Genomic DNA, 144,179 nt, shown 5'->3' with positions numbered 1-144,179 from the left:
ATGAAATTCAACTCAACTGGTTGGAAACTTGAAGTAATCTGGAGTTTTTCAGGGTGAACTTGGGGAAATTAAAGGCAAAAGGTCAACAAGAATATTAAAGGCAAAAGAACCCAGGAGCCAACCCAAAATGTTGCAGATCTAGTCCTGTGCCCTCTGCTTTGGAGAAAGTAAACACTGAGCTAAAAAGGCTGGAAGAACTTGCTATCATCCAACTGGTTCAGTTGCAGAATGGAAAGCCCCCATATTGCCTGTGGTAAAACCAGATAAAACAGTCTATGGAGATTATAAATCAACTGTAAACCAGGCAGCTAAACTGGACAAATACACTCTCCCTAAAATAGAGGATTTACAGCAAGACTGTCTGAAGGACAATCGTATACCAAATTAGATATGAGTCATACATATCAACAACTGGAGTTGGATGATGCTTCCCAAGACTACTAAAACTCACAAAGGATTATACCAGTATACACGCTTGCCCTTTGGCACCCCATCAGGACATATCATATTTCAAAGAACCATGGAGAGCCTAATGCAGGACATGCCACGTGTATTGTATATTTGGATGATGTACCAATTACTGGTGCAAAGATAAGCACTTGTCCAATCTAGAAAGCTACAGGGAAGGTTTCAGAGTTAGCCAGAAAGGGGAAAAATACACTTTCCAGACAGACAAAGTAGCTTACCTCAGTTACTATGTCAATACCCAAATGTTGCATCATATAGAAAACAAAGTATGGGCAATAAAGGAGGTGCCAGCTCCTAGAAACTCCTCAGAGCTTAAATTATTCCTGCGGTTGTTCCTGCCAAACCTGTCAATGCTATTGTTCCTTTACACATTTTATTGAAGAGACACCAGAGAAGATTTTGGAAAGCACCACAGCGAGAAGTATTTAACAAAGTCAAAGACTACTGACTTCATCATGTCTATTGGTACATTTTGACCCACCTAAGAAGTTAGTGCTAACAAATGATGCTTCCCCATTCAGCACTGGGGCAGTTTGTTGGTCTGAGAGACCTATGACATACTTCTCAAGAACCCTTTCAGAAGCCGAGACCGGTTACTTACAGATAGAAAAAGGGCTATCTGTGGTGTATGGCTTGAGAAGATTCCACCAATAAGTCTGTGGTAGATATTTTACATATGTTATAGACCACAAGCCGCTGTCAGGTCTGTTCAAGGATTTCAGCACTCGGCATTGCTCTTGTCAGCCTATGAATACACATTTGAACACCAGCCAGGGACACAAATAACCAAAACTGATGCCCTTAGCCATCTTCCACTGCCAGAGAGCACACCAACAAGAGATTATGATGGCAATAAACTTCCTAGACACCTTGCCAATCTTGGCACAACAGGTAAAAGTTTGGACCAATAGGAACTCACTGTTATCAAAGTTCAGAAACACAATATTAGTAGGTTGGTAGAATGAGATAATTTCTGAAGATGTACCTGTGTAGAAGCGTAACGTAAATAATCACGCGCTGAAAGATTTTCAGATTGATCCACAGATTCAGCTTCAGCTGCTTCAACTTCTTTCTTTATTGCTAAATATCTGTAAAACATTCAAACAGTTGATTTAAATAAACACATGAAGTACTTGGTTCTCCTTAAAGAGTTAATGCTACATAGTGGCTGCATTCCTTGCTTCGTGTCATTAATAATCAGATTAGGACAGTGAATCACATTGATGTACGAACAGCACTTCAGATGCTTTTACAGTAACATTCATTTTAACTAAAATCCCAGGCAGTTGAGGAACTAGGTGAAACAACATTTAAAATGCAGAACATTTTGATTTGGGAGCAAGGTTGTTCTTCTGATTAGAGGTGCTGCTTGCAGTCAGTGTGAAAGGGTCCCAAACTGCTCAGTTTGTTTTCTCCACTTCCAAGCAAACTTTAAACATCATTCACTCTTACTGGCAAATGTTGCAGTTGTGTGTCAACCACATGTCTGTCACAGGGAGGGTTGCACTTATGGGTTATAGTGATTGTTTTGGATGGTCGCTCTGATCTGTGGACTTTTGGTGTGGTTCCTGGTTACTTGTATGCAAGACCTGATGTCAATGATACAACATCACCTATGTCATGCATCAGCTTATCCCTTTACACTACACGCCTGCCAAGTACACAGTCCACTTTTTAACAATATGAAAATATCGGTCTGAAATTCCACAGAGTGGCTGCTCCATCTCTAGTTGCCTACCTCAAAATCCAGGCAATCCCTTTTTTGGTGGAGGTCATGTGGTCAGTGGGAGCAGGTCAGTTGGTGGGGTGGGGGGAATTGGCTGGAGGTGCAGTTGGCGAGGACTGTGATTAGCAGGTTTCTTATAAGTGTAGGGGTGATCATGTGGAACAATTAAGGGGGGGAAGTGGGGTGGGGGGTTAGGGGAAGTGGGGTGGGGGGTTAGGGGAATGGGTGGAATCTCATTGGGAGTCAGGGGAAAGGGGAAGTCTCATTGGAGATCAGCAGAGTGGGAGGTAAAAAGAGGTGTGAGACAGGTCTGTTGAGGATAGGACTATGCATAGATAGGTGGGAGGAAGGGGTGGAAGTGTCCCATGGAAAGTCAGAGAGGTTATTAGTCATCCCGTTAAGGGGGTCGATTGAGCTCAGTAAGTTAAGAACTCTACTGATATTAAAATGTGAGGGTGTTGCAAAACCCAGAAGAGTAACTTGGAGCACTGGCTCTTGATGGTGTATATTTTCAATTTGGTACAGTGTGAGAAAAGATATACAAATCACAAACGAATATTCCAGTCATTTTGTGATTAACAAAAAAGAATTAACTTAAAAGAAAAACACTCTAATACACGATATTAGTCTGTTCCCACTGTACCACATGAAGTTACCCCTTGGTTCCCAACTACCTATGTTTCTTAACCTTGAGACGCCCCTTTTCCCCAAACAACATGCAATATTACATAACTCCACAAGATAAATCTATCAGATAGATAGCTTGCCTCGGTTATTTGTCCATATTTGGAAAAACTGCCTTCAGTCTCAGTTAAGACATAATCATTTCTATTCAAGTTTTGGATTCTAACCAGTTGCCCTTTTAGCAATAATTTGTTTTCGGGGGAGATGTTTTCTGCAGTTGGGTGTGGCTGTGATAGTAGCCTGTGTGCCTTTGACCTGTTATTGTGCTTTGGAAATATCATTCTTTCCTTTGATGTTCCCATCCTGTGGACTCAGCTTTAACATACGTGCCAATTCCCTTGTCTCTTCATTTTGAAGTCACCTCTTCTACATCCATTGTGCTTGCCTAATTACATAGATAAATACTTGCTTTTCCCAGTCAGCTCGCATATCAAAACATCCCTTCTGACAGCTTCCCCCTCTCATCCCAATTTCAATTTTCCCCAATTTTTAGCAAGAAATCAGATTTTCATCCAGGACACCCATGACTAGGCCTTCATAGAACCCTACAGTGCAGAAAGAGGCCCTTTGAGTATGCACCGAACACAATCCCTACATATCCCATATCCCAACATATTATACCCACTAATCCCTCTAACCTCCACTACCCTGGACACCAAGGGGCAACTTCTTAGCATGGCCAATCAACCTAACCCGCACATTTTTGGATTGTGGGAGGAAACCGGAGTACCCGGAGGAAACCCACGCAGACACGAAGAGAACGTGCAAACTCCACACAGACAGTGACCCGAGCCGAGAATCGAACCCAGGACCATGGAGCTGTGAAGCAGCAGTGCTAACCACTATGCTACGTGTCCCCATGGATTACCTTGTCCTTCAGAACCCCATTTCCAAAAGAACTAGTTCGGCAGTACATGTTGGTAAAAAATAATTGAATTGATTCCCCAAGTTATTGGGATCTTTGGTTAAAACGTGTTTGCTCTATTACTACGTTCCACTGCAAGCTAAAATGGCTCTTGAAGGCTTTGAGAATGACCTCAAAGTGCACAATGAAATCCTCCATCCCTTGCCTCTGGGGAACACTGTTTGCTACTGGATGGATGACATAGAGAATTGACTAGATGCTTTTGCTCTTTTGCACAAGAGGCCCGATTTTGCTCCATATCAAAGGATATGCCATTTCCATAACTGCCACTTTCGGCTTCCCCGTGGGAGCTTGTGACAGTAATACAGGTGGGGTAGGGGCAGGGACTGCTCACTGGGTACAGTCATTGCTACCACTCTCCAGTATGCCTCCTCCTTCCATCGAGTTGTAAGTATGAACAACTACCAAGTTTTGCTTTACCCTCTGGCAGCGGTTCCATCGATGGCACAAATGTATTTTTTACACTGATGCTATTAGAATACCAGATCAGAAACTCCAAGATATAGTATGAAGCCAGACTAGACTGCAACAATTTTCTGTTTTGGCATTAGTGTGAAGATACGAAGTTTCGCTTCAGGCATGATTTTACTGACAAATTAAGGAGTTTTTTTGGTCAAAGCAAACTTTATTTAACAACACAGTCTAACTGTACCAAATTGGTTACTGGAAAGGGTAAACTATCAATCCTCAGTCAGGCTGCAATCGTAGTCTGACACTTGCTTAAAACAGGTTTATTAGTATTACATCTAAACAGGTTAAATATATATGTTACAACTGATCATGATGTGTTCCAACCTCTCCCTCGAGAGAGAGAGTCTAATACATGATTAACTGATGTCAATAATACATCCTCACCTACACCATGTATTCGTGTCCATTCTGTTAGCCCTTACGTTAGTGATTATGGCCACATCCTAATTGCTGCATGACTTTGCCTCAAAAAGATACAAACGTCCTGGGCAATTCCCACGAATATCAGAGCGTAAGAAACTCTGCAAGGACCTGACGTGCATCTTGGGTCGTAAGTATGGTCTCTACCAATCCAGCAACTGGAAGATCTGGGTCATAATATTTTTCCTTTTCAAATACTGATCCAATTGCCTTTCAAAGTCAGGTGGGGCAGAGCATTCCACAATTGGATATTCCTCTGAGTGTAAATCATTCTTCTGATGACCATCCCCACCTAGCCTCACTCCATACATTTTGTTGCTCCAATGATTATCCTCAATCTGTTCCTCTCACTACTGAGTCATTAACTACACACAATATTCAACTGCAATGTAGCCAATCATTTGTACAAAATCAATATGATAAGGACAATTGTACGAAGTAATCATAGAAATATGCATCATCATCATTTCAGGTTGTTTTATGGAATAATAAATTGAAATTATTCTCCTATTAAAGGATACTCATGCAACTTGCGACCATTGCAATAGTAAAACATTCATTAAGAACTTCCATGATAGTATTATTAATTTTCAAAGCCAAAAAAGTGATACCCAAATCTTACCTTTCAGTCCCTAAAGAAGGCTTCAGTATTTTCATCTTTGGATTAATGGTACGCTCATCTTTCGTTTTGGACAAAGAGAAAGATGCAAAACACTTGAGACGATCTACATCTGCTGCTGGAGTTTCTACCATTGGATCCTAATGAACAGAGTCCAAACATATTTAACCTGCGTCTGTGTTGTTTTGATAAAAAACTGTCATACATTTGAATTTGTTTTGCTATACTGATTCACTCAAAATGCTTTTACCTTGAACTGCTACCAATAGATTCCCAGAGTGCAACTCTTCTGAGGAGAGCCAAATGTAAAACTACAAAGACTCACTCAAATTGGCTCCCTGTAAGATCTGCTAAACTCAGATTTTGGCAGCTGGCCTTAGTGAGTCCTAGCAGTTTGCTATTGGACTTCCATGAAAAAATATTGGCAAGTAAATTCAAAGAAACCCAAAAGACGTTTTGTACATATGCAAAGAGAAAGGAGAAAGTAAGACCCAATTATTAGATATCAAAAAAGGAACCAGTGTGTGCAGAAGGCATGGGAATGTTTTTTAATGAATACTTTATGTCCCTCTTCACAAAAGGGGAGGAATGATGAAGACAATAGCCTGGATTTTGCAAGTTTCGTGTTGAAATAGAACTATCAGCATTCATCTGCAGCCCTCCATGACTAACCACAACTGTGGTAATTAGCAGATACTAACATGGAAATCCTGAAGTTGCAAGCCATCATTCAACGCTCCATCCATTATGCATTATGATTCCACACTTCCTACTCAGCCTGACCCAAAGTCTGAGTGTAAATCATTCAACAGTTGGTGTGCCGTCTTCCATTCTCACATTGCTGTTAGAAACCCACTAAAGGTTATATCTTCTTTAATCAGATCTAACTGGGTTTTCAATGGAAGTGAATTGGATTTTCCACCCTCCCTGCCAATGTGATCTCCCAGTCCTGCCAAAGACCATGCCCTATGGTGAGTTCCCTGGCACAGCACTGGGTGAGCAATGTAAATGGCCATTGAATTTGGAGGGACTGGAAGATCCAATATAGGAGACTGGATAATCCCAGCCAAAGTGATCAATAATTATTGCTAAACAATCTAGCCTTGAAAAGATAATTACATACTTGTGGAGTGCTGTTAAATTTTTCCATTATCATTAGTTGTTAGAGCTTTTAAGTAAGAACTGTTTTCAGAATATTTCGACTTTTAAATTCGCTTCAAATTTATGCTCCAATCTTTATTTTTCTCTGTAAAATTTTTAAGAGGCGATTTGATTTTAATAATTTTCATTTCCTAGGTGGTTGTCCATGGGAATTCTTTAATGTGATTGGCTGCTTGGACAGTCAATGCATCAGTGTAATTCTATGCTCAGAATCTACATTAAGAAACATTACAATCCACTGCACTGACAGGAGCTATAGTTCTCACTACAGAAATCGCTCCGCGAGGCTTTCTTGGGCGGCACCGTAGCACAGTGGTTAGCACTGCTGCTTCACAGCTCCAGGAACCTGGGTTCGATTCCCGGCTTGGGTCACTGTCTGTGTGGAGTTTACACATTCTCCTCGTGTCTGCGTGGATTTCCTCCGGGTGCTCCGGTTTCCCCTCACAGTGCAAAGATGTGCAGGTTAGGTTGATTGGCCATGCTTAATTGTCCCTTAGTGTCCTGAGATGCATAGGTTAGAGGGATTAGTGGGTAAATATGCAGGGGTAGGGCCTGGGTGGAATTGTGGTTGGTGCAGACTCAATGGGCCAAATGGCCTCTTTCTGCATTGCAGGGTTTCTATGGTCAGCAGTGAATATCCTTGATTTGCTACTGACTACAAACCGGAATTTTGTGATTAAGAAGGAGTGTGAAATGGGATGCAATAAACAGAGTGAGGCAAAAAATGTCAAGGGTAGTCGAATCTTTGAAATGAAACAAATCGCCAAGCCTGGATTGAATGGATCCCAGGCTGTTATACAGAAGAAAGGGAAGAAATAGTAGTGGTCCTGACCATCATTTTCTAATCTCCTCTGATTAACAGGTGTAGACACAGTAAGAAGGCTCACAACACCAGGCTAAAGTCCAACAGGTTTATTTGGTAGCAAAAGCCACAAGCTTTCAGAGCGCTGCTCCTTTGTCAGGTAAGTGGGAGTTCTGTTCATAAACAGGGCATATAAAGACACAAACTCAATTTACAAAATAATGGTTGGAATGCGAGTCTTTACAGGTAATCAAGTCTTGAAGATACAGACAATGTGAGTGGAGAGAGGCTTAAGCATAGGTTAAAGAGATGTGTATTGTCTCCAGCCAGGACAATAAGCAAGATGTTGCAAGCCCAGGCAAGTCATGGGGGTTACAAATAGCGTGACATGAACCCAAGATCCCGGTTGAGGCCGCCAGAGGACTTCTCAGATTGTAGTGTTGTTTAAAATGGAGGAAGGGATAGACTGGGCACTTGCAAGCCAGTTGCAGGCAAATTATTGAAAAAAATTCTGAGGGACAGTATTTGTCATTTAGAAAAATGTGGATTAATCAAGAGTAGTCAGCATGGACTTGAATCACAGAATAATTACAGCGTGTAAAGAGGCCATTTGTGTCTGCACTGGCTGTCTGAATGAGCAATTCACTTAGTGCCGCTCCCCTACCTTCTCACCATAACCATGCACATTCTTCCTTTTCAGGTGACAGTCTAATTCACTTTTGGAAGCATCGATTGAACCTGCCTCCGTCATACTCATCCATTGCATTCCAGTTCCTAAAAATTTGCTGAGTTAGAAAAGGCTTTTCTCAAATCGCTTTTCCTTCTTTTGCCAATTACTTTAAATCTGTTCTTCATTCTTTCCTAGTGGGAACAGTTTTTACTCTGTCCAGACACCTTATCATTTTGAATATCTTGATCAAGTAAGATAGCACGGTGGCACAATGGTTAGCACTGCTGCCTCACAGAGCCAGTGAGCCACGTTCGATTCCCAGCTTGGGTCGCTGCCTGTGTGGCGTCTGCACGTTCTCCCTGTGTCTGTGTGGGTTTCCTCCGGGTGCTTCAGTTTTCACCCACAGGCCAAAAGACGTGCTGGTTAGGTGCAGTGGCCATGCTAAATTCTCCTTCACTGTACCCGAACAGGCACCAGAGTGTGGCAACTAGGGGATTTTAACAGTAATTTCATTGCAGCGTTAACGTAAGACTGCTTGTAACAATAATAAATAAACTTAAACTTAAAAATCTCTTCTCGGACTTCTTTCTTCCAGAGGAAACAGTTCTAACTTCTGTAACTATCTTCATAACTAAAGTTCCTCATCCCTGGAACTATTTTGAAACTTTACTGCATTCTCACCAATATCTTCACATCCTCACTAAAGTGCAGTGCCCAGGACTAGATGCAATACTCCAGCTTAGATCAAACTAGTATCTTATATAAGCTCAACATATGTTCCTTGCTCTTGTATTCTACTTTTGTTTCTTTTACAGGATCTGGGCATCGCCAGCATTTATTGCCCATTCCTATTTGCCCTTGAGAAGGTGACAGTGAGCTGCTTCCTTGAACCACTGCAGTCCATGTGATGTAGGTACACACTGCTATAATTTCTCAGCAATACGACGGTGAAAGCTGCTTTGGAGACCGATGGCTTCAATGCTGTTTTCCCCACCCACTGCCGCACTCTGCTTAAAAGAGGGTCATTTCTGCCCAATGACTTTTCAATAACCAGGATTCAGTAGTCTTTAACATGAAATTGTGTTGCTTCACTTCTGCTTACGTTCTGGATGTTCATGGTACTTTGTTTGCATTCTGTGGATGGGGTCTTCATCATCATCAGTTTTTATGAAATCCTCCAATCTGTGTGACAATGTTGTATCTTTTCTCATTAAATTGTGTAAAGTTTTGTCTGTATACTTTGCCTCAAATTGCTGCTTCTGTTAGAAATCAGACTTTCTGAATTATTTATATGTATAAATGAACCATTGAAAGATATTTATCAACCATACAGAGAAAAGGTACTTATGAATTGAGCAAGGAAAGTTTTGCATATCAAAATTTCTAGCATATAGAGTTATCACAAGTTTTGGAAAAATAATCTTAAACATCAGAACGTTTGCTTTCATCTTTGTTCTTCCAAAATTTCCATATTGGATAGTATTTAAAAGTTTATTTATTGTTTAGTCACAAGTAGGCTTACATTAACACTGTAATGAAGTTTCTGTGAAAATTCCCCCAGTTACCACACGACGGCACCTGTTCAGGTACACTGAGGGAAAATTTAGCATGGCCAATGAAACTAACCAGCACGTTCTTCGGATTGTGGGAGGAAACTGAAGCATCCAGAGGAAACCCACACACAGACACAAGGAGAATGTGCAAACTCCACACAGACAGTATCAAACCCAGGTCCCTAGCAATGTGAGGCAGCAGTGCTAACCACTGTGCCTCCGAGCCATCGAAAACTTCCAAATTAGATAGCATTTGTTAATGGATCCACAAATGAGAATGAACATTTCCTACCTGGTCAAATAATAGATGGTTATCTGGAATATCATTTGAGATGTCCTTGTAAATCTCTTCAAGCTCTTCCCCCTGGGTCAAGTTAGCATCCAACTGTTTTACTACTTCTACGTCAATCTTTAAGGAAATTACAAGAAATTTGCTTGTTTCATTTAACTCATTTCTTTAACTAGTAAATTGAACTAGTATTAACATGGAGCTTTACATTGACTTTCAAGATTACTGGTTTGTAAAGTCAAAATGTTAGTACATTTCAGATACCATTATGACTGCATGTACAGTTACTCTTGGCTGTAATTATGCCAAATGGCATTTTTTTCTAATAAGAAATTCACAAGTTCAGGTTGTGGATGTGTTACATATATAGTATGAGATGCTGTCCTTTACTCAATGGCAGTGCTCTTGTCTGAATCAGAAAGTTGTGGGTTCAAACCCCACCCTACAGGCTTGAGCACAAAATTTAGGTTAATATATTAGTGCAGTATTGAGAGAACACTGCACTGTCAAAGATATAAGGTGGAATCTTATTATCGTTCACGCCAGCAGGATTTTCCCATCCCGCTTCAGTGAACACAGACTTGGATGCCACCAAATTCTCAGATTTCGCTGCAGTGGGAGCCTGGCATATTTGGCTGGTACAATCGAGCCCACTGCCTTTGGATGAGATGTTAATCACAGATCCCATTTATCCTCTCAGGTGCATGTAAATGATCTAATGGTACTATTCAAAGAGCAGATTATTCTGGTCAATATTTATCCCACAATCAATATCACTAAAACAGATTATCTGGTCCCTAACACATCGATGTTTGTGGGACCTTGCAATGTGCAAACTGCTTGTCACATTCCCTACACATTACTGTACTTCAAACGTGCTTCTTCAGCTGGAAAGCATTTTTGGATGCTCTGAGACATGAAAGTCACTGAATAAAGGCAAGTGTTTCCTTATTTAATGATATGTACTCAATTTAAATTATTGGGCCAGACCTTATTGGGGCAGTATATCTCACAATTTGCACCAGATCTTTCACTGCACACTTCCATGCCAATAGTTTTGTCCTCTATCCTGCTGGAAGTGTGAGTTGGTAATGGCTTGGTGAGGGCAATTAAGCATCTGAAACCTAAATGCCAGATGGGACCAACAATTTAGCTTAACTAATGAGACTTGAGAATTCAAAAGAAATGAGAAAACTACAGTCAAATCCAGTACAGAAAGATGAGTAAAAAGAGGGAAAAAATGGATTAACAGAGAGAAAAATAAAAGGCACAGAGGAAGAGTAAGAAAAAAAGTATAAACCAAAATTTTAGCATCCCCAAAAATCAACTTACACCTGAATGAATGAGATACCACAATTTTAATTATTTTCTTTTTGGGCAGAAAGGTTATCGTTGCATTAACAATTATCACACTGCTGAAAAAAGCTGGCAAACCTTTGTATTCATTAGGATAGATTTAAGATGCAAGAAAAAGGATAGTGACTGGTTAGCAAGTCAGCCCTGACTGGCCCAGTATTGCTATGGTGTATGCGTCAGGGACCCATGGCAATGTCTTACCCACCAATCAACACCCCATTTTTCAAGCAGCATAAATTGTTGTTCCCTTTAAAATTTGGCATTCTTGCTTCTGTCCTAATGAGTGCAAGATGAAAAGCTTCAACAGCGTGTCTCTTTTTAAGTAATTTTCAAGTTCTGTAATACCATGTGGCTAATTATCAGATTATTAAAACAGGACTGATGCTGCCAATTACTAGTCTTAACTCTGTAATACAGTTAATGGGCAATTCAGGTGTAAATCCACTAAGTCTTTAAAATGTCAGGGAGTTCAAGGTGAAATATCATTTGTCCAAACTAAAAGAAAGTCCAACATAACCAACCAGAAGGTTTTGGACATTCACAACACGTATCATTTGTCTTCAACTCTCCTCCTGAACTCTCTGAATGGTCAAAACATTACTACTGAATACGTTGCTAACTCTGTTATTTTTCCAGCAAGATCTGGCCTCTATTTTAATCAACAATAATTTTCTTAAGTGTTCAAATACCTCTCCCGCCACATGATTGTAGATGGCTGGGAATACTTGGAGATAGACTGAGTCCATAATCTTTCTGTCCGATATTCGAACATCTGCTGTTCGTGCTATCAGCCTTTTGGATACCCTGATGTTGAGAGTGGCAGGTTGTGCATGCTCTGTCTTGTCTCGATCAATTATCTTCTTTAACTTTTCTATTTTCTCTTCTTCCTCCAGTTGCTAAAAAAAAAAGCATATCTTCTATACATTTGTTGAGATGCAAATTCATCTAGCTATCCTTGAAATGCATAATAGATTTTCTTTTTCTTTTCTCCATTCTTACTTGTAACCAGGTTGTTTCTTTTAATTCATTTATACTTTAACTGGGGAGTGTATTGCAAATAGATCTTGGGCAAATAAGGATTAATAAACAGTTCTTGTACAACAGAGTCTTCCAAAGTTTCCATGCAGACGAATTTATTGAAGATGACCTCATCAGGAGAATATTGTATAATCTTACTCAGTTTACTTCTCAAGTTTGAAATATAAATTTTGTTAAAGCACTGATGATTTGGACACCTTCCATAAAGTCATGCATGTAATGTGCAATATTAAAAACAACTTTTATTTATTCAACTTTTGTGTTGAATATTATAGGAATAGTTGTTGATGAAGATGATTAAATATTTCACACACCATTAAGTTTCCGTGCTGCGAGGATCATTAAAAGTGTCCAAAGCACTTGGCAAGGCTTGGATTAATGAAGATACAAATATCATTAGCACACTATTTCTTTGTGCTTGTGCACAGGGGACAAGAGTAACCTTTGCATTCGTAAGGATGATAGTGCTGCACAGTGGAACTGGTTTTATCACTATCAGGATCAAACACAGAGCCAGTGTTATAATGCCAGTAAGGTCCTAGAATGGAACCCTGACTCAAAAGACTGTAACTTTACTTTTTTTTAGAAAACATGGATGAACAGTCACAGGACTGCCAATTACTTTTCAATAACAGAAAAAAAAACATGAAAAGTTTAATTATAATGCAATACTCCTTCACCCCATCTATATCTTCACAAATGTTTGCAGATTTTAAGAATAACACAGGTCACAAAATATATCTTATGTTCGCAGTCTATTGATTGACAGGAATTGTGTATTTACTAAGTGTGGTCAGACACAACCCACTCTGAAACGTCTGTGGATTCCCCCTTAAATCCCCCTAAACGATTATTACATTGTGAACCAACTGGCCTCACTGTACTCTGGCTTCCAAACAAATGTTTTCCAAACTCCGTTCTTGAGAAAATATATCTTGGAATCTTCTTCCAAACAATGTGTTCTCTCAGCTTTTTTAAGCAAGGATCCACTTCCAGCATTTCCAAATCTTTGTGCATTCAAGTTTCGACATAATCTCTCAGGTACTCAACCATGCTAATAGAACACTACTTCACAGGTTGCATTAAGGTCACCAACCTAGGACAGTCTCAGGTTTCTGGCTTCTCACTGCCAACTGCATTGGGTTTGCACTTTCTAACTCTGCCTTTAACTTTAGTGAACAGTATCTTGTTCAAATTCCAGTTCTTTTTGTCCTGTTGGCTTCAATCTTCCTGGGATGTCTCTTCTCATTCCCTGGTTTTGAGAACTATATGTTCTTTAGTTTCAGGGATTTGCTTTCTTCCCATTACTCCATCGTTCTGCTTTTCTGTTTCTGCAACTGGCAGAGCTGTAAGAGCTCACTAGCAACTATCTAGCTGCTAAACTTTAACTGCCTTGGGTACATTCAAAACTAAACTCAAAAGGGCTTCCTAACTTAAAGGTGGTCCTTTAAGCAATGGCTAAATCTTTAAGTTCTTGTTTGCTTTTCACGTCTTAAACCATCTGAGCACAATGCCATCAGTCTGAAATGGAACCGAAACCTCCATACATGCAAACACCTAAAGTTGAATCCATCTAAAGTTTTAGCCCTTTCTTACACAGAAACACTAAATTAAACTCACTTGAATCGATACCTTATTTCTATATCCAACAATACAAACACAGCATTAAAACTACCTCTGCTTCCTGATACTAGGTGCAGCCAATGTTAGGGTAGACTGATGCATGAGGACACCAAGGTCTCATTGAATATCCATCTCTTTCAATTTACAGCCATTCAAATAATCCCCGCAGAGACTGATAGCTTTTAAATATATATATATATATTTCCAGTGACTAATTGAAAGGATCAAATGACAAGATTTCAAGTCAAATAAACTAAAAGTAGCATTGTTTAAACACTAGTCAGTGGGCAAGTTACACTCTGAACTATGGAATAGAAATCCTCCATTTAACTTTTAAAGTGATTGCAAATTTACAGCATAGTGATATGTTGTACTGTCCCTAGAGGGACACTTACTTTCCCCAGAACCAGCACAACATTATTCTCAGTTCCCAATCTCTTGCGTCCTTTCTCTTCCTTTCCCAGCTAGTTCATTTCTTATCCCTTAACTGACTTTCACGGTAAGGGTTACAATGGAAATGCCCCCCACTCTAGCCCAAGATAAGTAAACCTTCCAGACTCCTTTAAATCCTCATACACTCAGTGTCTCCAATCTGAATATGAGCTTCCACCAACATTCTGCATGACGGACAACAGAATCTGCATTTTCTCAGCTTCAGATGCAGGTATAGTTGCCTTTACCTCCTTCTCTTGTCCTCTGCAGACAGACTTGTGACTCTAAGGTTCAATGGCATATTACAACGGCTTTCCATCAGTGTTTCCCCTCCCAAAATCCATCTCCATGGTAATATGAATCACATGGGTGTTTCATCCAGGTAGAAATGCTAATTAGCTATATTCTAAAGCCCCAAATCCATTCCATCTTGGAATTGAACAGGCAGCTTAAAGTATATCCATTTGTAAAACCTGACATGTCAGTACATCCCTATTAAACTTGGAGACCAACAGTCTACCCGTGCTCAGTGTAACTACTCTGCCCATTCTCTACTAATGCAAACATCTTGCAGCTTCTATCCAATAAGTCAAACCAGTGCCCCACTGTCCCCATAGCACTCAAGCCACACTGGCTTGTTGTTGGACAAAATTTGGAGCAGATCATATTAAACTCCTTATTCCTCAATTTTACCTTAAAGAGACATTTCCAAAAGATAACAATCCTATAAAGTTTGTATTTGTAACAATACCCTCAGCATTTTCTCTTGCTTTTGTTTTTTAATTCCATGAGTGTCAGCATATGTGAGTACTTCAATCAGAGGAGGAAGAGTTGTTTCAGGATCACTGTCTACCTCATCTACAGTGGAAATTTCCAACAACCTGCAGAAACACAAGTAGTAAATTATATAGATTATATTTATTGACTATAAAAATTAAATTTTGTAATTAGGGTCACAGTGCTGGATGTCCTGAATTTTAATTGACCTGATGACATCATCCTACAACAGCTGTGCCAGGCCTTCCAAGGATGTCGTTCCCTGCAGGTGTGCAAAAATAGAGCTTTAGGTGATGCCAAGTTGGCCATTCTTATTGCCATTCTGCTCAATTAAATTGTTCTTGCAAGCAAAAGCTTCGCTCCAGTTCCGACAGGATTGGGAGGGAAAATGCGATGCTATAGTGTAAATGTGATAGTATAATCACTGTACATGTGTATGAATATTGATTGGGTAACTGTATTAAAGCAGCAAGTCATAAATTTATGATTGGTAAATGCAAACTATTATCTGCACAACAGTATAAGAATGATGTATTATAGTTGAGCAAGAAGCTTATGCTCCATCTTCTTTGGGATAGCTTGCCTGCAGCTGCTTGAATATAAACAGGTGAACAAATAACTTAAGTTTAAGTTTTTAAAGTTTATTTATTATTGTCACAAGTAAACTTACATTAACACTGCAATGAAGTTACTGTGAAAATCTCCAAATTGCCACATTCTGGTGCCTGTTTGGGTACACAAAGTGAGAATCTAGCATGTCCAATGCACCCAACCAGCACATCTTTCAGACAGTGGGAGGAAACTGCAGCACCCAGAGGAAACCCACACAGACAAGGGGAGAACATGCAGCCACTGCATGACAGTGACCCAAGCTGGGAATTGAACTCGGGTCCCTGTTGCTGTGGGGCAGCAGGTTGGTCCCTGAGGAATTGAAGGGTACTGATTCCCTCTCTTTAGTGGTGTAGCGAGCAGGATCTGCCCAGCCCTCGTAAAGGCAGAACAATGATCTGATGATTATTGTATCATTTGACTGAATACTCATTGGTAGCTGTGCAGACTAGAATGGAAGTCTGACTGGGTGGGTCCAAACTCTAAACCCGAAACTCAGGTGGACTGGGGCTACTTGTCCCGGGGGTGAGCAAGTCTCTGAATGCATGGAGTGGCAAGTCCTAGGGAGAAAATGTGTCCAGGTTTCGTGTGTATGTGTGTGTGTGTATGTGTGTGTGTGTTTACTTGCACACGAGTCCACAAACAAAGCATGCTTAAAATAACGACAACCGAGAAAACGGTACTCAGGTTTGTCATCAGAGTAGGGAGACGAAGAGATTGTGTCTCTTCACCTCACCCTGGAACAATGTTTTCTTACCTTTCCTGGAGCTTATGATCTTGGGACACTTTTGATACTTTGGGGGCAATCTCACATTCTCATCCTGCCAGTCCGTAGGCGGGGGTGAGGTCTGGGTGGTGGCATGGAGTGGTGGGGTGGCAATTAGCCAAGTCAGGCCTGGTCAGGGGGGCATGGTTATGCAATCAACCAGAGTTGGGTAGAGGGACTGATTAGCCAGGGAGGCCAGTGATTGCGTTAGCTGTCAGCTTTCTACCAAGCTTAGGACCTGCCCTTTTCCCCTGCTGACAGGAAACAGCCTCTGCAAATGCACAGAGTGGCATAAGGTCAAACATTTGGCCTTGCCAAATAAACAGAGCTGAAACTCTCCCGTTTCTTACACTCATTCTGGACACAGAAATTTTTTGGTTAGATTACCCTCTTTTGAGTTTACCTCATTATAGGAGTTCATATCTCTAAGAATGTCTGGAATTATGAAAGCGCGACTGCAATTACCATATGTGTCTATGTTAATTTAAGATTTATTTGTGGATTTAAGGGAACTCAAAGACCAGTTAAATGTGGAAATTTCAAGCATAATCTGGAGGAATTTGGAATAAATGTGAGAATTTAATTGTGGTGTCACTTCAGCCCCAGTTAAGAACAAAAGATTCTGCCATTGGCAATAAAGTTGACTGAGAATCTGTCTGAGATTCTGAATTAACACAGAATAGATGAAGTTAGGCATTGGAAATTGGCTTAAAAATAGAACCAAAAAAGTTATAAGTAAGGAATATAAAAACTGACAATAACAGCTTCTTTAAATCTATGAAAAAGAGGTCAAAATAAACATAGGTCCCTTAGAAAATAAATCTTGGGAGACAGGTGTGGGGAACAGGAAAATAGAGAGGAGGTAAACAGGTATTTTGCATCAGTCTTTATAGTGGAAGATACTTTGAATATCCCATTAATACTAAAGAATATGGGGGAGGAATCAAGTACCATCACTACGACGAGAGAAGTGGCATTAAAGAAATTGATGGGTCTAAAGGCAGATGAGTCCCATTGCCCTGATGGCTCGTGTCCTAAAGTCCTAAAAGGAATAGCTAGACATAGTGGATGCATTGGTTGTAATTTTCCAAAAATCCTTGGGTTCTCGAGAAGTGCCAGAGGATTGGAGTATCACCAATGTGATACCTCTATTCAAAAAGGGAGAGTGGCAAAAAATGGGTAACAATAGGCTGATTAGCTTAACATCTATTGTTGGAAAAATGTTGGAATCAATTATTAAGGAAGTAAACACATTTGGAAAATCATAATCTAATCAAACAGAGTCATCAGGGCTTCATGAAAGAGAAATCATGTCTCACTAATTTGTTGGAATTTTTTGAGGAAGTCTCAACCAGAGTGGATGGGGGGAACCAATAGATGTGTTGTACCTCCAAAAGGTATTCAACAAGGTACTTCACAAAAGATTAAGTGATAAGATAAGCGCCCATGATGTTGGAGGTCGATTATTGGCATGGATAGAGAACTGTCTAATGGGCAGGAAACAGCAAGTGGGGATAAGGTGTTCTTTTTCAGTAGAGTCCCATAGGGATCAGTGCTGGTACCGCACCTGTTTACAATTTTTATTAATAACTCGGAGAAAGGAAACAGATGTACTGTAGCCAAAATTTGCAGATGATGCAAAAATAGGTGGAAAGGCAAGTTGCAAGAGGGATACAAACAGTTTGCAAGGAGATATTGATAGGTTAAGTAAGTGGGAAAGAAGTTGGTAAATGGAGCATAATATGAAAAAGTGTGAAGTTATTCATTTTGAAAGGGAGAACAAAAGAACACGGTACCATTCAAATGGAGAAAAACTGCAGAAAGCTCCAATACAAAGAGACTTGGGGCACTTGTGCAGGAAACACAGGAAGCTAGCACACAGGTGCAGCAGGTAATCAGGAAGGCTAATGGAATGTTGATCCGTATTCAAGGAGGTTGAAATATAAGAAAAAGGAAATTTTGCTACAATTATACAAGGTACTGGTGAAACCACATCCAGAGTACGATGAACAGTTCTTGTCCCCTTATTTAACAAAAGATGTTATTACATTGGAAGCAGTTGTTATTATACTGGACCCCCAGTAAGGACAGACTGTCTTATGAGGAAAGGTTAAACAAGTCAGGACTTTACTCAGTGGAATATAGAAGAATGAGAGGTGATCTCATTTAAACATATAGGATTTTTAAGGAGCTTGACAGGGTAAATGCTGAGAGGATGTTTCCCCTCATGGGAGAGACTAGGACCAAAGGCCAAAGTCTCAGAATAAAGTGATGCCAATTTAAAACTGAGATGAAAAGGAATTTCATCTCTCAGACGGTTCAATGTCTTTGGAACTCATTGCCACAGAGAGCTGTGGGAGAAGGGTCCTTGTATATATTTAAGACTGAGATCGATAATTCTTTGATAATTTTTGATCAGTAAGGGAATCAAGGGTTACAGGGAAAGGGCAGAGAAGTGGATGTGAGGAATGTGGGATCAGTCATGATCCTACATGAATGGCAGAGCAGGCTCTGTTCCTATTTCTTATGGTCTTATCAACATAGGAATCAACAAATGAAATTAAAAACGTAGCAAATGGTCGAATTCCAACTTGATGTTTAATTAATTTAAGTTTACACACAATCAAAGTATGTTAGCCCTATATGATTTTATACTGAATTCTGGGACACAAGCTTATCAAATGACTTAGTCTTGTCACCAATCATCAAAATTGATGAGGAAGAAAGACATATGGCCTTAAAACAATGATGCAAGATGTCAAAGATGAACAACTACTGGTGAGGAACGATCCATCTCCCTTGCAATTAAAATTATCAGCTCCATTCTCTAAATTCAAAGTCCTATTATGCAAAGAAAAACAAGTATTTAAACATTTAGTCTTGTGCAATAATGTCATTTAACTTGAGACATTTAAGAGTCATTATTTCACATTATGTAATCATCTTTGATTTTGCATGTTTAGATTTAAGTTCTGGAATTAACTTTGGTATCTCTATAATTCTTTCAAATTAAAGTATACATTTTATATTAGCACTTTATAAACTTCTGTATTCGTTCTCAGGTTATAAGAACTTCACCACTTTTCTTTGTTTTAAAAGTAACAAACTTTAATCACCGAGAAACTAATAGAAACTGATCACGCCCACCTGGACCAATGACAGATTGATCTCACATCCCATAAACCAATTAAGAATTAGCTTTGTCTCACTTAGCCCAATTAGAATGCAATAACATCATTGATCACACAATAAGCTGCAGCTCTCACACAGCAAGCTGTGCATCAAGTTATGGAACTTAAGTTGGTTTGTAGTGCCTGCTGTTCAGAGGGAAGCAGAGGTTAAGGGAGAGGAACTCAATTGCAACTTTAGCTTTGCTAAGGAAGGAAAGGGGAAAGTAAGGGTTAATAACAACAGATAAATAAAGTTGCACTATAAAAACTCAAGATACAACTGCAAGACCATGTGGGAATTGAGCAGGGTGGGGGTTTTCTGACACAGATACAAAATGCAGCTTTGTCTAATATAACTCAATGCTGAAGGTCATAGCCATAATATAGACATGATGGCATAATCATTGTATATGTGAATGAATTGATTGGATAACTACATTAAAGTATCATATCATGTTAATTTTTGATTGGTAAACGCAAATAAACTATTATCTGAATAATAATGAAGAATGCTATGTTGTAGTTGATGGACAAGCTTATATGCATCTTGTAAGGGGGCAGCTTCCCTGAAGCTGCTCCTGTAAAAACCGGTGAACGAAGAAACTTGAATCTTGTTTGGTCCCTTTGGACTTGAAGGATATTGCTTCCCTCCTTTGCCTTTTCATCACCACCTCCTCCAATGCCTCTCCTCACCCCAGTCAAACATCAGACCTTTGTTGCAATGGCTGCATGAGCTCACAGCACAATGTTGTCCAGACAGACACTGGTGCGGAGCACCATCAGAGGGGGAAGGAGAACTGAGGAAGGTCCATGGCTCCAGCTGCACGGCTTTGTCCATGAAGACCAGCTCGGTATGGAGACATAGGCAGGAACCAGTCTGGCTCCTGAGTGGATCAGGAATAATACAGCATTATGGCAGAAAGCATTGTTGCACTCACCTCAGTCTTGCCAACTGAAGACCGACTTGTACATGCCACTCTTTATCAATCGGGTTTTATGATTTCCCACTGGCATGACGCAAGATCGGAAGACCTTATGGGAAGTGGTAGGCAGCTATTTCAGTAAGCATTTACAGAATGCAAATGAATGTGAATGGTATTCATGCCACCTGGTTACAGAAGACCAGCCCACTATTGGGAAAATTGCAACATGATTTTACACCAATACATTTCCGACTTTTTGGCTCTATCGAGATTCATTGTGCCCACCGCCATCATACCCATAGGTTGGGAGAATTCAGCTCACAGTGTCTCATTAGTTACTACAGCTCGTCCCCCAAGTGTTTAGTTTTACCAATTGATTCACAATACTGTTGATATCTCTGGTTTTTGGGTCAACCCAACATTATGTTAGCCAATGAGAACTTGACCCCTACAAACTCCAAAGTATGAATCTTGATGATACCTCTCAGTTTTTGCCCAATATCTGAGGCCACAATGATGTTATTGGCTGTATATTATACGTTGGCAAGGGAAATTATTAAATTTTAAAATCCTAATGAATCACCTTTGGATTTATTCAATGGCTGGGATGCCATGACAGAACATGACAGGCAGAAGTAAACAAAACATTGTACTTCACAGAATTATTCATTAAACAGTTTTGATAGTTTCACAGACAGTAAAAAAAACAAACTTTATCAAATATAACATAATTGAATATTACTTAAAAATGAAACTATCCAAAACAGATGTAAAAATCGATGAAAGCAAAATACAGCAGATGCTGCAATCTGAAACAAAAACAGAAAATGCTGGAAAATCTCAGCAGGTCTGACAATGTCTGTGGAGAGAGAATAGAGCCAATGTTTTGAGTCTAGATTACCTCCAGATGTTTTTTATCTGCTCCTCCAGTCCCACTCTATAGCAGGTTTAAATAAACTCTTTTATTCAACAGCTTACTCAGGCAGCAGCCTTATTAATATTGTCAGAGTCCTATGACATACATCCTGATGGGTCCTACATGATTTCAGTGACCAACTGAGCAGTATACTTACTATTTGTTAGGAAAGAAGTAGAGACTGTAAAAGTTCAGTTTTAAGCGAATCTTAGTGGAGCCAAAAAGAGCAGGAGATTACTGCTTTTAATTCAAAGGAGCAATTTTGGGCCTGTGCTGTTCCAGACAACATTCCATGTTGAATCCATACATCAGTTGGCCTGGATCCCACACAACTTTTCCAATTGCTGGCATGCAACCCCTAGGCATCATCTGATCTTTGCTTGCCAGCAACCAGCCATCATTCCCTTGCTCAGGGTCAGTGGGATTTAAATTAAGTTAATCACAGCTGAGGCCTATGGGGGAATGAGGAAGGGAGAAAGGAGTGGGGGAGAGAGCCCAGGATGAGGACGAGGTGGAAGGCCGAGGGGATTGAAGGACCATGCAAAAGATGTGGGGCCTTGGAGAAGGGGCAAAAGAGCCTAGGGGTGAGATTTGGTAGAGGGGAAAGTGGATAACTGATGTATTTAGCTGGCTTCCTGCCTGGCAGAGTCAATTCCACATCTATTTCTTTATTTTTTTTATGTATAAAGGATAACATTCCGATATGTTTGTTCAGCAAGTTGTACTTCTCCTCCCCAAAAGCAGCTGAGAATTTCTTGAGTACCAGAAACCCTTCAAGTATCTCAATTCAGTGATCATTCAACATGCAAGAGATAACACGTGAGTGTCAGGGCAATCAATCTTGAACAGTATTACGAGAGACCCAATCAGCTTTTTCCTGATATCCTCCTCCCCAATGGCAGAAACCACTACGTATATTCGAGTCTTATTAAAATAGAATATCTTCAGAGCAGAAGGAGACCATTCAGCACATCTTTCGACCGTGGGAGGAAACACATGCAGACATGGAACTCCACATACAGTGACCCAAGGCCAGAATCAAAGGCTGTGCCATCCAGTGGATTTAGTGGATAAACTTCAGCAAAAAATGTTCGCAATATCTTAACACCAAATTACAAATACATGATTTATCTATGCAAATTATATTTCTTTGGAATATTTTGTAACTGAAAAATCAGAAAGGTTTTGATATCACTCTGCTACAGTCTAATTCAGTCAATAAACTGGTGCTTACCTCTGGAGATCATCAGCAATTGACAAATGTTTTTGACCATTTCCTTCAGCTTGTGTGTCTTTGTACAAACTCTGCAATGTGATTTTGGCATCTTTGTGATGGTGTAATTTTTTTTCTGCCTCTGCTAAAGATTCTCCCGCACTGGGGTTTAAATCGGATTGAAAATTCTGAAATGAAAATAGAGTGTATGTATTTAATCAGCACAGTGGTTAGCACTGCTGCCTCACAGCGCCCGAATCTCAGTGACTGGCTGTGTGGAGTTTGCACATTCTCCCCAGGTCTGCATGGGCTTCTGCTGGGTGCTCCGCTTTCTTCCCACACTTCAAAGATGTGTGGGTTGGATTGGTTGACCATGTTAAATTGCCCCTCAGTATCAAGGGAATTAGCAGAGTAAATATGTAGGGTTGCGGAGATTGGGCCTGGGTGGGATTGTCGTCGGTGCAGTCTTGATGGGTCGAATGGTCTCCTTCTACCATTATAATATTCACATTTTAATAGCTCCTATTCACTTATATTGTTTACTGTGTATGCTCAAATTAACAAAAGTGATGAGCATCTCGTTGTTAGACAATAATGTGACACATTCCTACTACCAGATCACAACTTCCAAAGCCCAGCAGCGAAAATAGTCAAAGCTCTTCATCGACTTTCTCAACAAAGAAAATCAAACCCATTGTCTTCCAGTTTTAAACCCCTCTAACATGTCACTGTCTCCAGAGATGAGACCAGAACTAAGAAGGACTGTGAATATGACTTTATACAGTTTTGCATCATTAATATTACCTTTTGAGGTGTCTGGTGCTCAGGCTGCAAATCTTTAGTTTGCAACTGTTGTTCTTTGTGTTCTTTCAGAAGATTAGCAGGTCGCACAGCAACAACTGTAAAAGGAGGAGACAATATTAAATGTGGTTAAACATTTACTCAGCAACTGAGAAGTCTCACCACCAGGACCAGAAGTGGGAGTCAACACCATGCCAGCAGGTAGCTGAACGCAGGGGGGCAGGCAGCATTTTACTGGCAGTTGCCTGACACTGTCCAACTGAGGATGGTGACCTGCTTCCCAGAACTGCCAGCTACCAGATGAAGGAGAGAGCACTTCCATAGCCATGCATCCTTGAAAACGAGGTAAGTTTACTTAAAAGAGCCAGTTAGTTAGGGAGGCTCCGGTGGTCAGAGTTGAGGCAGGTTTTAAGGTTACAGTCAAGCAGTGGTCATATGCCATCACAGGTGTACTGTCATGGTTCAGGAAGCAGCCATTAAGGAGGATGAGCTTCTCCTAGCCAGTAAGACTGACATGCATAACCCAGAGGTCCCCACATGTGAGAGCAGGAGTGGGAAGCCCAACAAAATCCCAGAAGGGGGCAGAAGTTGTTCTTCAATTTGACACTTAAATAGCTCAACTAGTTGCTTGGTCAGCAGCCCATTACTGATAATATGCCATGGCAGTCAGAGGATGTCAAGGTCCCCAGTTACAGCCTTCCCACCCATATTACCAGCCGTCCTGCCTCCCAGACTATTACAAAGGACTGGTAAAATTCAGTCCAGTTTATCTACTTACTTAGGAACATTGGACTAGGAGTAGGCCAATTAGCCCTCTCAACTTGTTCTGCTACTCAATAAGGTAATGGCCCGTCTGTGTCCTAACTCCATGTGACCATCTTTGCCCCTTATCCCTTAATGGCTTTGGTTAACAAATACCTACCAATCTCAGATTTAAAATTTACAATTGATCCAACATAAATTGTTGTTTGTGGAAGAGAATTCCAAACTTTTGCCACTCTTTCTGAGAAGAACTGTTTCCTAAATTCACCCCTGAAAGGTATGGTTCTAATTTTTAGATTAAGGGCTGAATTTTTTGGCCCTCCCCTCCAGCGGTATTTTCCGGCCCCCACCATTGGTGATCCTGCCCCACAGTGAGTTCCCCAGTGACACAATAAGGGAACAACAGAAAATTCCATAGACATCAGCAGGACTGGGAGATCCCACCACTAGCCAATGTCAAGCCACCTCCAATGTCAGAAAACACGCTGGCAGGGTAGAGGGTCATTTCCTTATCCTAGCATCCCGAGCTCGCATAAATAGTCTCTATATCTACCCTATCTGTTTCCCGCACTATCTTGAAAGCTTTGATCAAATCACCCTTTAGCCCTCTGAATACTGTAGCATAATAGTGGACATTGGGTATTAATTCTTATATTTTAATATGCTAATCATACACTGTGCATATCCTCACTAGAACTGATGGAACATCACTCGATTTGGTCTCTCATACAGTCTCGTGGAAAATGTAAGCCACAGCAGGAAGATGTCTTACAATAAAGCCACTGTTTCATATATCTCTGCAGACTCATTAAATATTTTGTATCAGTCTAACGATACCAAGAATATTTTAATACAGTCCTAGGTTGCATAATCTCTCCTCAGAATTCTCTTGGAGTCCAGGTTGATAAGTCCATAGTACACTCCCCCAAGGTCAATAGATCCTGAACTGCCATGTACTGTAGGTGTGCCTCACCAGGGCTTTGTCTAACTGGAGCATAACTTCTATCCCTTGTGTTCTGGACTTCTTTGTATAAAGACTGACATTCCAGTATCCTTTTTGACTTTTTTCTAACAATTGATGACATTTGAGTGGTCTATGTGCCTAGGCCCTGACGTCTTTTTGAAATGCCATTGTTCCTAGCTTTTTGTCCTTGAGAAAGTACCCTATTCAGTCCTTCTCAAGTCCAAAATAGATGGTGACACATTAGTTGACACTGAGATCCATTTGCCATAGTTTTGCTCATTCACTTAATCTATTAATGTATCTTTTTAACTTTATGTGGTTTACAATACTGTCTACTGCCTATCTTAGTGTCTTCAACAAACGAAGATGTGGTTTTCCACCCCATCCCCAAAGACATTAAAAAATACTGCAAATAATTCAGGTCTCAACAAAGATCCTTGTTGAACAAGTCGCATCCTAACAAATAGAGTAGCACCCATTATTTCTGATCTCTGGGTGGGATCATCAGCTTGAACTCTTGATGCATGGAATCACCAGCAAAATCCAGAGAAAACCAGAAATCCCCAATGTCACCAGCGAGATTGCCATTTCTGATTTGCCAGGCTCCTCACTGGCAACATACATGAACCTGATTTTAGTACATTTACATGTAATTATAGTCCCCTCAGCCCATGGTGTCTCCCCCCACCCCCCACGTATATTCATATCTCGTCAACATCATGTCGATGAGGTTTTTAGCAGTTTTTAAAAAATCTGAACCTGACAAGGAGATCCCTCTGGGTGCACAGAGATAGGTGTGGGCCTTGGGGGAAAGGGGCATGGCCAGGCAATGCCTGCGATGATTTTGAGGAGGTGGGGGGTGGTGGGGGCAGGTGGGTGAAATGCTGGTGATGAGTGTGGGTGGCGCTGCTGTCAGATGAAATGCTGGTGTGTGTGTGTGTGTGTGTGTGTGTGTGTGTGTGTGTGTGTGTGTGTGTGTGTGTGTGTGTGTGTGTGTGTGTGTGTGAGAGAGAGAGAGTGAGAGTGAGAGGGTGGGGGGGAGTGACGGTGAAGATTATTTTATTTCTGATCAGCCCTTTAAAAATGGCTCCTCAATATCTGTGGAGCCTCTTTCTAGCTCGAGGAGACCTGCCAGAGTGGCAACTTAAACCACTTCCCCTGATTTTGTTTGCTTTAAAATGGCTCAAAATCTGGAGAGAAAACTAGTCTGTGCAATTGGAGAGTTACCACTTTTCTGACTGACTAAGCTTGGCACTTTGACAAATTCTGGTAAGATCGCCCCCTCTGTCTCCTGTCAGTTAGCAAATTTCCTGACCAAGTAACTTAATTGTCTTCAATTCCAAGAGCTTCAACTTTACCCAAAGTCTTGCATGAAAATCATAATTAAAAGCCTTCAGGAAGTCCAGATAAATAACATCCATAGATATTCCACAAGATAATTTTATCCTTAATTAATGCTAATAATATCCTTACAATAGATGTTAGTCTCTCATTCCCTCATTTTCTTCAGTCACTTTAAATAACAGAGTAACTTGTACCATTTTCCAACCTGAAGGAATGGTTCCCAAATCAAGAGAGTTTGGGAAAATTATATTTAAGGCATCTGCAATATTCTCACCTAGTTTCTATAAAACCCTGGGATGGAAGTCACTTTGTTCTGGGGAATTGTAAGAAGTCTCACAACACCAGGTTAAAGTCCAACAAGTTTACATGGAATCACGAGCTTTTGCAGCACTGCTCCTTCATCAGGCGAATGAGCAGTGCTCCGAAAGCTCATATTTCTAAAAAAAAACCTGTTGGACTTTAACCTGGTATTGAGAGACTTCTTACTCTGCCACCCCAGTGCAATGCCAGCATCTTCACATCCTGGAGGAATTGTCATTCTTTAGTGCCTTTACTTTCTTAATTTAATGTTTTAGAGATAGAAATTTTGGTGGCTTTCTGTCCCTGATTCAATATTAGTTTCCTCAGGATATCTGACATGCTGATTTCTTCCTCTAACTGCAAGATGTAAAGCTGTTATTCCTCATATCTGCTATTTCTTTATATTCATTGATCATCTCACTGGTATCAGATTTCAGTGAATGCACATTGCTTTTGACCACACTCTTTTCCTAATATAATTGTAAAATTATTTCCAATAAAATCCAGAGAAAACCAGAAATCCCCAAATTATTTCCAATAATTTTGATATCACTGCAAGTTTTGATTTATGCTCACATTCACTGAGATCTGCGCCATGTTTATCATATTCATATGCTTTTTTCTTTAGTTTTATGTTACTCATTAGCTCTTTAGTTGTCCATGGCTATCTTTTGGTAACTAGAACTCCTACCTCTCAGGAATACATATTACATTTTTTTTTAAACAGTTTCCATTTACTCTCTGCCATTTTAGCCATTAACAGATCTTTTCAGCAGAGTGCTGAACAGAAAAACAAAGTTATTCCTGACCCCTTCAGTCTTTATTTCATCTCCATAACACAGATCTTTCAAATTTGTCTCCTACAACTGTAGTTTGCAGCTTAAATTCAAGCATCAGGATTGCCTGACTAATACCAGTTCTTAACATTTTATAACATAGCACCTTATGCCACTGAGATATGTAAGTTCTCATTGGGCTAATCAGTTTGATAAACAGTGTTTGTTCTCATTTTAAAGGTTTGTCTTGTAGTGCATTTTCTTCCCAAATCCTTTCCAACGTATGCCCAAGGTTTCAGCTACACCACACATGCATGTGCATGCATGCACACACTCTCATCTCTCTCTCTCGCACCCGTGCGCCCCCGCACCTCTCGCACTCATTCCATCTCATATACACACTCATCTCTCACACACAAAATATGAGTAATGATAAGGGGTTCTTTCTCAGGTTGAAGGGCAGTAACCAGTGGAGTGCCACAGTGATCAGTACTGAACTGCAGCTCTTCACAATATATATTACTGACTTGGAGGAAGTAACAGAGGGTACTGTGGCCAAATTTGTGGGTGATATAAAGATGGGAGGGAAAGCAGGTTGTAAGGAGGATATAAACAGTTTACAGAGAGATATTGACAGGTTAAGTGCAAGGGCAAAACCTTGGCAATTGGAAGAAAGAATGAGGAGGATTATTATTTAAAGGAGAGAGAGATTGCAGAAAACTGTAATATACAAGTATAAAAAGGGCTGCAGTATAAAAGTAGAGGTTTTGCTGCAACTGCACAAGGTACTATTGAGGCCACATATGGAATACTGTGACAGTTTTTGTTCCCTTATTTAAGGAAAGATATATTATTAGAGGCAGTATACAGGAGATTTACTAATATGATTCCAGGTATGGAGGGATTCCTGTATGAAAAAAATAAACTGGTTGGGTTTGTGGTCCTTGGAGATCAGAAGAATAAGAAGTGATATGATTGAAACATACAAGATTCTTAGGAAGTTAGATAGGGTAAATGTTGGGAGGTCATTTTCAATCATGGAGTGTAGAACCAGAGGGCTTGGTTGCAGAATAAGGCGATGCTAATTTAATAATTTATTCTCTCAAGAATGGTGAATCTTTGGAATTCTCTACCCCAGTAAACTGCGGAGGCCAAGTCCTTGAACATTTTCAAGGCTAAAATCAATGGCTTTCAAAATCAGTAGGGAAATTAAGGGTTTCGGAGAGAAAGGAGGAAAATGGACTTAGTGAGTGTTAGATCAGCCATGATCTTATTAAATGGCACAGCAGGCTTGAAGGCCTGAACGGCCTAGTCTTGTTCCTATTTCTGATGATCTTATGTTCTTAACTCTCTCTGAAGCTCAACTCCCCAGCACCTCCATTCCCTCTTGCAGGCAATACTAGCCATGCTCCCTCTTCCCCATTCCCTCTCGCAGACTGTGCTCTCACCCTGATTGAAAAATTTGTTTTATGCTATTTTAACTTGTCCAATCAGAAGCTGGATTCTGGCAAATCTAGAAACAATAGGAAACAGCACAAGACTTAAATTGTGTAGATCAGCCTACCCTGGTGTGGAACTGCTGAGAGGTGCCAACGGAATCCAATTTGGGAACCCCTGGCTTAAGATATATATATATGCTAAAATTAATTTAAACTTTAATGTTTTTAAATATGGAATTATTCATCAGTATGCTGCAATATGACAATACACAAATCAACTTTTCAAAACCAACATAATGTTTAGCAAAGTTCTGAGATGGCACACAATTCAATATTCAGTTACATTTCATTCAACAAAGGTGTAAGTTTTTATATTGAGACTGAGTGCAATTTTTTGTCAAATCATAATTGAATAGGGCTTGCAGTCTTGGGGAGTCTCAGCACTGCACCCTCTGGAGAAGAGCAGAGTCATTGACTGCAACTTCTGGATTTCCACGCTATTCTGTATGTGTGCCTGAAGCTGCTGTCTGATTCGGTGAAGGCATTTTGACATTATGACCACAGCAAAATTTGGGCCATTGTTGAATACTTACTTTCTTTTACTTTACGATCTACAGCTGATTCAATCTTACAAGGCAACACATTATAAATCTGTGTCTTGTCCAGATCTGGCATTTTTTCATTCATCTGTAAAGAAATATTATATAAACGTGAGAAGAAAATAGTTAATTCAACCATATTTTGTAAAACAAAAGTTTACAGTTCACATTATAGTATGTAACTAACCTCTCGAAGATCTTCTTCTACTGTTTGTTCTTCTGGTTCTGGTGTTTTCTTGGGTCGGCTGAGGTCGAAGAGATACTTCAAAGAAAACCGGGCTTCAGGAGACATTGATTTGATACCCACATGTTTATATCTTTGGAAATATTCACTTTCAGAAGCTTCATCATCATAAACTTCTGGTTTACGTAAAGCCTTGATTTCACGAGAAATCTCACGCTTTATAGCTGGTATTTTCAAACTTGAAAAAAATATCAGAAAAATACTGTTGATGCCTTTGAAAACAGAACTAAACTCCAATATTTAACTTATTCCTTTGATTACATTAAAATCATTCTGCACTTCATGCTTTTTCTTAGCACTCTGTGCCCATATCTAAGTCTTCTGGTTCAGTATGATAGGGGTTGGTTTGGCTAAGGTGGCTGGATGGCTGGTTTGTGATGCCAACAGCACGGGTTCTATTCCCGTACCGGCTGAGGTTATTCATGAAGGCTCTGCCTTCTCGGCCTTGCCCCTCACCTGAGGTGTGGTGATCTGCAGGTTAAATCACCACTAGTCACAGCCCATGGTCATCTGGGATTATAGCGACACTTTACTAATGACGGCTTGTGGGAAAATAGCATAAATAACTTGTAAGTCCTGAGAATACTACTGGAATTCCTTCACTCCTGGGAATTATTCAGTCCACAATATTAGTTTGCTTAACATGTTGATTTAAAACTTGAATACAGATTATATACTTCATATGTATAATTTTAAGATATTCAGAATGTTGCAAAGATCTACCAATAGGGACAGTAACGCAGCAGTTATTACCAGAATAGCAATTCAAAGGTATAATTATATAAATCCTATCAAAGTAAATTTAAATCCATTCATAATAAATAATGACAACAAATTCAATACACATGGTATGAATGGAACTAGCACTGGCAAAAGTAATCAAAGTTCTTAGGTGGGTGCAAAAGCCCATTACTGTCATTCAGGGAATGAAGTTTGTTGCGCCTACCTGGTCTGACCCACCAGTGATTTCATTCCCTATTAGTTTGACACTTAAAGCTTTCTAAAATAGCTTAGCTGTACAGAATAAAGAAACACTATTCCCACAAGAACCGGTTGAAGGAGAACAAATAAAACCAAACAATAAATGTAATCATCACCCATGTCCTAAGAGTGAAGAAAAAAACCTTTCTTCTTATTAAAGCTGTGCATTTTGTGAATTACAGGAATATTCTTTCTTCAATTTTTAAACCTTTTCTATTAGTTCACCCTTATTCTTTGTTATCCATCAATAACAGGTATGTTTTAAGCTATCACTCATCATAAAAAGTTTTAATTTGAGCTGTGTTTTCTAGCATCTTCAGTTAGTAGTGTCAAGGCTAGACAGTAACCAACAGTTGTCATGCAGATAGGAATAAAAAAATGGAGGGGAAAGGAATTAAGTATACACATCTTTATGCAAGTTAGGCACCTTCAGGAAAGTTAGTTCATTTGTAACACAATGAAGTAACATAAAAACCTTGCAAGTATTTACCTTTCAAGTGATTCCATTACTTGTGAAAAGATAAAAGCATAAATGGGAAGATGATTTATATTAATAATAAGTAGCTAATAAATATTATCTTCAAACAAGTTTGAATTAAATTAATTTCATTAAACACATTCTAATCATCAAGAACCAAGGGAGACAATTGAGTGTTTGAAGACAGGCATTGGGAACGGTGACAAAAGCTCATCCTTCATGACAACAAATGAGGTTACGATGAAAGGTTGGAGAAATTTTGGCATGGTGAGAAAACATCTGAGGTACAACTTCATAAAATTATACAACATGTAAAGGTGAATCCCAAATAATTAAATGTAGACTCGAGCTAAAGAGTGCATAGGTTCAGGTTGGTGAATGGTAATTTAGCACTGATATCAGGAAGTTCTTCATAAAACAAAATTCAGCATTCAGACAGATCATCAAGCCAGTAACCCTGGAATCATTTCAGAAACAATTAGATGTAACAATAATGGATTGATTGAGATGAGCCAAATGACCTCCTTCACCTAGAATCTGTGTTAACTGACTTATTTGTTTTGACTAGTAGAAAACTGAATATAAATAATTACTTGCAATTGTTTTGCAATTTCCAAAATTTATTATGAATCAACTATTCATAACATGTAGCGCATTCTGTGTTTTCAAATTATTTTCTATGGCCTGATTTTATGTAATAAAATTAAACATCAGGAATGAATACAAAAAGATAAATTAAAACAGCAACACCATGCTTATTTATATTGACAAACTTACTACTTGGTGCAGTCAAGAGCAAGCTGAGCCTTTAGCCTACTAAGATTAGCCTCATCAGTGAATACAGAGCGCTGTCTCACTACGTCCACCATCTGAAGATAATGAAGGAATAGCTGTTCACACACTGTGATGATGTGTGTAATAGTTCGTCGGTTGAGTTCCTTGTTTTCCATGTTTGTCAGAGTAACGTCTTGAGCAGAGTGCACAAACTCCTCCCAAAGCAGCTTTACATCTGCGACAATCATTCCTCCCTAAGAATAACAATGCCAGCTGGAAATTAATCTGTTCAGAAGCAGAGTATCTTCCCAAAAATAGTACTGTATAATCACTTCTAAAGAGATATTGTTTATGTTATAGTAAAATTATACTGATAAATACATATGATTTGTATGCTGAAAGATAAAAACCAAAAAGGTCCAACGTTTTGACTGTTGGTTCAAAATGCAAATACAAATCTGAGTCATACACAATAATAGGAGTTATATGACTGGTTTCAGAGTTGCCACAGTATTAGCAAAAGAGACATCTAGGAGTTCCTCACTTCATTACTACCCAGTAATCTCACAAGAAATTAATGTTAAACAATGACAATATCAGGCTCAGCTCTGATGGCTCTCAGTCCAACAGTCTACCAGCACCTGTAATTGGCACAAATGCCCAGCTGGTAGCAATCGATGGGCTGCCACTGGCCATCAACTGAGCTACTACTTTTGGTTGGAAGTGAGAGTGCTGTAGTGAGGACACCCAAAAAAGAAATCCAACTTTTAACCTCAAACAGTAAAAAAAAGTATGAATAAAATGCAAAATACTGCAAACGCTGGAAATCTGAAACAGAAACATAAAACAGAAAATTAGCAGCTGCAGGGAGGTCAGAGAGTTAACATTCTGGGCACAAATCCTTTAACAGGGTTGTGATGAATGCCATCAGCCCAAAGCATTGAGTGGTGTTGACTATTAAAGAATCCTTTTAAAAACTGATCCACCTACCAGTGCCTGTTGAGTTGCTATAGAAACAGATGCAACTTCTGATTTTGCAGCAATCCTTCTTTGAATCAATTGACAGAGATCAGTAAGGGTGGTTGGGGCTGACTGTACACTTTGATCAATGGGAGTTACTGGGCGCTTTAGCTGAAACACTAAGGACATAATTAAAAATGAATACAAACAATATACCAAATCACACAACCTAAATTCGATGAAGATATCATATTTTTAAGATATCCTAAATGTCGCATTTAGATTCTGAGTATTGGGATATAGGTGCCTTTTGAAATTGGCTTGAGGTAATATAAGATTACACTGCCCTGTTTGCACTGTTTTCTGCTCAAAGGAGAGGTCTGTGCATTCAGACACACACCATGGTTTGCCATGTGAGAATGCAAATTACTAATATTTTAGAACTTTGGGATGCCTGTTTCACACTGGTGATCTCACACCACTTCTGGCACAGTGGTTAGCACTGCTGCCTCAAAGCACCAGGGACCCAGGTTTGATTCCTGGCTTGGGTCACTGTCTGTGTGGAGTTTGCACATCCTCCCCATGTCTGCATGGGTTTCCTCTGGGTGCTCCAGTTTCCTCCCACAATCCAAAGATGTGCACGTTAGGTTGATTGACCATGGTAAATTGCCCTTTAGTGTCAGGGGGATTAGAAGGGTAAATGCGTGGGGTTACAGGGATCGGGCCTGGGTGGAATTGTGGTCAGTGCAGACTTGATGGGCCAAATAGCCTCCTGCTGCATTTTATATCCTATGATTTTAATTCAGCTGCCTTGAAAAGAAAATGTACATTGATATGAAAAATTGATTTCAGATCGATGCAAATTCTTCACTGTATTTACTCAGTAACTTTTAGGATGCAAAATTTAATATCTCTTAAAGGCATGTTAACTCTAGTTGGACATAGAGACTTTATGACACAATCACTTGTCTCTAACTTGTCATTTGCTCACCTAACATGGCAATCTTCATGATACACTGGCCAATTGAAAATTGAATAAACTGCTTGGTTGGAACCCAGGGAAATCCACAGCAAAGCTGGTGGGCCATTGGAACCTCCAGTCACATTAGCAAGACCAGAGGATCCGATTAGTATGAGGTGCTGTAAAGTTTCAACCTTCATTATTGATTGACAGTTCCAAAAGCACTTCATTGGCTATCAAGTGCTTTGAGAAGTCCCAAGGTCATGAAAATTGCTATACAATACAAGTCCCTTTTCTTTTAAGTGAAGCATCTTTGTTCTGCGGCAGGATTTTCACTGCTGCTGGAGTCAAGAAAGGGCTCTAGTTGCTACAAACACCTTGCATACCAATTCCCTGGCTTCCTCTCCCTGCATCAATTTCCCAAAGGTGGGATTAGAGGGCCAGCAGAGCTACCTGTCCCCGACCAGTAGTAGCCAGTGGAACTAGGTAATGACCCCTCAAGGCAGGAGGCCAATTGGGATTTTTCCAGTCATTGGGTTTCCACAGCAAGGGACAATTTTGCTGCTTTGTGGCATCCTCACAGCAGCAGACTGTGGGACCAACAAATGAGGCAAACTTAGAGGTCCTCCTTGTGTGCCAAGGTTCAGCAGCAATTGTGGTCACCCTGTGATGGGCAAAGGCTTTTTTTTAATTTTAAGTTTGAAAAAGTTGGAGAGATGACACCTCTATTTGGAAGCACTCACTCTCTTTCATGTACCTGCTGCTTTCGAGCCAGAGAGTCACTTATTGACCTTCCTCCTTTGAGATCCTGTCCATTGTCCTGCATCCTGCGTTAGATGATCCTCAGGCCATTAGTTGGCCAGTTCAGGGAAATTCACAGTTGAGTGATGGTTTCCCACACACACTGCAGACTTCTTACTCTCATTTTTGCATGACAGTGGGGTTCAGGGGCCCATAGGAAAATCCTGTAAATATGCTACTAGTTTTCCCAAGCAGTTAGTTCTATTCTTAGTATTCATATTGTTGCTACATTTCAGTGCCAAATGCCATTAGACCTTGAATTCTTGAGTAGTAGGAATTCATTGAACAAATAGGTTAATAATGCAATTGTGGTGGCATGCCCCTTTAAAAGGCAAGTTTTAAGAAGGTCATGTGACCCATTCGACCAATCAGGCCAATGGATTCATGGCCATAAATAGATTCTATTGATGGCCAATAAAATTCCAGATATTTTACTGAATTCAGTCCCTTCCCTGAGCAGGCAGGGCAGCATAGAGACAGACATGCCTGCTGACCCTGGAAACAGATCCTAGGTGACCACTGGGATGAGCAAATGCCAAGGTGAAGTGATTAGAAGGCTCCGATGCAGCTGAATGTCAAGGTTGGGTGATGAGAAAGCTTGCCAGGTTTTTGGGACTTTGACCTAGTTGTTTTAGAAACCATTAGGCCATTTGTCTTCATGCCTCACATCCATCCCCTCATTCTTATAACACTTCCATGCCAACTTATGTTCTATTTCTACCTCCCATTGCCCCTCACTCACATGCATCTCCATGCCAACTCATGCTCTCACTCAATCCCCATGGCCCCCATAAGCTCTTGTTATCTCTACAGCCACTTGCTCAACATCTACTATGGACAGACCTCAAGAGCTATGTGTAGATGATAAAAGTAAACTTCTACAATCGAGGAAAGCTCTTCTACACATATAATAATGAAAAACATCAACTCAAAAAACCCAATGATTTTAAATATTCTCAATTGAAACAGTTCGATTTGGATCCCACATCAAAGGCAGATCATTTTGTGAGCTACTTAAACTGTCAATAAAACTGACAACTCAGATAACTTCAGCTTTTAAAACATAGCCAAGCATTCATAATGTCATAAAAACTACCTTGGAGAAATGTCAACAAAGGATTGTGTTGCAACTACACAATCAGATGATTTTTTTCTATCCTACCCCAGGTAGTCTGTCAATCAAAGCAGAGGTTTTTTAATTTTCACTGATAGCTTCAGCCTATTTTTTTCATGGTTGAAGAGCAGGGAACTGAAAAAAACTTCAGATCATGGACAGAATTTTATGGGATGACGTACTTCGTGCAATCCCTCATCCTCCCTCCACCACCCGCCCCCAATCCCCATCCCCACCCGGAAGAAAGGTCAATTCCAATGGACCAACTTTACTACTTTAAAAAGGTTGCCTCACAACAATAACACAATGGGTGTGATCTAAACAAATTCACAGTAGGACTTCCACCTCTTAGTGCAAGTCCAACCTTAAAGAGCTACTAGCCTATCTGATTGGTCAGTAATTCTAGCTGTCCCAACAATGCCAGAATTCAGTTGTGGTTACTGCTAGGCAAGTAGGCCATGAGATAGATGAAGGTTACATGGATCATTGATCCAGGTAAGTTAGGGGTTTGAGGGGAGGAAGAATCAGGGAGCCAAGGGAGAGGACTAGTGGGTAGGCAGCTTGGGTTATGGTGGCCAAATGGGAAGTGACAAAGTGGGTGTAGCATCTTGAGGAGAGTGTCCCTGGTGCATACACATCTTGATGGACGTAACCCTTACCTTCCTGCCTCTTAATCAGTTTTGTTAAACTCCCAACTGCCTGTCCATGCTAACTTTACTATAGCACATGCAGTGTGATAGTCAGGTCAATAGGCTTGTTAACAAGCCCTATTAATAATCCTTCAAAATGGTGGGACAGCTGCTGCTTTTGGTGCCTATCCACCTAACACTTTGGGGTATGGGCCAGGTTGGGAGTGAAGGCAGCAGGCAGGATAGCCAGCCATCAGATTTTATGTGCTACACTCCCCTGCTGAAAGCGCACCTGACTGGACACCATAGAATGTGGTCTATGACATTTAAATAGAGCTTATCCATTCTTCAAGAGAGTTTACATCTACTTCATCAATTGTGAATTCAAACACTGCATTCAAGTCCCTTGCAGCAGCCAGATACTGGAGTCTGTTTGAACACAGCGCATAATTCAAATGGCCTTGCTGAGTTCTGGTTTCCCTCTTGTGTGATTCGTACCCTATCTCCCTCGTCATGCTGACAAAAATTAGATCAGTCAGAAGTCGGGGCTGGACTTTTCATAACGGTCCCTCACACCATTTTTAAAAATCCGTGGATGCTTCCCAACTCTGCAAAAATCTGGCCTTGGTCTGTGCTTTTATGAATATATATTACCCAGGGAGTAGGGTTCCATGCACATACCTCGACGGTGGTCTGCGAAATGTACATTGCACTCCACTATAACAGCAGCCTTAAAATTGCCTGACAATAGCTGGGTTATTTTCTCAAAACAATTCCTTTTAATTTTAAAGTACAAATTTTGCTCAGCAGCCACTCGAGGGCAGCTAACAAATGATTTGTAATTCTTCTGACACAATTACATTATACAGGCAGTCAATTGTGTAAGATATGCAAATTGTTTTCACATAAATGCACCTGGTACAAGAAATGAGGACTGTTTGCGAAGCAGGAAAAGGGACTCCTCTGAAATGTTCTGCCCAATATTTCTCTCTCAAACAGCTTCACAAAATGGATGATCTCATCATTATCTTGTTGCTGTTTATGGGGTCTTGCTTTGTGCAAATTGGCTGCACATTTCCAAATATTAAAACAATGTTCCTTTCAATTTTTCCTTCACTGTGTGTAACCCATTTGATGTACTGCACAGTTCCTTAATGATTGCTACATGGCAGCATGTGTACACATCTTAAAAGAACCTTCTTATGTGCAGCTTGTTTGTTCCCTGCACAGTGAGTTTTGGATTGCAGCAGACGGTTGGGTCCTGTGTAGTTTACATAGCATATCAGTGATTGCAAAATCACTGTAAAATGCTTTGGAACATCCAGAAATTGATTGAAAGCTATTTTATAAATTAAGTTTCTTTGTCACTAACCTCACCCTTTTTCCCACAGCAACGCGCAGGAGAGAAATTGTCTTACGGCCAAAATATATTTCCAGCACACAGATAATTTCAAATAATTTTGATTGATGTAATAAAATTAAGCAGTTGCAGAGACCAACAATCATTAAGTTGTAATATCATGTAGGGGTACCTGGCGGCTTTATGTCTTCAGTGCCAGACTCGAAGAGGCTCAGAGGTTCCAGCATGTCTTTATATCTTTGGTGGAGTTCCTTAGCTGCAACTGTGCTGCGCACCATAGAACGTAAATCATATCTTTTTGATTGCCTGCTGCTTTTATTTTCCATAATTGTTACACCAAGATCTTTGGTCTTCATTGCAGGAAATCACTATCGAAAAGAAAATAATCCAAATGTATTTTGCAACTTGGCAATTTAAAAAAATGTAAAATATCCTGCATCATATTCACAACATTTGTCAGTGTAAAGTCAGCTTCCAAATGTGTATTGGTGACACTCAGCTGTAACTACCTTTCACTACCCTCACCCTCAACTGCACTGTCTGACTATGGTCCAAATCATCACATCTGAACTCTATCCAACTTAAAAGGATGTCATATCGCTGAAGGTTTCTGCTTCCGATACCGGTGTCCTTCAAGTGTAGGCTTGTTGAGTTTTGTTTGCTCAGAGGATCACTGGCTTCCCCGATGTAAGGCGGGTGGTGCAGTGAGAATGCTGACTAGCTGCATTATTATTCTTATTATTATTAACTCATTATTTATGCATTAACTACTGGTTATGATATAGCCTCCCCAAGTACTGTACCTAAAACCTCTTGGGCCTGCTCATGATTGGCCAAGTTCTTTACAAGGATTAAGTGCAAGCGAAGACTGCCAAAATCCTGGAGCATGTCTAAAAGTCATCACTTTCCCAAAAGCCAGCAAAAATCCACAATGATCCCTACTAGCATTCTGCTTAAGGTGGTAGAGAACCTAATTCTACAGCAGAACCAGCCAGAAGTGGAGAACATTCTGAGTGCGGACCTGACATGGTGTGTCATGATCTTTATATGTTGAGAATCTCAATGTAGATCTCAAGAGATCATCTGTCTCTCTGCTATCTATACAATGTAAGATATTGAGACTGATGAGGGTTCTGATCAAACACAAGTATTTGAAGTTTATTACTAGCAACAATGATTTACAACTCTGGACAGGACTTGATCTGGCCTGGGACCTAAATTACACAGGCCGATTACATGACTATATGCCCAATTGATGAGGTGTATGTAGAGTCTTGCTGATACAACATCACTGGCAATAGTGAATATCTCTCAAAGAAGCTGTACTTTTTATACTCCAGTTGCACACAAAGTGATATCAGTCATGTCGTGATGCAGCTTTTTAAAGGTACATGTTATTGACTGCACTGGCATGCACGCACTATCATAACAAGACCAAACTGGTTTTCAACAAGAAAGAAGCACATGTTATCAGATTACCGATTTTCATTGAAAATGGCTTCCAAAAGAAGCAGTTCTAAATAAGGATAATTTTCCTTGACTTCATCGCAGTGTGCATTACAGTATGGTATATTGATCTAATTGTCGAAATATCAAGAACCCTCTTTCCTTCTGTTAATGACGCCACTGAACTGTTCCTCCAGGGCAGGTCGCTCACTGATGACCAGACTAGTGCCTGGAGGAAACAGATGAATGAGCTACACAAGGTCCATGGACTTCAGTTTTGTGGTGACTCCTTGATGCTTCACAGCCAAACATTGCCTTGATATCAAGGCCAGTTACTTTCGCCTCTCCTCAATTTCAAATGTTTAGTCTACGTTTGGACCAAGGTGTTAGAGGCAACGTACTGGCATGGATAGAAGACTGACTGACTGGCAGAAGGCAGAGAGTAGGGATAAAAGATTTCTTTTCAGGATGGCAGCCAGTGACTAGTGGAGTTCCACAGGGGCAGTGTTGGGACTGCAACTTTTCATTTTATACATAAAAGATCTAGATGAAGGAACTGAGGATATTGTGGTTAAGTCTGCAGATGATACAAAGATAGGTGGAGGGTCAGGTTGTATTGAGGAAGCAGCAGAAGAACTTGGGCAGGTTAAGAGAGTGGGCAAAGAGGTGGCAGATGGAATACAATGTGGGAAAGTGAGAGGTTATACACCTTGGTAGGAAGAAGAGTGCAGACTATTTTCTAAATGGGAAGAGAATTTGGGAGTGCAAGGGGACTTGGGAGTCCTTGTTCAGGATTCTCTTAAGGTTAACTTGCAGGTTGAATTGGAAGTTAGGAAGGCAAATGCAATGTTAGTATTTGTTTCAAAGGACGAGAATTCAAGAGCAGGGATATACTGCTGAGGCTTTTTAAGGCCCTGGTCAGACCACATTTGGAATATTGTGAGCAATTTTGGGCCCTGTACCTAAAGAAGAATGTGCTGGCCCTGGAGAGGGTCCTGAGGAGATTCAAGAGAATGATCCCTGAAATGAGCAGCTTGATGTACGAAGAGCGTTTGAGGACTCTGGGTCTGTATTCGGAGTTTAGAAGGATGAGGGAGGATCTTATTGAAACTTGCAGAATACTGAAAGACCTGGATAGAGTGGACATGGGGAAGATGTTTCTATTAGTAAGAGAGGCTAGAATCCGACAATACAGTCTCAGAGTGAAGGGACAACCCTTTAGAACCAAGATGAGGAACAATTTCTTCAGCCAAAGGGTGGTGAATTGGTGGAATTCATTGCCACAGAAGGCTGTGGAGACTACATCATTGAGTGTATTTAAGACAGAGAGAAGCAGGTTCTTCATTAGTAAGGGGAACAAAGGCTATGTTGAAAAGGCAAGAGAATGGGGTTGAGAAACTTATCAATCATGATTGAATGACGGAGCAGACTCAATTGGCCTTATGGCCTAATTCTGACCGTATATCTCATTGTCTTATGGTAATGAGGAGACCTGGCTGAGTGTCAATGAGCAGGTTACTGTAGTGTAAGTGTTGCTTGACAGAACTGTCACGACCCCTTCCTTCACTTTGCTGATGATCGAGAAGAGGCCGATTGGACAATAAATCGCTGGATTGGATTTGTCCTGCTTTTTGTGGAAAGGACACACCTGGGCAAATTTTCCACATTGTCGAGTACTTACAACGCAAGTGTTGTAGCTGAACAGTAAAATGTGCAAACACATTGCTTGAAACAACTGACCTTGCAATCCTGCCGCCAAAATTAGTTAATGAACCTGTAGATCAAGATAAGAAAGATGCTATCCAACAATGTGCAGTACCATTAGGCTGTTTGTGCTTTATTCTTGCCTTTTCAAAATCACTATTTATTTTGTAAAGTACGTTTCTGATATTCTAAGAAGTGCAAAATTGATCTGGTAATGTAATAATAAATATAGTGCTCAGTAATCAAATGACACTACAAGAATCTGTTCATAGTTGACACTCGATCAGTGCATTTATATATAGTGGCTGAACAAATAATACATCTACTTTATGGCAGCATGGTAGCACAGCCATTAGCACTGCTGCCTCACAGTGCCAGGGACCCGGGTTCGATTCCAGCTTTGGGTGATTGTGGGGAGTTTGCACATTCTCCCTGTGTGAGTGTGAGTTTGCTCCGGGTGCTCTGGTTTCTTCCCACAGTCTGAAAGACACGTTGGTTAGGTTGATCAGTCATGCTAATTTTCTCCTTAGTGTCAGGTTAAACATGTGGGGTTACAGGGATAGGGCCTGGAATGAATTGCTGTCAGTGCAGGCTTGATGGGTTGAATGGCCTCCTTCTGTATTGTAGGAATTCTATGATTTTATATATATGAGTACATATATATAAATATATATACACATGTACATATATATGAATATATACACAAGTGTATATGTAACTCCAAACTCTGTGCAGAAAGATTAAAATAAAACGATTGAAATCCAGACCTGCAAAGGTCAGAGATAACCTGCTCAGACTGCTCATTTCTAGTAACTAAATTAAGCATTATACTTTACTCTAATTGCAATCAATTGTTGTGTCAATGTGGATATCATCACACACTAACACTGCGGCGCCTCTGAGTCATCATGCATCCTCACGACCACTGAGAATAAAGGTGAGAAATGCCCCCAGCCCCTTTACCTGAGGGTTTGGCTGGTGTGTGTGTGTGTTGAGGGACACACACACAAGCCTCTGGCTCTCAGGGGTGACAGTCCAGCTTTGACAGCGCCTTGTTGCTGCTCCATCCTCCGCCGCCGCCGCCGAAAGAGGGTAGAGGGTGGTCAGAACGCTTCACTCAGCTTTCTTCGGCCGTCTCCCTCCGCCCTGCCCTCCCCTCGCTCTCCGCGGTGCGGCGGAGGGATCCCACAGAGAGAGAGAGGGCTCCGGCTGGTTGCTAGGAGACGGCCGGACGCAGAATGTGGCTGAGGATGTCATTCGGGTGCAGGTAAAAGGCGCAGGTGAGAACTCCTGTCGAACACCGCCTTGAGAATTGTTTAATTTATGATTTTTTTTTAATTGATGGTTTCACGCTGACCCGCTGTGGGAGACAAACTTCAATGGGGCGCATTTGCAAACGGCCGTTTTGCCTCCATGCGCAGTTGCAAACCCTCCCCCACAGGCAGCTAGAGCTCATCTCCACTGGAGACCTTCCCATACAGCCACCCCATATGCAGCCTGGCTCTGGCCCACTCCCCAACATCCACAAACTACACTGATCTGACAAAGATATCACTTGAGGTGATGGTGTAGTGGTGTCATCGCTGGACTATTAAAAAGAATCTAGTCAAAAAACTATTAGAAGTAAAAAAGATGCAAAAGTCTGAGACCACGCACCAACCCGACTCAAGAACCTCTGCCCTCCTGCCATCAGACTTTTGAATGGACCTAAAATTAAAATAAGGGACACACAAGAGGCCAGAATTGGAAAGTGCACACATATCTCAAAGGATTATGGAGCTGGAGTTTACAGAGATAGGGAAAGCCATGGGCGGATGAGAATTTTAAAATCAAGGCAATGTAAGTCAACAAGCACAGGTATGATTGGAGAAACAGAACTTGATTTATTATTGGCACATATTAGGATACAGTTGAAAGTACTGTTTCTTATGCACAATATAGCCAAAGCATACGTTTATTAGAGTATATAGGGGAGAAGGAAAGGAGAGTGCAGAAAATATCACAACAAAATATTCAAACCTTGGCAACAGCAGTACTAAAACAATTGTCATGTCCCATAAAATACATTGCTAAGGCCCGAGATGTAATTGTAATCGCATGAATATGTATTTGCAATAAAACCACTGCTGTACAATCTAGTGTATAAAAACGAGTACAGACATTCGCTAGGGTATAGAGAAAGATCAGCTTAATATTTGGTAGGTCCATATAAGGGCAGTTTTCATGATAGTTGGTCTTGCAGTTGGTCCTCCACATGGCTGATGCTGTTAACTTCTCCCTTATTATCTAGTTTCTTCCTGCATCAAAAATGTTCTTAGCCATATAAACCTGTGACCTAGGGTCATCAATTTGCCCAGTATCAATTGCAAAAATATGACATATCTACTACCCTTGCCTAGCAATCTTCACAGCCACAACAACTATTATGTTGAATACATCTTATCACACACATTGCTTACTTAGCAGGCTTATTCTGCAACTATAGCTGTTCTCACAGTTCTTGCTTGTGTAAAGTTGACTACTTTTCCCATCGTGTTTTGTGGATGTTTAGCTGTTAACTATCCAGCTACAAGATCCTTGGTAAAACCCAGTAGTAATGGTACAGGAAGAGGAGCCATTGCAAGTGAAAAGATCAGAACCAGGTTAATCCAATCCCACAAAGCCAGATGCGAATGAAGAGATGTTGGAGAAGGATGGAATGGTCAACCATATCAAACAAAGATTGCAGACAAGTTGAGAAGATCAAGGAGGGAAAGTTTACCTTTGTCATGGTCCTAGAGGGTATTATTTTTGACCTTGATAAAAACTGGTTTAAACCTATGGTTGAGGCGGAAACCTGATAAGAAGGATTCAAATACCAAGTTCCAGAAAAGATGGAACACATTCAAGGGTTTTCCGGATAATAAATGGTAAACTAATGTAGATGAAGTATGATACTCCAACCCTGAGATTCTGTGTGAATTTTAGTAACAGTGCAGACAGTTGAAATGCGGCAGGAATATCTAACTCATTTGATTTGCAGTAGCTTTGTTGTACTGCAAATATTGGGATTGAATAACACTAATGATTAAATAAATCACAAAAAAATGAGTTGTTTGGTATATAGTAGAAAACGTAACACAGCAAGATATTCAAACCTTGGCAACAGCAGTACTAAAACAATTGTCATGTCTCATAAAATACGTTGCTAAGGCCCAAGATGTATTTGTTTTGTAATCACATGAATATGTATTTGCAATAAAACTACTGATGTACAATCTAGTGTATAAAAATGAGTACAGACATTTGCTGTGTGCAAACTTCCCTACCTTTGATCGTGAATTTTGATTATTCTTTTTATGTTAACATGCTAGGTAATCTGTCAATGAAAATTCCTCATGCAAACAGATTTAAGCAATGGCATAATTACAAATTGCAGCAATTAAGTGGCATTGTAGCTTCACTGCATCCTGCATCACTTACATGACCTGCAGATTTCCAGCATTTTCAGCTTTTTTTCCAGCACCTGCTCTATTTTGCTTTTGGTTTATATATGTGTTCCTACTTACATGATATCTTTTATCCTATTCTGGGATGCTATGTATTTCCTGCCCACGCCTCATCTGTTGACTTTTTATGAAGGCAGCTTTTTTGTGGTAATGCCATTCTCCAACCATCCATTTACCTTCTAAATATTTTTGTGACCTGCTCTCATTTGACAAACACGATAGATTTGCATTTATGTAGTACTTTTTATGACCATAGGGCATCTCAGTGTTTTACAGCCAAAGTACTTTTAAATTGTGGTCATTGTTCGAGTATAGGAGCAGAGACATCCTGCTGCAGTTATGCAACGTCTTGGTGAGATCACACCTAGAATATCGTGTGCAGTTTGGTCTCCTTATCTGAGGACGAATGTTCTTCTGATGGAGGGACTGCAGCAAGATTTACCAGACTGATGCCTGAAATGATGCAACTGATGTATATGAGGAGAAATTGAGTCGCTTAGGATTATATTAACTGGAGTTTCAAAGAATGAAGGGGCAATCTCATAGGAACCTATAACATTCAAACAGTACTAGACAGGGTAAATGTAGAAAGAATTTTCCCAATGATGGAGGAGTCCAAAACCTGAGGTCACCAAGGATATGGGGCAGCATGGTGGCACAGTGGTTAGCACTGCTGCCTCACAGCGCCAGGGACCCAGGTTCGATTCCTGGCTTGGGTCACTGTCTGTGTGGAGTTTGCATGTTCTGCCCACAGAGTGAAAGATGTGCTGGTTAGGTGCATTGACCCGAACAGGCACCATTGTGTGGTAACTCAAAATTTCACAGTAACTCCAATGTAAGCCTTACTTGTGACTAATAGATAAACTTAAAATAAATTTTAAACTATTGAGGACTGAGATGAGGAGAAATGTTTTTATCCATAGTGGTGAGCTTGTGGAATTCTCTGCCATGGAAAGTAGTTGAGGCCAAAATATTGTATGTTTTCAATGAAGAGTTTGATTTAGGTCTTGAGGGATTTAAGTCTTGGGGCTAAAGAGATCAAAGGATATGGAGGGAATATAGGAACAGTTTACTGCATTGGATGATCAGCCATGATCATTCTGAATAATGGAGCAGGCTCAAAGGGCTGAATGGCCAACTCCTGCTCTTATTTTCTATTATTCTGTGTGATACAAGAAAAATGGCTGCTAAGTTGTGTACAGCAAACTCCCCCAATCTAATTCCTGGCTTTTAGAGCTCATATATTTGTAATTTATTCTGATGTGGAAAAACTAATCACTTGGTCCCTATTTTCCCCCTTCGCTATTAATTCCAACTCTTCAATGTAAGATTATACTAGCTCCAGGAAGTCAGCTCATAATCACATTTGTAATGGCTTTGTACTGTATTTAGCCACACATTTTCCTGAATAAAGATTCCCTAAAATCTCTCTGAAAACTGGAAACTCTCCAAGTTGTAAGTTTGCTTAATCCATCTTTATTTCTAGGACCTTGTTTAGGTCTTGTAATATTTTGGACAATACCTGTCATCTGTTCATGGTTTCAGGGATCTTAATCGCTTCACTACCTTCACTTCTTTCAGCGTGCATGTCTTGGTCATAAGAAATCCATTGTACTAATCGCCAAAGTCTGAATGTTCACGTTCAAGATTTGCTGTTAATCTGAGCAATAAAATTACCTAACTTGATTCACTTATCAACTGAACAGTTATGATATTCATCCTCAAAAATTCCTTCACTGTCTGCCCATGTAGCTGCTGTATCTAGCTTCATAATGCCAGAACTAAATTTTTGCATCCTTACTCAGTGGTGGACTTGGACTTACTCTTTGAGGGGCCCTTCATTTTTGCCCCCCATCCAATAATGTCATATCCCTGCCCCAAGTGTTATAACTGTATAATGCAACATGTTCTTGTTTCCTTTCATAATTTGGTTTCATCATAATTTGGTTTATTTCATGGAAAATTAACATTTTGCAAGACAATAGCATTCACACCTAGCAATAACATTGGCTTTCAGCTTAAATTTATGCAGTGATGTCATCTAGGATATATACATTGTCTGGGAGATTAGGGAGAGAAACATTACTGAAGTGTTAGACTCTAAGAAGCTAACACCGCTCACTGGTTCTACACGGGTGCTCACTGACAGGAAAAAGCCCCCAGTCACACAGGCCAGATTGCACCACAGCTCCCACCGAAAGGTCATAGGCAGAGCTGCAAGGATCAGATGGAAATTGGGTTCACTCTATACTTCATTTTTCCCTTTTTATCTCATTTTATTTATGACATTTGTACACTTAAATGTTCATTTAAAAGAAAGGTGAGAGACTGAGAGAAAGATGGATATAGCTTGAGTTGAATAGATCCCCTGACCCTTCTTACCCACCACACACTTCACCAAACTCACCGAGATGAGGTAGCAACCTCAGTAGGGAAAATGCACGTAATAGGCTCCCACAAACATCCATGGGAAAATACTCAGGTAAATCCCTTTCAGTAATATGCGGAGCATTCATTGATCAGAATATCAGAAAGATGAGCATTACTGCAGCATTAATATCTCAAGCCTGACAAAACTCAGACTGTATAAAGGAATCCGCTGACAAAAACAGGTCCCAATCAAACAGGATATTTCCCTCCAAAGATCAAGATCCAGATCATCAATAACCTGTCCTGGTCCCTCCACGCTGATGCTATAGTTAAGAATGCCTCTACTTTTCTCAGGAGGCTTAGGAAATTCAGCATGTCCACTGTGACTCTTACCAATTTTTACAGCTGCACCGTAGAAATCATCTTTTCTGGATGTATCACAGCTTGATGTGGCTCCTAGTCTGACACAAGAAACTACAAAAGGGTTGTGAACGTAGCCCAATCCATCACACAAACCAGCCTCCCCTCCATTGACTCCTTCTACACTTCCCCACTGTCTTGGAAAAGCAACCAGCATAATAAAGCACCCCATATCTTTCTTCAGGAAAAAGATATAGAAGTCTGAGCTCGTGTACCGACCGACTTAGGAACAGCTTCTTCCCTACTGCCATCAGACTTTTTAAATGGACCTACCATATATTAAGCTCATTGTTCTCCACACCCAGCTATGAATGTAACACAATATTCTGCACTCTCTCCTTTCCTTATCCCCGATGTATTCTACCAACACTATGTTTTGTCTATATAGTGCACAAGAAACAATACTTCTCACTGTATCCCAATATATATGACAACAATAAATCAAATCAAAACCTGTGGGATATTCATTGCTCAGACTACCAGAGAGGTAAGCATTACTGCAGTATTAATATCTCAAAGTAGAAAACATTCACAGACTTTACATATGCGCTCACTGACAAGAACAGGCCACAGTCAAACAACCAATTTCTTCCACATCTCTCAACATCATGGACACACAGAATTGGAAGTAGCAAGAGGGAGATGGGGTCCAATCATCCACCCATCTTCCGCCACTTAAATTAACTGCCTATTTCATTACAGTTCGTCATCGTATAATTCACAGCAGAGAATATTCAGTTAGTGAGGTCTGTATTTACATATTCCAAAGTAGTTCCCTGTGTGAGCTGACTACTGAATCCTTTACTTTCCATTTGGAAGCTGAAACATTTGTTTGAGTGTCTTTTTGGAGTGCATGTAAAATAAGTGCGTGCAATGCAGTCCTATATATTGTCAACAACTGAAGGCACAATTTGTCTAAACAACTTTAACCAAAAACTAAGCAGATCAGTCTGGTTAAACTCAATGCTCCTGACAACATAGCAGCCTTGGGATGCTTTTACACACATTGGGCCAAATCAAACATGCTTCCCTTCTTGTCACTGAATTTGTGAAATGCATGAAACGACTCAGAGATCATTTCTCACTGAGATTGAACTGAGCACCAACTAATTCTGGACCAGATTAAAATAACTACCACCTTCAGCCTGACTGCTGAGGAAGATTTGCTAATAACTTCCACCTACATTAATCAGAAGAAGGAATTTAATTCCAATTAAGACTGAAATGAATAGTAAACCAATCGGTTAAATGAACTGAGTTAAAAAGCAGTTGGATAATGGGCACTTTGGATAATATGAGACACAGAGAAAGGTGGTGCGAGAAAAAGGGAAATTATCAGAGAGGGAGAAAGAGAGCCAGTTCCAGGAAATCCAACTTTGAATGTCATTATGTTGCATCAACACAGAAAATGCCCAGGAATAGCTTTGCATCTGAGCAGTTTTTACAAACATATTAATTGCTGTATTTAAAACTCGGTAGGCGATTTACGAAACAAGTTCTCACAGTCCTCCAAAAATAACCAACTTCATTTTATATAGCGATGTCATCTGAAGGGTACCTCTGGACGAGCAACCAACTCTAAGAAGCTGACGGCACTCAGATGCCTGGTGACAGGAAAAGGCCCTAGCCACTCAAGTTGTCTTTTTTCAAAACCCCAGGTTCACTTTGTCTTGTCTGATGTCCCTTTTAATTTGGCATTTTGTTTCACTTTTTACTTCAATCTGATATGACTTTGTTTATTAGACCGGTTCCCTGCATATTCTACATCTCAAGTATCTCTCCTCTGCACCCATACAACCTAAGTACAAAGACATATTGATTCATTCTACCCCTACTTCTTTATTATACCAGATTGTGAAACTTCATCTTGTTTTTAATCTTTGGAGAATTGAGCATTCCCCAGCGACGAATAATTGCTGTTTTTTTTAAAACCAATTTCAACTTCTTGCAATGGAGTCTGTGGTCCTTTTGATTTATTTCTGTTTATAAATGTGCATATGGTTGTCATAATGTTTACTAATGCATTAGAAACTTTGTGGGAGTCCCCTAAAGCAGTTGCCATATCAATTGGCTAAAAATGGAAACTTTATCATATTATATTTGTATATGAAATTGCCTATAATTTTGTGCTAAAGGATGTGGAGAAATTAAAGCAGAACACTGCTGTTGCAGCTGACATACTAAGATTTATTTCACTGTTACTTATGCTTAGAAATATTCAGTACAAAAGCAAAACGCATTGCTGACCTTGTTGAAACCCAATTCAATTTAAAAAAAAGTATGCTAGGATCTAGATATACTTGTAGTCAATTTCAGTAGAATTGTTACAAGTTTTCAGAGATCCCCAACTAGATCCCTATTTTTAGGCACTTTTACAGAGATGGGAACACCTATATAAAAAAAACTGAAAAGGTTCAAATACAAATAGTTTGAGACTTTCCTAGACTATGTTAAAGTTTATTTATTAGTCACAAGTCAGCTTACATTAACACTGCAATTAAGTTACTAAACATTAGTAGTAACAGTGAAGTTATTAAAAATCCCCTAGTCGCCATACTCCAGTGCCTGTTCGGGAACGCTGAGGGAGAATTTAGGATGGCCAATTTACCTAACCTGCACATCTTTGGATTGTAGAAGGAAACTGGAGCACCTGGAGGAAACCCATGCAGACATGGAAAATGTGCAAACTCCACACAGAAGTGACCCAAGCCAGGAATCGAACTTGGGTCCTTAGCACTGAGAGGCAACAGTGCTAACCACTGTACCACTCCTCTGTATGTAGGCTCTCCTATTGATACACAATCATATATCTTCCATCACTATTGTTAAAAAATCATTTTGAGTAACTTCATATTTAATAACACTTCACATTTATCATGACAAGTAACCCAGAATCTTGCACAGCTGGCTTGCATATGTTGTTTCTTTGTCTTGAGGAAACAGGGGGGCTGCAGAAGGACTTGGACAGGTTAGGAGAGTGGACAAAGAAGTGGCAGTTGGAATACAATGTGGAAAAGTGTGAGGTTATGCACATTGGAAGAAGGAATGGAGGCATAGACTACTTTCTAAATGGGAAAATGCTTAGGAAATCAGAAACACAAAGGGACTTGGGAGTCATTGTTCAGGATTCTCTTAGGGTTAATGTGCAGGTTCAGTCGGCAGTTAGGAAGGCAAATGCAATGTTAGATTTCATTATCAAGAAGGTTAGAATACAGAGCAGGGATGTACTTCTGAGGCTATGTAAGGTTTGGTCAGACCCCATTTGGAGTATTGAAAGCACTTTTGGACCCCATGTCTAAGGAAGGATGTGCTGGCTTTGGAAAGGGTTCAGAAAAGGTTCACAAGAATGACTGTGGAATGAAGAGCTTGTCATGTGAGGAATGGCTGAAGACTCTGAATCTGTACTGGTTGGAGTTTATAAGGATGAAGAGGGGATTTTATTGACACTTACAGGATACTGAGAGGCATGGACAGAATGAATGTGGAAAGGATGTTTCCACGAGTAAGAAAAACTGGAACCAGAGGGCACAACCTCAGGCTAAAGGGATGATCCTTTAAAACAGAGATGAGGAATTTCTTCAGCCAGAGTGTGGTGAATCTGTGGAAATCTTTGCTGCAGAAGGCTATGGAGGCCAGGTCATTGAGTGTCTTTAAGACAGAGATAGCTAGGTTCTTATTAATGAGGGGATCAGGGGTTACGGGGATGAGAAAAATATCAGCCATGAAATAATGGCAAAGCAGATTCAATAGGCCAAGTGGCCTAATTCTGCTCATGGTTTTATGTGAGGAGGTAGATTAGATACATCAACTCAAAAACTGTCAACAGCTGTGGCGTCACCTTGTGGATCCTTATCTCTTAACAACCAAATGTTATTAGCAGAGGTTTAGCCATAGAGTTAACCAATTAATGTTAGCCAGGGCTCAGCTGGTAGCATTCTTGCCTCAAAATCAAAAGGTTATGGTTTCAAATCGCAAGCACATATGTCAACACTGATCCAGCAGTGCCGTGCTCCCTCAGGTACTGCACTGGAAAAAGTGCCGCCATTTGGATGAAATGTTAACCTGTGGCCCATGTGCCATCTCTCAGGTGAATGTCAAAGAACACGGCACTTCTTGGAAGAGCAAGGGAATTATTCATAGCATCATGGTCTATATTTATCCCTCAATCAACATCACACAAAAGATTATCTAGTGATTAACATATTGCTGTGGGACTCTGCAACATGCAAATACTACATTACAACATGACAATACTTCATTAGCTACAAAGTCATTTAGGATGGAGTATTATGAAAGGTTTATAGTTATACAATTTTTAAAGATGTGATGCAGATGTCATGAAATTCATGTTATCAAGTGTTCCCTGGTTTGCCTATATTTGGAATGAGAAACTTTCATGATAATGAAATATAGATCTTAAAACAGACTTCATTTAAAAATTTTTATTAAATATAAAACTTCATACTTGGATATAATCTCGTTTTTATACAGTTATCAATCCTACTAATAAAGTAAAGCATTGAGATGTTATAGCAAATAGTACAACAGCACCATCATTTCCCATCCATTTTTGGAAATTCTTCTTATATTTTTGGTGTTCTCAATTTTACTGAGACTTAAGCTCTCTCTTTCCTCTACTGATGTCCTTCAGATTGGCATTGAACAAGTCTTACATTTCATTTCCAGGTACCCATCTTAAATTCGTTCTGTTACTACCTCAGCCTTGAATGAATACCAATAATGTATAATCTGTTGGGGAGGGGGGAATTGGCCTCTTTTGAGTTGAATTTGGGATCTGATAAACAAAAGCATAACTGCAGCCATTTCTATTATTTATTTTTCACAAAAATAAAAGGTCAACATATTATCAAGTTGAGGACTAAATTTAATTCTATCCAGTCCAAGAAATAATGGGATATACTTAGGTTAATATTTGCACATGGGATAGAGGAGAAAAAAAAGTGTGGGTATAATTGAATGCCCATAACTGATTCCATCTTTCATTTAAAATTTCTTTTATCTGAATTAAGCTGCTGCAGTATAACCATGCAGTGTAATTTTCTTCACTGCATGAGCACCAGTTTGATGGCATTTCCAGGTGATGAAGATGAAAATCTATTTTATCCTGTGAATATAGGTGGATATTAAATGGAGTTGCAGCTTTTAAAAAACTTTGAATACAGTATATAGGACTCTCCTGCCCACAACTGAAAACATAAAGACTACATATAAATAAACTACAGGTATTCATTGGAGGTATGGGGAGTGGTAATAACAGGGGGTGATGAACACATATTTACATTGGTCAGGAAAGTTAATGAAGAAAAGCCATGGATGAACAACAGCCAATGTTACTCAAGTTTAGTTCCAAACAAAAAGTACTTGCATACTTAAAATTTGTAGGTTATTGGGTCCAAACCTACTACTCTAAAATGCAAAAAATACAAGAGTTTGACTTAACAGACTGCTCACGTCGATTAATAATAAACTTAGCACCAGTTTTGCAGTCAACAAATGACAAGATTAACAAATACAGTTGTGCAACACTAAGCTTCTGCATCATGCAAAGCAAATAAAAAAAAATGTACAGCTCCATCTCCTGCAATGAGGGAAATACATCTACAGCAAGGGTGTGCACTAACTATATATTGTAAATTGGCATTACAGGTCCTGTTCCAAGCAAATGGAACCATAAATTGCATTTACAGAATAAACGTTTATGCAACAAGCCCAAATTAAACACACAAGTAAATACATTTAAAGAATACAACAAACAATCAGTACTACATTTGAAAAACAAAATTACTTCGAAGCTACCTTCAAGTTTCAACTGATCATAATGTCCACGGACTGCTCCTTAAGCACCATTAAACCCCAAATACAGAAAAGTGAACAGCAAAATGTTGAGGACCAATGAATAAATTCAACTTGCACAATGAGTTGGTGCAGATATTTTAAGTTCTTTCCCCAATGTATAATGGATTTTTGCTTTAGTCATTAAACCAAACTGTTTATTTTGAACTATTTCTTGAAGTTGGCATCATGTATAAAAGTATTAATGTACTTTTTTTTGAAAAAAAGACAATTGTATTGATTCTCACTTAATAGAAAAATACTAAAACAATTTTGTAATCCTTTTAATGTTTGTCTTTAAAATCAGGGCACAAATTAAAACTTACAGCTAATTTTTAAAAATTCTAGTGAGGCCGCAATTATTTAGTAAAAATACAATGTACAAATTTAGCTTCAAATGTCATTAAATAAGTTCATATGATATAACTGGCTGGCTTTGCAACACAGTAAACATTTATATAAATGCAGTTTGATAATTGCAAATAAGTGATGAGCAGACTATGATATACAGTCAACATCCAAAGATGCAATACAAAACAAAACTACAAAAAAACACGACAAGCCAGATTATGTGTGCTCCCTTTTATTAACCTTCTTCACTCAAGTAGAATGTGATGTACCTGCTGATGTTAGATTGTTGAACAGCAGTTTTCGCAAAATACCAGAGTAAAATGGCCCATACACCTGAATGTTGTATTTAATTATACAAACATACTGGGATCCAATCTCCTCTAGTTCAGCCTGAATGGGTGCAAGACCTCCTGGAACAACTGAAACTGTCTTTTGCAGATTTGGAACACTGAGCAAACTTCTTATGTATTGTTCAATCCGGTTATCTGAAAATTAATCCAAATATTCATTTTGAATATCAAGGGAGTACAGGAAGTTATACCACATTTAAAGTCATGTCTGAGCCACAATTTGCATTCACTGACTAGTTACAGATTAAAATCAAGCCCAATAGTTATTATGAAAAATATGCAAGTTTACAACAACCTGAACTTTACGTGTCGGGCACACACAGGTGTGAACAGAAGTGGCATTTTCTACTTCCTTCCAAGACTGATCGAAAAACACAATATCACGCTGACTGGCTAACTAAGGGCTGGTCAGTGTGAAACGCACCGGATACAGGTCTGGATCCAATGGGGACCCAGCAGGAGGTTTAAAAGTGGCTATGTTAGACTGCAGAAAATTTCAGACGATGTACAGGGAGCTCTCTAGCAGCACCTGGGAAGAGGCAGGAGGGTAATGCAGTTGGGCACCCAGGCTCCAGTTTTCATGGGATATACATATGCTGTGGGATGGCAAGAGGAGGCCATCCCACCAAACCAAGGGGGCCTGGGAAAAAGTTACTAAGGTCAGTGGGCATTGACATAATGTACCATGCATGGATATTGTGCTGGAAAATGATCAGTGATCTTCTGTCCTTGACAAGGGTGAGTACCAAGTTGGCATGGTCCAGTATAGAGAAGTGTGGCAGTCCTTAGGAGCGTAGGAATCAGAGTACAGAGCACACATTTGCCTTTGAATAAGCTGGGTGATAAGATTGGAAGTGCTGGGTCCAACCAAGGGCAAGGATGTTGGGAACATCAAAATGGTTCCTGGGAGGTAAAGGTGGAGGGTAAGAACCCTGGAGATCAAGGGCGAGCATGAAGGAAGGCCCTTAAGTCATGGAGAGGCAGGCATCTTGGAGGAAAGTTAGAGTCTAGTGGACATAGTCATAGAGGTTTACAGCATGGAAACAGGCCCTTCGGCCCAACTTGTCCATGCCGCCCTTTTTTTTAAAACCTCTAAGCCAATCCCAATGGCAGAAACAGAACAGGTGGAGAGTGAAAAAAAATTTACAGTCTCATCCTTCAAAGAGATCTAAAAGGGTCCCCAGCAATTCAGCCAGCACAAATCCACTAGAATGCAGTTGATATGGGTTGAACCTGGCCACCTAGCACAAAAGTTTGACTCTCTAATGAGTGATAATATTGACCAATTGTTTTCTTTCCCCTCTATAGCCAAAGTCAAAACTGTAGGGGCTCAAATTGTTATCATTCTCCATTCCTTTTCACTTTTTGATGGGCACCTACTTGCTGCTATAGTTATTTTCCCTAAACATGAATTAAATCCTCCAGCCCTAATTTGTTTCCCCACTCCTCAGAATTTCTAATAGTGTAAACACTGATTGGACAGTAATTTTTGTATTCATGAAATTACTGCAGCTAATCCCCCTTTTTTGCATTGCAAAAGTTTGGCTATTGTGGATGGTACCCATCCTGCCAGGAGATCTAGACATAGCATGAAATTCAAACATCTATTTTGCACAGGTCTATGGGGCTGGAGTCATAGAAGTGAATGAATTATATTTTTTGTAAATTCTTAGCTGAGCGTCAAACTTTGCACTATGTCCACCGTCACACATAAGAACATAAGAACATAAGAAATAGGAGCAGGAGTAGGCCATCTAGCCCTTCGAGCCTGCCCCGCCGTTCAATAAGATCATGGCTGATCTGTCGTGGCTCAGTTCCACTTTCCCGCCCTCTCCCCATAACCGTTAATCCCCTCTCTTATCAAAAACCCATCAACCCGCGTCTTAAAAATATTTAGCGAGGCAGCCTCCACCACTTCAACGGGCAGAGAATTCCAGAGATTCACCACCCTTTGAGTGAAGAAGTTCCTCCTCAACTCCGTTCTAAACCGTCCCCCCTTTATCTTGAGGCTGTGCCCCCTAGTCCTACTGTCTTTTTTGAGCGGGAAGAGTCTCTCCACCTCTATCCTATCCATCCCATTCATCATCTTATACGTCTCAATGAGATCTCCCCTCATTCTTCTAAACTCCAACGAGTACAAGCCTAGTTTATTCAGCCTCTCCTCATAGCTCAACCCCCTCAACTCCGGTATCAGCCTAGTAAACCTCCTCTGCACTCCCTCCAAGGCCAAAATATCTTTGCGCAGGTGCGGCGCCCAAAACTGCACACAGTACTCCAGCTGCGGCCTCACCAATGCCCTATACAGCTGCAGCAAGACCTCCCTACTTTTATATTCAATCCCCCTCGCTATGAAGGCCAGCATCCCATTTGCCTTCCTGACCACATGCTGCACCTGCAAGCTGGGTTTTTGCGACTCATGCACAAGGACCCCGAGGTCCCTCTGCACCGTCGCCTGCTGCAGTTTTTCGCCACACAAGTAATAGTACTTCCTACCATTCTTCCTACCAAAGTGGACCACCTCACACTTGCCAACATTAAATTCCATTTGCCATTTCCTGGCCCATTCGCCCAGCCTATCTAGACCCTCTGCAGACTCTCCACACCCTCCGCACAATTTGCCGTTCCCCCAATCTTGGTGTCATCAGCAAATTTCGACACCCTACACTTGGTTCCCTCCTCCAGATCATCTATATAAATGGTAAAAAGCTGAGGCCCCAGCACCGACCCCTGGGGCACTCCACTAGTCACCATCCGCCAATCCAAATAGCACCCGTTGACCCCCACTCTCTGCCTCCTATTTGACAACCAATCCTCTATCCACGCTAACACCCTACCCCCAACTCCATGTCCCTCGACCTTATCCCAGCTTACCCCAAGCAACCACCAAGAATATCAGAAAAATGGTGCTAAACTATTTCCTGATTATTTTGATCAGTTGAACCTATTGCACCTTGCTAAATTATGATTTACTGTCATCTAACAGTCCCGAAACAACAATGGGTTAAGTATGAAATTGTTTTAATGTCAAAAGTTTGTTTGAAATGCATCCTTCCTGATTGCAAAAACGTGTTTGCTTTGATTATCACGTCAACTTTCAACTAAACTCTTGGACACTATTAACTTGGAGAATAACATTTTCCAGAAAAATCTTCATACTTATGCCAGGTAATGGAGCAAAAAATTTAAACACACAAGCACAGCTAATTTTTAGTACTTACTGATCAGGGTACGGACAGGGTTGCTCTCTTCCGCAATGCTGCAGATCTGTCCTGTGAGATTGGTCTGATTTTCGTTATTAAGCACAGGGTAACCCCTTTCAGTTAAGGATTGGTTTATTTCAGAACAAACCTTTACACTTATGGTCTTAAGTGTTTCTTCAATGTTGAAATTTCTTCAGTGTAACCAATAAAAAGAAAGAATAGACAGGTTAGTATTTGGTACATTAGTGTTCCATACAGTGAGCCAGCCCAAAATGTAGTCTTCAATCAAAGACTTATAAAAGGGGCAGAAAGTAACTGGAGCAGAGCAAGCCAATATTTAGTCGTTATTTTTATATACTTCGATTTTTAAAATAATAGCAAAACTTAAGCAATCTGGAAGGCTGATTGAAAAAGCTGGTTAAAGCATAGTTTCTTTAAATGGAGACAAGAGTGCTACTAAGCAACTTGTCCAGGAAGGTGCAACGACTGTCTCAGGTTTACATAAGCAATTCCCATTATAAATGTGGGGAAGAGGGCAACACAAGTAGTGCGACACTTGTCAGGATTTGTAGAGAATATAACAGATACAGGAGTTTTAATTTGTCGTCCTTGGTTGATTGTAACTGATGAAATCATCTTGTTTAAACTGATACTCCTGCCCAGAAGATATCCTTATGTGCAGAAATTCAGTGCCTTGCAGCATTTAAGATGATAATGGTTAAGAAGTGGATTTGAAAAAAGAAATGAAATCCATAGCAAGCACAAGGAAATCCTTTAAATTCGTTTCAGCATCATATACTATGTTAAATACTAGTGCTGTCATACCCAAGTGCTCTCCCTTAGGGATTCTCTCACCAGTGGAGTCCAGATTTCAACTCCACAACGGTAGTATACATGTATCCTCAGTTACCAAATTCACCATCTCTTCATCCATAAAGTTGTACAGGAAATAATACACTGCATTTAATCGTGAGGGCATTTTATTACAAAACCAGACCTGTTATAAGATTTAATTGTTTCATTTCAGTTTACTTCAGTCATACTAAATATTTAAAGCAGGATAGGGATAGATGCCAATTTTTCAATATTTCATAATGTTAAGTACCAATTAAGAAAAACTCAAATGGGATTATTTCCCAGCAGAGTGATGGTTGTTTGTTGGAAGATAACAGATCGAGACACAACAGCTCAAGGGAAATTAAACCTGCACACTCTTATACTGAGATATTGATCACACTCATTCTGCAACAAGGAGGACATGAACAGGCAGCTAATGGGGATGAAGCCATTCCCTCAACACTGCTGTACACTTCCCCACAGTCAACTCAAAAGTATAGTCAGCTGTGACCTGCAAGCAGTGTACTATCCAGAATGATGACAGAAAAATCAAATTCATCACATTTCTCCAATTTTCAAGCTGTTATCCGGAATGCATTATTTGAAAAGGTGGTGGAAGTAGATGCAATTGTAAAATTCAAAGAGAACTGGATAAATACTTGGGAAATAGTTTAGAAAGCTATGAAGAAAGAGCAGGAGTAGAGTATAATTGGACAGCGGCAGACAGGGGGGAACCGGTGGGTGTGGTGTTTTTAGATATCCAAAAGATGTTTGATAAGGCGCCTCATAAAAGGTTGCTACAGAAGGTTAGGGTGCACGGAGTTGGGGGTAAGGTGTTAGCATGGATAGAGGATTAGCTAATAGGAAGCAGAGAGTTGGTATCAATGGGTGCTATTCTGGTTGGCGGTTGGTGACTCATGGAGTGCCGCAGGGATTGGTGCTGGGGCCTCAATTATTTACCATTTATATAGATGATCTGGAGGAGGGGGCTGAGTGTAGGGTGGTGAAATTTGCTGATGACACAAAGATGAGTGGTAAAGCAAATTGAGTGGAGGGTGTGGAAAGTCTGCAGAGGGATCTGGATAGGCTAAGTGAGTGGGTGAGGACCTGGCAGATGGAGTACAATGTTAGCAAGTGTGAGGTTATCCACTTTGGCAGAAATAGTAGTAGGACAGATTATTATTTAAAGGGTGAAAAGCTGCAGCATGCTACGGTGCAGAGGGACCTGGGGGTCCTTGTGCACGAGTTGCAAAAACCCAGTCTGCAGGTGATCAAGAAGGCGAATGGAATGTTGGCCTTTATAGCGAGGGGGATAGAATATAAAAGTAGGGATGTCTTGCTGTAACTGTACAGGGTACCAGTGAGGTTGCAGCTGGAGTACTGTGTGCAGTTTTGGTCGCCGCACTTGCGGAAGGATATTTTGGCCTTGGAGGGAGTGCAGAGGAGGTTCACTAGGCTGATACCAGAGATGAGGGGGTTGGACTATGAAGAGAGACTAAATAGACTGGGTCTGTACTCGTTGGAGTTTAGAAGGATGAGGGGGGATCTTATAGAGACGTATGAGATAATGAAGGGGATGGATAGGGTAGAGAGATTCTTCCCGCTTAGAAAGGATAGCAGGACCAGAGGACACAGCCTCAAGATAAGGGGGTCGCAGTTTAGATCAGAGCTGAGGAGGAACTTCTTCACTCAAAGGGTGGTGAATCTCTGGAATTCTCTGCCCGTTGAAGTGGTGGAGGCTACCTCGCTAAATGTATTTAAGTCACGGGTAGATAGGTTTTTGATAGACAGGGGAATTAAGGGTTATGGGGAGAAAGCAGGAAAGTGGAACTGATCCACTTCAGATCAGCCATGATCTTATTGAATGGTGGGGCAGGCTCGAGGGGCTAGATGGCCTACTCCTGCTCCTATTTCTTATGTTCTTATAGCTCTACCAACGAGTTGCCACATGCATCTCAGGCTGAATGGTCTCCCTCTATGCAGTAGTATCCTACAGATCCATGATTTGTTCCCTGGACTGTCATTCTTGCAAATCAGGTTTAAATTATTTGCATTCGTATGTTTAAAAGGTTGTAAACTGAATGCAAATTATTAAAAAAAACGGCAATTATTCGGGAAAAAGAATTTTTTAGAAAGATTTTTATGTAGTGTCTTTCTCAATTCCAGGGCATTGCCATGTATTGTTTTATAGCCAATTAAGTTCTTGTAGAAAGGTAATCACTGTTGTAGGAACTTCAGCAATTTGCGCTCAGTACGATCTCACAAACAGCAAAAACGACAACGTTCAGGTAATTTGTTGTTAGTGTTGTTGGTCAGGACACTGGATTTAACTCCCCTGTTCTTATTCGAAATACTGCCATGTGAACCGGAGATGGCAGGTGTAGAGCCTCAGTTTAACATACGATCTGAAGCATAGCACAGGATTTTCCTGTCCAAGTCTCGGAGTGGGACTTGAATCCACAATTGTTTGAGGCAAGTGTGCAAACTACTGAGCCATGGCTGACACATTCTTCATATCTACAGTCAGAGGTTACTTTCATGTTTTGTAAAAATTAGAGAGTGATAAATTATACAAAGAAAAAGCATGTAAATAATATTAAGAATTTAAGCAGCGTTTTCAGCACCCTAAAGAAGGCTAAAGTGGATTTTATCTATCTAAAAGTGCAGGACTACTGATACAACCAGAGTCATTGCTTGATCAGGAAGTCCCTCGGATCAAGGATGATACTCTGGTACTTACAACCTGGTTCGATTGCTCCTTAGACACATCACCCATCTCAGAACCAAATCTGCAGAATGACATGCATGGAACACATGTTGCTTGGTTTGTGATCCCTCTGAAGCCTCAATTTTGCCACCGTATGTTTACGACAAAGTGCCTCGATGTTTTCAGTGCCTTCCCAAATAAGCCTTCTCCATTTTGGTTGGTCACAAGCACAGGTCTTCCACGAGTGATGGGTATGTTTAACCTCTTCAGAAATCCTTTGATGTAATCCCTAAAGCATTTCTGCTGTTCCCTTGGGAGCTTCCTACTACGACCAAGTTCTGAGTGGAGAAATCGCTTGGGTAGACCGTTGTCAGATATATAAATGACCTGTACCATCCAGCATAGCTGTTTTGAGTAATTAGTAGCTTGATGTTGGGCAAGTTGGGTTGGAAAAGTTGTTAGACTGCCTTTCATGCCATCAGATTGGGAGGATCTTGTGAAATCACCACTGATGGTACCTCTCCAGAGCTTTAAGGTGCCTGCTACCAAAGCTTCCAAAGCACAAAGGAGCACAGGAAATTCGGAGAACACAGAGCTTCAGTATGCAGATGATGTTTGTGTGCACGCTCACACAGAAAATTAACCTCAGGTCATGGCTAACCCTCCTCCAAAATATTTGAGTAAATGGGTCTTTCACTACACACCCTGAAAACTAAGGTTCTCTTCCAACCAGCTCCACAGCAGAACACCTACCTCAATTGATTAAGATTCTGGAAAATATGCATCATTTTCTGTGACATGGGAGCCTCCCCTTGACAAATTCTGACAATCGCTTCCATTGTGGCAATTCAGTCTTTGGAAGACTGAGAAAAAGAGTATTGAAGTACCAGGATCACAAACCCTATACGCAGATCATGGTTTACTATGCAGGAGCAGTGACCAGACTGACTATTTGAACAAACAAATTATAGACATTTAATGATCTAATAGCTTGCTCACGCTGGTATTTTAAAGTTGTTCATGTTTCAAAAAGAAAATCATAGTTTTTAATCATATTAATTAGTGATTACTAAATGATTAATTAGTGATACCATCTGGCATCTTTTCATCCAACAGTGTACAATAAATATTGATTTAGGGGTCATTATGCGAGCCCATTTTTACACCACAAATATCCGCACACATGCAATTTCAACAGGAGAATGGTCAACCTTCAGAAGCTGGAATCTCAAATTATTATCCCCTCAAACTTTGGGCAAGGAGGTCAACTGTGGTGCATTCAATGCAACCATAGCCAAGATTAGCTAGCTAAATTAACAGATCAGATAATGTACCTGGAACACAGTGTTCTCTGTTACTCAATCATACAATACATTCAATCTATGGAGCTACAAGAACACTTCTGAATAATTATCAGGTGTTTTTGACATGTCCAAAGACATGTATATATTTAGAATAATGCTTTATTTGCAAAAAAAGGTTTTTATAAATAAATGCACCATGCATAGTAGTTTGCAACTTTGATCTTAAATATTTAAAACTATGGAAGTTATGGTTTACATTTATAAATCACTGACTAGCCCTCAGCCAGAGTACTGTTCAGTTCTGGGTGCATTGACTTTGGGAACCATGTCTGGGCCTTGAAGAAGCTGAAAAGATTTGAGAAAGGCACAAGGGATTTTAGTTTTATGGAGGGAGACTAGAGGAGCCAAGATTATTCTTGAAGGAGAGAATGTTAAGAGATTTAATAGAAGCAGTAATAATGCTGAGGGGCTTTTATAGGGGAAATTGTCAACTGCCAAAAGAGCGTTGGTAATCAAATTGTTACACTTTTATGCTCCAAAATATTTTATTTCAAGTGGTGAAGCAGATTCAATGTAAACATTAAAAAGTGAATTAGATATCCACTTGAGAAATTTATACAAATATGGGAAAAGAAGGGAGCAGGAACATCTCTTCGAAGATGTGATGGGTTAAATGGCTTCCTTCTTTGCTTAACGATTCTAAGAAATGGAAAACACTTTGGAATGTAATATTTACTGAGGGAATAGTCCAGTGTCATAATATATAGTTTATTTATCGAAAGCACTGCATACGAATCATACTTTTCTCATAGGCAGCAACGCAAGTTTACAGTAACCTGCCCACTCCAGCCCAGATGTCTTGCATTTGGGATTTTTTTTTGAAAATCAAGAAACCCAACAGTGCAGAACCTTTGGCCCATCGAGTCTGTACCTACTCTGACAGGTCTGGGTAAGATGCTCTATCTCCATAACCTCTTGCTTTTAACCTGCTAATCCCCATAACCTATACATCTTGGGACATAAAGGGGCAATGTAGTATAGCCAATCCACCTAACCTTCACATCTTTGGAGTGTGGGAGGAAACTGGAGCACCGAGGAAACCCATAACAGACATGAGGAGAATTTTCAAACTCCACACACCTGAAGCTGGTATTGAACCCAGGTCCCTGGCACTATGAGACAGCAGTGCTAGCTAGTGTGCTACTACATCTAAATACTGTAGGTAGCCATCTAAGAATTTTAATTCAATAATGCATAAGCAGGTTCACATCCCTGATATGGGCCATGACCGATCAAGGCATGCACCCTTTAGCCTGGCATGATCCATTAGTTGTTGATCAAGGAGCATAACTTTAATTTTAGTAGCTCATTGATTTCAAAAACAAATACTACACTAGTATGAGGAAAGGAAACATAAAATCAAACTCACTTGTCATGCATGCCCTCAAGTAAGACCACAATAACTCGCTTTAATTTGTCAGCAAACTCAGGTAGGCCTGAAATGGTTGCTCCCACCATGTTGTAGATGATCAGCATTATATAGGCCACAAGTCTTTGCAGGTTCAGCTTTTGTTGTAGTTCTTGGAGACGTGATCGGTCAGTCATCAGAGTCTAAAAGAAAATCAAAGCAGTTTGAATGCAATGAGCTTGAATGTTCTGTTGCAATTAGTTTCCATGGTTTAGTGATCCTACAAAAGATGTTCTTCCAATATTGTATTTTCATCCTGTACTTCCACGAACAACATTTTAGCGTAACTGAATGCTTCTGGTGAGCATATAACTTCAAACCTATTTTCTTGTTCCCATTTCCTGATATTACCAGGCCATTTGCTAACTATAGCCCAAGAACCTCTGAATCTATACCACTGCTGCTTGAACCAGTCAAGTAGCAATGAGCAAGCTTGTGATTTTCCCTCCTTTCGGTATACACTGACTTGATACAAATGGCAAATCTATAGTCTAAAACACCATGCCATTCAGTATTAGGGTCAATACCCACAACTCCCACATAGCCAACACTGAACTTGCCGTGCATTCAGATGAGATACAGGAATGTTTTAAAAACTCTCCTTCATCTTATTACAATCCATAAAGGGACGATTAATAATTAGGGATAGAATTTGAACACCCAGTGATTAACTAACTGAATAATGTCACAAGATATATATAATGTTTTTGTTTAAAAGAGAAATTAAACAAAGTGAGCACCTCTAACTTAACAATGTAGCATATAAAGACTTGTGCTAAAATTCAGTTCGACTTTTACTCCCCTGCCCCCACCAAGAATTCCCTTGGTTTATGAAAACTTGACAGTTCAATCACTTTTCCTGGGACCAACTCAAAAGGTATGCCACAGCCCTCTGGAATTTACTTTACTTCTCAATTTTCCAGTTATTTCTTGAGGTACCAATTACATGAGCATCGTTCCATTACCTTTTCACTGAGAGATCCCCCAGTTTCCTTCAAATATTTTGTGATTATGGACTCTTTAGCTCTTAGTCCTAGCTTCGGACTGACATAGAACGTTTTATCAGTTTGTGTCCACAGCTTCTGTATAGCTCTTTCTAAACTAACTGTTGAAACTGGCTGCTTTCTGTCACAAGCCTGGAGCAAATCTTTCAGCTGTCTTCCCTCACAAAACCCAAACTGAACAATCTGTTTCTGTTAGCAAGCGCACACAAACTAAACAAATAAAATTTTCACCCACTCCATTGTGATGTGGCATGTTCTTTGATGCTCTCAAACAGAAAAGTAAACAAATGCTACACTTTTCAATTCTATAACCTATATAACGAATTTATATTGTCAGTGGAACAAACTCCTCTCAAAGAATTGTTGGTCCGGGTAACAAACTCTCTTGTTTAAAATTCAGATTTAGTTCCTTTTGATCTAGGAACTACATTCAAAACTTAAACCTTTATTGAAGTAAGGGTAGACATCCTGGCTGTACTATGCCAAGATAGAAAACCTGTTGATGTTTTTTGTTTTCATAATTCTATCACTTATGATCACAATGATGTTATTGCTGAGCACACCAGGCCCTAGAGTGATGTTTTCTCACTAATCACATTTTTTTTTAAATTGTGAAAATGAGAAGATCTACTGACCTCAAAAGCTTGGAACTTCAGTAACAATTCTAGAATTTTACAAACTAAGTGGTCTACTGTAAAAGAAAAACTTAAGCACACAGGATTAAAGTTGGACTGTTAAAACAGTCTTACAGAACCCCCACGCATCATGATTTTGCCAACATTTCCTCACAGCTTCTCAGCAGCATGTAATACACACCAGCATGCATACACATGCGAGTTGGTCTCAGATCTTAGATGTGTTTCCTGGTACCATAAATACAAGATTTGATCATCCCCGACAGTATACCTCTACGTCAAACAAGGCACCCACAGCAGTATGAGCTTTAGGGTGGATGGGGTCACAGGCAAATCTGAACAGCAGCATACTTGAAGCTAATTTCTGGTGTGGTGCCACAGGGCTGGACAGACAGAAGACTGAGGCTCAGGCCTCACTACGATGGGGCAAGGATGGAGGTCAACAGTCAGCAGGGGCTAAAGGTTCCATGTAGTCAGAGGAGTAGAGGGGGGGTTAGAACAGCCCAAGGAGGAGGTGGAGGTGCAGCAAGTCTCCTCCAACGAGGAGGATATCAAAGGGAAAGCAGAGGAAGTCCTCAAGGGCAATAACGTTGGCCATGGTGATGTCCAAATGAGGCAGACAATCTCAGGATACACTGATTGCCACTAGATTCATGGGGGCAACACAAGGGATGAGGGTATCCAGTGGAGTCACCCCATTAATTTCACATTGTACCTGTGAGAATTGCACTCAAGTCTGACTGATGGCAGCACATATACCCCCTGTGATAAGGTTCCTGTCATGGTGACCCGGTGAATGTCCATAGTCCCTCCATTCTAGGAGGATGGTACAATTTGCTGTTGGGGGCAGTGCATAGATCTTCAGAGGTTCTGTAAATATCTGACCTGCTGACGGCAGCTCGTTTGCTCTCAATGGCCAGGGTCATAACGTGGTGAAGCAATGGAGAAAATTTATTCTTTCCTAATCTCGCAGCACTCTTCATGGGCTAAACCCTTAAGGATCACTGTCACCGGTGGCTGATGGGATGCTGTGCTAGCTCCATCCTAAAGATGCAGAGAGCACAGCTGGACTACGTTGCCAGCCCAGTACATTCTCGCAGACATTATAATTCCCATTGAATACATCAGTTATGCCTGTATCTCAGTCACTGTGAAGGAGCACCATCTGAATGCTGGAAAAGTTGAACAAAGCACAGGATGAAGTCTTGGACTGAGAACTTTGCTTTTATCTTGTGCAGGAATCAAGTTTTCACTTCAGACCGACAGCAACACAGCTCATCATTACAAGGAGCCATAAAAAGGATGAAAATAGAAGTTTACTTACAATCGTGAACAATATACAGAGGTGATTAATACCTGTGCTGACACGGTACAACTACAACTTCTGAACATACCTTACCTGGCTGTTATATTTTGATGCATCCCAAATATCCACAGTGGAGGTGGAGGAAACCTGCTGACTGCTGCATCCTGTTGCATGTGATGACCTATGGATGCCTGAGAGCCCTTGGTTGTCTGTTTGAGAGGGAGAGGCAGCTGGAGTGAGCTCAATCCCTCCAGCATGGAAACCAGCAAGTGCCTCTGCCATGGAGTGCAGCACAGAAGTTTTGGATCAAAATCTGCATGGCAGTCATTGCCCCAACAGCAGTGGCCTTGGTGCACTGGCCTGTTGGCACAATCACCTCAGTATGAAGACGGTCAGACTGAGGGTATGGGTACTATGCCATATCACAATAAGAGGGAAAGATCCCTCCACCAGTCTGGGATCTCTCCCATTTCTGAGCCAGCTTGTCCTGCATGAAGACAGATGGAGAGGTGCAAGCAAAACACATGCCAGAATAGGGGGTAGCCCAATGGCACAGTGGTGTGAAATTCCTGCCTCACAGCACCAGGAATCTGGATTAGATTCCTGGCTTGGGTCACTGTCTGTGTGAGCTTGCACATTCTTCCCATGATTGAGTGGGTTTTCTCTGGGTGCTCTGGTTTCTTCCCACAGTTTGTAAGACACGCTGGTTAGGTGCATTGAATTGAACAGGCACCAGAGTGTGGCGACTGGGGGAATTTCACAATAACTTCATTGCAGCTTTAATGCAAGTCTTACTTGTGACTAATAAATAAAATTTTATTTACTTTATAGACAATAAAGGAAGCCAGGCATGTGCAAATGGTGAGTGGGACCAGGAAGGTGAACAGGACATGATCTGTAGGGGAGATGAAGATATTCGGGGAGAATTGTGTTGTCCCTCGAGCTGGCATTGATCCCTGTAGAGCTGTGATGGGTCTCAGAGTCTGAGTGTTGTAAGTCATAAGGGAGACTTATCCTGGCTGAATGGAGAAGAACATTCATCCTGTTGTAGCACTGGATGGCAGTCAGTTCTAGTGGGGTTCCACAGGGATCAATGGTAGAACCCCAACTATTCATATTATATATTACTGATTTGGAAGAGGCAACTAAATGTATTATCTCCAAAAGTATGCTAACTGCGTACAGGGACAGCCTTTAAATATAGCATCCGGATAATTGAAACAGAGGTAAGAGCAGGACAGGTTAATCAGCGGCTGCCTGCAACGATATGGCACGGAACCCACACCTGCAAATTCTTTTCACCAAGTGCTTCCAAATATGATGGAAAAAGCTTCCAATGCTTTTGGCAGGCTAAATGCTGCTTTCTGCAGGCTAAATGCTGCTTTCCCACTCAAAAACATTGCCAATTTCAGAGACGATTCTGCCTTAAGTTTCCAACTTATCTCACAATGTAAATTTTAGATCCATTTATTCAAACTCATCATGACTTCTCATTACTAACGCATCAACCCAACATTTTTAATCTTTTATCTCTCAACCCTCACAGATAACTTGTCTCTAGTAACCTTCTGCCTGCTTAATTAACCCTGCACACACCTTTGCTTACCTACACAGGATACCAACGTGATCCAAAAAACATACAAGCTTGTTTGGTGAGAAATGCAAGATAAACACAGGTTAGTTTTTAACTGTGAATAACCCCAAAATTTGTTTGAATTGCATTTACTTTGGAGTTGTTCATTGCTTGTCAGTCAATCAGATTTATCTACAGTTAAAACTTTAATTCCTAAAAGTTATATTCTAAAACCCACAGATTATGAACTAGATATTCACAACAGTACCTCCCAATGACTACAACGTGCTATTGCCAGGGAGCTGGAAGCAGTTCACATCAGCATCATTGCGAATGACTGTGAAGCAATAAATTCATATTGGGAAAGATAGTAAGCTTGAAACACATTCCTTTTCCACAATGAACACAGAGGAAAATACTTTTTCTAAATATTATGTACACATCCACAAACATAATGCCATCATTGGTTTAGTCTTTTTGATTCTTTGAAAAGATGATTTTTTTAAAAAAAATTGCATCTATAAAACTTTGGTTAGACCAACTTGGTCGTCATATTACAGGCAGGATGTGAAGGCTTTGTGGAGGATGCAGAAGAGGTCTACCAAGATGCTGCCTGATTAGATGGTATGAGCTTGAAGGAGAGGCTGGACAAACCAGGGTTGTTTTCTCTGGAACAACGGAGGCTGAGGGGAGACCTGATAGAAATCTATAAAATTATGAGAGGCATAGATAGGGTTAGTAGTCGGAATCATTTTCTCAAAGTTGAAATGTCTAATACTAGGGTGCATGCACTTAAGGTGAGAGGGGGAAGTTCAAAAGGAGATGTGAGGGCAAGTTTTTTTTTCAAAAAACACAGAAGCGGTAGATGTCTGGAACGCATTTCCAGGGATGGTGGTGGAGGCAGATATGATAAGGGTGTTTAACAGGCTTTTAGATAAGCACATGAATATGCAAGCAATAGAGGGATATGGACCAAAGGCAGGCAGAAGAGATTAGTTTACTTTGGCATCATGTTTGGCATTATCTCGTGAGATGAAGGGCCTGTTCCTGTGCTGTACTGTTCTGTTCTGTTCTATTCTATGGAGCCCTTGGTTTACACGGAATATCTTTGTATCTACTCTACAGACACCAAGTCCTGTTACTGGACGGCATGATGGCACAGTGGCTAACACTGCTGCGTCACAGCGCCAGGGACCCAGGTTCAAATCTGGCCTCAGATTACTGTCTGTGTGGAGTTTGCACATTCTCCCCGTATCTGCATGGATTTTCTCTGGGTGCTCTGGTTTCCTTACACAGTGCAAAGATGTGCGGGTTAGGTGGATTGACCATGCTAAATTAACCTGGGCGTCAGGCGGATTAGCAGGATAAATACGTGGGACTACGAGGATAGGGCCTCGGTGGGAACGTGGTCAGTGCAGACTCGTTGGGCCAAATGGCCTCCTTCTATAATGTAGAGATACTATTTGATGATCCTGCACTGATCCTCTCACGGGATCCATGGTGAGGTATCTAAATGGATACAAAATTGGCTTCTTGACAGAAGCCAGAAGGTGGTCGTAGAGAGATGATGTTTTTTTCAAACTGGAAGCCTGTGACTAGCAGTGTGCCTCGTGGATCAGTGCTGGGCCCAATGCTATTTGTTATTTATATTAATGATTTGAATGAGAATATAGGGGGCATGGTTAGTAAGTTTGCAGGTAACACCAAGATTGGTGGCATGGTGAACAGTGAAGAAGATTATCTCCAATTGCAGCAGGATCTTGATCAAATGGGCCAGTTGGCTGACGAATGGCAGATGGAGTTTAATTTAGGTGCAAGGTGATGCATTTTGGTAGATTGAACCAGGGCAGGACTTACTCAGTCAATGGTAGCGCACTGGGGAGAGTTACAGAACAAAGAGTACGGGGGTATATGTTCATAGCTCCTTGAAAGTGGAGTCACAGGTGGACAGGGTGGTGAAGAAGGCATTCGGCATGCTTGGTTTCATCGGTCAGAACACTGAATACAGGAATTGGAATGTTTTGTTGAAGTTGTACAAGACATTGATAAGGCCACACTTGAAATACTATGTGCAATTCTGGTCACCCTATTATAGAAAGGATATTATTAAACTAGAAAGAGTGCAGAAAATATTTACTAAGACGCTACTGGGATTTGATGGATTGAGTTATAAAGACAGGCTGAATAGACTGGGACAGTAAGAGGCTGAGGGGTGATCTTATAGAGGGCTGTAAAATAATGAGGGGTATAGACTGGGAGATAGTCTATCTTTTCCCAAAGGTAGGGGAGTCTAAAGTTAGAGGGCATAGGTTTAAGGTGAGAGGTGAGAGGGGAGAGACACAAAAGTGTCCAGAGGGGCAATTTTTTCCACACGGAGGGTGGTGAGTGTCTGGAACAAGCTGCCAGGGGTAGTAGTAGAGGCAGGTTCCATGTTGTCTTTTAAAAAGCATTTAGATAGTTACATGGGTATGATGGGTATAGAGGGATACGAGCCAAATGCAGGCAATTGGGATTTAATGTAGGGGTTTAAAAAAAAATAAGGGTGGCATGAACAAGTTGGACCAAAGGGCCTGTTTCCATGTTGTAAACCTCTGACTCTAGGGAATCTGGGTACCATTCAGCAGGTGGAAGGTTGACTCCCCCAGGTTACCTTTTTCCAAAGTGCTGCTCTAGTATTTTGCTGTTTTAGCTGTCCTGGCCGTCTGTGCTTAAATTTTTTTTTCCTTTTACAATTGCCAGTGCTGCACTTTGCTTAACACAAATGCATATACAACTCATTAAGTTCCTACAGACACTGGGAGTAACCTGACACACAATTTGACTGGTTTGTCACATGATTGGACCAAAGGAGATAGGGACTTTGTTGTGGTAGAATAGAACAATTAAATTGAGTGCAGCAGAAGTTAGTGTGAATTTGGGTGAGGCCTAATAATTATATACACCACCAAACTATCAAATAAATTTGGTGAATTTTTAATGATAGTCTGAGACATTTCAGATTTGATGACAATCATGGTTAGTTACCATTGTAAACACAAAGACATCACAAAGTAATACAAAGGAAAATGCAAACAGCCTCTGAAGAACAAAGAGTCCCTTGTCATTCCTTTTCTTGTCTCCTGCAATGAAATGTCAAGAAATGCTTGGCTATTTTATGTTTTCTATATAAAAGGCAAATTACTTGTAATTCACCATCTTGGCACGAGTCGTACCTTTGTAAATAGAGTCAGCATTACTTCAATTATGCAAACGTTCTGAAGAATCTTCAAATCTCAACAGGTGGAATAACTAAATCTTTATTCTCTTCCTTAGAAGTCTAAGATTCAACACACTTATAGGGCTAGAAATTCATCTCAGACAATGGCACAAAACAGGACATATCGAATCAGTTGTTCATTGTATCCAGCCCCAATATTTAATTTACAGGTCGCAATGGAACTGAATATCAAGTGCTGTGTACAATGGGTGGCTGATATAATATGTCAGAGACAAATTTCTAATCCATACTGTTATCTGCTGTGTGTGGAAGGAAAGAATTCCATTCTACTTCTCAATTTGATTACAACCTGTGCAAATGAATTAACTGGCTGAGGGTCCAACATTTTCAAAATACACTGGCACAGAATGAGATATTTCTCCCTGCAGAGTGTTCATCAGAGTGAGTCAGTAAAATGTTTCTATTTAGGATGCATTCCATCAGGTCAAGATTTGACAATTTGTCCCCATATTGTAATGGATGGAAGATGACTATAGGCAGAGTTGTGCTAACACAAAAGACAGAAAGGAGAAAGTCCAGTTTCTGCAACACCACAGATCAGAAATGATACTTTCTGATGACAATTGATTCTTTCCACATTAACTTATTTTGTTTTCAATCCAAGAGTAATGACAGACCCTCAGATTCTATCCCATTCAAAATACCATTGCACTTCTGCTATCAGAAGAGCAGCCTCTTCAGCTGCTCAGTTTTTTGTTCCCAAAACTACTTGGGTACTCCATTTGTTGAAATAACTCTCCAGAAGAACCAGTTAGTAGCTGTCGGAATGAACTTATTCCCATCCCCCTCTAACCCACTTTAAATCATTAAGACCCTAAAAAGTAACCTCAGTTGGAAAATTCCTGGAGAACTCCAGAGTTCCACTTTGGTTGAAGGAACCTAATTGTTTCCTGGAAGTAGGGAGAAGAATCGCCATATTTACAGGAATTTCAGGATCCCTAGTACAAAAATCTAGCATTTACCTCAGGCACTGGCTTATTGTCGTAGTCCCACTGCAAGAATTTTAAATAACCATTGTTTAGCACAGAAGATGGGCTTAGGGAAAGACTGGAACTCCTGTCAGCATCAGAGGGTGATGTGTCTGAGGAGGGCACGGAGGCTGAAACTTCAGCAATAGACTCCTTTAGCCACTGAGTTGTATAATCAAGAGCATCTATAAACAGAAACATTCATGTTTTTAGAAGAGTAAAGTTTTGTCCAAAAATAGGCTAGTTATTAAATATATGTCATATCCTGCAGCATTGAAACTACTTTTAAAAAGTAAAAAGAAATCTTCCAGCTTCATAGATATGAGCACCATTTCAATTCACATGCGTTAATAATACAGCCATTCTTTTTACTGGGCCTCAGCCAATTACTGATTTCCCAAGTTACACAAATGAAAAAATAGAATGTGAAAAAAACCATTCAACTAAAATTTACTTGATTGTAAACTGTTTAAAATTTACACCATCATAGACTCCATACAATTTAATCTCAAGGGAAAGCTCAAAACAACTTTTCTGAATATTTACACATCCCATATCCTCATTACTCAAATATAGTCTATCGTCCTTTATCGGAAATGGCACCTCATGGCGGTACAGAGATTATTGCATTCTGTGGGATATTGTCACTTACATTTACACCTTTACCAATTAACACCCCAGATGTTTCTAATTTCATTCTGCATTACCTTAAAATTTATTTACATTCAAAGTCAGCTGCTATTTCATATCCGGAGGATGTCAAATGCCTTGTTCTTGGGATGAATCTGGCCACATCCCAAATTTATTCATTCTGCTCGATCTCCCAGAGAATGAAAAATTAATTCTGCATGATATTAGTAAGAGCCAGAGAGAAAAGAGTAGGCAGTGTGCCTTCTGATTTGCATCTTACAACAAAAAAAACTGTTGATTAAAAGTTTACTTGTTTAAATGCCATGAAATCTACCAAACTTACTGGGCTGTTTGTTGAGAAAATCCTGGAACTTGCTTCGTTCGTAGTCAACAGAACATTGCTGTATGTGTGGTCGGATATTTTGAATGGTGAAGTTGATCATATCCATAGTCATCAAATCAAGGACATGAAATAATTCTCTATTGAAGAAATACAAAGTGCACTGAAAGTGTTTCATTATATATAAAGTATGCCAGAAAAAGTAACGTTCTGCTCACAAAATGTATAAAGGATTGGGTCCACATTTTAAAATTTATTATATACTAATTGCAAAGATGAAGGTATTCAATTTCTTAAAGAAACATTGTAAGTTCAAAAATAGCAGCTTGTAAATCTATCTGCTGTTAACCACCAAGCAGGAAAGTTATTTACCTGAACAGTGGCACTATATCAGTAATCGATTTCAATTTTTTGACGTCATCATCCCGAACTGGGGCACAGAACTTTCCCATTAATGAGATTATGTAAGCAGCCAGTTTATGAATGTCAATAGCATTGTGTTCAGCCTGCTGTCGGATTAGATCTAAATCCAGGACCTCAGAGATCTGATTCCGAAGTCTGTTTTGGCCAGGTATCAGAAATGAAAGTAGTATCTAAATGACAACAAAAGTTACACAAGTTAAAAAGCTTGCATTTTAGTATCGTGTCATCTACAATATTAGATTTACTGATAAGACGCTGCACTTTTTTGGCTCGTTTAGGTGTCTTCAGTACTTATCCGACAATTAAACTGAGATTTAATACTTTTGTTCCGCGTTCCTATACTTAGTGCTGGTTTGCCATTGCCTTGCACCATGGGTCAGTTTAGAACAGGAACATGGAATAGACAAACAATGAACAGGAAAGGAAAGCTACAGAACCTAACGCATGAAATCGAAATAAGAAAAAATATTTAAACATGCTAGGATTACATGGGGGACTCCATGAGTGACAGGAGCATGATATACTCGTGAGGAAATTAAAAGTAACAGTGATGCTAGACAAGGTGGTTGCCAAATGCATGAATAAAGTAAAATGAAAATCAGACTGATGGTTGCTAGTGAAATTAAAGGAGTGAACAGTATCATCATTCAAGTATATAGTGTCCAAAAGTGAACAAAGGGGAGTCTTGAGCACGTATAAATGGAAAAAGGAGTTTGAAAGGCTGTTGCTTATCATTACTTTCTTCAATATCTATGCAGAAGCAATGATCAAGAAAGCATTTGAAAACACAGAAGGATTAGTAGACAGATTAATCACAGCAGCCATAAACTTTGGAATGAAATTGAACTTTGGCAGAATCAAAGTGGTGCATAGCCCATATTCACCAAGAAATATTCATATGTGTGTAGAAGGAAAACTAGGACAGGGGCAGGAGTTAATATATTTAGAAACATAATATCTGCAGATAGAAGGTACAAAGAAATAAGAATACCAATGGGAAAAGTTGTATCTGACAAGAAGAGATGGTTGTTAAATGAGAACGCTGATTAAACAACTCAAGAAACCATTTATAAAGAACTCGATCAGGAGTGTTACTTTATATGAGCATTAGACAAGGACCTTATGGAAAGAAGACCAATCGGTTAAATAGCTTTAAAATAAGGATTTGAAGGAGGAAAGGATCAATTGGTTAGAAGAAGTAACAACTGATGAAATGCTGAGGAGAGTGAGCGAACAAAGAAAATTACTTAACGTAATTAGGAACAGTTTGGGTAAGGCACATCTTAAGGGGAAAATAACTTGCAAGAGGCTTTAGGGAGAGAAAATTAAGAAAAAAAGAGGAAGGGGAAGGAAGAGAATATCTTTGTTGAATGGCTTGAAAATTGAAGGACATTATTGGTAAATGAAAAGGGATGGAGAGAAATGGAAAGCCCACTGGGTCAAGGACCTTCCATCCAGCTGAGAACACATGATGATAACTGGTGAATTAACTGGATGCACTTACAAACCTAAACTTTAATTTTCTGAAGTTTGTCTCTCATGAAAAATCATTGAGAAAAAGAGGGTCTGGAGAAACAAAAAACAATGCAAGTTCTCAGGACGGAAGATATAATTCTGGAGTTAGGATAAATGAAGAGCTCAAGGGGGAAGTGTAGAACGAGACCAAAGCATCAGAAATTTTCAACACATTTTATGTATTGATTTTAACTCTGTGAAAGTAGGCAAGTTTTGAAATGAGTTAAAATCTTGTCCATTGCTTCTAAAAGATTGAGGTACATACATCTATAGTACTCATTGTCTTATTACTGTATAACTCATTGCACTTGTTAAATGATCACCATCTTAGATGTCTTGTCAAAGTGACCGAAATTGCAAAAAAAGACATTACTGGGTAGAGTAGCTACTCCAGAAACAGTGATTAAACTGATACACTTGAAATGTAAAGACAACGGTCTACTAATGCAAAACATCTGTACATTTCCATTTTAGTCAGATAGAACTGTTAAAGGGGAAGGAGGAAAATTATTTTTTAATTAATAAAAATTATTATTTATTTTTTATCTTTATTACAAACAATATCCCGTGCAAAAATCTGGAGGGGAAAAAAGACAAAAAGACTAAAACTAATGTGATGCATACAAGCCAAGTTTAAAAATTACAAGTTGTAGTAAAACATTCATTCCTTTACCTCTTTAATTTCTCCCAAAAGCACGAGAGCATGGTGATATTCAGGAGGATCCTGGTTCAACTGAGCCTCCAGGCAGTCCCAAAATGCTTTGTGAACTATTTCTTTCACTTTCCTTTGTAAACTATATTTTTAAAAAAAATCAGGTTGGTCTCAGATGGATTAGTTAACACTTAAACATTACACTTTAATTATTCATCCGTACACTAAATGCAATAGCAGTAGAAGGCTATAATAGTAGAAGTATTTTGAGAAGCATCAGACACAACAGAAATGACAATATAAAAGATAGCAATTTGGAACACCATAGGCAACTCACTAGCTGCACAAGACACACCTTCAGGGACGATCCAGAGAATACTGACGAGAAAAAATGGTTTCAAGATATCCTGCGCGCAGTCAAATTCAAATAATGGGCCAACTGTTTAGTGCATGACTTGGTTTAAGTGTTGTGACACAATTATTATCTGGAGGGTATTAATAGATATACAACCTCTCGTACGAGATTTGATAGTGCGTGCACCGCAGAAAATCAAAAATGGGCTGTCTGAATACTAAAGAACCATTAAAAATGGAATCCACTATGGAAATTAGAGTTAAAGTTTTTCTTTTAAGTAGCAAGCATTAAGAACATAAGTAGCAGGGGGAGACCATATGGCCCATACGATCATGGGCTTTGTGACATTAGTGTGCCTTTAAGAAATGTTTGTTTTTAAATCAAATTCTTTGCAATTAAGCAGCTTTGAGGTTTTTTTTTCATTGTTGCTGGGCTGTCTGATTAGAAGTCCTTTTATTGCTGCTTCAATGACTTAAATGAATTTTGTTTATTTTTACTCAGGGCCACAGGTATTTTCTGGGATTTTTTTTTAATGACTCTGCATTGTTAGTGGGGGGGGGATGGAGGAGAATTGATTGATAAGTCAAAGTTAGGTGGTTCCTCCCCAGAGGAATCCAAGGATTCATTTTCAGTTTTGGTTAGAGTCAGAAGCTGTTCTGGTTGTCAAGTGGCAGGCAGGTTTTTTCTCTCTCCCTGGAATTGAAAATTCTGCTGGCTAGCTGGAAGCAGGTATTCTTGCCATCCTGGAGTGAAAGTCCTGCAGTTGGGACATCTTTCTCTGTTTCCCTGGTGTTTTGAGAAGCTGTTCTGACTTCAAGCTTGTCTGAATTTGTACACTAAGACAACTGCAGCATCCAACCAAAGATACAAGTTCTAGCATCATGAAAGCATTTGTATTTTCCATGCTAAATCTGTGGCAAGGGTTTTGCTTATGAGATTTATTTTGTTTGAAACAGTATTTAACTGTTAAGGTTTAAACAATTTTTTTTGTTTGTAATTGGTAAATGTTATTGCTAATTTTCGTTCTATACATGTTAACTGTATTCTTAAATAAACTTTGTTTGATAAAAGCTCCCTGGTGGCTCAGTTGACTCATACCTAAAGTGAAACATCTCATGCTTGTCCTAGCCAATTTAAATTGCAAAATTTATGATCCAGACGGAGTTTCTGACCCGAGTTATAACAGCTTCAACTCCACCTTCACACCCATACCCCCATATCCCTTGATTCCCTGCCTTCTTGGCCTTAAATATATTCAATGATGGTGCTTCCACAACTGGGGTAGACAATTCCAAAGAATCAGAACCTTTCGATGTGAAGAAACTTTTTCTCATGTCTGACGTCCTAAATGATCAGCCCCTTATCTTGAAACAATACCCCTTGATTAGATCCCTGGCCAAGGGAAACAATGTATTTGTATCTACCTTGTCAAGCCCCTTGAAAATTTTATGTGTTGTTTCAATGAGATTACCTCTCATTCTTCTAAAGTTCAGAGAACGTAGATTCAATTTACTTGGCCTCTAATTATAGAGCAACCCTTTCATCCCAAAGACCAAATCTAGTGAACCTTCACTGTACTGCCTTCAATGCAAGTATATTCTTCTTCAAATATGGAGGCCAGAATGTCACATAGTATTCCAGGTGTAGTCTCACCAAAGCCTTGCACAATTGTTCAGAGATTTCCTTATTCTTGTACTCCAGTCCCCTTGCAATAAAGGCCAGCATGAACCCGTCTATAGCTCTTTGCATCCTATTCACAACCTAGCTTTGTAACGTAACAAACTCAGATATGTTACTCTCTGTAAATAGCGTAGATGCTAGCACTGATCCTTACTGCACTCCAAAAGTCACAATCTGTCAACTTGAAACCCATTTATCCCGACTCTCTGCTTCCTGTCCATTTACCAATCTCTGCCAATATACTCATCCATGATGAGGAAATGCCAGCGTTGGTCTGGGATGGGCACAGTAAGAAGTCTCACAACACCAGGTTAAAGTCCAACAGATTTATTTGGAATCATGTGTTTTCAGATGCTCCTCCATCAACTGAGGAAGGAGCAGCGCTCGGAAAGCTCGCAATTCCAAATAAACCTGTTGGAGTTTAATCTGGTGTTGAGACTTCTTACAGTATAATCATTGTGAGCCTTTATCCTGTGTATTAACCTTTAGTATGGTGCCTTATCAAATGCTTTTTAGAAATTCAAAATATATTCTACAATTACTGGTCCCCATTTATCCACTATACTCCAAAATGCTAATAAAATAATATATCATCAAGACCTTTCAAAATAACAAACAATGTCTGGCTGTGACCCTCAAATAATAGGAGCCAATCTGGCAGTATCAGAGAAATGTGTATCTCATTATCTCTGAAGAGATATAATGACCCTGGTGGACTGCAGAGACCAAATTCAAAGGGACTGTACAAAGGCCATCTTCATTTCATAAACCAGCTGGAGCTGAGTCAGTTGCTTGGACAAAGAACTTTGCTCCCGTTTTTTAAATGCTGACGGTTGGAACATTAACAATCTTGGGAACTCAGACAAAATGATACACATCCTTTGTCAAAGCCAAAATGGAGACATGGGAATCATGTGGCATAACACCGACATCCCCACCCTAGGAGAACCAGTTGTATTGTCTTGCTATACTGAAAACCAGTCTGCCATCTTGTAGAATCATAGAATTTCTACAGTGCAGAATGAGGCTATTCAGCCCATTGAGCCTGCAGAAAACACAATTCCACCTAGCTCCTATTCCCGTAACTCTACATATTTACCCTGCTAATCCCCCAACACTACAGCCAATTTAGCATGGCCAATCAACCTAACCCCCCACACCCTGGGGCTGTGGGAGGAAACTAGAGTACCTGGAGGAAACACATGTAGACACGGGGAGGGTGTGCAAACTCCACACAGACAGTGACCCGCGACCAGAATTGTACCCAGGTCCCTTCTTACTGTGCCCACACCAGTCCAACATCAGCATCTCCACATCATGAATGATTATTGGCAGAGATTGGTAAACAGACAGGAAGTAGAGAGTCGGTTTCTTGATTTGCCTTTACCCACATTGCTGGGTCAAAATCCCGGATCACCCTCCCTAACAGCGTTGTCAGTGTACCTATATTGTACTGACTGCAGCAGTTCAAGAAGGCAGCTCACCACCACCTTCAAGGGCAATTAGGGATGGGCAATAAATGCTGGCTTAACCATCAACGCGCACAAACAAATAAGTAAAAATGAAAATTGAGAGTAGGGGAAAATATGCTGCCTAATTCGTAAGCAGGGAGAAATGACCTGGTTGCTCATTTAATTCTGTTGATTGTAGTCTTACAGGCAGGCACCCAGCCATGTATCTCAAGAATGCTGCAGAGGATGAACTATGTTTATCTACTAGTTAAGCCCAGAAAGGTCATCAGAAAGAAGAGACATTTAATCCTTGATGTCTGCTGGCTCAGAACCAAGGAAGAATTGCTTCTGTAAGCTTCTATAAAAAGGAATGACACTACAGAGGCATTGAACTCCACCATACTAAAACCTCCGCTTATTAATGTTCGCAACAAGTTCCTGTAGGGACACACAATTGTATAGTGTAGTCACTCTGGTACTGGACTAGCAATGTGGAGGTCACCACTTCAAATTTTCACCATGCCATGTTGCATTACGATAAATTTGCTCCAGTAGAAGTGGCTATGAAGGCATTTATCTGGTCCAAGTCCCACAATATTCAGTTGACAGTTAGTCAACGTCGCTCAGCTGTAAAACAATTCCTATAGAACACCAAGAAATAGTAGATGGAGCTCATCAATTGCAAACTAGGCACCAATCAGTACATGACTCAGCGAAGACCTGCTCACTAACATCTGAGAACTGACTCAGACTAGTCAAGCAAAGATCTGATGTCTTAAACACATACACATCAGTAAATGCTGGAGTCCTGGAGATGTATTCCTCCTCCATTTGTAGGACAGACTCAAAGGTGGGGGTGGTGTTATAAATATTGTAGCAGCCCTCAGCATATATTCTGGACCTCATGGAGTATCACAGCTTCAAATCAAAGGAAGCTTAGGAAATCACCTGCTGATTAGAAATTTTAGCCTATACCAACCCTACCATCACCTCTGCTCCTCATGAAAATTTTGTACTGCTCAATGTTGAGTATCACGTAGAGGAAGCTTGCAGGTGCTGGTGTTCTCATAATGTTGTTGACATACGTGATATCATCCGTGGTGGTTACAATTGTGTGGATAGGAGGTTTTGTTACAGTAGTCCTATTGAGTTGTTCTGTTTCATACTGCAGTCAGTGTGCTGCTGGCAAGAGCTGAATACTGGGTGTAGTGAGACACACACTAATAATGCATTTGTTGTGGATTGTATCAAGCTAAGAGCGTTGTTCAGGCCTCAACAATCTCAGCAAGTGAGTATTCCAACACACTCGAGATTTTGCTATTCTATGTGTTGCTTTCAAAGAGAGAAAGAACCCCAAAATGTACATTCAAGCTTGACTGGCTGCATTGCATCTTAAAGCTAAACAAATGAAGTGAAATTGTTCCATGCTGTTAGGTTTAAAGGTTTGTACTCAATCCTCTTAAAGAGTAAAGTTAATAAAATGAAACAGGCTCCATTAGCAGGACAGCAGTACTTAAAAAACCCAACATATTTACCATTCAAGGGATTTAAATTCAAATAAATCACAAAATAACTTTCTAAAATCTGCCAGACATTCTTTTTTCAGGAAAAAATTATACTCAATATTTTACATTTCACTAAAGCTACGCCTCCAGGTGACATTGGTGTGCATCTTATGTAGTCAGTAACAAGTTGAGGGAGAAACAGATAGGGGTGCCCTAAACTTGGATGCCAGGCAGTCAGCACATTTTTAGCGTGTTGCAGTATTCCAACATTGCTTGAAGTTGGTTGCATGAGACCCACACTTGTGGGAATGGGCTGTAATAATTACCTCCAAACTCTTGCCTTTCTTGAGGAACGTATCATCTTGATCAACTTATTTTTGGATTGCAAGTATCACCTCACTGTTGGAAGATTTTTAGAGTAACATATATACTTGAGGGACGGATGTACTTCACATTAAATTTTTTTTTCAGCTTACTTGAAATATTAACCTTTAGAGCCAAAATATGAGTCTGGCTTTTTGTCCGGGAGTCCAATACTCCATCATTTAAATGAGTTGTCTTAACCCAGTGTTCACATATCAAATTGTAAAGCAGACAGAGCAACATAAATACCCTTCTTTTTCCATGAACAGAAATGCATTTCCATCTTAAATTAGACTCCAGTTAAATAAAAAAATTCATTCATTTTGTTTCCCTCCCTCCGATCCTGTTCCATTTGTAACAGTCTTGATTTTAAGAGAACAAATTTAGAAACTGTACATTGAAGTTTGATTGTCCTTTCTTGATGGCATTTTTAAAATCAAAAACAGACAGCCTGAGTTTTTGTATTGAAATATCGTGAGCCATGCCCGAATTCAAAATCAGTCGCAAGTGAAGAGCTGATTCAACATTGGCAAGTTGGACAGACTAAACACTGAACATAACTAATCTCCATCCTTTACTTTACCTGCTGCATTACAATACAAGTGGAGGTCATGAACAAGTTTATACTTCTATCATCCCAACTCACTGAAACCTGGTAATTTTTCTTACCTTTGCGGAGGAAGATCAATTTGTTTCATTTGAAAGTTGCTATTCATGACTATTTCATGAGCCAGACTCATATTTGATAATCCTTTTGCAGTCTCCATCAGGTCATCAAAAGAAACCATTTTAGGAGGACTTGCTGGAGTGACAAAAACAAAAAATAGATTTGGCAACTCATCCTCAGGGAAGTCTTCAGTAGAGATATGCAACTGTTCATAATTACCACTTGTATTAGCGAATAGACATCTTACTCCACCTGTTCACATCTATTATTTAGCACTTGCCACTAAAGTCAGGTGGGGAGGAAAGGGTGGTCAAAATTCAAGCTCACTTTTTTCTCTTCCAAACTACATGCTAACATTTTCCTGCCATGTATACCAAGTTACATTCACTATTCCACAGATAGATCTTTACTCTTCCCATGATCCCTACTTTCCCAAAGCTCTATTCCCATTCAGTCTCAGCAATGACCATTTTATACTGAAATGCTCATCTTCCTGATCTAACTAAATAAACAAGGAGGCTGAATAACTGGGTGGATTAAGGAACATCCTTTTTCCTTTGGAACAGGAATCTGGATCCTACCTACATGGAGTCACAATTTAAATGAGTATTAAGAAATAATGCAGTAACTAATTGCTAGCAACCATGTCAGAAGATTGCTCTCAATTATGTAAAATGAATATCATTCAAAAAGACCACAAGGCCATACTGACATGAGAAATAAATATCACATCAGCATAGTATATGTTACTCTTGTAAAGTTGAAGGTTAGGCATCTTGAACTGAAATAAAAGGCACCTTTTTTTGTATTTGGCAAATGCTATAAAAAGTGAAACTTTGGATATCCTTTATCATGCACAGTGGTTAGCACTGCTGCCTCAATGCCAGGGACCTGGCGTTCGATTTCCAGCTTGGGTCACTGTCTGTGTGGAGTTTGCCCGTTCTCCGTGTATCTGCATGGATTTCTTTCAGATACTCCGGTTTCCTCCCACAAGTCTGAAAGATGTGCTGGTTAGGTGCATTGGCCATACCAAATTCTTCATCAGTGTACCCAAACAGGCGCCAGACTGTGGCAACTAGGGCATTTTCACAATAACTTCATTGCAGTGTTAACGTAAGCCTACCTATGACAATAATGGATAAACTTTAGTGAACAGGAGGAAAATAAATTCACCACTTCAAATGATTGCGTCCAATCTCTTCTATGTTCAAACTTGGATTTCATTTCAGAAGATATGATGTATTCTCAGAGCATTGAGAAGGCAATATTTCAATCTAAAGAATTAGCCTTTACTTTTAAATCTCCTCCCTCACCCTACGATTAATTTGTCTGAGTTCTTTATTTCTCCATTGATTTCAACTTCATGCTTTTAATGACACCAGCCTTTAATCTCCAGACAATAGTGCCAAAGTTCAAAGAATTTGTATTGTAAAAAGAAACCTTTGCTGAAAATCACCTTCTATTGCTAGTTTGGATTAACAGCAAATCTGACCACTGACTATTATTCACAAATTCATGGTTTGGAAACATCTTTTGATACGAAGTAGAAACCAAGCAGCAGCCTTTGGTATTTGATACTTTTACTGGCATGTATCATTCTGGCGGAGAAAGGAAAATTGATCTTTTCTTGTAAACATCAACTAATTAGACGTATGGCATCCTCAGGATGATGTAAACATTGGACAAAGAAAACCTTCATTTTACTTTACACATATTCAAGTACATTTTAGGTAAATATACTATTTACTATCCTAATCAATAATGGGTAGGTGTCACTAACCAGGTGTATGCATTTTCAATGAACACTGCTCTACAGAAGGCATCATCACAGACAAATAAAGAACTGATGGATTATCTTTACTATGACAGTATAGTCTGTAATGTCAGCATTTGGACTTTGAATGCTGTTCAGTGACAAATAAGCAGTCAGCTTCTTGAAATAAAAACAGAAAACGTGGGAGGTACTCAGCACGTCACGCAGCATCTATGTTTCAGGTCAATTACTTTTATCATTCATGTAGTTCTGATGAAAGGTCGTCAACCTGCAATGTTAACTCTGTTTCTCTTTCCATAGGTGCTGCTCAATGTGCCAAGTATTCCTAGCATTTTCTGTTTTCATTCCGATTTCCAGCATCTGCAGTATTTTGTAGCTGCATTCAGCTTCTTGCTTTGGTGACCAATACTGGGTTGAAGCAAGTGGGGAAAATTTCTGAAGTAAACAGGTGCTCAAAGAAAATGTTAATATTAGCCATCTCACTGTTCCTTTAACCCAGTCACAGAATATTTTAACCCTGACTGGTATTTTGGAGAACAAACAAGCCAAAACTCCTTCTCAAATTTAAATTTATTTTTAAACCATGTAAACTAATTGATGCAAATAATGCCAATGGCTAGAACATGCAACCATCCAATCCAACTGGGCCTTTTAGTAGTCATGTAGATACTATGTCAATCTTATTAATTTGAACATTTTTAAAAACATTTTGGTAAGCGGACACTACTCGGTTGTACTTAAGCCAAACATTAGGAGCTTATTGCATAGCAAAATAAAGCAAAGTTGCTTTCCACCAAATATCGTGCAGAAAGTGGTATGATGGCTTCAGGTACCAAATCTACTTTGTGAAAGGTAATGTAGCATTTTTTAAAAAAAAACGTTCAAAAGACCTACAGGCTGGCGAGCTGGGTTTGCTAGAAGAATCACTGCTGAAGCTTTGGTGAGCATATTCATAGTCGCTGGAGGAGTTGACACTATCCGATTGCTCGCATGATTCAGTGTCACTATTTAACGATTCATCATTCAAGGAATGTTTGTCATTACTGAAAGGCATCTTCTCACTGAAAAAAACAAAATCCATGACTGAAAACTGCTGATTGGCTTTCTGGGTTCATGGTCAACACATTTCATTGGGATTTTGTAAAATAACTTTAAAGAAACAATGAACATTTGAAATAATAGACCAATGTAGGAACAAAAATGACAAGTGTCTTTGTATGGTCCTGAGCCAAAAATGAGCAATCTCCTATTGGATCCAGGGATGTTAGTAGACTTCTAGATCTAAAACAAGCTAAAGCCTGAATAAACCTGAGCAGTACACAAGCAAAAAATGTGTAGCAATACAGAAAACCGATCACATGCTCTCAAATCAAAGAGGGGCAAAAGTACAAAAAAAAATGTAAAACTATACTTTTCTCAGACCATAGAACATTACAGCACAGGAACAAGCCTTTTGGCCCTTCTTGGCTGTGCTGAACCATTTTTCTGCCTAGTCCCACTGACCTGCACCTGGACCATATCCCTCCACACGCCTCTCATCCGTGAACCTGTCCAAGTTAAAAGTGAGCCCGCTTTCACCACTTCATCTGGCAGCTCATTCCACACTCCCACCACTGTGTGAAGAAGCCCTCCCTAATATTCCCTTTAAATTTTTCCCCCTTCACCCCTAACCAATGTCCTCTAGTTTTTTTTCTCCCCTAGCCTCAGTGGAAAAAGCCTGCTTTCATTCACTCTATCCACACCCATCATAATTTTATACACCTCTATCAAATCTCCCCTCATTCTTCTATGCTCCAGGGAATAAGACTAAACTATTCAACCTTTCTATGTAACTCAGTTTCTCAAGTCCTGGCAACATCCTTGTAAACCTTCTCTGCACTCTTTCAAGCTTATTAATATCTTTCTGTAATTAGGTGGCCAAAACTGTACACAATACTCTAAATTTGGCCTCACCAATGTCTTATACAACCCCACCATAACATTCCAACTCTTAAACTCAACACTTTAACTTAAAGGCCAATGTACCAAAAGCACTATGACCCTATCTACCTGTGACGCCATTTTTAGGGAATGATGTATCTCTATTCCCAGATCTCTCTATTCTACTGCACTCTTCAATGTCCTACCATTTACCTTGTATGTTCTACCTTGGTTTGTCCTTCCAAAGTACAATACCTCACTTGTCTGCATTAAACACCATCTGCCATTTTTCAGCCCATTTTTCTAGCTGGTCCAAATCCCTCTACAAGCTTTGAAAACCTTCCTCACTGTCCACTACACCTCCAATCTTTGTATCATTGGCAAATTTGCTGATCCAGTTTACCACATTATCATCCAGATCATTGATATAGATGACAAGCTACAATGGACCCAGCACAGATCACTGTGCACACCACTAATCACAGGCCTCCACTCAGAGAAGCAATCCTCCATTACCACTCTCTGGCTTCTTCCATTGAGCCAATGTCTAATCCAATTTACTACCTCTCCATGTATATCTAGCGACTGAACCTTCCTAACTAACCTCCTATGCGGACCTTGTCAAAGATCTTGCTGAATTCGATGTAGACAACATCCACTGCCTTCCCTTCAACCAATTTCCTGGTAACCTCCTTGAAAAACTCTAATAGATTGATTAAACATGACCTACCACACACAAAGCCATGTTGACTCTCCCTAATAAGTCCCTGTCTATCCAAATATTTGTAGATCCTATCTCTTAGTACTCCTAATAATTTACCTACAACTGACGTCAAATTTACCGGCCTATAATTTCCCGGATTACTTTGAGCCTTTTTTAAACAACAGAACAAAATAAGATATGCTCCAATCATCCGGCACCTCACCCATTGATACCAACATTTTAAATATATCTGCCAGGGCCCCTGCAATTTGAACGCTAGTCTCCTTCAAGGTCTGAGGGAATACCCAGTCTGGTCCTGGGGATTTATCTACTCTGATTTGCCTCAAGACAGCAAGCACCTCCTCCCCTTTAATCTGTATAGGGTCCATGACATCCTTACTTGTTTGCCTTACTTCCATAGGCTCCATGCCAGTTTCCTTAGTAAATACGGATGCAAAAAACCCATTTAATATCTCCCCCATTTCTTTTGGGCTCCATACATAGCCAACCCACTCTGATCTTCAAGAGGACCAATTTTATCCCTTACTATCCTTTTGCTCTTAATATACCTGTAGAAGCTCTTAGGATGATCTTTCACCTTCAGTGCCAAAGAAACCTCATGACCACTTTTAGCCCTCCTGATTTATTTCTTAAGTAGTTTCTTGCACTTTTTATAATCCTCAAGCATCTTTTTTGTTCCCTGTTGCCTATATATGTTATACATCTCTCTCTTCTTCTTAACAGATGTGCAATATCCCTCGAGAATCAAGGTTCCTTATTCTTGTTTTCTTTACAAAGCTAACTGACCTTCCAAGACAGGACTGCACCAATTGAGGATGGGCAATAACTGCTTATCTTAGTGGCAGCCATGTATCATGAATGAATAACAAAAAAACCTCTCCCCCTTTCTGTTGATCTTCATTTACAACATTGTGCTCGCTCTCTCCTCACAGTGACACCATCACATCCCCTTCCCCACCTACAAGTCTAGTTTTATCTCATCTCCAAGCTGCAGCAGCCCTAGCCAATCTAGTAACATGACATTTGATAAAGAGGCTATAGCAGTAAAAGTGAAGTAATTGTTACTCCTGCCATTTGTTTCAGTCGTTCTCCCAGTTCATTCTGGTATATATTAGTCATGTTTTTTTTTAATACTTCCATGCTTGCTTCTCAGATGCATAGATTAGGGCAAAATAATGTTGCAAGTGTGATTCAAGCATCACAACTTTTCTTTTCCCTTACAATGGGTCTGTGGCAGATAGCTCTTGTCTCATCTTGAAAGATTGGAGATGGGACTAAAGAATCGCACTAAGAAGCAAGCAGCAGTGTCAGAATTGAAAATGGATCCATGACACACAGTTAATAGGAGTGCACGCGGTGAACAGGAGTCGTTTGAATTCATCAGTTCCCTTATTCTTCATGAGAACATGGAAGCAGGCTCAACAACTCTCCAAAAACTAACTTCTCTTTCTGACCCAGATCCAAAAGAACCAACAGAACATGAGGAAAATACATTTTTTAAACATGTTAGTGATTAGGGGCTGGAATGCACTGTCATTTAATCAGGGCTTTCAAAAGGGCATTGGATAAACACCTGACGACAAAAAAGGCAAGCTCTAGGGAAAGGTGGAGGGGGGGTTAGATTTGGCTAAATTGTTCTTGCAGAGACAGCTGTCATGGACTTAACAGACTGAATGGCCTCTGTGCTGTGATCATTCTATGATTTATCTGCTCAATGATGGCAGGGACACCTGATGCAGGAAAAACAAAGTTATTTGTGCGATACCATCTGTTATGCCTTTCCCCTCCAAAATAAAAATATTGTTTACCTTTCAAATTTAGTAGCTTTACAACAGGATCGCAAATCACTCAAGTGTATGAATTGAAGTGCACCTTAAAAATAAATGAGAAATTGATCAAACTTGCAAGCTTTTTGAAATAAAAACAAACTTAGAGGATTTACTTTTATATTGCACTTGACCATAGAGAATACAACACAAGAACATAATAAAATAGGAGCAGAAGGGGGCCCTATAGTCCCTCAAGTCTGCTCTGTGGTTCAATAAAAATCACGGCTGATCTGAAATTAGCCTCAACTCTATTTTACAATTTTTCCCCATAACCCTCGATTCCCCTATAATTCACAATGAAATCAGTCCCCACAGCTCTTTGGACTAGTGAATTCCAAAGATATGCAATCATCAGAGAAGAAATTCCTCCTCATCGCTGTTTTTAACTGGGTGACCCTAAGTTCTGAAATTACGCCACTCAGACACATCCACCATGTAGGGAAACATCATTCTAGCATCCAACTGTCAAATCCCCTTAGAAGCGTCTGTTTCAATAATCTCTCGTTCTTTTAAACATCAGTAAATATAGGCCCAACCTGTTCAACCTTTCCTTGTAAGGCAGTCCTTTCATCCCAAGACTCAACCTAATGAACATCACTGAACTGCCTCCAATGAAAGCATACCCCTTTCTTATATAAAGGAAACCAAAACTATACACAATACTATTAAGTGCAGACTGGAGAATTACTCAATGAGTTCCAATAAATTAAAATTGTGGGTAGGATTTGAAAGAGTCTTGAAAACATGAAAAATGAAGAAACCAGAAGGATCTTAAATAAATCTTGTTTGTGTACAGCTTAATTCATGATTGGATACAGTTGCCTGTTAGATTAAGCTCTGGCAGCTGTGCATCAGTTGGCAGCACTCCACAACTTCAATACAAATATGTGGGCTGACACTCCAGTGCATACTGATGGAGTGAGTTTTGGCTGTGACATTAAAACACCTCTCAGGTGGACATGGAAGACCCCATGGCACTATTTCAAAGAAAAGGTGAGTTATTTCTGATCAATATTTATCTCTCAATCAAAACAGAAAGATTATCCAATTAGTATCACATTTTTATTTGTGGGAGCTTGTTTTGCACAAATTAGCTGTAGTGTTTTTGATATTATAGCATTCAAAAGAAGTTAATTAGCTGAAAAACACTTTGGGACACTTATCATAAAAAGTGCTACCATAGATGCAAGTTTTTTAAGTTTTTAGATTATGCAAAAGTAATTTAATGGTAGCATCTGTCATATACTGTTGACTCAGTCAGACCCCCATTCTCCATCAGAACTGGGTTTTCATTAGAGGCTTGGACATTTTCTGCAGTCTCAGCACTAATCCCAATACTAACTTTCTCTCAATTTCAAGTAATGTGGTACAGTTCCACAAACACCAGTCATGCATGAATCTTGACTATGAACATTAGCACCCTCTTTCACTATGGAAGCATCAAGGCAAACCAGATTTACCCAAAATTCAACCACTGAGGCATTATAATTATTTCACCAAGTCTTCCACTGAGATCTGTACATTTCCAAATACGGTCATTGAACATCAATCAGAAACAAGATCCTGTCAATCCCTTTCCTGGCCACCCCATGGGCATGAAGGCAATTGATATGATCTATACTGCTGCCTCACTGAACTCAGTTATTAAAGCAGTAATCAGGAATCAAGCTTGGAATCTTTTTACTTTTATAAGCCAACCACTGACTTTTCTCCCCATCTTTTAACAGACAGCGTATCCCATGTCTCAGTTTAATAGTGACAGTAGTTTAAAGGTACCAGGACAGCTGAATAAAGTGGTTATGGCAAATGTTATGGCACACTTGCTTTTATTAGCCAAGGCATAAAGTTTAAGAGCAGGGAAGTTATGCTGGAATTGTATAAAATATTGGTTGGGCCACAGCTAGAATATTGTGTGCAGTTTTTGAATCTGCATTTATAGGAGAGGATTTGAGAGCACCGGAAAGGATGCAGAGGACATTTACCAGGACATTGCCTGGGTGGAGAGTTTTAGTTATGAAGAGAGATTGGATAGACTGGGTTTGTTTTCCTTGGAGCAAAGGAAACTTGAGGAGCATGGGTGGGGGGAGACATGAATGAGATGTATAAAATTATGAAAGGCATCGATTGAGTAGACAGGAAGAAACTTTTCCTCTGGGTGGAGGGATCAATGACCAAGACACAGATTTTACATAAGAGGCTGGAGGTTCTGAGGGGATATGAGCAATATCTTTTTCGCCCAAAAGGTAGTGGGAGTTTGGAAATGACTTTCTCCACCAACCTTTCAGACAGAGACCCTCATATCATTTAAGAAGTATTTAAGTAGATGTGCACTTACAATGTCAAGGCATACAAAGTTATGCATCAAGTGCTGGAAAATAGGATTAGAATAGATGGGTCATTTGTCTTTGGCACAAACACAGTTGGCCGAGGGGCCTTTCTTTGTGCTGTGTACCTGACTCTAAACCGATTTTATATGCAAATGACGATAAAAGGTCAAACCCAGTTTAAAAAAGGGAGGAGTGACAACTTACTATTCTAGTCCTGGGTGTATATTTCTGAGCAGCTTTAACCACAATTCAAATTTCACTTGAACACGAACACGAACACCCAACACCAATTCCCCAACAGGCTTTCTGTATGCAACTCTTTTCACTAGACATATCTAGTCATTTCAACTGCAGAATTATCTGATTCAAGCGTTTTGTTTTAGTCTCCGAAGTTTATTAATAGTACTGAATCCATATTGTAAAAACTGAACTAAGTATCTTGCATCGGCACGAACTCTGTACGCTTTCCATTATAGATTCCTATGTTTATATATTTAACTGCCTATGAAAATGTCACTCTGCAATTGGACCCTCCTAGTTAAAGTGCTAGAGAGCAGCTACTGGCAGGAGAGTGCAATTACAAGACACTGGATAATAAACATGTTAGGTGTATATGTTATAAATTCCTAGGGACATTAAAATGAACACTGAAGTGTGTTTGTACACCAGGTCCCTTTACTCCCCGTCCCGGTAACCCATGCTTAATCTGAAAAGCACACTTAGCCTTGACATTCAATGCTAACCTCCAGGAAACATGTCCATTACTGAAATTGGAGTAACGCAAACACCCCTTGTAAGTACAAAGTAATTACATGCAGTTATGAGAAATATCCACTTCGCAGTAAATTACACAGCGATTCTTTCCGCCGTTTGAAGATATTTACTTTCACTCAGTCATCCATGACCTTTTATCTCTGGTAGAAACTCAAGAAACTCGACTTCAGAAAGCTGCAGTCCGGATGAGCACACAAACTGCTACAGTACGGCTGTTTTAATACAGGAGACAAACCGGAATTGTGGCTGACAATCCTGGAGTGAAAGGAGAAAGGTTAGCAGAGACAGAGAGACTGCACTCGCCGACTGTTTCCTGCACAATAACACGGCCATACATGGGTGGCTCGGCAGAGTTGATGCTGGCATTTAAAGCTCCTCTTCCCACGTCACGTCGACTCTCATGTGATCAGAGAGACCACAACAAGAAGCAAAACAGAGCGATCAGCACCTCCATAGATTGGGCAAGGGAGGGAGGGGGAAAAAAAATCATCCACCAACTAACCCGAGACTGGGGGCGGGAGGCGGATTTAAACTCACTTTTCAAACACATTCCTCTTGCAGACCCTTTGCTGTCGGAGCCGATGAAACTCTGCAGTCCCGGGTTAGAATCGGGATAGCTGCTGCAAAGATAGGGACTCGGACACCCCCGATCCCGGTTCAGGACAGAAACAATGCTGAGAACAGGATTCCGGGTGTCACTGCGGGTTTAAATGGACTCGGGTTTAAAGGGACTCGGGTTGAAGGGGACTCGGGTTGTCACTCCGGGTTGAAGGGGACTCGGGTTGTCACTCCGGGTTGAAGGGGACTCGGGTTGTCACTCCGGGTTGAAGGGGACTCGGGTTGTCACTCCGGGTTGAAGGGGACTCGGGTTGTCACTCCGGGTTGAAGGGGACTCGGGTTGTCACTCCGGGTTGAAGGGGACTCGGGTTGTCACTCCGGGTTGAAGGGGACTCGGGTTGTCACTCCGGGTTGAAGGGGACTCGGGTTGTCACTCCGGGTTGAAGGGGACTCGGGTTGTCACTCCGGGTTGAAGGGGACTCGGGTTGTCACTCCGGGTTGAAGGGGACTCGGGTTGTCACTCCGGGTTGAAGGGGACTCGGGTTGAAAGTGTTGTCCCCGCTGTTGCTGCCTGTCTCTGGGTCTCCCCCCCTCCCCCGGTCTGCTCTCTCTCTCTCTCTCTCTTACCCTGGCGGTGCGGGCTGCTGCCACACTCAGTCTGTTGGGATGTGCTCTCACTCCCCCTGCCCGGGCCGCCAGCTCCTCCGTTCGGCCCGTTTGTTGACGGATGTGACGCGCGGCTTGAGGAGGTTACATTGTTGCTAGGAGAGAGGGTCACATGACAGCCCGGGCTGGCCTGTCTCCATGGTAACCGACAAATGCTACACCGCGCGGCTTCCCCCGCCCCCAGCGTTCTGATCTCAACCCATCCAACAAAGCGCCGCCTACCTACCGTTAACAGTCCATCAGCCACTCGCTGTACAGTCATTGCAGTATTAAACACAACCTATACTTAAAGTTCATCAAAGCTAATTGACAGAACCCGCCCCTGTGTGCCATCCAAAGAACAAAGAAAATTACAGCACAGGAACAGGCCCTTTGGCCCTCCAAGCCTGCTGCCCGACTGAACTAAAACCCCTACCATTCCGAAGACCATATCCTTCTATTCCCATCCTATTCATGTGTTTGTTCAGTTGCCCCTTAAAACTCACTATGGTATCTGCTTCCACTACCTCCCCTGGCAGCAAGTTCCAGGCACCCACCACCCTCTGTGTAAGAAACTTCCCTCGTACATCTCCTTTAAACCTTGCCCCTCGCACCTTAAACCTATGCCCCCTAATAATTGACTCTTCCACCCTGGGGAAAAAAGCTTCTGACTATCCACTCTGTCCATGCCCCTCATAATCTTGTAGACTTCTATCAGGTCGCCCCTCAACTTCTGTCATTCCACTGAGAACAAACCAACTTTCTCCAACCTCTCCTCATAGCTAATGCCCTCCATAGCCTTCTGGTATGGTGGTGACCAGAACTGAACACTATATTCCAAATGCGGCCTAAGATTCTCTAAAGCTGCAATATGACTTGCCAATTTTTAAACTCAATGTCATGGCCAATGAAGACATGCATGTCATAAGCCTTCTTGACTACCTGCACTGCCATTTTCAATGACGTGTGTACCTGTACACCAGATTTCTCTATCAATACTCTGAAAGGATTCTGGCATTTATTGTATATTTTGTATCTTTATTAAACCTTCCAAAATGCATTACCTCACATTTGTCCAGATTAAACGCCATCTCCGTTCAAGCCTCCAACTGATCTATTTTCTGCTGTATCCTCTGATGGTCCTCATCGCTATCTGCAAATCCACCAACCTTTGTGTCACCTGCAAACTTACTAATCAAACCAGTTACATTTTCTTCCAAATCATTTATATATATTATGAACAGCAAAGGTCCCAGTGCTGATCCCTGAGTTACGCCACTTGTCACACTTCAGAAAGCACTTCTGCTTTCATACCTTCCCCTCCCTCCCAGAACCATTAAAGGATTCCCCTCATCCTCACCTCCGTAAGCAAAGGAATATCCCACCAATTTTCACCAACTTCTACACGATATCGCCACCAAACACATCTTCCTCTGCCATCAGTTGTTCTCTAGGGGCCACTTCCTGAATGACACCCTTGACAACTCCCCAGTCACCCTGAACTCCTTCTCTGTTCCTTCCCAATGGCATCTTTCATCCAAGCACAGGAGATGTAACACTTGTCCTTTCACCTCCTCTCTTCTCAATCTAAACGCTCCTTCCAAGTGAATCAGCAATTTACTTGTGCTTCTTTCAATTATGATACTGTATTTGCTGTTCAAGATGTCTTCTCTACAATGGAGAGACCATGACTGGACTGAATAACCACTTGTTCGAACATGCCTGTTCAAGTTAGCAAGCATGACACTGCTCCCTGTCGTGTGCAATTTTAATTCTCCACCTTGCTTTCACTCTGACCTTTCTGTCCTTGGCCTGCTACAGTATTCCAGTGAAGCTCAATACAAAATCTTGAACAGCACCTCATCTTTCATCTTGCCACTCTAGTCTGCACCCTTCTGGATTCAATATTGAGTTCAACAACTTTAGAACATAACCTCATCTTGACCTACGTGTTAACATAAAAGCAAAATACTGTGGATGCTGGAAATCTGAAATAAAAACAGAAAATGCTGGGAAAACTTAGCAGGTCTGGCAGCATCTGTGGAGAGAGAAACAGAATTAACATTTTGAATTTTAAAACATTAACTCTGTTTCTTTCTCTAACGATACTGCCTGACCTGCTGAGTTTATCCAGCATTTTTCTGTTTTTAGTTAAAGTTCACACAAGAAATGCACATTGAATAGCAACAAAACCACATGCTTGTTTATGGAACTGTACAACTTGTACTATCTATTCAGGAAAAAAATGTCCTGGTTGTTGTTGCTGCATGTGGACACCAGATTCAAGCTGACTTTATTTTGAATTAATTCAAGGGTTTATATTTGGGAGAGCTTTACACTGCACTCCACCCTTTCATGGCACTGGGATATAAAAACCAGACAATACATGGACTGTATTACTAAGAATAGAAGCTTACACACACTTCTCTCAATAGAGGTCTTGTATTTGTTTTATTTTCTCATTCCTGTCAGCTGGAGGAGTGTCACCAGCACTCTGGTAGCGCTAAACTGATAGCAACACGCACGGTTCTTCTAAAAATACTCGTGACAGCTTTGTCTTAAGGTCCTTGTAGAAACATCAACTTGTTTACAGCTATGAATGAATATATCTAGCCATTACATTTACATTTTGTACTGTAGGTTATAAGGATACTGCTTTTATTAAGGTAAACAAAAGAAGCATGTACATCTTTTCCCAGAAAGCAATATCAAGGAAAAGATAAAGGGAATCTGTGGGATCACATAAAAAATAGCAACATCCGAAATGAAAAGCATTATCAATAGTCAAAGGGAGAGAATGGAATCAGGATGAGAGGCTGGCTTATGAAATATACAATATGCACAAAAAAGAAGGGTCATTTAGACCCAAAACGTTAACGGTGTTTCACTGAGCTTATCCAGCATTTTCTGTTTTTATTTCAGATTTCCAGCATCCGCAGTATTTTGCTTTTATTATGAGGCTTGTTCAATTGGCTACTGTGAGCTGAAACAATGAGCCAGCTCAGTTTGATTAGAAAGCCAACCTGGGTAATTCTGAGCAGAATCCTTAATTAAAGGATATATGTCGATAAGGAAGAAATAATTAGATGCAAACAATATGGATTTCTAAAAGGAAGATTATGCTTGACAAGTTCGACAGAATTCATAAAAGGTGACAAGATATGGAGGATGGGTGAAAATGTAATGAATGTGGTATACTTGGATTTGCAGAAAGTATTTGGAAAGGTTTCTCATGGGCTAGTATTAAAGAGTGTGGAATTGGGGGAAGGGTGAAAAATAGTGGGAGGAGGCATGTTTTGTACCATTAGTCTGGTGGGGTAGGGCAGGTGCTGAACAGCCAGCAAGGGTGGCTCCACAGAGATTGGGGTGCTATTTTAAAACTGTGTCCCAATCTCCCTCCTCACACTTTCTCTCTCCCCTCACATTTTCTTTCTCCTTCTTCACACTCTTTCTCTCCTCATCACCTCTACTCTCATTCCCCTCCTCTCTCCTCCACCTTTCTGCTCCCCCACTCTTTCCCCCAATTCTCTCTCTCTTCCCCTCCTTGCACCCATTCCCCATCTCTCTTTATAGACTGTCTCTTTCTCCCACTCTCTCCAATCTCTCCCTCCCTCCCCTTGCCTCTCTCCCTCTTGTTTAATCTCTGCATCCTCTCTCCTTCTCCACCTCTCACCACAACCATAGTCTTTGCTTGCCTGCCTCTCCCTCTAACCCACCTATCTCGCTTTAGCCTCTGCCTCTATTCCCACTCCCTGCTTCTCTCTATCCCAGCCTCTCTCTCTATATCCCCACTCCTCTTTCCACTCCCACTCCCCTGTGCTCTCAAGCCCCACCTCTCCCCTCTCACTCTCAAGCCCTACCTCCCCCTCTCGCTCTCAAGCCCCACCTCCCCCCCTCGCTCTCAAGCCCCACCTCCCCCCTCCCTACCCCACTCCCTCCCCCCCTTCTCTGTCTACCCCCCTTCCCCCCTCTCTGTCTCAGATTCAGTGTCAGGAAATGTGAGATGATACATTTTTGTTTGAAATCTCTGAATGGTAGAAGCTGGGTGATCGGTGAGGTTTGGGTTTACATCACAAGCAGCATTTCTGATACAGAACACCATAAAACAGCTAAGAACACTGGACATTAGAGCAAGAAATGTAGGATAGAAAATTCAAGGAATAGTGAATCCATATAAAACCATGTTATTAACATAGTTGGAGCACTAAGAGCATTTTTGGATTCCATACTAAAGGAAGGACATTGAAGCAACAGAGAAAGTAAACTACAGACTTACTCAATGATGCTTAATATGAGGGAATATAAATGGGTTGTGAAAAATTGTTGCAATATTCATTAAAGCAAAGGGGATAATGTGATAGAGCTGTTTAAAATTATGAAAGGAATGTACATGGTATATCAAAAGAGACAATTTCCCTTGGTTGAGAAGTTTAAAATGAGGAGATATAGATATAAGTTTAAATGCTACAGAAAAAAATGTTTTTTTTATAAAACGGCATTGTTGCAAACTATAGAATATATGTTCCCAGAGTTAGTGATTGAAGAAGAGGTTGTGACAACTTTTAAGATTATGTAGCAAGGAGAGGGTTTCAGGAGGACCTTCTGATCAAGGAAGGGGGAGGGGAAGTCCAGGAAAGCCTCAAGTCTTCCTGTCCCTCCTGGACTCATAAAACAGTTAACAAAATTTTTAAAAAATTGCTTGTATGGCCTTTGCTCTTCTTCCCATTGAACCTGCTTATGCCTCTGGTTAAAATAGCAGACCAACTCCATGGTGGCATCGGAGAACTCGTCTCCATATTTAAAGAAGAACCCCAATGACAAAAAATGTTTTCCCAAAATGGTCCATGTGTTCTCCAAAGCCCATTCAGATTTTAAAAATACTGTTATGTTTTTAAGTACACACTGAAGCCAGCGCTTGTTTAGCATTACATCATCACCTTGCAGCACAGGTTACAGCTCCGATATGTGGGAGATAGTGTAAAACAAAACAAATGCAAATCAACCACCTGATTTGCATGCTGTCCAATTTTTGTTCCCACTGAAATAATCATTTTCTGTTCTCCATTTCACATTACACATCATTTTTCTTTTATCTTGTGTCCCCCCCACCTCCACCACCACCCGACTTCTCCCTCGCTCTGTTTCTCTAACAATTCTCATTTCTGATGAAGGGTTAATGACCTAAACAGCAAATCATTTTCCTTTCTTTACAAATGCTGCCAGATCTGCTGAAAGTTTCCAATATTTTGTTTGCTGTCAGGTTTCTAGCAATTGCAGTATTTTTTCCCTGCGTTAACTGCTCCTTCTTATGTATCTCATCCCTATATTTTTCAAATTACTCTTTGTAGCCTTCAAAAGCTCCTCTTGATTTTTTATTCTTAATCAGCATTAATTTTTCAAGTTAAGCCTCTGTCTATAACATTTTCTTCTTTATTTTTCCATTCAATTTCAGGGTCCTTTTAAATGTCATTGGTAATTTAAGAATATAACTATTTATTTACTTCTTGTACACATGTGGGCATACCTTAAATTGGACGTATTTCATTGCATAAGTACAATCTACCATCCTCATCCTTCTGTATCTTTAGCTACAGCTTTCCAATTAATACTCTGGCTCATTGACCAGCTGATGAATTACAAAGTTGATGTGGTCATCAGATGTCAAATTAGCCTATTTTCTCCTTTATTAACCTCCAACCTAGTTAAAATCAACTGTTTATTGACTGTACTTCTTGAAATTGGAAAAATACTCTTACTATTCATACCATTTCTATGATAGTCAAACTGTTGTTGGCTTTTGTTTTTACACAAATCAACCCAGTTTGTACCTTCAAACAGGACAATGCTCTCATTCACCAGCTGCTGCTTCTACTCAAAGTTGTTGGTTTAATAATTTACTTAGTAGCACTTTTAAACATGTGTCTTGAACCATGCATGGCTGCATTGTGAAACTTATTATATTTCAGCTTAGGAGATATCAGTGTTCCTGGTTCTCACAGCAGTGCATTCTAGTTAATATTCCACTTCAGCAGCACCTTGTAAACCTGTGACCTCTGCCACCAAGACGTACAAGAGCAGCGGATGTCTGGCAATACCATCATTGGTAAGTGCTCCCCCAAACCACACACCATCCTGACTTGGAACTATGTCGCCGTTCCTTCACTGTCACTGGGTCAAAATCCTGGAACACCCTTGTGGGTGTACCTCCACCACATGGACTGTAGCAGTTCAAGAAGGCAACGTAACCACCAATTTCTAAAGTACAGTTAGGGGTGGGAAGCAAATGCTGGCCTTGCCAGCAATGACAGATGCCATGAAGAATAAATTTTGGAAAAAAAGCACCATTGGGCAAACCCTGTACTTTTTCTTATTCATTCATGGGGCATGGGTGTTGCTAGCTGGCCAGCATTTATTGACCATCCCTAGTTGCCCTTGAGAAGGTGGTGGTGAATCAGTGCAGTCCATGTTCTGTGAGTTGAGCCACATTGCCATCAGGGAGGGAATTCCAGGATTTTGACCCAGCAACTGCGAAGGAACAGCGATATATTTCCAAGTCAGGATGGTGAGTGGCTTGGAAGGGAACTTGCAGGTGGTGGTGTTCCCATGTATCTGCTGTAAGCCTAGAAATTTCAACATCCCATTACTGTAAACATGGTTATAAGTTACAAGCTGTCGAAGAATGAGAGAAAGGGGGGGGGGTCACACGATGTAAGGGTGGGAGCAGTTGCACTTTCGTGAACACTGCTCACCTTTTAATTTTTTTTTATCCTGAAGCACAACCCATAATTATCCAGTCCTGATGTATATAATCTTCCTATGTTCCTGGAAGTTCCTGGCTGAACTTTGACAAAGAGGAACCAAGTTAAGTCAAGAAAGACTGCCAGGGGAGGGCCCAGCTCGCAGTTGCAGCTTTGCTTGTGAGCAGGCCTACACTTTGGTGATGTTGTCTTTGAGATCATAGAATCCCTACAGTGCAGAAGGAGGCCATTTGTCCCATCAAGTCTGCACTGGCACAATCTCACCCAGGCCCTATTCCCGCAACTCCACATATTTACCCAGCTAAACCCCTGACAGTAGGGTCAATTTAGCATGGCCAATCAACCTAACCCACACATCTTTGGACTGTGGGAGGAAACCAGAGCCCTCAAACGAAACCCATGCAGACACAAGGAGTACATGCAAACTCCACACAGTCGCCCAAAGCTGGAATCAAACCCACATCTCTGGTGCAGTAAGGCAGTAGTGCTAACCACTGAACACCATGGTGCCTCTTAATGTGTCGTTGAGCAGATTAGGGCAGTAGTGGATGTATTTGTCCAGGTCAGGTGGAGGGTATGTTGGATGAAGGAGTAGATTACCACCCCCCAAAATGTCCCCTCCTTGGGGCTTCTAGACTGCTTCTTTAGACTGTGTTTCTCTAGGGATGTAGTGACCTGTTAGCTGCAGGGCTTGAGTGTGAGTCTGGTGATTTTGTTCAGTGTTGTTGGAGTCTCTCCAGTGAGAGTTTCGGCTATTTGGAGGAAAAGGTTGCCTCCTCCAAGTGGTCTTATATGTAAACTTCCAGTCTGTCTGGTCTTTCACTTGCATTACAGTCTATGAAGAAGCCTATTCTACAAACATATTCTTATTTTCTCTTTTTATCTTGTTGTAGAAATAAAAGCGCATCAGAGTTCAAAACAGGAAATTACAGTACTGGTGCAGTCTGTGCGAATACAACAAGTGGCTTTTTCTGTGGCAAACAGACAGATATTGTCAATATGCTGCTTTCTGTGCATTACTGGTAAAACTCTGACTGAGTCTGACTTCATGTCACTGAGGCAGAAGACTGTAATCTCTCTTGTCAAACCATTGCCCAATGTATCTCCAAGTGTTGCTCATACAGCAATTATCACAGTGGGCCTCTAAGTATTGCAATCCTGCTTAAACCTTTGCATTCAAAATGGTTTTTCATTTAAAAAAAACACAGCTCTATAATGAATTGATTCTGATCCCTCAGCTACAGCTTAGTGTTACAGACAGAAGGGGATCAGTTCAAGCAGCACTCTTTCTCTCTTACCACCTGTCTGTAAACTGAAGGCATTTTGAACTGTTTTGTTTTAGATTGTCTGTTAGTAGCTCCCTAGGCATAATGAGGGCTGACAGTCTAGAAACTGGGAAGATAATTATTTTGTTCGGGAGAAGAAAAATCCAGTTTAAAAATAAAAGAAAGCAATAAGGATAAAGTTTTCAAACATACAGTTTTAGGTATCTTTTCTGTATTGGAAAAGCCTTAGTGTATGTACAATGCTACGTGATAACAGCTGATGGCATTGTAGCCCATTCCGGAGGCAGATGTTCATCTGCTCCTGAACTAGTCCTACTGCCCTGAGCACGCCGGTGCTGGTTCTGCCCTCTATAATCTCAATCGATATCTCAGTCCAAACCATGCTCAGAATGGATTTGAATGCTCCTACCTGGGCTGTAAGCTTCCAGCCCCAGATCCCGTTACTTCCAGCTCAGTGTCGTGTGTTCTGTGATGGCAGTAGATGGTGCTCTGGGGAACAATGTACTGATTTAGTCCTTGCCTGATTCCTTCTCTGTGTCCTGAAATTACCAGTTCCCATTCTTGCATCATCGATTGCACAACAATGGCAGTGCTGGATCAGACACCAGCATGGGAAAGAAGGTCTACAGTGTCTTAGACAGGCAAAGTCAATGGGAATAAGCCAGGAGCAGGTGAGCACTGGTATCCTTATAGCTCACCACTACATTTGTCAACCCTCCAGTATCATCCTGATTAAAGATTAATCTCCTGGACATTGCTGGGAGGAACCCACGGGGGAAAAAAATCACAGGGACAGAAACTAAGCCTTTGTTCTTTGTAATTATCTTTGAAAACTTGTATTTATTAGTTATAGAAGCATTACTCATAGGGAAAAATGGCTGTTGGATTGACTGTTTGATATCATGTGATCAGGCATTGAAGGATCTATTTGCTCAGTTGGTGTGGGAAGATGAAGCATCTCAGCTATGAATTGTTGGGTGACCAATGATGGGACAGTTGAAGGTCACATGATGACATCTACAGGGATGTGTCCAGCCAGTTGCTGACAAACCACTATAAGCTGCTTCAACTGCTGAATGTACGGCACATCTCTTGTTAAAACTCATGGCTAGCTCATGCAGCATGACTGGTTAACTTTAAATTAGAAAGGCTTTAGAGCTTAAAAACATGTTATCTCTTTATAATAACACTATGCATCATTCATACAGACACATCTGGGGATGGCTCAGGAAGCCTCCTCTATTTAACTTCAGAAACAAGATTATAACAATACGTTGCCCTCCTCAAAAGAAAATAATTTTTAAATCAAAATATTTTGCCAATAACAATGATACAAACTATATCCTCCTTTAGGAAGCATTGTCAAAGGAGGCGTTAATGACCATGGTTTCTTTCCCCCCCTCCCCTTATTTGTTTGATAAAATACTGCAGTGGTTTGCCATTGACTTCTGCACTAGCTGGCCAGAAAACTTTCTTGCCTTTGCCACCTGCTATTAGGTGTAATGGAAGGATTTTACAGACATATAATCAAATTGTTTGGCCATGTTGTGGGCACACCTTCCATGGCCATCAAGTCCTGAAGTGGAACTTGAATCCAGAGCTTGTGGGCCAGGTAGGTACACTACCACTGTGCCACAAGAGAAATTTATATATCACCTATAAACCTCATCAATTCCCAGCCACCAGTTGTTCCAGATTGTTGGGACTTGTTACACTGACCTTCATGGTAATTGCTTGGGAGGTTTGAACTTCGGCAGACAATTCCCATGCTCCCTGGGATCTTACGCAAAAGTCTCCTATCCTGACTTTGTGTCAGAGACTTTAGACAATTCCAATGTTCTTACCAGACAGATAGGATTTTCACAGAATCCTAGTGCAGAAGGAGGCCATTTGGCCCATCAAGTCTGCACCGACCACAATCCCATCCAGGCCCTCTCCCCACACACTTATCTAAGCTAGCCCCCCGACACGAAGGGACAAATTAGGTTGGCCGATCCATCTAACCCACACATCTTTGGACTGGGTGGGAGGAAACCAGAGCACCCAGAGGAAACCCACACAGACAAAGGAAGAATGTACAAACTCCACACAGATAGTGACCCAAGCCGGGAATCGAACTCAGGTCTGTGGGCTGTAAGGCAGCAACGCTAACCACTCTGCCACCATTTTCTGGCCTGATCAGCCGGCAGGATCTTCTGGTCCTGCTGGAATCAACCCCCTGTGTTGGGACGGGTGAGTCACACAAAACACCACTGACGTTGGCAGAACTAGAAGCTCCTGCCAGCAGCCAATGAAGTGGGGGGGATCAATCTCTTTCCTAGTCTAATTCCTGGGCAACTACAAGACTGAGTCCCCAATCACTTAAATTGATTCTCCCCATGACCCCACTCCAGACTTCCTTCCAACCATACTTGATTACCCCCTGACCCATCTGCCAGGCTATCTCCCTACCCACCTGCAATCCTACTCATCTATCAGTCTACCAACCTCCCACCTGACCCACCTTACCATCCCATCCACTTATCTCACCTGCCTATCCATCCCATTACTCTCCCAATTTATCTACTCACCCATTCACTAACATTCACACTTATTATTTGACAGTTAGTTGATCTTCCCCTAGACACTTCAGCATTTTGATAGAACTCTCCGAGGGATGCTGCGCTACACATTTCTGGAGAAGTTGGGCTCTGAAGACCTGATAACAAAGGTGGAGCAGTGCTGGGGTGAGGAAAATTTTGAGAGGGTGGCAATCTGACAATAACTGCCTCTTCACGGAAGATCTGGACCTTTGTCTCCATTGTTTTGTTAATGTGAACTTATCCAATCTTTTTTCAATAGTTAAGTAGGCTCCACTGATGTTGTGGAGTCTGCACCCATTGTTACAGTTCCCTCCACAAATTATAGTTATCTGTTCTGCATGTGTCTCTGGCTCCTCTTAAAATCATCCAATCTTGAGTTCTTAAGTTTTAGGAATGGGTAGCAACTGGCTGTTGCACTTGAACTACTTGTTATTTTCTTTTTCATCTTGGTCAAATTTTGAAACCCCCCCCCCTTCTCTAAGACTTGTGTTACCTTTATTGAAGAACTCAACCCATTTGGTGTTTTTTACATTGCAAACTAGCCTTCATTTCAAAAGTCAACCAGATTATTATGAAGGTGTTGTGGCGATTTGTAAACTTTTGAGTTAATCCATTCCTAAATCTGAAAAACTCAAGATGGAAAGGTGTCAAGAGGATTCAGAACCATCTACATAAAACAAGAAAAAAAAAGTACCTATATTCACTCTTCACAAATCTCAGAATACCCCAAAATATTTCACATAACTTTTTAAGTGCAATCACAAATATGATATAGGAAACATAATATCCAATCTGTATACAAGATCACACAAACAGTGATATGGTAATAATTAGATGATCTGTTGATTGAGGGATAAATATTTACCAGGTAGAATTCCCCTTTTCTTCTTCAAAATGTCTTGGGAATCTTCTATCAGAAGCCAGACAGCATTTAAGATCTGACACCTTGGACAGTTTCACAATGGAATGTTAACCCACTTTGTGGGTTCCAGTCTCTGAAGTGAGATTTGAACCCAGAATCTGAGAGGAAAGTGTGCTGCCACTGGGTCATAACTGAAAAACATCATGTGTGGAGAAACTTGTGAATATAGTTCTTATCCTAACCTTTAATGAACAACCTCTGAACCTATTATCTTAATGGCCCATTTTCTATCACCAATAAGGAATATTTTGTTTATATAAGCCTTTTAGGGTTTAGTGAGCATTAAGACCGTCTCTTTCTAGCATCCCATTTGACTATGACGGTATATTGATGGCATATTTAAGGTAGTTCCTAAGCTTGGACATTTTTCCACATCTCACACCTTTAACACCAAGGACTTACTTGTGGCTCTTCTCTGCTCTGCCTCTAACAACTGAATATCTGTGATTCTTGGTGACCAGACAGGATATAGTTCTCAAGGTGTGGTCCAACTAGTTTGATCACAACTTCTTCTGATCTGTAATTTACTGTATTGACTATTTAATTTCACATTCCATTAGTTGTTTTAAATTATTGTTCTGCTTTGGCTAGACATGGTAATTATGGATGAGCAACAAGTGCCAGCCCAGCCAGTGATGCCCAAATTTCATGAAATAATGTTATAAAAAGATGTGCAGATTAGGTGGATTGGCCATGCTAAATTGCCCCTTAGTGTAAGGGGGACTAGCAGAGTAAATACGTGGGGCGACAAGGATAGGACCTGTGGGGGATTGTTGTCGATGGGCCGACCGGCCTCCTCCTGTAGTGATTCTATGACGTATTTAAGGAGAAGCTAAACAATCAGGAATGATGATTGATTTAAATGAAATGTACAGCAGGAGGCTCCAGTGCAGTGAATTGTCCAAATAGCCTGTTCCTGTGTTTATGCAATCAGCCCCTTCCGGACTCCGGAACCTTAAACCGCTTTAACCATGGGGACTGATAGCGAGGACGGACAAGAGGGCGGCTACTGATAGGCTGGGCAGAGGACAGGTCGCCGATTGGTTGTTATGGCGGAGACGGGCTTTCGCTGATTGGTTAGACGGAGACAGACGGCTGCTGATTGGTTGAGCGAAGAAAGGCGGTTGCTGATTGGTTGGACGGAGGCTGGAGCCCGCTGATTAGTGGGGTGGAGACAGACGGTCGCTGACTGGTTGGGCGGAGGCAGGCGGTCGCTGACTGGTTGGGCGGAGGCAGGCGGTCGTTGATTGGTTGGGCGGAGGCAGGCGGTCGTTGATTGGTTGGGCGGAGACAGGCGGTCACTGATTGGTTGGGCGGAGGCAGGTGGCCATGATGGAGACTTTGGTGCTGGATAATGGCGCGAGTACGGCAAAGATCGGCTTCAGTGACAAGAGAGTGAGGTGAGAGAGGGAGCTTCCTCCGCCCCACAGGTGGCACAGTGGTTGGCACTGCTGCCTCACAGCGCCGGGGACCCGGGTTCGAGTCCCAACTTGGGTTACTGTCTCTGTGGAGTCTGCACATTCTACCCGTGTCTGTGTGGGTTTCCTCCAAGTGCCCCAGTTTCTTCCCACAGTCGAAAGGATGTGCTGGTTAGGTGGATTGGCCATGCTAAATTGCCCCTCAGTGTATCCGAACAAATGCTGGGGTGTGGCGACTAGGGGATTTTCACAGTAATTGCAGCATTAATAGAACACGAGCAGGGATGTACTTCTGGCTGTATAAGGCTCTGGTCAGGCCCCATTTGGAGTATTGTGAGCAGTTTTGGGCCCCATAATCTAAGAAAGGATGTGTTGGCCTTGGAAAGCATCCGGAGAAGATTCACAAGAATGATCTCTGGAATGAAGAGCTTGTCGTATGAGGAACGGTTGAGGACTCTGGGCCTGTACTCATTGGAGATTAAAAGGATGGGGGCGGAGGGGTGTGGACGGGGGATGGAATCTTGTTGAAACGTACAAGATACTGCCAGGTCTGGTGAGAGTGAAGTGGAGAGGATGTTTCCATTAGTAGGAAAAACTAGAACCAAAGGGCACAACCTCACGCTAAAGGGACAATCCTTTAAAATAGGGGTGAGGAGGAATTTCTTCAGTCAGAGCGGTGAATCTGTGGAACGCTTTGCAGCAGAAGCTGTGGAGGCCGGGTCACTGATTTTAAGATGGAGATAGATAGATTCTTGATTAATAAGGGGGTCAGAGGTTATGTGGAAAAGGCAGAAGAATGGGGATGAGAAAAATATCAGCCATGATTGAATGGCAGCGCAGACTTGATGGGCCGAGCGGCCTAATTCTGTCTTGTGGTCTTAATGTAAGCCTACTTGTGACACTAATAAATAAACTTTACCCCAAAGCCCTCTCCATCTCATCCTTCCTTTCTTCTCCTCCTGTAGCGTTTTACCTAACTGCCAGTTCCGGTCCAGGACGGCTCGTCTCAAAACCTTCACCTCCAACCAGATCGATGAGATCAAGGACCCCTCTGGCTTGTATTATATCCTCCCTTTCCAGAAGGTGGGTGCAGCGCAGTGTTACTGAGTCTATCTGGAGCCAGGCCTCAAATCAAAACAGAATATTCAAAAGTGCACACACATTGAGCTTGAAACTATAACCCTGTCTCTACCACCCCCTCCCCCACTAGTTTCTGACAGACCTGTTGACCATTTCCAGCACTTTCTGTTTGTATCTCAGATTTCCAGCACTTTCTGTTTCTATCTCAGATTTCCAGCACTTCCTGATTGTGTCTCAGACTTCTAGCACTTTCTGTTGGTATCTCAGATGTCCAGCATCTGCAGTATTTTGTTTCTATTACATTGGAGTCAGTCCTGCTCCAGTCTGGGGTATCTGTGTACACACAGTGAGGATAAAACCAGAATGCTTTGGGGTATCGCAATCTGACGGAAGTGACATCCCATCTGCAGGAATTGCCACTCTTGGATGAATTCCAGGTGGAGCTCTGGTACCGGTAACCTTGACAGAATAACTTTCATCCAGTATTACAATGCCAGAATTTAGACATGTTAATCATATCTAAGGTTTTTACTATTTAATTCTCAAATGCCTCATACCAAGTGGGGGCTGGTTAGCTCAGTTAGTTAGGCGGCTAGTGTGTGGTTCAGAAAAACATGTTCTGGCTGAGTTTGACTTGTGACCTGCCTCCTCGCAAGGCAATGGCAAACCACCGCTGACAAAAAACACTCCAAAGAAACATGGCTTAGGTTGAAGCATCAGGTAAAGAGCCAAGGATCTGCCTTCAAGGCAGAATGCACATGAATGAATGAGTTCCAAATACCAGCTGTTGGCCCCTTTCTGATATTTATGTGACATATGCATCACAGACCATTCAACCAGCCGGTTTATGCTCCTCTCAAACCACCTCCCATTCTTCAACTAACTCCATCAACATAATCCTCTTTTTTTCCTTCACATGTTTATTCAGCTTCCCTATAAATGCATCGATAGCATTTGCCTCAACTACTCCCCTTGGTAATGTTTTAGACACACTTAGCATTTTATCTAAGGAGGTTCGATCTCAATTCTCCCTTTGATTTCTTGGTGACTGTCTAATATTCATGATCTCTAGACTTGCTCTTCACCCCAGTGAAAGCACTCTATAAGTAGTAGGAAAAGGAGTAGGTCATTAAGGCCCTCAATTGTGCCCCACCATTCAGTGAGATCTTGGCTCCATTTCACTGCCTGCATCCATAACATTTGATTTCCTTGTAGACTAAATTTCTTTCTGATTCAGCCTTGAATATCTACAACGGCCGAGCTTCCACTGTTCCCTGGTGTAGAGAATTCCTAAGAATAACAATCCTGTGAGAGAAGAAGTTCCTCTTCATCTTTATCTTAAATGAGGTATGCCTTATTCTGAAACTGTCCCATAGTTCTGAATTCCCCTTCAAGGGGAAACATTTTTGTCTCAGCATCTTCCCGTCGGAATCATGTACATTTTCCTTCCCCTAAGATAACCACTTCACTCCAGACAATGAACCTTCTCTCAACTTCCTCCAATGTAAGTATATCCCTCCTTAAACAGGGAGACTGTATGCAGTACTCAAGGTGTGGCCTCACCAAGGCCTGTACAGCTGTGACAAGACTTTTTACTTGATGCTCCTTCACGTTTGCATAAAAGGCCAACATTCTATTTGCTTCCCTACATTCTTGGTGTACCAACACACAATCATTTTGTGATTCATATATGAGAACACCTAGATCCTCTGTGCTGCATCACTCTGTTGTCCCTTTCCATTTAATTAATGTTTTGCTTTTGTTGTTCTTCCCTCTAAAGTAGATAATCTTACATTTTCCTGTATACTCAATAGTCAAATTTTTGCCCACTTGCTTAACTAGCTGTAATCCCAATACACATTCTTTGAGCGCACGTAACTTGCTTTCCGACCTATCTTTGTATTGATAACAAATTTGGCTGCAATACACTTTGCCCTTCATCCAAGTAATTATAGGTTGCAAAGTCCCAGCACTGATTCTTGTGGCACTGGTCACAGTTTGCCAACCTGACTGTAATCCCACTTGACTTTGCTTTTATCCACGTGCCTCTGGATGATTTTGCAGACTTTTGTTTCATAGACCCTCTGTCCTCCTGGTTGTTTTTTTGACATTCATCCTAATGCCTGTGTTGAGATCTCTTTTACTGCCCATGTACGTTATGCTGCTTTCTTTACCCTCAGTTATTCCTTTTATATTTTTATTGGTGTTTCAGTGATGGGGATGCTCATGTAGTGTTGTTATTAAAAGACTAGTAAAGCTCCACAGATGGAGTTCAGATCCCACCATCGTAGCTGGTGGAATTTATATTCCATTGATTAATTAATTTGAAATTAAAAGATAGTCTCCTAAACTTCCACTTTTTTATAGTATTTTTCAAACACAGGAAGAAGTGAGTGCTTTATAGCCAGAAATATTGTATAATGTGTATTTGCAGGAAGGGGACAGGGTAATCTGGAGTGAATTGGAGTAACAAAGTTATGGTCAAGAGGATGTTTAATTGTGCTGTAAATGGTTGCAAGATGGTCTTTTAGATTTTCAGTTAACTTTGTTAAATGTGTAATGATGAAGCTGATGTAGAGTTCAGCCTATAAAACAAAGTTTCGGAAAAAGAATATCATTGGACTTGAGACATTAACTCTGTTGATTTCTCCACAAATGCAGCCAGACCTGCTGAGTTCTTCCTTTACTTTCTGTTTTTATTTCAGATCTCTAGTAGCCACAGTTTTTTGCTTTTATTGCGGAGTGCGGGTTTGTTGTGTGCTATTTTAATATGCTCCAGGTGTACTCTTCAGTAGCTGAGTAGAAACACAGCATTGTTCTAGACATGACTTGTATAGGGAAGGTTTGGCTGCCAAGCTGTGCTGAGCTAATTGAAGGGCAGTGGAAATTAGTAGGAAGCTACAAATAGTCGTTGAGTACGTGAGGGAGATGAAGAAGTGACTAAGGGTCACATTTCTGACAGCTGTCATGACAGCCGAAGGAAGGTGCATATGTTGAGATTGAAGATGGCTGGAATAAGGCTTGGGACTGAATACTGTGTTGGTTTGATAATTGCTGAAATTGGATTCAAGTGGAGAATGACCATTTAGGCAGGATCATCAGAGAGAGGACTGCTGGTGCACGTAGAATGAGAACCCAACATTCGCCAGTGATTTTGAGAAGACAGGGAAAATGGAGAAAATTGAAAATGAATATATATGCACTATTGTTTTCAGAACAGGAAGAAAGAATATACTGATCTGGATAGTTGAAAATGATTTTCCACAATGAGAGATAAAAATATATCCCTTCCCTTGTGTGTTTACATCCTCAACTTCACAGTTTCAAATGATGGTTTTAAATGGAACGATCATTGTGTTCGATACAAACCGGTTGAAGTACTTTAGCTACACCGTAATTATAGATTATGCCTATGATTCAAAGGACGTTTTTTTTTATCTTGACCATTATTGTTTCCAATGTAGCAGAGGTAAATTATTCTGAAGATATTCTTAGAAGCTTTTTTATCACTAAAATCAATAGTTTAAAAAAAATTTGCATCTTAAATCAGAGATTGAATTAAAGCTGACTTATTGACAATTTTAGTAACAGTCAAATGGTGATACCTCGAAGTGGGGTCTATTTCGGTATTGATTTTTTGCTATTGATGCAGAAAATACATGCATTGAATTAATTATACATACAAATCATGCAGTCAGAGACTTCAGGTAATTTTCCAAGCATTTGGTTTAGATTGCCAAAATTTCACCACGTGACTCAACATTTATTTCAGACAAACCTAAAGATTTTCAGATTTTAGAAAAATGCCAGCTCCTGAACTTGGACTAAACCCAAGTACCTCTAATTTAGTTAATTGTTGTAAAGTAACAGACAGAAAATTGTGATGGATTGCAAAAGGGGAAGAAAGCAAAAATGTTTATTTTATTCATGGAACGTAGGTGTTGTTGTCTAGACCAGCATTTAATATCCATTCCTCATTGCATTTGAGAAGGTGTTGGTGTGCTGCCTTCTTGAATCTTTTTGAAAATCCATGGAATAAATATGTTTCATACATGTCCAGAAGTAGCTGGCATCAGCTCAGTAGCCGATAATTAAAAATGATTGCTTGCTGTGATTGTGCTGTGGATAGTGACACCTCTTTGGTAATGTGGTGAAGCAGGTGAAAATATTGTCGGAAGGATTGAGAACTAGAGGACACATACAAGAAGGCTAGCCAAAAATAAAGTGACATGAAAACCTTTTGTATGCAGCGAGTCATTATGATCTGGAATCTGCCTAAAAGAATGGAGATTCACTTATGATTTTCAAAAGTGGTTATAGAGAATTAAATTGGAACTGTTTACAGGACTACAGGGAAATGCAGGCAAGTGGGAGTTGCAAAGATGGTATGGGTTGAATGGCCTGTAATTATTTCATGATTATGTTTGATCAATTTTTTGTGTCTTCATTCTGGGTAAATTTCCAGCTTCACCCATTTTACTGACCACATTGGGTTGTATTAAACTTTCAGTATGCAAAGATAGCTTTGATTTCCTGGAAAGTATTGAGAAATGCAGTTATATGCATAATTTGTCTTATGTACCTTTCTTCACTTTAGGGATACTTGGTAAACTGGGATGTTCAAAGACAAGTGTGGGATCACCTGTTTGGCAAAGAAATGTACAAGGTAAATGCTGTGTGATCATTGGTGTATTGTGGTGATTCTTACTTTGTGAACCTCCCGTTTTGATTCTTGCATTTTGTTATCTTACAAGTAACATAGTCAACACCAACAACTACTCTAGAGGCACCTCTGGCCGTATTCTGTACGTGAGGCTCGTTCATAAGTTCAGTTGTCTTATTTAATGGTTGCCCATGTATCAAATACAAGAATCTTCACCTGATTTCTTCAGATCTGTGGACAGTGCCCTTCAAAGTACTGCACATGGTCATTCAAGAGCAGCAATAATTTGCACTTGTGTGTCTTTAAAGTAGGAAGATATTCTGAGGTGTTTCATAGGAGTCTAGTCAATCAAGATTTGACAATAATCCAAAACAATTATGTTGGAAGACTTAAAGCTTGGTTAGAGGTAGGTTTTAAGGAGTGTTTTAAAAGCGGAGAGATGGGGAGCTTTTGGGATGAAATTCCATATTTTAGAGTCTATAATGATTAAAGGTTTGGCAGTCTGTGAGAGGTGAAGTCAGTGAAGGATGAGCAAGAAACCAAAGTTTAAGGAACACAATGCTTTGTGAGTTCTATGGTTGGAGGAAGTTTTAGAGATGAGAAGAGTAGGAAAGGAGCGACTTGAAGATATGAATAAGAACTTTAAAATGCTGCAGAGGGTGTTGAGAGGAATGGGGGAGCGATGGATGGGTGGTGCACCACACTCATAGAGAATAAAACTTGTGACATGGTTGTTTCAGTGCTTTGGCAAGGCCAGAACTCTGAATGGAGAGGATCAAATTTTGAGTTGCTAGAAAAATGGAAATGGGTCTGAGAGGAGGCCCAGTATTTGAAGCCTTTGGAGAGAAAAGACAGGTTGGAGATTGGGTGGCAGTTTGCAAGGGTGTTCCTTCAGGAGCAGGATGGTAATGGCATTTTGCCGGAGAGGTAGAAGAATGTCGTTTACCACATCACCTAGCATGTAGTCAGGAAGGCAAGTTAGGTAAGTAACAGCAGAAATGGCTGAGAGTGGAGAAAAGAAGCTGGGAGTTATCTTTAAATTCTAAGAAGATAACAGCATAGAAAATAGGTATCAGAGTAGGCCACTTGGCCCTTCGAGCTTGCACTACCGTTCAATATGATCATGGCTGATCGTGCACTTTCAATACTCTACTCCTGCTTCCTGTCCATATTCCTTGATCCCTTTAGTTGCAAGGGCCACACCCAGCTCCTTCTTGAACATATCTAACAAACTGACCCCAGTTTGAACTAGCGAGCAGTTTTGGTAGCTGAGAAGTGTGATTGTGCTGGTGTGGTCCGCTCAGATTTAGTGATGAATGGCTAAATTAGTTGTGTACCATATGTGTTCAAGTTGGTACTTGCACTTGAGGTAGTGAAATTGTTGGCTCTACCTAGGGAAGATCAAGTTGGGAGAGGGTAATGATTTTATTGACAGATGTTCTGTGCCAATTTGTCCACAACCTGTAACACATATGCATGAGTCTCTGTTTCGGGGATTATGTATTGTATTACAATCCATGATAAAATGTTTGATGGGATCCATAGAACTAAAACATTTCTGTTGTTCGTAACTTGATGTTTGATAAACCCAATATCACTCCTGTGCGTGATCTTCAAAGAAATCACTCTCTTCAGGTCAGTGAATCCCAAAAATCAAGTGGAATTCTGGTCTAATTGCAACTGTTGTGATCAGGTTATTTTGAGGCAAGAACCCAGAAGAGATCCAAGGCCCATGCAACTTTCATAGGCCTATTATTGATATAGGACACAGTCTATAAGAAAGGACTGATGTTGAAGTTTGTAAATATTGCCCTCTGTCTTAGAAGATGACACCTGCTCTGGATGATTTTGCCATTTGAGTGGCAATGTTGGCTTATTCTGGCTCCTGAACAGCAGGCTGCTACAAGGCTCAGTACTTGTACCAATACCCTTTCAATGTCTACACAGTCTGCCCACAAAATTGTGCAGAGTTGCATGTGTAGATAACTTGCCTGACAAAACAAGCAGTCATTTTCAGTGACAGAGTTCAAAACTCCATAGAAGCTCAAAGCCAGATCACCACAAAATTACTAGAATGGTAGGGAGTGGGATAGTTTGATCTTGGGTTCGGACATAGCTCGGCAGAACATTGAGGGCTGTAGGGCCTTGCACTGTGCTGTTCTGTTCTGTTCTATGTTCTAAAACGTACATCAATCTTGATAATAGAAATACAGTACATGCTGAAAGTGACCTTCTGTGGCAAAGCTATTCAACATGACCCTGCTGCAACCTAACTATGTAGTGAAGTTGTTCTGCACATTAACTTTCCACCATCACCTCAGTAATGTAGCCAGATGGACAAAGGCAAGGTTCAACTTGGTCTGGAAACTGCTGAGCACTTGTTGGGAAGCAGTAGTGCTTTGGACATCAGTGATAGTCCTTGTGTACTCTGTAGTTGAATACTGTGCACCAGTCTATACATGATTAGTTATTACATAATAGATTTATGACTCAGGTCAGAACACATGGAGTCAGGGGACAAGTTGGCTGCTGCACAGAGTATGGAATAACGGCAGTTACTTAGATGGGCAAATGGTGAGATATGATGTTCCACAAGGATTAGTGCTGGTATCACTGTTATTGACACTTAGTGTTTTTTTTAATTTGTGCGTGGGACAAGGGTGTTGCTGGCTGGCCAACATTTATCGCCTATCCCTAATTGCCCTTGAGAAGGTGGTGATGAGCTGTTGCCTTGAAACATTGCAGTCCATGTGCTGTGGGTTGACTCAATGGTGTTAGGGATGGAATTCCAGGATTTTGACCCTGTGACTACAAGGGAATGGCGATATATTTCCAAGTCAGGATGGTGAGTGGTTTGGACATGAATTTGCAGGTGGTGGTGTTCCCATGTATCTGCTGCCCTTGTCCTTCTAGATGGAAATGGTCGTGGGTTTGGAAGGGTCTTTGAATTGCATCTTGGTAGATAGCACACACTGCTGCTACTGAACATTGGTGGTGGAGAGAATGGATGTTTGTGGATCTGGTGCCAATCAAGTGGGCTGCTTTCTCCTGGATAGTGTTGAGCTTCTTGAGTGTTTTGGAGCTGTACCCATCCAAGCAAGTGAAGAGTATTCCATTAGATCTCTGACTTGTGCCTTATAGATGATGGGCAGGCTTTGGGGAGTTAGGAGGTGAGTTACTCGCTGCAGTATTCCTAGCCTCTGAAGAAATGTCCTGGAGCTGAGATGACTGACCCTCCACACCACAATCATATTCCTATGTGTCAGCTATGACTCCAATTAGTGGAGAGTTTGCTCCCAACACCCATTGATTCCAGTTTTACTAGGGATCCTTGATGCCACACTCAGTCAAATGCAGCCTTGATGTCAAGTGCTGTCACTCTCATCTCTCATGATTTGGACTCAGGAATCAGGAACAATATTTCAAAATTTGTATTTGCAGCAACTAAATTCAGAAAGACATTAGTAAACTTGCAGAAAAGGCATATGATTTGGTAAATGAACTTTGGTATAGAAAAGAGTCAGGTTGTACATTTTAGTAGGAAGATTGAGGAGGCTACATACTCCTTGGAACACAGGTGTCCAAATTGTATATGGGATCAACTTGATCTGGGGAATAGAAATATCACAAAACAATGGTACAAGTTTATACAATACTAAAAACAAACAAACAACCAAACATTGGGTGCATTTCTGGAGGGTTAAATTGAAAAGCAGATATGTTAAAAGATGCTGCACAGAATCGTGGTGAGACCGGGCCTGGGAACAGCAAGCAGTTCTGGCCTCCACAAAAGATTGAGGCAATAGGCAATAGAGAAGGTACAAATTCTTAGATTATTAGAATTGAGAGGTTATATCCATTAGGAAAGACGGAACAGCCGAGGCTTTTTTCTCCATAAGAGAGGAGACTGAATGATAACCTGATTGAGGTCATGAGGATTGTGAAACCTTTTGATAGGGTAGACGCAGAGATGATGTTTCTACTGGAGGGCGAAACCAGAATAACGAGCCACAAATAAGAGATTGTTACATTTAAGAAGGGAATTCAGCACTTTGTTCCCCAAGTGTGTAGAATGTAGAACTCGCCACCCACCAAATGTAGTAGGTGTGGTGAACAGCATGAATGCAACCAAGTGGAAGCTGATAATTATGAGGGGAAAAATAGGATACATTGTTAAGTTAGATGAAAAAGGTGAGCAGAACTATATCTGCAGTATATATGCTTACAGTGGACTGAATGGCTCATTTCCATGCCATGTAATTGCTGTGAATTATTATATAATTTCAGTCACTCAACATATTTTTCTGTTCCAAGATCAAATCAATCCTCGCTCATTGGGCAATAGGTAAACAGCAACATAAATACTTTTGATTTATTTTAAGTACATCTTAAACACATTGTATTCAAAAATGAAAACACTTAAGTTCTAATAATTTATTTTCAAGAAACAATGTGCAGAAACATTTATTCACGTGTGTGGTCCTTACATGGGTTATTGTCAGGCTCTCTAATTTAGTTGAATTCGCTTGTGTTAATAAAACGTTCCCATCCAAAAGTAAATCAGAAACCATGTATTGTACTGGATGTAATAAAGAACATATAGCATCATTTAATTTGTTTTTATTTTGCATTTTCTTATTCAAAGCAGGGAGAATAAAACACTTATAGCTCATATCCCTCTCGAATTACTCAAAAATAATTGTGCACTTGTTATGTTGAATAATTGTTATGTTGAAAACTGAAAGGCTTATAAACAGCAGGAGGATTAATAAATAAGTGTGAAATGATAAGTGCTGAAAATACACATCAGATCCATCAGTTTCTGAAGTGTAAACTAAAAGCTAATTTGTCTTTTCTTTTCACAAATGCTGATGGATTGGCTTTGTACCTCTGTACTCTTTGGGCGGCATGGTGGCATAGTGGTTAGCAATGTTACCCCACAGTGCCAGGAACCAGGATTCGATTCCTGGCTTGGGTCACTGTGCGGACACTGCACATTCACCAGTATCTGTGTAGGTTTCCTCCAGGTGGTCTGGTTTCTTCCTACGGTCCGAAAGACGTGCTGGTTAAGTGCGTTGACCATGCTAAATTCTCCCTCAGTGTTCCCAAACAAGTGTTGGAGTGTGGCAACCAGGGGATTTTCACGGTAACTTCACTGCAGTAAGCCTTCTTGTGGCATGAATAAATAAATGTTAAAAACTTTTTATTGAAAACGTGCAGTTGATTTGGATTTTAATGCTGTGAGTCGGGGCCGGTGTGGGGGGGGGGGTGTGGTGACCAGGAGATTGAGGAACATGTTCCCTGTGCTTGAAGTGGCTATCTAGACAGGCAGATAAGACCTTGCCTTAACGATTGAATCATTGGACAGCCCCTCCAACAGTGCAGCGTTAGTTTAGCACTACAATGAAATCTAAGCCCAGATCATGTTGCAAATCCTGATGGGAAACTCAAAACCTACAACCATTGATTTGGGCAATGGTGTTACCAAGTGAACAAGGCAGACACTTGGAAGGAATCCTTAATAACAAATTAACGCCTGATAAACATCTCTTCTTAGAATGGATCTATTGGAAATACAGCGAGTTGAGGTTACCGCCTTTTAATTATGTTTTTCCAACTATTATATTACTTCATAGCCCAACTTCCACTCGGCCCACATCTGTAAAAAAATGTTGCAAACGTGAAACACCTATTGCAGAAATCTTTGAAAATAACAAAACTTCTGTACTTTAGTAATAAGTTCTTTCATGAAGCCTAAATGTTGACAACTTAGAGAAGGAAACGTGCAACGTATCTTGCTGCCTTCGGAGAAAAGTATCACCACGTGGCTACCAACTCATTCATGTCCTCTCCCACGTTACAAGTGGGAAAAAAAACAAAAGAATCCAGATATTCTTTTGGTTTTGTTAATAATAAGTCCTTGTAGAAGCACAAATGGATATAGATTTTTAAGTCGCCCATCAGGTAGTCAGCTTATCATGACTGATGTAAATGTGAGCAGCTATAACTTTACTTTGTTTATTAAGCCACGTAATTATATCAGGAATAGTGGCGTGTACTTTTCAGATGCCTCCTTTATATTTGCAAATCAGGGATTGAATCATTACATGTTTGACGGTTTGTTCTAAGTGACCACAGATTAATTCAGGAGAAACTTTAGTTTTGTATTAATTTGTTCATCATGTATCCCTACATGCCATGGTTTGTGCTGATACGGTTTAGGATTGCCCACAGACTTTGCAGAAGATTGAGAGCAGTGATCTTCTGCTTTGCAACTGTCATGATGTTTTTAATGACTTTTCACAAACTCCATTTTAACTTTCCAGACTTCATCAGGATTGTTCATTCAATAAGTGCAACTTCCTTAAGTTGAGTGATAGCCTCTGTTTTTTGCCAAGTTTGAGGTGATTAGTCTGCTACTTAATCTATGCAGGAGACATCCCCCAGTGATGCAGGTTGTTTGCACAATGGCCTTGGACTGTCTCAAACCCATCAGGCAACAGCACTCTCTTCAATGGTAGTTCAGAGCCTGTCATTTGACAGGGGGGTTTGTCACAAGGAAGTTGTTAGTGATTTTCTAGTGTGTTTCCTATTCCTTGATCCAATGGATGTCAGCTGGTAAATCTCAGTCAGGAAAGTTGCTTCATATGTAGTGCTCAGATGGAAGGTGGGCAGTAGACAAGTTGAACAGGTCATCATGGAGTGTTTGGTTATCATATAGGAACCTTGTGACTCTTTTCCCTCGGCTAATGATTTTTAAAGTTTATGTATGTAATAGTGTCTTTGCTATCTCTTCCCTTATGTGGAATGTGTGTGGATGGGATCAGGCTGGACCAGGAGTTTTTATCCTCTGTAGGTTTGATTAATTTTATTATCTTCCCCTTTCCTTCTAATTTATGTCATCTTTGTATGTCATGCCCACTATGTTAATTTCACCAATAAAGATTGAGGAAAGTAATATTTCTGCCATTTTTTCTGCCATTACTTGTACATTTATTCTGTGTATCATTAGCAAGTGGCCTTAGCCCAATTCTGATTTTTCTTTTGTTATTGTTTCTATAGAATATTTTAATATTATTTTGTAGTTTACCTTTGCTCTCCTTATTGTTCTTTAGTCTTCTAGCCTAATTTTTCATATTTTCTTTTTATCTCTCCTTTTTTGTCCATGTATTTGGTATGTGCTTTTTTCTCAATTTTTGTTTTTATTTACTTCTTCAGTGTGTTGAATTCCCATATCCTATGAGCCCAGTCCAACTGGTACTGTTCTTTCGAATCAACATAGGCATTTACTTAGATCAGAACAGTGATTACACTTCAAAAGTAATTAATTGATAGATTTTAGATCTGAAGGGCACTATATAATTGGTGGGATTTATGGGCATGCACAATCAAATAGAAATTTAATTTGTTGCTGATAGTTCATACGCCAGCAACATTTTAATTTACGTGGATGCAACACAGCCACAGTTATTTCATAATTTTACACAGTTGTTCGCAATTGTTTTTCACGGCTTTATCCATGTGCATATGTTCTGATTTTTCTGTCGTTGGCTCGACCCCTTTAAACTTAAATAACAAAGACTTTATTCATGTTTACTGTACTGGCCATTGTGGTGCAGTAATCTTTTCCCTCTCATGCCTGATACATTTCCAAATGTCTAGATCAAAGCTAATTTCTGAGACACTTCTTCGCATGATATGAAGGAATCATGAATGGAGTTTTGTCAGACTGTGTCTAATTGTGTTAAAACTTCCATTTAGGTGGATTTTCCTGAAACCACCATAATCATCACTGAACCATATTTCAATTTTAACTCCATCCAAGAATCAATGAATGAAATCTTATTTGAAGAGTATCAGTTTCAAGCAGTCTACAGGACAAATGGTGAGTGTTCATAGTTGGTTGCTTTTTCCAACAGGGTCCATTAGTCTCAGATTATATATATAATATATATTATATAGATCATTAGAATAGATTACTTGATATACTTTTAAAACTAGAAATGTGATTTGAATATTTTAAATGTATTTTTCAGCTGGAACACTCAGTGCGCACAAATATTTTGAAGAAAATAATTCTGAACTCTGCTGCCTTGTGGTGGATAGCGGTTACTCTTTCACACATATTGTTCCTTACTGTAAAGGAAAAAAGATGAATGAAGGTATTTGCAGGTAAATCAGAACAGTAAATCTATTTATATCTGGAATAAGGAATGTCATTGCCATCAGAATTTTTGTTATGTCCACTTAAGCAATGTCAATAAGTCTAAATTGGTTGTTGTCAGCATGGAAACTTACTATGCATTGTAAAATATTCTTACTTACAAATAATTGATTTCTGATTTTAAAAAATCTATAATACACTGAAATTCAAATGAGAGCTGTATCAGGGATGGGATGATGAGTAAGTGTGAGGTCAGTGGATCATCGGATTGCGGTGACTTTGAAATGACGCTCCTGCAATCGTATCACAATGACATGCACGCTCTACTTGTGAGTGAGAGCAGCTGTCACTAATTGGGGAAAGATTAGAGCATTTTTATTGAGTGTATATGTAAGATATGGTGTGGGAGAGGATCAGGGAGTCTGCCCCTGTGTTGTTTGGATTATGTGAATAAATCTATCTTGAGGAAAAACTGGCTCCGAGTTCCTCCTTTCGGTAAATGAGCAGTGAGTGAATCAGAACACTGCTGGAAGATTGAAACTGAGCCCATCATTTTTGGCAAACATCCTGTATATGGGCCAGGGAGTTTTTAGTGATGTTGACTGACATGCTATGCTGACATATTGATGGGAAGTGTCTGGGTCAGGAGGGTGTAGAGGGGGGAAAACTTAACATTATTAATGGAGAAAGATTTTCTATATACACTTTTTCTCATAAAAACATAAATGCATTCTAAGAGAAAGTTTACATTTTCATGGAGCACATCTGGGAGGAAATGATTTTTAATGCTATCACTAACTCTTTTCAACTGTGACTGGAAACCTTTTCTTATCTCCAGCTCACTTGGCAAGCCACATCCCTATCGGGTGGGATTTGTCTGGCTCAATAAGTAACTGTCAATTCTGTACATTAGGAAGATGCGTACATATTTAGTAAGTTAATTCCCAGTATTATTCCTTTGAGCACTTCAGCTTATTGTCGGACTGTATCTACATTATCTTGGGTAAGCAGTTTGAGTACTAGCTATAATTGTACAATCATATCTGGCAAATTGAAGTCCTATTCATGTGAATTTCACTTATTGAGCTCTGTCATGTTTTGGATATTTGGCTGCCCAAAGGAAACACAAAATAATTACAGTGTGTTCTTTTCACTTCAGGATTAATGTTGGAGGAAAACTACTTTCTAACCATCTCAAAGAAATAATATCCTACAGGTATGGCTTCCACAGACAATCCTAGCTTTGGAGAGGGGAGATGGTTTTAAACTTTAGATAGTTTTATGGAGTCTAGTTATGATGCCGATTTGCTAACCATATTTATGGGAGTATGCTTAAGTTTTTTTTTAAGAATACAGAAGGGAAAATAAAGTTAATGATCAAGTAAAAGACAAATGTATTTTCAGTTATTAGTATTACAAGCCAAGTTGTGAAAGGTTTATTGTGGCTGCCTGAATAGCAAGTTAACAGGTAATTTTGTATTGAAAGGTTTGTGCTAATCTTAAAAAGGGATAATAGGGATGTGTGTCAGTGAAAATGACAAGTGTTCTGTAATTCTAGAAGTAAGTTGATCTTAAAAGTTCCCACTGTCCTTTATATTGGAACAGCAGCAAGTTGCAAAGATGTATGCACTCAATTTGCAAACCATCTCCCTTCTACTTGTAATTAAACCTGAAACACTAATGCTAAACTTAAAATTTAGCAGCTACTTAGGTTAATCATGCCTGGTTTTTAAACCATACTTTGTTTCAGTTGTTAGGTGCTTTATTATATAGAGTCCAACGGACAGAAGCAGACCATTTGGCCCAACTTGCCAATACTGATGTTTATGCTTCACACACACAAACCTCTTCCCATTTCTCCTCAGCTAGCTCTATCGACATACCTTTCTGTTCTTCCCTCCCTCATGTACTTATCTAGTGTCCCCTTTAAATTGCGCAATCGGGCAGTTGGATTATTTTTCTCTGAATTACACCAATACCTCCTGAAAGCTTTTTTGCATGCAATTTACTTTTTAATAATTTTTTCTGAATGTTTCAATAGATGTCTTCTAACTTGGTGAAATAGAAGCTGATGCCATTAGAGGGTGACTCGGCTGGCTGATACAATGTGCCATTCATCACCAATGACCAATGGTGCGAGAGCCACCCAGGTTTTCAGTATTTCATCACTTAAAGCTAGCCACAAGGAAGTGGTGTACAAAATTGGCCTGAGTTGAATTTTCTTTCTTGGGAAAAGTTTAATTAAAATGGCTCAAGCTACATGATCTGATTGCAGTTGGGAGCTAAGCTTGTCTGACATTTTCAGAAATCCACAGAAGATGTGTAATTTTCAAAAGGAGTTGTGACTAACTGAAATGTTTGTCTTGATGCACAGGGAGACATGGTCCTTCTAAGCCCTGTTGTCCCCTGATCTGATGTATGAAAGCAATATTTAAAAAAAAATAGAATCCTTGGGAAATGTGAAATTTGATTTGATATAAAGCACCAAAACAAAAGGAATCATAAACTCTTCAGTTACTTCTGAGATTTTCTTTTCAAATAAGAAAGTTATCAGTTATTTGTCATGCCCTGTTTGTGACAAATTATATTTTAAATACTTGCATGTCAAAATGCGACGTCTACAGTGTCATTAACACATGCCAGAGGGAAAATCTTTTGATAAATGAAAGCAAAGTGGAATTTCTTGTTTGTAATATACTATATTTTAAATATTTATACAAACTGTATTTAAGATTGTAATTCTACAACAAATAGCTAGCAGGCTCTGGAATCATAAAGCTATATTATTGTTTGGAACAGAAACCAAGATGCTTTGCTTCAGTAATATTGCAGAGATGCCTAGTGAAAAAGGAGGTACAAATAATTAAAAAAGAATGAATTGTGTTATATAGTGTTTTTCATGACTGCAGGATGTCCCAAAGTGTTTTCAAGCCAAAGAGGTACTTCTGCAACGTTGTCACTGCTGTAATGTTAGTATCGCAGCAGCCATTTTGGAATGTGATTTTTTTTAGAATTCCTACAGTGCAGAAGAAGCCATTTTGCAAATCAAGTCTGCGCAGACCACAATCCCACCCAGACCCTATCCCATAACCCCATGCATTTACCCTAGCTAGTCCCCCTGACACTAAGGGGGAATTTAGACTGTGGGAGGAAACCGGAGCATCTGGAGGAAACCCATGCAGACACAGGGAAAATGTGCAAACTCCACATAGACAGTGATCCATGCCAGGAATTGAACCTGGGTCCCTAGCGCTGTGAGGCAACAGTGCTAACTATTGTGTCACCATGCCACCCTGTGATTATGGCAAGAGACTCCAGGGCGACAGCATAAATACCTTATATATGTTGTTGGACCGTGTCTGAAGTGATCGTACATCATGGGAGTACCTAGTTTCTGAACAACCAAAATGGAAAACGTTTATTTGGGAAGATTCTGAACACATCTGATATTGGTACTGTTGGGACTAGTGAGCACGTGTAAGAAAGAAATCTTAATTTAGAAGTCATGTGCATCACTCCATGACAAGTCAGGTGATACATGTTCTATAAAGATGACAATATTATGTGAAGTATTATGCATTCTTATGCTTCAAAGTGAAATGGTGCCCACAATCCCATTCCATTGGTGCCTTCTTTCAGTTGTTCAAGTTGTGGGCTCCAGAATAAGCTCCAGACAACCCTCCACCTTTCAACCCATTTTCCTCCTGAAGGCAGTTAATAAAATCTACTCTTTGATCAAGCTTTTACTCACCTGATCTTGTATTTTCTTATGTTTCCCAGTATCATACTTTATAAGATTCCTGTGAAATGCCTAGGGACTTTTCACTATGTTAAGGGAGCTATTTGACTCGAGCAATGTTACAGAACACTTCGTGTTATTGCTTAGAAAATGCCTAGCATAAATCATTAACATTTAAAATGTCAACCTCAGCACTTATAGATGCAAAATGATCTTAAAATGAATCGCTTGGTGACTGTTTCTGAATTGATGCTTGAAACTTGCATGAATTTTGCAATCTTCAACATATCTTCACTAAGCAGCAGTTACATTCTCATTGACTGGAGGCTGTGCTTTCTTCATGGTTAGACTGTGTGGCCTTGGGCACCATTTCACTTTGAAGGATAAGAATACATAATACTCCACATAACATTGTTGTCTTTATAGGACGTGTATCGCCTGACTTATTATGGGTGATGCACGTGATTTCTAAATTAAGATCTTTTTGCTACATGTGCTCATTGCATTTAAAAAGGAAGCCACTAAACCCCTAGTGGGTTTTTTCTGATTTTGGAGAAGAGCCAGGGAATTATAGTCTGCAACAGAATAATTTATCTCTGCTAGACCTTGAGGGGATACAGAACAGCTAATTGAGCACAGGATGGATTTGTTTAAAGCAGTCAGACTGTGTGGCCGTGAAGATCACACAGCTGTACCACAGAACTAAAATGATGCTTTGTGTGTTACTTAAAACATTTCTCTCATTGTAGACAAAGCAACATCGTAAGAGAGGTTCAAATAGTCTTGTGTACTTTGCCGCAACTCTTGTGATCATACTTTACTCCTGAGTTATCTAAGTTCAGCAGCATTGACTCACACTTGCACAAACCACCTAGCTCTGGCTCCAAAATAGATGATACAAAGCTGTTGTCCATAGACTTGAACACACTTATACAGTGTCTGCAGCTCTCTCTCACTGCTGCTACCTCTTTGACTGCTGTGCTCCCACCCACTCCTTCTTTCCTTCCTTTTATTCTGATCACACCCTGTGCTTCTATCCAAACTTCAAGCCTCTATCTGCAAGATTAAAATAATTGTAGAAGCAAGCTTGTCGATCTCCCATGACATTACACCTGGGAGCAAACATCAGGTGGCTGGGGAGATAAAAGATTGATTTGAGCATCCAGGTGCAATTCAGTCTCTATTTTCAAATCTTCCACTTGGTGCATTTAGTACAATACTTTGGAAAAATACGGCAACTTATGAAGCAGAACTGATGGCAGAATAGGAATTTCTCTTGTACAGGCAGAGGAATTGCAAAACCCAGGTCCATGCAAATGGGATGCTGGCCTTCATAGCGAGGGGGATTGAATATAAAAGTAGGGAGGTCTTGCTGCGGCTGTATAGGGCATTGGTGAGGCCGCAGCTGGTGTACTGTGTGCAGTTTTGGGCGCCGTACTTACGCAAGGATATTTTGGCCTTGGAGGGAGTGCAGAGGAGGTTTACTAGGCTGATACCGGAGTTGAGGGGGTTGAGCTATGAGGAGAGGCTGAATAAACTAGGCTAGTACTCGTTAGAGTTTAGAAGAATGAGGGGAGATCTCATTGAGACATATAAGATGATGAATGGGATGGATAGGATAGAGGTGGAGAGACTCTTCCCGCTCAGAAAGGACAGTAGGACTAGGGGGCACAGCCTCAAGATAAAGAGGGGGCGGTTTAGAACGGAGTTGAGGAAGAACTTCTTCACTCAAAGGGTGGTGAATCTCTGGAATTCTCTGCCCGTTGAAGTGGTGGAGGCTACCTCGCTAAATATTTTTAAGACGCGGGTTGATGGGTTTTTGATAAGAGAGGGGATTAAAGGTTATGGGGAGAGGGCAGGAGTGTGGAACTGAGACACGACAGATCAGCCATGATCTTATTGAATGGTGGGGCAGGCTCGAAGGGCTAGATGGCCTACTCCTGCTCCTATTTCTTATGTTCTTATGTTCTTTAGCACTATCACTGGCAAGTGGATATATCTGCAGTATGATAAATTCAATTTTGTTCCAATTATAACCACCAATATTTCTAATAGCAAAACCTGTATTAAGTAGAAATGGAAGATTTTTAAGATGTGCTGGTAGATTTTCATTGCTGTTCTTCAGTTTATAATTGAATATTTATACCACAGAAGATATCAGCTACTGTTTTGTTGGACAAAGTGGACTATCATTTTTAAAGAGTGTTTTCCTATTGCTTTGAGAATTGACATTTACAAATCTGCCCATTTTTCCATGAAAACCAAACATTCCTATTCCATATGAATTCATCTTCCTGTGCATTTAATTTTTATCCTCTTCTATTCTTAAAGCTGAGAATGTAGAGAAATATGATGTGTATTAATTATAGGTTGGCACCTGATATTTAGCAATACAGGACTTGGAAATTAGAGCAGTGTAGCCTGTCATGTAACCTGTTTCTATTCAACAAGCCTGGGTGGCTTGGTTATTAAAATGTGAAGGGGGGTGTCCAGGTTGTTTTAGTGGGAAGAAGGTGCAAGATATTCACACCTATAAAGAATAATCAGGAAAGACTTGTGTTACAGTGGCAGCATCCCTACCTCTTGGCCAAAAGCTTTGGGTTCAAGTCTCACTTCAGGAATTGTCCAGGGAAGGTGCATTCATAATGTGACTAAACCGGTTAATTATCAGCTTGAAAATCCTTCCATTGCATCTGATGGCAGGTAGTCAGAGTGGGAGAAGTTCCTGCTCAGCCATACTGCAGTACTTTGTCAACCGTGGCCCAATCCAGTGGAAATTCATGGTTGCCAGTGCTCTCTTAGAGCATAGTATCTGAAGGAGGAGGAAGCCATGGCCAGAGCAGCTGTGCTGACAGTGAACAGACAGGTCCCCAATCCCAGGGAGATGTTTAGAGTGCTGGGATTTGTAAATGGTTATATCTTAAAACTGTCCGTTTTAATTCAAGATTGAATGTCTCACGAATGAATTTTAAAAAGGTTAAATAATCTCTATTTGCCATCTCATTGTGGAAATTATTTCTACTGGAAAAGTGAATTATGCAGCATCAATCTTCAAATGGCCGTTTGACAATTGCATTCGGACTTGCATGAAACAGCATTCTTATTTTGGTGTGGTCTTTGCCTTGTACCTCTTTCTTTCCATGATCTCAGTTTTATTGTGTGAATGTACCCTCTCCCCATACTTTGTGTATATAAAATAAAGTCTCTGATTTTACTCAACCTCACAGCAAACTCAAGATAATCAATAGAGCATTGGATCATTCCAAAACTGAGGGGTTAGAGACAATACACCGCAGCATATCAAAGAAATAGGGGAGGAAATCAAAACCACCTTTGTTTGTGGACAGGGTGGTGAGAATGGAAATCAGAGCTGCTTAAGTTAAACACCTCTCTCTTCTGTAACGGTGTGGTAAATTAATAATTTGAAATATAATTCAATCCCAAGGGTGTTGCTAACACTAGATCTGATTCTTAAATTTGTTGGTTTATTCACATTTGAGTCAAACAGTATGTCAGTGGTACAAACACTATTGCAATATATTGATTAAATCTGTCTCTTTCAGACAGTTGCATGTGATGGATGAGACGCACGTTATTAATCAAGTGAAGGAGGATGTGTGTTACGTGTCCCAGGACTTCTACAAAGATATGGAAATAGCGCAGTAAGTAACTGCACTGGATTTATAACTAAATGCCAAATCAAAATATCAGTCAGTTCTAATACTATTAATCTTCATAATTAAGCTTCCCATTGAGGTGATTTTTGTTATTTGGGAGATGGAGAGAATAGCAGGAAATTCATTTCATGATTCTCGTGCGCCACCTGATGAGGAATTTTGAAGTGGCATTGGTATTATCCGTGTGGTGTCTTTTTGCTGGAGCACTGCTTCCTTCCAGTTGTGACGGGTAATGGTTATTTCTGGGAAGAAGGGGTGGGTTAGTATATGAGGAAAGGTTAAGCAAGTTGCATCTTTTACAGCTTAGAAAAACAAGAGGTGATCTTATTGAAACGTATGAGAGCCTGAGAGAACTTGATACATTGGATGCTGAGGAGATATCCCCCCTTGTGGGAGAGTCTAGAATTACAGAACACAGCTTAAAAGTTAGGTGACTTCCATTTAAAACGGAGATGATGCAGATTTTATTTTCTGAGGGATTCAGTCTGTAGTTATTTGTTAGAGAACAGTGGAGGATGATTCATACGTTCAAGGCCGAGTTAGATTTTTGATTAACAAGGAAGGCCTCAGTTATCCTGAAGGGAGTGCAGATAGGAAGGGGATACGAAATGTTTAAAATTACTTTTGAAAATGGTGTGTATATTTGAACATCATATGAATGATCAATATGGCTCCTGTCCTTTTAAGGAGGCTTTATCTTGTATAAGTCTAGGAGACTGCACGTTGCGGTACTTTACAGGGTTTTACAGGATAGATTGTCAGCTGTCAATAAGATTCGCTCTGAACAGGCAAATATGCCTGAGAATTTGAATGGAAGCTCTGATTTTTATATTAACAATTATTCAAATCAAATTTTTCTTTTTTGGAGGAGAAAGGAAAGACGTTCACCTGGGAATGTCTGAAAGCCTTCACATGTTCCACTTTACCAGAGAAGCTGGACAGGTTTTGGTGTTCCTGGGACATTAGTACAGAATTGGATCACTGCAAAGCTGAGGGGTTGGGGACAACACAGCACCAGCAAGGTCTGTGGAACTCAAAAATCAAAACCACTTTTCTATTTACAGATAGGTGATAAGAGGAGAAATCTGGGCAGTTTAAATTTAATCCACCTCCTGTCTGTAGTAGTATTAGAAATGAATAATTTGGAATGCAATTCGATCCTAAGGGTGTTTGTAACTACTAGGTTTGATTCTTAAATGTGTTGGTTTATTCACACTTGAATCAAATAAGCTACATCAGTTGTACAAACACTTTTGCAATATATTGACTTAAATCTGTCTCTTTTAGACAGTTGCATGTGATGGATGAGACACTTGTTAATAATAAAGTGAAGTGTAATTGGCAGTAATGAATGCTGAGCTTTAAAAATAGAGGCATGGGATTAAAACAAAATAAGGAGGTTATAATGATTCTTTTTAAACCCTGATTTGGCCTCAACTAGAGTAATATATATCCAGTTAAAAAATATGAAACGTGGAGATTTTATAGAGAGTGAAGAAGAGATTTAAGAGAATGGTTTTAGATGCAGGGGCTTCAGTAATCTGGATAGATGGGCAAAGTTATGTTGTTCTCCTTAGAGAAGGGAAGGTTGAGGAGATTTGTTAGAAGCGCCCTGAGATGCCCAGACGCATTGGGAGAGTTAAGAACCAGAGGACACAGCTTTAATATGAAAAGAACTGAAGACAATAAGGAGACAAACCTTTTTATGCAACAAGTCTTTATCATCTGGAATGCACTATCTGAAAGGTGGTAAAGGCAAACTCAATCATGGGATGCTGGCCTTTATAGCAAGGGGGATAGAATATAAAAGCAGTGAGGGCTTGCTGCAACTGCACAGAGCACTGGTGAGGCCGCAGCTGGAGTACTGAGTGCAGTTTTGGTCGCCACACTTGCGCAAGGATATTTTGGCTTTGGAGGGAGTGCAGAGGAGGTTCATTAGACTGATAGCAGAGATGAGGGGGTTGGACTATGAAGCGAGACTAAATAGAGTTGGTCTGTACTCGTTGGAGTTTAGAAGGATGAGGGGGGATCTTATAGAGACGTATAAGATAATGAAGGGGATGGATAGGGTAGAGGTAGAGAGATTCTTCCCGCTTAGAAAGGAGAGCAGGACTAGAGGGCACAGCCTCAAGATGGGGGGGGCAGTTTAGAACGGAGTTGACGAGGAACTTCTTCACTCAAAGGGTGGTGAATCTCTGGAATTCTCTGCCCGTTGAAGTGGTGGAGGCTACCTCGCTAAATATATTTAAGTCACGGGTAGATAGGTTTTTGGTAGGCAAGGGAATTAAGGGTTATGGGGAGAAAGCGGGAAAGTGGAACTGAGCCACTTCAGATCAGCCATGATCTTATTGAATGGCGGGGCAGGCTCGAAGGGCTAGATGGCCTACTCCTGCTCCTACTTCTTATGTTCTTATGTTCTTTCAAAAATGATTTGGATAAGCATCTGAAATGGGGAGAGATTTGCAGGACTATGGAGAAAGGACAGGGAATGGGACTTGCAGAGAGCTGGCTTAATCTCAAGGAACCAAATAACCTCCTTGGTGCTGTAATCATTTCATATACTACTTTATAATTCTACGGTCAGCAAAATCTTGAACTTTTATACTTCAGACTTATTGAAAGCTACCACAACGTGCATAAGTGAAAATTTACAGCACATCTTAGAATCCTACAGTGCAGAAAGAGTCCATTCGGCCCATCAAGTCTGCACCAACCTCAATCCTACCCAGGCCCTGTCCCCATATCCCTACATATTTACCCACTAATCCCTCTAACCTATGCATCCTGGAACACTAAGGGGCAATTTAGAATAGCCAGTCAACCTAGCCTGCACATCTTTGGACTGTGGGACAAAACTGGAGCACGAGGAGGAAACCCACGCAGACATGGGGAGATTGTGCAAACTCCACACAGTGACCCGAGATGGGATTCAAACCCTAGAGCTGTGGAGCAGCAGTGCGAACCACTGTGCTACCGTGCCACACACACAAGCATAAATCAGCCCACGGATGCTTTCTTCACCATGTGTATCTATTGAGGTAGACACTAAAACTTCATTTCAAAGAATAAATATTTGATAAAGAGAAATGAAAGAAAATCTGGGAGAGAGGTGGTTTTGCTGAGGAATAGGGTTACAGAATTGTTTGCTGGAACCAGAGGCTGAATGCCATAATTTCTACAATTCTGTGAAAACTCCCCTTTTACTAAATCTGAGCTCCATGGAATTTTAGCAATAATTTAAGAGCTAAGCTGAGTTTGGGATGACACATCTGTGAGAGGTTTGACAAGTATCTCAACCATTGAGTCCACAGCCTTTATTATACAGTTTTTAAGTTTGGTTCCCAATCTATACTTGTGAAGTCCAAGACTTGTCAGCTTCAGGCGGGACCAGGTAAAGAGGAGACAGGAAGAGAGACATCAAACCAGTTAAAAGTGCCATCAACTGGGAAACCTGACCATGTCTTGTGTAGTGTAGGGGATTGCTGGCTGTGGTTCCAGAGTAAAGATCAGCAGGTTCTACCTAGACGCTCAATCTTTTAGCAAATTTCCTTTCAACTTTCTTGTCTCTTAAGAGAACAATTCCAGCTTCCCAGTCTATCCATGTACCTGAAGTCCCTCATTCCTGGAACCACTCTGGAAAACCTCTTCTGCACCCTCTAAAGCCTTCATGTCCTTCCTAAAGTGCAAGCAATAACTTTCTATTGGTTACCTATGGAATCAAAGTTCCTGCCAGCTCCAGGTGTTCCTCTTCCCTGTCCTCTGTTTTCCCTCTTAACCTGCTGATGGGTGACCTCCTGGTTCCTGGAACTTGTCCATAGCAACTGTTGGCATAATACCACAAGCAAAAGCACTCAGAACCATGTACCCAACCATTACAAGGTAAGTGCAGTAGCATTTGTAAATGCCAGATGAGCAGACCTTCAGTAATGCCTCCAATTAGTGTTGAAAACCCCGATCCATCATGTAGAGTTTGATTCCATGCCCTTCTAATGTAGAAGCACTATTACTGACCCCTTCTAAGGGATGTACCTTTAAAGTAATTCTCCATCTCTAAACAATTTGAATGCTCACCTTCACTATTAAAAGTCACAAGTCATATGTTGATTATTAAAATGTATTGGATTGCTGTTCAGTATCTTGTACCAATAAGATGGCATGAACATTGAGACAGTCAGAGATTCTTATTCATAGATCCACTGCAAACAGGTGGAAGGGTTCCAATCAGCATCAAAAAAAAAAGTTTCCTATTGCTTTATAGTCAGTAGAGAGTTTCCGAGTTTGCTTTGTTTTGAATTCATGGTGGAAGAAATAACACAGCCCATCAAAGTGCCTTATGTGGTTATATTGGTACCCTCATTAGGATTATATATACACTTATATCATTAATCAAGTCAGATGAGAATATTTTAGATATGCTCCTTTCTGAATGCACCAAAAGAATAATCGCAAATTTTAACTATTATCTAGGCTGAAAGGTAAAGCAAACACGGTTATGAGAGATTATGTGCTTCCAGACTTCAGCACAATTAAGAAGGGCTTCTGTAAGGTAAGTTACCTGGAAATGTTATTTTGTTTAATTGTTAATTCACCCAGAGACTGAACATTGGCGTTTCAAGTCAACTTGTTTTCATAGCAATATAGTTTCATTATTAATATGAATTATTTACCAACTGCTACTGATCAGCATTACAGCAGAAATACTATTAATTGTAGTATAATCTCTTTCAAGTTTAAAATGTTAAACAGTGGGCACTTCAATATTTATATTGGAGTCCTGGGACAGTAGTACACAAACATAGCTTCCATGTGCCTCTTTGATTTATTATTGTCACATGTATTGGTATACAGTGAAAAGTATTGTTTTTGTGTGCTATACAGACAAAGTGTCCTGTTCATAGAGAAGGAAAGGAGAGGGTGCAGAATGTAGTCTTACAGTCATAGCTAGGGTGTAGAGAAAGATAAGCTTAATATAAGGCAGGTCCATTCAAAAGAACGGCACATTGGTACAGTGGTTAGCACTGCTGCCTCACAGCGCCAGGGACCCGGGTTTGATTCCAGACCTGGGTCACTATCTGTGGATTTTACAGATTCTCCCCATGTCTGCGTGGGTTCCCTCTGGAAGCTCTGGTTTCCTCCCACAGTCCAAAGATGTGCAGGTTAGGTAAATTGACCATGCTAAATTGCCCCTTGGTGTCACAGGGTAAATGCATGGGGTTATGGGGATAGGGCTTGGGTGGGATTGTGGTCGATGCAGACTTGATGGGCCGAATGGCCTCCTTCTACACTGTAGGTTTCTGTGAAAAGTCTAATAGTAGCAGAGAAGAAGCTGTTCTTGAGTTAATTTTGTATGTGACCTCAGACTTCTATATCTTTTCCTGACAAAAGAAGGTGGAAGACAGTATATCTGGGTTGCGTGCGGTCCTTGATTATGCTGGCTATATTTCTGAGGCAGCGAGAAGTGTAGACAGAGTCAGCGGATGGGAGGTTGGTTTGCACGACGGACTAGGCTTGTTCACAACCCTTTGTGGTTTCTTGCGGTCTTGCTCAGAGCAGGAGCAATACCAAGCTGTGATGCACCCAGAAAGGATGCTTTCTATCTGTAAAAGTTGGTGAGAGTTGACATGCAGAATTTTCTTAGCCTCCTGAGAAAGTAGAGTCATTGGTGGGCTTTTTTAACTATAGTATTGGTGTGGATGGACCAGGATAGTTGGTGATCTGGACACCTAGAAACTTGAAGCTGTCTCCTCTGTGTACCTAATTCTTGAACAGTTTTGAGCAAAGGCCTGAGGGACGCCAGTTTTGTCTACACTTCGTGCATATCCATGATTTTTGCAGCTGCATGTACATGGGCAAATTTCAGAAATTTATTACGAGATCCACATGTTCTTGCTTTGTTTCATCAAATATGATCTTCGCCTGTCCAGTGTCACCATTCTTTGTTGTTTTATTTTTCTAAAGTTTTCGACTTTTATTCCTTTTTTTGTTTGCACTCAACAAGATAGATAATGCTGAGAGAGGGAACCTCTCCTGTCCCAGGCTCTCAAAGTCAGGATCTAACACTGTTGTGTGTAGCGCAATTTATTAGAGTTATCTTCCCAGCGCTAACTGTCCAAACATCTGACACAGTTACAAAGCAGTATTGCTTACAGCAAGTGCAACTCTTTTGGTAATTAAGGACAGTTTTGGCTATGTGTATATGCCTAATATGATCTATTCAAACTTACATTGATTGTCATTAAAAACCCATCTGGTTCACAGGTGGTCCTTAGGGAAGGAATTCAGCCATCCTTAACCTGACCTGACCTGTGTGTGACGCTAGACTCACTGTAAATGATTGACTCTTAACTGTCCTTTGAAATGGCTTATCAAACCACTCTGTTCAAGGGCAGTTAGGGATGGGCATCAAATGCTGGCCACATTCTGTGAAAGAAAAGAAATTCTGATCACCCCACTCTAAGAACATAAGAAATAGGAGCAGGAGTAGGCCATCTAGCCCTTCGAGCCTGCCCCGCTATTCAATAAGATCATGGCTGATCTGTCGTGTCTCAGTTCCACTTTCCCGCCCTCTCCCCATTACCCTTAATCCCCTCTCTTATCAAGAACCCATCAACCCGCTTCTTAAAAATATTTAGCGAGGCAGCCTCCACCACTTCAACGGGCAGAGAATTCCAGAGATTCACCACCCTTTGAGTGAAGAAGTTCCTCCTCAACTCCGTTCTAAACCGCCTCCCCTTTATCTTGAGGCTGTGCCCCCTAGTCCTACTGTCTTTTTTGAGCGGGAAGAGTCTCTCCACCTCTATCCTATCCATCCCATTCATCATCTTATACGTCTCAGTGAGATCTCCCCTCACTCTGCTCAACAATTCCCCATAATTCAGCAATTTTTTCCCTCTTCGGCTCCTTATCCAACACCCTTATGTTTAAAGCTGTCTCCATTGACACAAGCAGTGTATTACAAATCCCACTCGCTCAGTCCATTTAAAAAAGATCCTCTCTTTGCGGCCAGTTGTTTTGCAAATTGTCATAAATTGTTATTTTTTGCTTTTGAACAGTTTCTCCATATTTACTGTCTAGATTCATCACCATTTTGAAGAACTATTAAATCTGATTAAGGAGAACAGCCCCAGCTTCTTCCCTCTACCCATGTAATGTTATTCATGGGGTTTTGGTTAGTGCACATTGCTGATTTCAACATGTGGCTCACAAAGAAGGAGGGTTACTCATGAAGCCCATTCACTAGCCTAGGTCGTCTGTTGTTGCTCTAAAGTGTTCATATCCTTCCTGAAGTGCACTTCCTGGAATTGGACATGATAGTCCAGTTGAAGTCAAACCAAGTATAAAGGTTCATTATAATTCCTTTATTTTTATTATTTGCCTCTATTTATACAGCCAATGACCCCTTATTCTTTTTAACCACTTTTAGGTAATTAGGGATGAACAATAAATGCTGGTCTTGTCAGATATGCTCACATCCCATGAAATAATTTTTTAAAAGTCTGAACCCACTCCCACTCCCCTCAACCTTTCCTAGTAGCCCAGCAACTTGCCACTTTCATATATTGGCAAGTCTGTTTGTTTCAGAATTGTGTCTTTGTATTGTCTGTCCTCATTCTTCTCACCAAAATATACCATTTTGCACATCTCTACATTAAATTTCATCTGCCACATGAATGCTCATTCCCCAGCCTATGCCCTCTTGAAGTTTACCACTATTCTCCTCATTGTTCACAATACTTCCATTCTTGTGCAAATTTGATATTGTACCCTATACATCCAAGTCTAGGTCTGTAATAAAGATCAAGAAAAGCAATGGGCCTTCTATCAATCCCTGGGGAACCTCGTTATGTACCTTCCTCCAACTTGAAAAGAAGGTGTTTACCACTGCTCTGTTTCTTATCAATTTGAGAAATTTGTATCCGGTTTGAAACTTTTCATTCATTTAAGGCAAACTTTTGAGCTAGGCACTGAAACTTGATCTTGTTGGGCTTGTAAATGCACACCATTTCCATGGTTACATAACAGGCCTGGAACAGTGTTCACTGGCAAGTCACTTTTTTGTGGGCAAAGAAGAAGATTGTTTGATGTAAGATTATCTTTTATGATTATGCTCTGGGCAACTTCTCCAGGATGCAGTGCAGACTACTAATCAAATACAAAGCCACTGTGCAATTTGCCCTTCATCAATCAGGATATCATTATGTTAAGTACCGGGTTCCCTTCAAGCCATTGCTTACAAATCCACCCTACAGCTGCAAAGTCCTACTTTAGGTTCACTTGAGCAATAGACATCTGCTTTGATTATCATTACTGTGATAATTCGGATGGGTATTTCTGCTACCTGAAATTGAGAATTGTGCTTTTATACACCTTTTGAAAGGTTTGAAAGTTTAAATAAACAGTTAAACTAGAGTGCACCCTTGATATCTGACCAAGAAAATTCCAAATAAGTAAAATGTTATTAAGATTTCAAAGCAAAACCAACTCCTTGTTCCTTCTCCATTCCCTGTTCTCCCTGCAGTACCTATCAAGCTTTTTCCCTCACCTCTGTTCCTCGAGTTTGCTGCTTGTAAATGTGCATGCGCAACTCAACGATGTGAATCCTTTCATTTCTATCCTTCTCTTATGGACCAATAAATGGTTTGTTGTCAGCTTTAACCTACCAAATGATGCAAGTGGAGCATGATACGACCGGCTGTTGAACCAGACATTTCAACTTTTGTCCAACACCCCCAAGGACAACGCAAACCAGTAATTTAGTACCAGAGTTCATTCATGTAATTAGCTGTTCTAAATCATGTTCAAGTTAATTTGTATTGTTAAAATAACCCAATTGAAAATGTCCTTTTATATAGAGTGACTTAATGAACAATCTGATATTCAGTGTCGTTTTTAGCATTAAATTACTGCATTGCTGTGTTATTCATAGAATTATAATAATTTAAAATGGCCTAATGTACAGGTCCTTAAAGGACAGCGGTGCTTCGTCACATCTCCCCACTTTGTCCGTAATCCTGTAAGTGCTTCATCCTAACGTGCCCTCTCTCTCTCTTTTAAAATTATTTATGGACGTGTTTTTCTCCACCTTTTTGAGTAGAAGTTCCAGATCCCGACAAGTGAATGAAATAACTTCTCTTCGTCTCCCCTCTGAATCCTTTGCCAATGATTTTAAATCCATGATGTCTGATTGTTGACTCAGTCAGAAGCCTCACAACACCAGGTTTAAGTCCAACCAGTTTATTTAAACCTGGTGTTGTGAGACTTCTTACTGTGTTTACCCCAGTCCAACACTGGCATCTCTATTTCATGTTGACCCAGTCACCAGAGGGAATAGTTTTTAATCTATTCACTCTATCAAAATCTTTGATCTTGAAAATCACTTATTCATCACCCTTTCTGTTCCAAAGGGAACAGTCCTAACTTTCTCTCACTCCCCTCACAACTAACGTTTCTATTTCCTGGTAATAACTTCCTGCATCCTTTCTAAAGCCCTTCTGTCTCCCCTGAGGTGCAATGCCCAGCATTGCCCTCATTTCTCCTACTGAGGGTGAACCAATGAATTATAAAGTTCGAGCATGATCTCTTTGCTTTTATTCTCTATTCCTTTACTTACAAACCCAAGTAACTCCTTTTTAAAATCAGCTCATCAACTTGCCCTGATACTTTAAGGATTGGTTTACAGAGACATCCAAGTTCTCTCTCTTCATCTGCACTTTTCAAATTTGCGCCATCTACTGTCTTTCCATATTCTTCCCAAAGTGAATCACTTCACAGTTCTCCACATTGAATTCCATCTTCCAAGCTTCTGCCCATTTTGCCATCTTGTCTGTCATCTTGAAACCTATAACATTGATAATGCTGCTCCCTACACCCAATTCTAACTAATTTATAGTAATTGAAAAGAGTAATGGATCCCAAACTAAGCTTTGGGAAACACCATTCCAAGCCAGCTCTCAGTGTAAAAACCATCTATCCACCACCATCCATTTCTTTCTGGCACTAAGCCAATTTCATATCTGTATCATCACTTCCCCCTAACTTCATGGACTTCCATTTTCTTAGTAAGCTTCATGTGTGACATATTGATGAAGGCATGGACGTGCACACACCAGCATTAAAGTTTATTTCCTTATTAGTGTCACAAGTAGGCTTACAATAACACAGCAATGAAGTTACTGTCAAAATCCCCTAGTTGCCACACTCCAGCGCTTGTTTAGGTACACCGAGGGAGAATTTAGCATGGCCGATGCACCTAACCAGCATGTCTTTTGGATTATGGGAGTAAACTGACTGCACATTGACAAGCTGGGACTCACACCCAGGTCCCTGGCGCTGTGAGGCAGCAGTGCTAAGCACTGTGCCACTGGACCGCATCTTCTGCAGCAGCTTGATGAACTTGCTCCCTTGGCTGATCAAGACATTCCATCATGTTAATCAGTCACAGTCTGTCTTTAGCATCTCTGCATAGGCTTTCTTTGATTAGCACGTCTTTCCAAATGAAATTTAATTTTATCACCAATATGGTTTCTATTAACTTGAGTTCCGTGGTGTGTATCTTTCTTTCATATTGAGTAATGTTATAACATTAGCAACTCTCCAGTCTTCTTACGTTACTGTAACCAATCAGATTAAATTAACCAATGCCTCTGCTATTTCTAGCTTTGTTGCTGTCAGCAACCATCTGGAGCAAGCTACTAATGAACTTTAAGTAATGCTAAGCTTTTTAGTATAACTTCCTGTACATAATTTCCAGCTTCTCGTTTAGAGTAACCTTCATATCGTCTTGGCCTATGAAAACAGATGCAAAGGACTCATTAAGCACTTTTGCCCTGACCTCTGCCTCCAGATCAAAGCTTCTCTTTGGATTTTTAATTGGCCCAACCTTTTCCTTAGCTAACCGTTTACATTTTATATACGTATAAAATGTCAACAGTGATTCAGTTTAATGACACCTATTAACCTTTTCTCATAACTACTTATCAAAGCACTATGTCTAAGTTATTCTTTATCCCCTGTGCACAGTTAAATCTCCTCGGATGTCAGGAATTTAATTCTTACTCTAAGGAATTATTGCCCTCCCTGGTATTTAAAACTGAAAATTGGTTAGTGATTGCCACTGGCTTGGACTCTTGCACCTCCTGCCTCTTCCTCCTACCCTGCCTGGTGGTCACCCATTTTATCACCTCCATCTTCTATAGCTATGGGGTAACTATCTCATGGAATATGTATTTGTGGAAACCCTCATACTCCTGGATGCACTTAGTGACTCCAACCATTGTTCAAACTCTGAAACTTGGGAATTAAGGTCAAGCAACTGGAAGCACTTCCTGCACTCATGGTTATTCGAACAGAAAGTCTTGCATCAGGATACATGAATTGTCCTAGACTCCCCACATGGCACGTGTGCAATGGGACAGTTTAATAAAACAAACACTTATCTGTTACCCACAAATCCACTCCATCTGTGACAGTGAAGACACTTTTTTTGAATTATTTTGTTTCAGCTCCTGCTGTGTCTGTCTCGTTGTTGTGACTGACTGTGGGTCTCAGGGACTCCCTTTTTATGTCTCTTCTCTCATGTTGCTTCTCCTCATGCTTGCTTCTTCTCCTCACTTAAATGCATTACTCAATGAATTGCTGAAGTAAAACACTTAACGTAAAATGGTGCTAACATTATTGCTCAGTTACTGAATTTGTATTTAGCTGTTGACAAACAGACTGCATAACGATCTTGGTTTCTTCTGATTTTCTTTTTCTAATTTAGCCTCTGGAAGAGATGGTTTTTAATGGAAAATACAAGACAAGTGAACAAATTCTGCGTCTGACTAATGAGAGATTCGCCGTTCCTGAAATCCTTTTCCACCCTTCTGACATTGGCATTCAGGAGATGGGAATACCAGAAGCAATAGTTCATTCTGTACAAAGTTTACCTGAAGGTGAGGAGCTTCAGAAATTGAAACCAAGTTTCATTTTTTTTGCATATCTTATTGCTTGAGTCCTAATCTACATTCAGGCAAAGACAAAAACTGCTGGAGTTTAGATAGTAACTTTTAACATGTTAAAACACCCTAAGGTACTGTACAAGAGTGCCATCAATCAAAATAAACACTGAGCGCCATCTAAGGAGAGTTCAGGATTGGAACCTGGTCAAAAGAGAGAGATTTTAACATGTGTCTTAAAGGAGGACAGAGAGACAACGATGTTTAGGGAAGGAAACCTGGGGGTAGGGCCTTGGGCAGTTGAAGGCAAAACCAATGGCGAAGTGATGTAAAATCGCGGATGAGTAGAGGTTAGAATTGGAGGTGTGTAAGGATCCGAGAGGTGCAAGGTGTGGAAGGATTTAAAAACAAGAATAAGATTTTAAAACAGAGGAAAGTCTTTTGATGTGCCCATCATAATTTATATTTGAATAAGTTTGCAGGCTGTCTGTATGAACGTGTTCAAATGGCAACATTTCAAAATTAAACCTTTTTTTATATACCAGAGATGCATCCACATTTCTACAAGAACATCATCCTGACTGGTGGCAACACCCTCTTACCTGGATTCAGAGATCGTGTTTATGCTGATGTCCGATCTCTTACTCCATGTGATTACGATGTTTCTGTTTTGCTGCCTGAAAAGTAAGTTTTACTGCAGAGCTGGTTATTTCAAATAATTCTGAACCTTTAAACTGTATTTTGAATACATTTTGATTTGATCATTACCACATGTATCAGTATACAGTGAGAAATAGAGAAGGAAAGGAGAGAGTGCAGAATGTAGTATTACAGTCATAGCTAGGGTGTAGAGAAAGATGAACTTAGTACGAAATAGGTCCATTCAAGAGTTTGATGGTAGCAGAGAAGAAGGTGTTCTTGAGTGGGTTGGTGCGTGACAGCAGACGTTTTTCTTTTTCCCGATGCAAGATGGTGGAAGAGAATATGTCTGGGATGCTTTTCCGAGGCAGCAGAAAGTGTTGACAGTCAGTGGATGGAAGGCTGGTTTGTATGATGGATTGGACTTTGTTCAGACCCTTAGTAGTTTCTTGCGGTCTTGGACTTGAACGTTTTATTCCCTTTGTACTTTCTCATACTATACATTCAATATGCCCAATAATGGATGATTAATTATGTTTAAATTGCCCTACATTTGACAATATGCTGATTTTATGTTTTGATAGTCAAGCATGTATTAGCACTGAATTGGGGTTATCACACCATAATCACTTTGTTCTGCGGGGAAATTGCTTTTCAATCAATGCAGGGAGAATGGGCTGATTCTAACAATACTGACTAGAATTAAAATACATCTATAAAGTCTTCAGCACATGCTGACATTCAAGTGCATGAAGGTGATTTCAAGACTGTAGTTACTCGGTGATTTATTAAGACTGTTTAGAGGTATTTCTATAGACCAGATACACAGTCAGTATATAAAAGGGCATTAGCAGAAATATCTATGATGGGATTATTAATACTCAGTTTACAAATTAGCTGCAACTTTAAATTTTCAAATTGAATGCACAAGCATACCTAGTAGCTTGCCAGATTTCGTGTCCCCGCATCCATCCACTCTGTCTGCACTTCAGTACTTTAGCTGCCTCCCTTCCTCTATGCGGATGCTCCCTTACAGCTTTGATGTTGTGGCTGAGTGTCTGGAAACAGGGGCACCCCACCACCATCGAGTAATACTAGTGAAAAGAATATAGTGTTTCACTCATGTAGCCTGCTGGAATAACTCCTCGCGCTGCTGCAAGTGAGTGCACTGGAGGAAAGGAAAAGAGCTGCTGGGTGATCTGATGTGGAAATCAGGATGTGTGTTGAGAATTGGAGGCATGGGAAAGGAGGAAAAGGATATAATGGTGATCTCACTTACTGTATTCCACATATGCTTTGTCCCAGGAAATACTTGGTGCCATTACAGCGCAAAACCAAATGCATATGTAGCACTGAAATGAATTAGTTCAATTCTTGATGTGGGGATTCTTCCTTCATGAAATATGCAATTTTGTGATTAATTAGTGTTGTGTTTTGTCAGACAATTTTGCTGTGAAAATGTGATTTTTACTATATTTGTATATTTAATGAAGCAGTTACATTCAGTGATTTTTTTTCTGCCTTGCAGCCCAATCACACATTCATGGGAAGGTGGAAGACTGCTATCTGAAAGCCCAGATTTCATGGACTTGGTTGTTACCAAAGACGATTATGAAGAAAATGGGCATTGCATCTGCGAAGAAAAATTTGATATCTGATTTTTTAAAAAAATCTATTTACATTGGAAAAAATTAATTTAAAGAAACTGATACTGTCACTGTACTAGTGACACTACTTGAATTGAGAAAAGGTACATCTTACAGAATGATGCTGAAGTTCTGAACTGCTTTATGATGATTCGGCATGACTGCCTTAACAATGGTATGTGATCATCTGTCTGAATCATTCATGCTGCAGGTTACTCCCAGTCGTCTTGTCAAAGGCAATTCTGTAGTTCTGTTATTTACTTAGAAAACTGAACCATGAAGAGGAGAAAGGCCATTGGTGAAGACTTCCTGTCTGCATTATGTGTAAACAAATCAAAATCCCTTAAAAGGCCACGTTTATCATTTCACTGCACAAGCACAAGAAGAAAACTTTCCCCTATGTACCTGATATCTTTGAATGTTCATTTTAGCTAACTAACCTCTTGGATTTCTGAATACTGTATTATGATGTTCCGTTTTTGAAAATTTATGGACACACTTATCAGGTTTAATAAAAACATGTGGCATCGTTAACAATTAAAACTTAGTGCTGCATTAATTTTGATGTAAACTTGGCTAATCTGCCATTTTTAAGTTTATTTATAACTTGATTTGTGCAGTGAATATCTTGTGATACTACTCATATTTACAGAATATACTTAAGGACAGGAACATTATCCAGTGTAGCAAAGAATTTATTGTGTTATTTGGGGTGTCGGTATACTGGATGCTCACCATTTTTAAGATTTTAAAATTATTGAGGTGAGATTGGCATTTTTATCATCTTTGTTTTTAAATGTGACAGAAATTTGTTTCTGACATCTGAGGTGTGAATGTCGTATATTAATGGATAAGATAATGGCAACTGTTTGAAAAAGGAATTCAAGTGATATGGAATCAGTTTATACCTCCAATGAGCAATAGCTGTACTGTTTCAAAGAAAACAAGGATAAAAGTGTTAAGAGACAACAAAAAGGAAAAGTATGGAATACTGTTTTAAAAAAAAGCACAGGTTTTGCTCAAGGGGAAAGATATAAAGAATAGCAAGGGATAACAAAACAAATTGTAGGTACTACTGAAAGGAGTATTAAAATAAGCTTGCCAGGGATATCAAGTTTAACAGTTTTTTTTTAAGAACTATATTGTTCCAGTTGAGATTTATAAGATTGTTTTGGAGTTGTATTTTTAAATTTAAGCTAAAATGAAGGGGATCATGTGACCAATTCTGAAGTCTGCCTGACATTATGTTTGGGTGGTCTCATTGGGCATCAAAAAATGACTTGGATTGTTGTGGAGACAGTGGTAGCAGCCTGTGTTAACAGTGGAGACTGAGTTCCCCAGAGTCCCACAAAGGTGTTGAAAGGAACTGGTTGTAAACAGCTGTACTGTTGTCACATTCCGTAGTGACCTAAGAATTCTGGGATATTCATCCTGGTGTGCCCAGAAGGGGAACATCATCAGGTAGGAAATGCTGGAAAATTAAGGGAAGTGCCTGGGAGTTACTACTCAGCAAAGTGGGGAAATACAAACCCAGTGGGAGCAACTGTGGACTATTAGCTATATGGACTGTAATTTTGTGGAGTACGTGAACTTTTGAGTATAAAAAGCAAAAGTTCCTTTCTGTGATATAAGGCGCCTACAAAAAGAAAATGGGGTTTAGTCCATGGTTTTCTTGTTTGTTACAGTGACATTTTTAAAACCTGAAATCTTTCCTGGCAGCCTTTTTAGCTAATAACCAGAAGCTTGCATTTATTTTTGAAATGTTTTCAGCCCGTGGGGATTGTGCAACATTCAGAAAAATGAGGGTGATCAGGAACAATGTGGTCTTGAAAAGTAATCATGGTGATATTGTCAATGAAGTACTGGATATGTCAACTAATGATGCTGCATCAGTATTCACAGTAGAGAACGATGTCAATATGTCAGACATTCCAAGGAGACTAAATTGAGGTAAGTAAAATAACATTTCTGAAAAAAATAATTAGACAAAAGAATGACAGATTCCTAGAGCCAGTTTATCTACATGCCACAATTTTAAAAGATGAGATTATGGATGCCCAACCTTTTATCTACCAAAGTTCTCTCTAATCAGGAGCCATACCTTTAAGGTTGGAATATTAAGCAGGCCACTCAGTTATTTAAGAAAGGTGTGAACAGGAAGCCAGATAATGAATGACCTGTTGCCTAACCTCTTGTCAGGGAACTACTAGAATGTCTAATTAGGGATAAGGTGATTGAAAAGCTTGAACGTTTTCAGTTGATTGCAAAGAATCAACATGGGTTTGTAAAGAGTAGGTCATACTTTTTTTAAAAGATACTACAGTGAACAGGGGAAGCACCTGCAGTTGCTGACTTCCAAAAACAGTTGATAAAAGTCCCTCATGAGCTCATTAGCAAAAGTTACAGCCCCTGAAATTGAAGGCTTGATCTGGTTAGGAAATTGTCCAAGTGGCAGGAGACAGAACAGAAATCATGGATAGGTAGTCTAATTAACAGAATGTGTCTTCCTTAAAACTTTGTTGGGGCCTCAACTATTCACCATATTCATAGGAGACAGAACAGGAATTGTGGATAGGTAGTCTAATTAACAGAACGTGTCTTCCTTAAAACTTTGGGGGCCTCAACTATTCATCAACAGCTTAAATTAATAGTAAACTATATATCCAAATCTGCCAGTGGTACCAAGATAGTCAGGTTTACCAGGGCGGCACAGTAGGTTGCAGGGACCTGGGTTTGATTCCCAGCTTGCTTGTGTTATTGTTTGTGTGGAGTTTGTACTTTCTCACTGTGTCTGCGTGCGTTTCCACTGGATGCTCCGGTTTCCTCCCACATTGAAAGATGTGCTGGTTAGGTGCATTGACCCAAACAGGCACTGCATTGTGGACTAGGGGAATTACACTGTAACTTCATTGCAGTGTTAATGTCAATCTTACTTGTCACTAATAAATAAAACTTTAAGTTAAGGAGTATAGATAAAGTGAATGAACAAAACTGATGTGACTTTGAAATGTGATCATTCATGTTGGAGTTAAGGCTAGAATGGAAGTACAACAGCTAGAAATGATCTTGGAGCAGAAGATGTACAGTCCACATGGGAGGAGGTAAGAAATAACTGGTGGCGTGGTCTATAGGCTTCCTAACAGTACTTCAACTGTTCAGCACTTTGAGATTTTGTTGGGCATGAAGAATGCTACATAAATGTAAGTTTTTTTTTTAACCTTCAAATTGAGGTCAGTACTAAGGCTGAACGAGCTTACAGAAAGCAAACTAGTTAAACCATGAAGATTTATGGACATTCTTTAAGCATTAGAGGAAAAAAAGCTATTCAAATCAAATGCCTGGATAAGAGGGATATGAAGATGTGATGAATTATGTTGA

The 144,179-nt window shown here is 40.3% G+C and overlaps 3 protein-coding genes across 7 annotated transcripts in view; 1 reads left to right on the top strand and 2 right to left on the bottom strand.

Annotated features, from left to right (window-relative positions):
• The window catches only part of ccdc87 (coiled-coil domain containing 87), a 69,052-nt gene extending 26,926 nt beyond the window's left edge, over nucleotides 1-42,126 (bottom strand). Inside the window, exons 1-13 of the mRNA XM_080207304.1 lie at nucleotides 42,012-42,126; nucleotides 38,071-38,266; nucleotides 33,064-33,212; nucleotides 32,077-32,327; nucleotides 29,784-30,018; nucleotides 29,591-29,684; nucleotides 23,416-23,510; nucleotides 22,633-22,799; nucleotides 14,989-15,118; nucleotides 11,834-12,040; nucleotides 9,792-9,908; nucleotides 5,317-5,453; nucleotides 1,454-1,556 (exon numbers count right to left, since the gene is read on the bottom strand). Of these exons, the coding sequence (XP_080063430.1) occupies nucleotides 1,454-1,556; nucleotides 5,317-5,453; nucleotides 9,792-9,908; nucleotides 11,834-12,040; nucleotides 14,989-15,118; nucleotides 22,633-22,799; nucleotides 23,416-23,510; nucleotides 29,591-29,684; nucleotides 29,784-30,018; nucleotides 32,077-32,327; nucleotides 33,064-33,212; nucleotides 38,071-38,254 (1,869 nt within the window). The 5' untranslated portion in view covers nucleotides 38,255-38,266; nucleotides 42,012-42,126. The remainder of the gene's footprint in view (nucleotides 1-1,453; nucleotides 1,557-5,316; nucleotides 5,454-9,791; nucleotides 9,909-11,833; nucleotides 12,041-14,988; nucleotides 15,119-22,632; nucleotides 22,800-23,415; nucleotides 23,511-29,590; nucleotides 29,685-29,783; nucleotides 30,019-32,076; nucleotides 32,328-33,063; nucleotides 33,213-38,070; nucleotides 38,267-42,011) is intronic.
• A 9,627-nt stretch (nucleotides 42,127-51,753) lies between these two features.
• tcp11l2 (t-complex 11, testis-specific-like 2) lies at nucleotides 51,754-92,497 on the bottom strand. Of its 5 annotated transcripts, XM_080207300.1 has the most exons (12): nucleotides 92,274-92,497; nucleotides 91,199-91,343; nucleotides 87,967-88,030; nucleotides 84,409-84,575; nucleotides 81,743-81,875; nucleotides 75,741-75,861; nucleotides 73,502-73,722; nucleotides 73,133-73,269; nucleotides 72,154-72,344; nucleotides 63,358-63,539; nucleotides 57,099-57,271; nucleotides 51,754-54,015 (listed from the first exon to the last, which is right to left on the bottom strand). In XM_080207300.1, the coding sequence occupies exons 4-12, from the start codon at nucleotides 84,566-84,568 to the stop codon at nucleotides 53,780-53,782; spliced, it is 1,554 nt and encodes a 517-aa protein (XP_080063426.1). In that variant the 5' UTR covers nucleotides 84,569-84,575; nucleotides 87,967-88,030; nucleotides 91,199-91,343; nucleotides 92,274-92,497; the 3' UTR covers nucleotides 51,754-53,779. The 5 variants fall into 5 exon arrangements, with proteins under 5 accessions (XP_080063426.1, XP_080063427.1, XP_080063425.1 ...); XM_080207301.1 differs by lacking the exon at nucleotides 91,199-91,343; XM_080207299.1 differs by lacking the exon at nucleotides 92,274-92,497 and having other exon boundaries at nucleotides 91,199-91,486.
• Nucleotides 92,498-105,157: 12,660 nt separating this feature from the next.
• On the top strand, nucleotides 105,158-143,338 carry actr6 (actin related protein 6). Its single transcript, XM_080207298.1, has 11 exons — nucleotides 105,158-105,239; nucleotides 106,223-106,340; nucleotides 110,935-111,003; nucleotides 118,762-118,885; nucleotides 119,037-119,172; nucleotides 120,324-120,380; nucleotides 126,467-126,565; nucleotides 131,048-131,126; nucleotides 138,342-138,513; nucleotides 139,062-139,200; nucleotides 140,684-143,338. The coding sequence occupies exons 1-11, from the start codon at nucleotides 105,169-105,171 to the stop codon at nucleotides 140,811-140,813; spliced, it is 1,194 nt and encodes a 397-aa protein (XP_080063424.1). The 5' UTR covers nucleotides 105,158-105,168; the 3' UTR covers nucleotides 140,814-143,338.
• The last annotated feature ends 841 nt before the right edge of the window (nucleotides 143,339-144,179 follow it).

The sequence above is a fragment of the Carcharhinus amblyrhynchos genome, chromosome 19 (genome assembly GCF_965287045.1).
Source record: "Carcharhinus amblyrhynchos chromosome 19, sCarAmb.v2.hapA, whole genome shotgun sequence".
Taxonomy (NCBI): Eukaryota; Metazoa; Chordata; class Chondrichthyes; order Carcharhiniformes; family Carcharhinidae; genus Carcharhinus; species Carcharhinus amblyrhynchos.
This window is presented reverse-complemented; position numbering and strand designations above follow the sequence as displayed.

What these genes read in the sequence shown, in the direction of transcription:
- actr6 (XM_080207298.1), top strand. Translation starts at nt 105,169, where the DNA reads ATGATGGAGACTTTGGTGCTGGATAATGGCGCGAGTACGGCAAAGATC. An exon ending in TTGGCAAAGAAATGTACAAG is followed by an intron (nt 111,004 to 118,761) that starts GTAAATGCTGTG and finishes ACTTCCATTTAG; the next exon opens with GTGGATTTTCCTGAAACCAC. An exon ending in AGCAGTCTACAGGACAAATG is followed by an intron (nt 118,886 to 119,036) that starts GTGAGTGTTCAT and finishes TGTATTTTTCAG; the next exon opens with CTGGAACACTCAGTGCGCAC.
- tcp11l2 (XM_080207300.1), bottom strand. Translation starts at nt 84,568, where the DNA reads ATGCCTTTCAGTAATGACAAACATTCCTTGAATGATGAATCGTTAAAT. An exon ending in TTTTGGGAGAAATTAAAGAG is followed by an intron (nt 73,723 to 75,740) that starts GTAAAGGAATGA and finishes GTTGTCATTTAG; the next exon opens with ATACTACTTTCATTTCTGAT. An exon ending in CTTGAGGGCATGCATGACAA is followed by an intron (nt 57,272 to 63,357) that starts GTGAGTTTGATT and finishes GTTACACTGAAG; the next exon opens with AAATTTCAACATTGAAGAAA.